The following is a 122,041-nucleotide window of genomic DNA, read 5'->3' on the forward strand; positions in this document are numbered from 1 at the left end:
CTCTTTTGTTTGTTTGTTGTTGAAATACAGTGGTGGGATTATAGGGAATTTACTTGAGTGCTGAACTTTTCTTGACAGTGAGCCAGCGTACACAATGGCAAATGCAGCCTCCTGGAACTGGCACACCTGAATGGATTATTATTGTTATTAATTACACCTGGGCTTGATGTGTCAGACTGTCCAATAATGTACTAAAAAAATTAAGCAAATTTGGTCTGCATGTTAGAACTTTAAAGTATAATTCACATGGCGTGAGACACATATTCAGGTAACTGGCACTGGTTCTGCAAACAAAGCAAAGACGTAAACACTCTGGAGTTAGAAAGAACCGCTTCAGCCATATTGGTTGTGTTAAAAAGGTTCCTGCTCTGTGCTTGAGATGGCATTAGGGGTCCTAAGCCCAAAACAGCATCCCACACAGGAAAAGAAATCAGTTCATTTTCCCAATTGTATCAATAGTTTATTACATACTATCTCATAAAAACATCTTCAATTTTTCCACATATAAACACCGCAAATTGGTACATTTACAAATCTTCAACCATCCAAATTCATACAAAAAAAGAACACTGTGATAGAGCAATACACAAGACGTTCTATTACTACAAGGACTGCATGTACTGTATGTACGCATGTATAAATGTGTGCATGTATGTAAGAATCTATACGCATCTGTCTATTCTCGTAAAGTCCAGATATTGTAGTCAAATTTTTGCTTTGCTCAAATAATTCAGTTGTGAACTAGAACCAGTGGAGACACATTTACAAGATATTAATCCGATTTAGGCACTGACTGGGTGATCATGATTTAAGCAACCTGACCAACCAATGGGAAATACTGAGAAACAACAGTAATTTACCAGTGTGCGTGACCTTTCAAACTAACATATTATCTACATTACGGACTGCTTTTCATAGCTGTGTTACAGTTAGAGATCAGTTTTAACCACAGAAACATGAAGTTGTACCACAAATTCATAGCTCACCCTAAAACAGTTCATTTTTACTGTATGGATCCTAACACCAATCACAAAGACACTCCTTATTATTTAATTTTTTTTTTTTTTTTTTTTTGCCTCGATGCCAATTCAAAAAAGTGAATCAAAAAAGGCTCGCGCACACACATGCAAATAAATTAACATGAAAAAGTAAACAATTTCAAGAAAAAAAAAAAGAATATTTTTGGTTTGGAGTTTTAAAATGTGTAAGTAAATGCAAAAATAAATTAGCAGCTTAAATCATGGTACATTCACATGAGTTGTTTACTACTAAATTTAGTGACATAAACAAGGTTGAGCAGTAGAAATACTAATGATACGCATGTTCCAGGCTGATCGTGCAGAGTGGAGACCAGTGTTAATCTAAACCAAATATTAATGTGCAATTTCAGAATTCACAATATGACTGAGAAATTGTGCAATCAAAGAAAACCAAAGAACATCCTGTGTCCTTTCAGTGGATTAACAGTTCATGAGCAGTTCAGACGTCGTGGAGCTTCTCTTTGTATTTTTGTCTCACCTCTGAAACTCATTAGTGCTGAATGTTGAATTCTCCCAAAATCACACATGGACGTTCTTCTCTTTGGATATTTTAGCTATATCCGGCTGTCTGTCTGTCTGTCCCCTGCGTGTTTACCCGTGCCTCTCTTGGCAGGGCTGACATTTTTCATGCAGCTGTAATTCACAGACAGGTTGAGATGCAAGAAGTTGTTATTTTGCTTCACTGCGGGCAGATCAGACTCTGCAGACTCATGTCTGGTGTGGCATTTCCGCCGTCACTTCACTTTGGGCTGGGAACATGCGGCGCAGTCCCAGACGCCGGGGACTGGGGGGAGCTCTGGTAGTTGCGCAGCAGCACTTTGTGCTTTGTGGCGTCCTCTGTGCGACGGCACTGTTGTTCCACCAGGAACTCTTTGAGACGGGTGGAGGTGAAGGTGAGAGTTTGTCTCCTTAGCTTCATCAGGTAGGAATCCTGCAGCCAGGCGTGCGTGAAGCAGTCTCGTGTAGTCGGACGGGCCCTGAAAATACACATACAAATACACAGAACTTAACATTTATATATATATTTTATATTTCCTGAAAGGAAATGTAAAATCAACTTCTGTTGGCACTCACCATGGGTAACTGCTCAACATCTTCTTCAGAAAGGCAGAGGCACTTTGGGACACATTTGGGTACAGTTTTCCTGGGTCAAACTTCGCCATCAGGATTTTGGATTCGACTTGTAGAGGGTCTTTATCCTCAAAGGGCAGTCGACCACTAAGCCTGGTTGTAAACAGAAAAAAACAAAATTATAAACCCACTTAATTTGCTAAATGTGTCACCTACTTTAATAAAACACTGGTATATAATAATTTATTTAACTGACTGAGCTTTTCTCTCAGAAAACATAAAACATTTCAGTAATTTCTCATGCTGATGACACTGTACACTGAGAACACTACACCACAAACAAATTTCTGGTCTTGTGGTCATTAAAGTGATGTGACATGAAGAGAAACAAAGTGATCTCCACTTACATGATGTAGGTGACAACTCCAACAGTCCAAATATCCGCAGGAGGACCAACCACTTCACCTTTTACCATCTCAGGAGCTTGGATCATATGAGTGTACAGTCAGGATAATGGAAGGTGAAGAGATAAGCACAAAATACCTAAACATTAAAAAGTAGAATGAGTCATTAAAGCTTCTCGTCCTCACCCATGTACTCCAGTGTTCCTGCTCCTGAGTCCCGGTTTTTGAGGTTGAGAGGGTTGAAGCTCTGAGCGCTCCCAAAGTCCACGATCTTGATGGCGTTGAGGCTGGTCACCATGATGTTGTCGGGCTTGAGGTCGAGGTGGAGGACGCGCCGATTGTGGAGGTACTCGACTCCCTGGAGGATCTGGACCAGGTAAGCCACCACGTCGTCCTCAGAGTAACGGAACCTTAGGTGGGCAGAAATATAGCTTTAACTGAGGCGTGCAACTTTTGAGTGGTGATTTTAGTCTGTTTAAACTCATTAAAAATGTAAAGAGTGAATTAAAACAACTGAATTAAGGTTTGATCTTGTTACTTTATCTGCAGATTTTATTCATTCTTGCTTTTTCCCCAGTAATGCTTGATGAAAACCCCCTGCTATGGAGGTCTGAGCTTGTGTTTCTCAGTATGAGGTGACATATCCACCATCCCACCTGTCTATGAGGCTGTACAGCAGCTCTTTGCCGGTGCAGTACTCTGCCACCAGCACCAGGTAGCGTGGCGTGACGTAGGCTTCGTGCAGAGCCATGACCTTTTCATTGTGAAGTGATTTCAGGATCTCGTACTCCTTCAGGACTTCCTGCTTGTTCTCCTGACTGTAAGGAATGATCTTTGCCATGTAGATTTTGCCCGTTGCGTTCTCTCGGCACTCCCGGATCACTCCAAACCGACCTCTGGTAAAAGTAAATAAAGTATGTATCATATGAACCAGAGCTTGATCACAAAAGGTTTCTGATGGCTGCTAGAAAGTAAATATTTTCACTCTGAAGCTCCTAAAAGTCACATTTTTGCACTGACATTTGGTTGAAGTTGAATTTAACCATTATAAGTCACAAATTTTTTTTTCAAGAACACATTTTTCCAACACCGCAGTATCTAGCTCACCTGGCTTTCTCATCCAGGAAAGTGTAGGGTTTTTGTGGAACCCCCTGTCGTAGAGAAGTGGAAGGGGTAGTGCGTCCTGATGGGGTCCCTCTGGTGGGGGTGCTGGCTCCTTCACCGATGGGGCTCAGGCTGGATGTCTGGAGCACTTGGGGGGTAAAGGAGACAGGTGTTGGGGCCACACGAGCAGTGACGGTGGTGGTGGGGACATACGTGGGCACGGACACCACAGCTGGCTTTGTGGGGGTCGAAGGCGGTGTTACAAGAGGAGGTGGGGGTGATATGGGTGGGGTCTGGGTCATAGGGGTCACCACGTTTACTGGACTCTGAGGTTTGGGGAGGACAAAGGGTGGTGGTGCTTTGACTGTGGGTGAGGAGGGAAGATTGGAGCTTATTTTTTTAGCGTCCTTGGTCATTGTGCCTGCAGATGGTGATGGAGGGTTTGCTGTTGAGCTGGAGGGCAGAGAGGATGGAGGCGTGGGCGCGACCACCACTTTGGATGGTGATGTAGCTGGAACAGGGACAGCAGCAGGGGAGGCTGAGTCTTTTGGAGAGGTGGAGGAGGAGGTGACAGTGGAGACAGTTATCCTGGGAGCGCTGTTCTGGACTGGTTTGAGTGGAGGCACAGTCACTGAGGAGAGGACTGCTGGTTCAGGTGGGGTGGGGACGGTCTTTACAACGGCAACAGTGGGTGACGCACCTTCAGCTGTGAAAACACACAGTGACAGATGAAACACAACCACACACAAAACAATTCCAGTATAAATCCAGTACTATTTTCCAGTAATGTTCATCCTCATCATGTCACTCAGCTACTTTGATCAGTGACATACCTGTTGAGTCCAGGCTGACTGGAGCAGAGTGGTTGCTGTAGGGTCCCTGTCCGGCCTTATTGACACAGGAGACACGGAACCTAAAGGCGCCACCTGGTGGCAGGTTTGTGACATTGTAGTAGCAGTCAACAATTCCAGTCGCCACAGTCTGCCAGTTTGAATCTCCTGCAGAACAGAGGGGAAAGAAATGAGTGTGATTTATAGATTACAGATATATTTATATATTTTGGTGCATATTGGATTTTTATTTATGTTAAGTGAGATTATGCAGAATAGAAAGATGATTCTTCAGGGAGAAACAGTAAATAACAGAGGCTTGGAAAATAAACCCTGCTCATGTGTTCTGCTGTCTTTGAACACTAGATGGTGGTGTTGTGTCAAACTAATAAGGGCTGATGATCATGCATAAGGAAAAAACAGAAGCTTGAAATGATATTGTGAAATGTTTTGTATATACAAACAAATTAATGCTCAGTTTGCCTGCTGAAAAATGATCTGTCAGAGAAGCTTATTTCTTATTCAGGCGTGGTGAAACAGGCCTGAATTAAAATGTAAATCAGGTAGTGACACACGACTCTCTGAGTACCCACATCAGTGTTGCCTGGCAAAAATTAAATTGGGAATGTTTCAACAAGGCGATTCGTGCCAGAACGAAATCTGTCAGACCAAAAAGTTCAATACACATTCACAAACTCTGAGTCTGCTTCTGCAAGTTTACGTGACTTTATTTTTCATCCACCACATTATGAGTTAATGATGATTCATCGTGCATAATGACAAAAAGCTTTGACAGCAGCACTGGTACAGTCACTATTCCCTTGTGGACTGACTCATTTTCTCTGGCTAAGTACTGTCTATGAATTTGGAAACTTATTTCCCTGAGCTTTCTCCGCACACAGCACAAAGCCAAACATTGTCTAAGCTTTTCAAACATCTCCTAGGAGCTTGAATCCTTTAGTTTAATTTCATTTTTACCCATGTGACCACTTCATATCACACTGACTAGTATGTACAGGGAATGTAGTTTTAAAACATTCAAAATGACCTACAGACCAGATAAAACTAAAGCATTTTACAACTTCTTTTTTTTTTTTTTTTGAAGGATATTTCTTTGGGTGAGCTGCTAAATGATAAATTTAAAAAGCAGTGAGGGGAACTTCCATTGTTTGCTAAATGTCGATGCTCACTCACCTTCTGTTTTTCTTTCTAATGTGTAGCTGCACGGGGACTTGGTGTCTGCTGGCTTCCACAGCACCAGGGCTGTGTTGTTATAAGTCTGGGGGACTTCAGGCGTCCCCGGCCGCTTTGGGACACCTTTAACGAGGTAAGAGAGAGAGAGAGGTGGAAACGGAGAGGAGAGAAAATGAACAAATTAGGTCAGTGAGACCTAACAGATCAACAGATCAGAGCAGCCTGTGGTGAAGCTTTTCAGTGGCCAACAGATAAGACTGTGGTCATACTGGGCAGATGTGCATCTGTGTTTGACTGCACGAGCTCTGATAAAGAGCATTTCACTTCTCTGTGTTCTCAGCAAGACTGAACTGAGGTGGGGTGTATCCTCAATCCTCTGATCTCTTTAGTGTTTGATATTATGTTGATAATGTTTGACTTTCAGCAGTTAGGGTTTGTCGGTTTAATCAGAGCAGCTCATGCTTATTTTTTCCTCCATTTCCCTAAACAAACCGAACTTCCTCTGCCAGATGTTCATGAGGAAGACTTATAAGATGCTCTCTAATAAGTCGGATGAACAACTGTTATAGAAATAAATGAGTATGATCAGTTATTCATATGAAATTCATTGTTGTTAAACCAAAGCAAACCTGACACAAATAGTGTCACGTTTTTTTTTTTTCCACAGTGTGTTTTCCAGTAAGTGTTTCTGGTGAGATAAGCTGTCTGAAGTATTTTTCCCACCGCAGAAAGATTATCAGGGGAAGTCAAATAACATCAGTGGTTGAGATAAGTAAAACTGCATGTCCAAAGCCATAGCAAATAAAGATCAAATGCAATCGACTGTACACGACATATAAGAAATGTATTTTCCACTGAGGCCTCAAAAGTCTCACTATTTGTGCTGCATTTGTGAGCAGGACTGGCAGCATTTAAACACTGTAGTTCTCATTACACACTATTTGTGCAAAGGCATGACTGAGTCGTGAATATGACCTGTCACAGCCAATTTGCAGGATGTGTCATTTGTTCCCATTACACAATGAATATGAGAAAAGTCAAAAATCCATTACGTTAATCTGCAGACATTAATATTCATTTCAATTGTATGAATATTCATAACATCCTCCCTGCAATTAAACTTCAATTATGTAAAATACATCACATTATGACGATAATTACTGTATGTCCATGAAAAGCAAAGGAGCAGTTGTACGTCTAGTAAGAAAAGAAAAATGTGCTCTGTGATCAGTGCTGTTAAATCAGCGCTGATGTTAATGAATAAGATTTCTCACTTTTTTCTCCCCATTTTTTATAATAACAACATTTTTTGAACAACTATGGGCTGAACAAGCTACTTACAAGCTATGGATAGTGTACAGGAGGTGGTGATGGTAGCTATGGGGTTGGTAGCTACACATTCGTAAATGCCAGCGTCTCTCCTGCTGGACTTCATAATCATGAGAAGCTGCCTGCCATCTGGGTGGGAGATCAGGTTGATTTTATCATCTTCCTCCAGCGGTTTCCGATCTGGAATACACACACACACAAAACAAAAAAAAAAAACCATTATGCAGCTGTGCAGCAGCTTCTGGATAAAACCACAGTAATATCAAATGATTTAAGCAGGATACCTTTCATCCATGAAATTTCTGGATGAGGACTTCCAGCTGGAAGGCAGCTGAGGGTGACAGGTTCCCCGTCCAGTAAGACGTGGTCTTTCAGTTTGATGTGGAACACAGGAGCAAAATCTGAAGCAGAGCGGATAAACTGCTGGCTTTTTGACAAACCCTCTTCTTTGGGGACAGATGAAGGCAGATCAGACTGGGAGGGAGTTTTGTCCTTCTTGCCCCGTGTCAGACCCCACCTGTCCCACCGTGACCGTCTGTCACTCTCTGAGGCTTTTTCAGAATGGATGCTTGATGTGGATTCGATTGATTCCTTGGATGCACCAGCACCGGTCTGCTTTGCTAGTTGATTCTCAGGGATGCCCATTCCTTTGAGTCCACGCCCCTCAGATTGGGAATGACGATGGCGAGTGAACAGGGGTGTCCTCTTCCCCTCTGTGTCTCCTTTTCTCTCCTCAGACTGACTACGGATTTTCGTGGATATTCCTGCCACTTTGTTTTCAAACTTCTGCCGCATTGCCAGAACAGGGGAGTCTGTGACTTTCTTTAAATCCTTTGGGACCAGCTCCTTCTGACTTCCCTCAGCATCTTTATCTTTTCTCTCCTCAGACTGGGTCCTTATTTTGGCAGAGATTCCTGCCACTTTGGACTCAAACTTGCGCCTCATAGCAGAAACCGATGACTCCTCAGCTTTTCTTTGCTCTCTCTCCTCCTGCTGCTGCCTCTGGGTTCCTGCACTGTTCACCTCTTTTGTATCCAGGGACTTACTGCGACCAATAGCCCATGAAACCCTCTTGCTTGCAGCAGATTCCTTCACATCCTGATGCTTTTCCTCCTTTTGTTTCTCACCCTTCTTATCAACGGATGTTGACCTCTTTGCCCGTAAGGACAACCTCCCAATTAGACCAAGACCTGTTTCCTTATCTTCTTCTCTTAAATCTTGAACAGATTTGGATTTCTCCTGTAGCCCCCTGGATACCATTTCAAGAGGTGCCCCCCTTGGTCCCGGCCTGTAAACCTCTTCACCCCCCTCGACCGCCCTCCGGCTTAGTACCGGGGATTTCTCCTCTGATTTGTTTCTGGTCAGTTTTCTGAGTCCACGGGTCAAAGATGACTCTCGTTTCTTAAACCTGGCTTCAAACACCTCTTCAGAGTCTATGTCTTTGATGTCTGTTCTGAGCACAGGCTGGCGGGGGGTGACAGGGTGATCAGGATTTGATGATGTGGAAACAGAACCAGGAGACAGGTCAGCAGCTGCCACTTTGGCAAATACTGCGGGATGCTCAGGTAATGTAGGGCTATCTGTGCACATCGTAACATTTGGCCTGGCTGTAGCTGAAGGATCTTTGGACTGGGTCTTGTCGGATGTTTGAAATGGCACATGGACAGATGACTCCTGATTTTCTTTCCTCTCTTCCTCTTCATCATCCTCCTCTGTCACAATTATAGTAGTAATTACAGAGGGTGATGTAGACTCAGACTCTACTTTCTCTGTCTCTTCTAAATGGGCTTTGGTCCTTTTCTCTGTTAACCCGTCTATGGTTTCAGGTTCTTTCACATTGTTCTGTTTTTGCTGTTGGTCCACTCCTGGTGTTGGGAGTACAAATAATTTCTTCTCTGTGGGGGAGGTAGATGTAGAGCCCAGTGTTGTTTGTTCTGTTAGAGCGGACATTGAGGTTGCCTCCTGGAGCTTTTTCCCTTCTATGCTACCGTTGCCCATAGATGGGATCTCCAGGGGCGCTCCAAACCTGCGGTGCAGTGGCATGGGTTCAGAATCCCCCTGACTAAAGGAGGCGCTTTTGCGAAAAACTTTGGTCTTTGGTGTGTCCTCTCCAGGACTCTCAGAAGACGCTGCTCTGGTGAATGCTGATGGTCCTGCTCTGGATCTCCTCAAATTTCGATCAAGAGACCCCGTTTGCCTCTCATCTTCCATGCCCAGTGTTTCAAACAAGGGCCCTCGCAGGCCGCTCATCTTTTTGTCCATGCTTCCTCCTCTGAGCAGCCTCTGTCTCATCAGTTCCAGTTTTAGAGCATAATCCTCCTGGCTTAATTTTGCCCCCCCGGGGCTTGAGCTGCGATTGGGTAGTTCCATAGAAACAGCCTTTTTCAGACTTTTGTTACTTGCCTCTGAGTCCTCATTGGCATTTTCCTCTTCTGGGTCAATGTGGAGAAGCAGAGCTGAATCAGCAGAGCTTCCTCTCCTCATTGTAGCCCTCCTCGCTTTTGTTTCTGATTCATCTGACTCCACACTTGATCCTTTTTTTAGAGGAACTCGTTTGGTCTTTTCCACTTTCTCCCCATTTGTATTTTCCTCTTCATCTTTCAACCTTTTACTAGCTTCTCCTCTTGTACTTGCTACTTCCATATTGTCCTTTTTCCTTGTCCCATCAGCAGCAATACTGGGCCATCCAGTGACATCTTCGTCCCCTGGGATCTCATTAAGTGAGACTCTGGAACCAGAAAAGACCATGGACAGTGGCATAGGAATGAAAGGAAGCTCATCCACATCTGCATCTGAGTCAGAGGAGGACGAAAGTGGCGGGGAGCCTTCTTTTAAATGCCGGGCCACAGCGATGGAGACGTGGCTGGATGAGTCATTCAGGAGCTCTGGGATGGACCGCATAATCATCTTAGCTTTGTAGCTGATAAGGGAACGCTGAAAAAAGGCAACAGAGGACAGCATGATGTGTTTTTTTTAATTTAATTTTCCTATATTCCTATTGCAAAACAGAAGATTTAGACATAATCACACTCTGGGAATTAGCTGTTTGAGTCTTTATGTGTCTCAGTCTTTCAAGTGTGTATCTATTAATCCTTCATCCACAATGCCTTACCTGCCATCGCCTTCTAGACAAAACTTGCTTCAGCATAGCTGTGCTGATGCTCTTGTTTGTTGGTGACTACGAGACAAAAAGATGGGAGTCACCATTAACCTTAGTGGAGCTAAATATAAATCCTATAACACATTAAAAAGTCTGGGTGATGTATTTTCTAAATGATAGCTCACCTTGAACCAAGGATGACGAAGGCACTCAACAGCACTGGGCCTCCTAGGAGAGAGAAAAATATGCACACAAAGAAGGAGCATAATCCAGTTTAGACCCTGTTTGATGGTTGGTCATATACATATAACCCAAATGTGAATTTGTCAGCAAGATACTTACAGTCTGTCCACCACCAAAAGTTTGATGACAAATCCCTTTGCCTCTTTGCAGAGGTCAGAAAACATGCTCTCCTCAAACGCCACATTGTAGTTACGGATGTTTAAGGCAGTGGCTCTGTCATTCTCACCAGCAAAAGGAGACACACCAGTCAGGCTGGAATAAACACACAAAAGAAAACATGTAATAAGATTTTGGTGCTTCGATGAGCTGAAAACTATTACGTGACAAAATACCCCAGTAGCAAATCTATAAAACATACCAGAGGTAAGTGATGACACCAACAGGCCTGTGGGAGAACAGGACAGATGAATGACAAGTGAATTTTCAGGAACAACATGAAAGCACAGAAAAGACATTTTATTTAGTTGCAGATAACAAGGTAGAGCCTGCAGTGTGCAGTCACTTCTCAACGCTAGAGAACAGGTGGCTCACCATATGTCTGTTGCCGTGGAGACGGGAGTTTGGTTAACAATCTCTGGTGCAACATATTCTGGCGTGCCGTATTTGCAGTAGTACTCCTCTGAAGTCTCCAATTTCATGGCATTTCCAAAGTCACAAAGCCGGATCTGGTCATTCCCGGGACTTGCCATTAAAATATTTTCTGGCTAGAGGGGGGTATACAGAAAAACCGCAATGTTAGTTCTTGAGCAAATAAGTTCTTGAGCAAATAAGTTTTACACAAGATGGACAGATACCTTTATATCAAGGTGGGCAATGTTTTTTTGGTGAAGATAACGAAGGCCCTCCAAAACCTGCTGAACACTACGGCGGATCTACGGAGAAAAACAAGGCAATGAAGTTGAAAGTCGTGTTACATAATGATGGCGCAGTGCAGTCAGCAGAAGCACACAAACCTCCAGCTCCATGACTGTTGTTTTTTTGGCCATTCTTTCCAGAAACTCCTCGTGACATCTTCACACAACAGTTGAGGAAAAAAAAAAAAAAAACAGAGCTGTGACTTGACTGCACCGTCCAAGTGGTAGGTGCATGAGAAATGAATTATAAATGAGCAAAACTCCCACACATCCTATCTCTTGCTAATTCCACTCATCGGTGTTGAGTCAGAGAGAAAAAGCTGTGCTGTGCTTCATTCATGCCTCCAGGGAACCGCAGAAGACATTAGGATTAATGCTTTGGATCATTAGTGTCCTTGAGATGCATTTAAGTGCACTTTTGGTCGACAATGAGGCAGATAACATTTAAAACAGTACTGCAGGAGTGCCTTTCTGTTGAGATACATGTCTGCCCTCACTGAAAATTTGTATTGTTTGTCTGTTGCTGCAGTTCTGGGTCAAAGCATAATACAGGTCACTAACAGCATACTAAGTAGAATATTTAACTACAACAACATCATCTCTTATCATTGAAAATAGAATTGCATTGAAGGGATACAGCTCTGTGATGAGCACCACCATGTCCTTCTTCTCAAAGGCATCATGGAAGTAGAGAATCCTCTCGTGGTCCAGCTCAGACAGCAGGTCCATCTCTCTGAGGGCCAAGGCTTTCCTCTTCCCCCGCGCAGAAATGAACTTGGCGGCAAACTCGGCCTTTCCCTTCTTCTCAGTCACTCTCTTCACATAAGAGAAGGCTCCCCTGCACAATCACACAGTAATGACATGAGGGGTTTAATATACACCAAACATATTGCTTCTTCTTTCAGGAATGTGATACAAGACGAGACAAAATATAACTATTGTCATACACATAGAAGTTCATAACACAGCATAAAATACAAAATAAGAGGTATTTGCTTGTTCCCTTGTTATATACAAGGTTTACAGAGGTTTATTTGAGTTTTTAGTAGGGCTGATGGGATATTTAAAAGGTGAAATAGATGCAATAAAAAGAGCTCAAGAATAGGGGCAGAGAAATCCTCAAATTTGCTCCAATCTAATAATAAATTCCTCTTTGCAAGGGGTAGCATGACTACAGGAGAATGGGGAGACAAAGGCAGGAGGCACTGCCATTGTATCATTAACTTTTAATTCTCCTTGGATGTTTCTCTGTGGTGAAGGAGAAAAAAAAAATCTGAATGTGTATTCCCTCTCTGAGTCTGCTGCTCTGTTTAATAACCAGCACACATTTGCTGTGTTGAAACGTTTTCCATTCTTCCTGTTTTGCTGCTCCGATTGCTCTACAGCTCACAGGGAATGTCTGTCTCCACCAAGTCAGACCAAAACAAATCATCTAATGTACTCACTCCACTCAGGCCGCCTGACTCATCTCTCGTTACTGTCTACTGCTGTTAAGCAGGTGCGACTCTCGGCCTCCCCCACCCTCCCACAGCCCAACCTTCAGCTCTCCAACAACCATTAATGCCAATGTCCTCGCTGTGTGAGAAAGGATGCAAGACAACAAGAGTGTGCGGTCACACATGCACACTCACCTCCCTATCTCTTTGTGGATATCATAGTAATCCGTCAAACGCCTCATCTTCCTCAGAATGGTTCCCTCGTCCTCCATTGGCTCTGCCTCTTCTTTTCGCTCTGCAGGGAACACCAGCATCGGTATTTTCATATGGGGGGTGGGGGGGTGTTTGGCTGTACATGTGCCAGCACAGTGACAGATGGTTTCATATTGTCGTCTCAAAACACCTTGCGGTCCCGCCCATATGGTGCAGAGTTAGAGATGCAATTTTCAACAACAGTGAGCTTATATTGGTGTGCACTGAATCAGCAAATCAGTATGGAGAAAAAAAAAACCTGTTGTTAAACCAGTTTTTAATCAGGTCTTCTTTTATTTCTCATTATCTTTTTCTCATTCTGGAGTTTTCCAGAATTATAATCCAATCCATAAGAAGGCCGATTGTGTCTCTATGCCAGGTATGTTTGTGCATGCAGCATTGTTGATGTTGTTGGACTGCAGACCTGTGTGAACTGTGAGCTCAGCCTTGCAGGAGTTGGAGCCGGCCAGGTTCTTCGCAGTGCAGGTGTACACACCGGAGTGTTCGGGGCGGGCATTGAGGACAACAAGGGAATATTCTGGGTCGTCGTACACAAATGTGAAGTGGCTGCTTTCAGAGAGAAGCACATCATCCTGCAACAGACCAAACAATTATGAAAATTTCAGATTACACTGATAACACTGCTAATGTCGCTGTTTTCTCTAGCAGCATTTGATATCAAATTTTCTTAAAAATATTTCACATTCTAGCATTAAAATGAGAGGTGCTAATTTTAAGCACTCCACTCTAAAACAACATACCTTAAACCACAGAATATCTGGGTCTGGTTTCCCTTCAACCACAACAGCCAGACGTGTCGTCTCCCCGACGTGCACATCCACGTCCTCCATGATGGTTTCAAACTTAGGAGGCACTATAGAGGAGCAACAGGTGAAAAAGAAAAAAAAAAGAATTCTGATTAGATTACTATACTCTGAATTTCACCCTCTTTTGGTCACTAAATTCATTTTTGGAGCTTTTTGAAGTTAATTAGTTATTAAGTTAATAAGGAGGCAGGAATCACAAGAACTGAGGTCCTTTTTAGAGATGTTATTTAAAATTCATGATGCTTTACTTCAGGAACAGCTAAAGCTCTGCTTAAATTACAAACAGCTTTCCCCTGTTGGCATTTACTGCTGCCAGGAATAAGTAGTAAGTTCTTTGGATTCTTAGTAAAATGCTAAATTTATCATGTGGTTCTCTGCCTGAACTGAGCCGACCTGCCATGGCCAGCTGAAGCGTGCAGAGGTCACTGCCAAACTGGTTGCTGGCCGTGACCACCAACTGGCCGATGTCTGTGCTCCTGACCCGCTGGAACTTCAGGGTGTGCTGATCGTCGTCTGGCATGCTCATCTCACACATCCCTGGTTTGTTGATCAGCACCACCCCCCTCCTGGAGGAAGACAGAGGCAATATACAGTTGAAGACTACAAATCAAGACCTCAACCTTTTTTTTTTTTTTTTTAACCTATTTTTGCCTGAAGAAGAACTAACCTTTTCCAGGTGATAACTGCGTGCACGTGGTTTAGTGTGATGGTGACGCGCGCAGGTTGGTTCTCAACTACATACACAATATCTGGTTTGTCCAAAATGACTGGTGCTTTCCTCAAATAGGGCCCTACAGGGGTCAAAGTTTAGAGGAGGACACTCAATAAATTTAAAAGTTTACCAAACCAATTTTTAAAAGTGACAGTGACTCAAAGCCTTTTGCAGTCTTGGTACCTCTGTCCAGCAGCTGGACCAGATCAGTGGACGGTGACGGTTTGCTCAGTGTCTTGCCGGTGGATGCCAGGACTCTGAAAGCGTAGCGCACTCCCTTGGACAGGGAGGTGACCGTGTAGTTGGTCTCCCTCAGGTTAGATGCCACCACAGACCACTGAATAGAGCCCAGGGGCTGCTGCTGGACCATATATAGCAAGGAGCTGGCATCTGCAGACACATGCTGTGTTTAGTTACTTAGTCTGAATAATGATAAACACAGTGGAGTGCTTCAGATGCAGGGAGAAGTGGGTTTTATTTTGTTTACAAATGTGTGTTGATGAGATTTTAAATTTCATGGGGATTAAAAACATGTCAGAATGAAAAGAAAGCAAACATCCAAGGCATATATGCTTTAAATAGTATTTCCCTGCAAGTGTTTTATGTAAATTACATTTTTGACAAAAACTTCCTCAGGATTGCGGAAAAATGTTTTTGTCACTAAAGAAATGTGTGATAAAATAAAGGTATCACAGAAGCTTAATAAACCAACCAAATGAAGGGTCAAGCCTCTTTGGTCTCTTCCAGCTGAGGCTTATAGTTTTCCCTGTGATGGTTTCAATCACTGGAGGACCATCAGGAGGATCAGGAACGATATCTGTATTCAAATACAGAAATATATATACATGTATATTTGTACATATAACGAGGCAATCCCTGTATTCAGTCAACCGTAGCATCAAACATTGAGTTTCCATTCCTACCTGTAATGTATAGATGTGCATAGCAAGCTGCTTTGCCCACTTTGTTGGAGATGACGGCCTTGTAGACGCCCCCATGAGCGTGACAAGCGCTCCGAACGACCAGACTGTGGACATCCCTGTCTGGAGAGCAGACACACAACTTTAGTATTTACTATCTCCAGCTCAAAAGTAGCTTAGCGTTGTTTGTTACTGGGTTCTTTGCTTACACTGGGTCATTTTGCGTTCTTCGCTGCTCTCGATGCGCTTGCTGTTGTGGTACCAGGCGATGGCTGGGTAGGGCATCCCTGCCACCTTGCACTTCAGCACCGCCTCTTTGCCTTCAATGACCTCCACATCAGCCAGAGGTTTGACAAAGTCCGGCATGGTCCGCTTCTCCACCTCACTCTCCAGCACCTCAGGCTCCTCGGGGATGGATGGCATCTTCTCTAACTTGGCCCTGGAGGGAGGAAGGAGAGGTGCATGATATAAATCAGAGAATGTACAATGAAAGATTGACAGGTTTGTCTAACTTTTGTCACAAGAGTTCACTCAAGCATTTTTCTTTGCCCTTGAAAACAAAAAATGGTTCCTCTGATTTTTATACTGACAGTGTGGTTGTATTTTTTTCAAAGCCTTTAAAATGACAGCGGCTCGCAGGGATGACTTCTCTTACATGTGAGAAGAGATGGCAGCTCGGGGCTCTTGCATGTAGAGCTCGGCGGTACATTCAGACTTTCCGTGAATATTTTGAGCGATTGCTGTGTAGAAGCCTTCTGTGCTGCTGCTAACGTGGCTGATGACAAGTGAGTGACGACCCCTCTCTTGAAGGATGCGAACATTATCACTCTCCTCCACTCGTGTCTCTGAAAGAACGTGAATGTGATAAAAAAAAAAAAAAAGAACAAACAGAACATTTTCTCTGAAGAGTTTGTCGCCGTTTGTTATCTGGAAAATCCCATGCACCAAATATCAGACACTAAGCTTCTTACCGAAGTGCATCCATGTGACTCGTGGAGCAGGTGATCCGCTCACCTTACAGTCAAAGCGGGCAGTGCGGCCTTCAATGACCTCCAGGATGTCCAGTTTGCGGGTGAACAGAGGCTCTTTGGATGGAGTGACCCTCAGGTTTGCGCTTGAGGTCAGCTCCTCTGTAAATGCAAAGACACACATTTTTTGAGCTTAACTCGTTTGGAATTTATTTATTCCTTTTTAAATGACTACATCAGGATCCTTGGCAGAGCTAAAAGACACTAGTGTTCGTGGTTCACCTTTGGCAGTGCTTAGCTTGCAAGTGTATGTCCCACTATCATCCTCATGCACTGAATTTAGCAGCAGACGGCACCTGAAAGACAAAACAAGGCAGGCTTTAAAAATATTCAACTAAATAGAATGAAGGTTTGATTTACAGCTGAACTGATCACAAACAGAAGAGAAGTCAATAGACATCACCATAAGATATTTTACAACGCAGTGAACCCACCTCTTTCCATCAAAGTGCATCTTACAGTTGAGCAGTGCTGGTTGGATCAGCTTCCCATTGGAGAGCCAGTCCACATCCACATCCAGAGGTCCTGTGATGTGACACTCGAACATGGCCGACTCTCCAGCCTTCACCGCCAGGTCTTTTACCTCCCTAGTGATTTTCAGCGCTGCCCGTGCTGCAGCCGCTGGTCAAAACATAAAGGGAAAAGAAACATTACAAGATATTTGTAACAGTATGATTAAACAACACAGATCCAGTTCTTCCTTACTCACCGATGACCTCCACTCTGCACTCCGCCTGCTTGGATCCATGCTCGTTGATGATCTTGCAGACGTAAAACCCTGCATCCGACCTGTGAGCTGAGCTGATTCTCATTTCACTGGTGCCATCGTCTGTCTCTCGCACAGCGAAGCGCCCCGCCGTCTTTATTGTGACTCTGTCCTTCAGCCTGGGTCAACACAATGTGGCTGTCACAGTTGTTTATACTCAGGTGTTTAATAGAGGGTAGAGGGTGTGTATGCGTATGTGTGTGAGACACGGAGTGACCTTGGTTGAGGTAATAGCTTAAGATATCTGTTTGAATTAAAGCCTTCAGAAAAGGAGTCTTACCAGTAAACCATGGGTTTGGGCTGACCTCTGACCTTTGCTGAGATGATGACATCTTGACCCTCAGTTATCCCCAGGTCACATGGTGCCACCTTAAAAAAAACACACACAACATAGTTACTCAGTGCATTTGATTTCACAAGCAGCTCAGATAATTTGAGCAAGAGCTGAAACTGAAGGAAAATATATCTGCAACTATTTTGGTGATTTATTTATCATTTGAGTCACTTTCCAAACTTCTTCTCAAACTGTCTGTCCTAAAGATCTAGATTTTACTTCTGAGATGTTCACACCTGAAACGAGGGAGGCTCTTTGAAGCGGACACTTTTACTCAGGGCAGGTGAGTCCCCGAGCTCCATCGCCTCCTCCTGAGGACTCAGGTACTCCTCATCCGACTGGACGGGACTACTGACTTCCAGGGACTCGGCTGGTTTTCCACACTGGGTGTGGGTCAGCTCTGGAAGGACAGGTGAGTAATAGTGGACATGAGTGTAATAGAATTTCAAGCACACTGCTGATACATCTAATTTACTTTTCCTTGGGTTCAGGAAAAGTCAACTCCGATTTGCACACTTCTTGATTTGAGTAATTAAGTGCTAATCTCTTTGAAATATGGTTAACACGGCACCAGGGCGGCTCGTTAAACATTTAGATGGGAACAATCTGTCAGATCTCTGATGTTTACAGTCTTTGCTTGCTTTTCTGGAGATGACTGTCCTCGCCAAGATGAGCAGTTGGCAAAGTGGAGCGGTGAGTTAAGGGATGAGTGGGCCACGTGCACCCACATGTACACACACATGCTCTCTCACACACACACACGGAGCATAGGGGACCTCTCTGAAGTGACCGTAACTGAACAGATAATGAATTAATCCCTTAATCCCTGACCCAATCATTCGCTTATTCCCATGATGTTCCAGAGCAGACACTGTGTCTAGACTCCTGGCAGTTTCTACCAGAGTCTGAATTAATTCACAGCTGGGTGGAGAAATATAAAACACTGCCACCCTGCTTCACTTTCAGACACACACATCTGGCATGAGCAGATAACACTGTGGAAAGTGACTGAAAATGAATAGAAATCCATCAGTGGAACAGAATTAAGACATGTCCCTCTTTGAGGAGACAACAATAGCAGAGTGAATAGATACAAGTGAATACAAACTGCTTATTAAACCAGCTCAACAGCCTGAGAAGAAGGGAAACAGGGTCGTCTGCTGTAAGCCACAGGTGAATAAAGTCAAAGGCAGGCTCGTCCACATGCACAGATCTTATAAAATACACACAGGCAAGGATATTTACAAGAACCGAGTTATGGGAATGAAATGTTAACTTTAGAGATTCGCTCTCCACAGAAAAAAACACAATTTACGTCGAGTTATCAAGCTGAAATAAGTAAGTGTTCTGTTGAATTGTCAGCTCGCTGATATTAAAAAGGAAAAAATAACAAAATAACCTACCTAGAGTCACATCTCTGAGCGGCGTCTGTGCACCAGGGGATAACTCCCGGGAGTATTTACGTAAACCTGCCAACTCTTACACAACTGCTGAACAGTCTGAGCCAGCTAACCTTCCCTTTCAGTCTCATCCTCTGTTCTCTCCTCTGCTTCCCATCACTGTCATGTCCTTATTCTCTGACATCCTGCAACTCGCACAATAGTTGCTGAAAAGTTGAATATTGCACAGCTACACGAAGCTACACGTTTTTTATACTCCACAGAGGACGGTGATACTTATTGCTTGTTTTCTTGCAAAGACTAACAATAACACAGTGTTAATCTCCTTCACCATATTGAGCTGACATACTTTGCAGTCTATAAATCATTCTCTCCCACTGTTTGGCTCAACCTGCCAAAAATCTACTCTGTTTCCAGCTAAACCAGCTAAAGTGACTCACATAATCTCCCACCACATTTTGACATCTCCAACTCCAAGCCCTGTAGCATGAAATCTAGAGAGATGAAAAACTCCATGATTGCAGCAGTAATCTCTCACAGGGACATAAAGCAGACTGCAATTACCCGAAAGAACAAGAGGGCGGCTAAAAATAATCCTTAGACTCCACAGGCCTAATATGGCAACGCAGGCCCCGTGCTGCTAGTGAGACACTTCTCAGTACCAGAGTGTACGCTCACATTTGTTGACAAAACTGGTGAAGAGCAGGTTGCATTTACATGAGCTGAATCAACACTCTGGGAGCGGTACAAGCTTTTCACACACACACACCGCACAATATAAACACACATCAACCTGCAGGCACATTAATAACAGAAACCTTCTCCAAGAGAAATGTTTATTTTGTTAACTCCTGATTCTGAATGCCATGGCTGCCTCTAAGACTCGGGAGATCTTTGTGTGACGGGGCAGGTCTGCGTTTTGAATCTGCACTGAGGGGAGCTGAGTGCCTTTAAGAATTAATGGGTTGCTATGGCAACTATCGCTGCGAGGAGCCCCGGTCGGGATGCTGAGCTCCAGCGGGCCTTTGTAGTCATTAAGACAGAATGTCAGGCGGAGGAGGGCTGGCAGTGGATTAAAGCGAGTTTGAGTGTGAGTCAACATGTTCGTGTGTTTCAATGAGAGCATCATGTGCCTCAGCGTCTCATTTGTCTTCATTTGAATCTGCTTTAAAATGTGTTGCTGTAACACTGAATCTAACAGCAGCTCCCTGTGCATGTTGGGATATCCTTTCATCCCTGGCCTGGTCTCACCTGACTGGATGTAGAGCATGGCGCTGCAGGACGCTCTGCCCGCTGCGTTGACAGCTGTGACGCAGTACGACCCGGCGTTGTTCGGCCTCATCTGCTTTATCACCAGACTGTGCTTCTCACCATCAGCCTTCACCACATGGAAGGCATCGCTCCGTATCTCCACATTATTCTTCCTCCATGTCACTGTGAAAGCAGAGACAATAAATACAGATAGAGCCAATAAAACCCTCCCACAGACAGGACAGATATAGCACAGTCCACCTTTCAAAGATGTGTAAGGAATCTTTGTTTTCGGTTTTTACATATTTCCAAAGAAAAATAACACATTAAAAAAAAAAAGATTAATTTTAAACAGATTAAAAAACTGAATTTTATCTCCCTACATAAAGACTGTTGTTTTTTCTACCATAAGGAGACACTATGAGTGAACATGGTTGTACCTGTAGGGAGTGGGCTCCCAGTGATGACACATTTCAGTGTGACCTCTGAGCCGCTGGGTGCCGTGGTGTCCTCAAGAGGCCTCTCAAACCCCGGGCCCTCAGCTGGATCCTCATCAGCAGACAGGTAAGAGTCATCGGACGAGCCCCCTGCAAACAACAGGTCCTGTTTATGTGGAACTACCTGTGCCTGAGTTACCTGGTTTTGTAAATGGGTCGGGTTACCAAAATGAGTCATGGGCTAGTTTCTTTTTTTGGGTCCTCACATAGAATGAGTTCTATCAGTGAGTCTGGACCCTGCAGCAAGACTGTGTACTTGATTAAATTTCCATGGTGGGCAACATAACAGATACATGCTCTACTTTTTTGTTCAGTTTTGCAACTGGTCCAGTTCTGTATCACCTGTTCCTCTTCAGTGCTTTATTTGGATCTTTATTTAGATAAGTTGGGTTAGCTTCCAACCTTTTTCACTGCCTAAAGAGTTAAAATGATCTAGTATTTCAGAAGAAGAAAAAAAGAAAGAACATATACTATGAGGAAGAAAGTATGTCCTACCTTCCTCTGGAGACCGGGGTTGAGCAGAGCGACTTCTCTTGCTCTTGTGAGCTCTCCCCTCTTTCCTCCTGGTCTTGTTTTCCTCGTTGCTCCTGTCCGCAACACATTCTGTCTCCATGGGTTCATCCTCCACCAGGATGGTGGGGATGCTCACTTTCAAGGCAGGAGACGTTCGTCCCACCTCTGCCTTCCTCCTTTTCAGGAGAGGGCTTGTGGAGGGAGTAGGTGATGGGGTGAGCCGAGGGGGCTTGGGTGGATATTGACACCCTGGTTCCCTCACAGTGACTGGAGATGCTCTCTTCCCATTCGGGCTGGGTGATGTGTGGTCTGCTTTGTTGTCCATCTTGGTGTCTCTCTTTGAATCCGTCTCCAGGTTTCTGGAGGAGGACGAAGATTTGTGGGACGAGGCAACAAGTGTGTCTTTGTCAGCTGCTGGAGAGCTTTGTAGTTTTTCCCTGTGTGCAAAGACAAGAAAACTGTTATGTAATATTGACAACAAGCGTGGAATCAGTAATATATTTGAAGTCGTGTTGAAAAACGTCCATTCTGTTGCCAGTTTTGTGAGAAAATTATTAATCTTACATAGAATAAAAATCAGGTACACATAATTTTTAAAAACAGAAATTCATGAGTAAATATCATCTTCAAACCTGGTGAGCTTTGTCCTTGTGGCTGTTGGCAATGGTTGCCCTGGTAACTGGTGAACTGGTGCGGTCTCCATGGTAACTGAGATTTTCCCTGTGCTTCCTCGTGATGAGCTGTCCGCTGGTTTCCCCTGTGGATCTGGCTGTGTCATCTTATCCTTTTCAGGGTTGTTACTTTGATTCTCCAGACCTTTGCCTTGGGCCTGGGGAGGAATCGGCACTCTGCTGCCTCCTTCCCTCTCTCCAGCTTCTCTTTCCTCCAGGACCCGCTCCCTTGCCTCCAACTTTTTAACCACTTGGGGAGGAATGGGCTCTAGTTTCCCCATAGTCAGCCTCTCTTTCTGCGACAGCTGCTCTGTAGAATATGCCTTCTTCAAGCTTGGTTTCCCCACAAGTTTCTTGATCCTCTGGAGCTCTTCTGCGAACTTGCTCTGGTAGCTCTGGACCCTCTGGGAGTAGCTTGTCTTGTCCTCTAAAGAAGAGGCCCGCTGCTTGAACACTGCTCGCTTCTGGGCTGCGCCCTGCAGGATTCGGCCATCCTCTTTGCTGGGGCCTCCTGTCTTCTTTCCGCCGTCGTCTGAGTCAAATGAAGCTGCCCGTCCAAATCCTGAAACTGATCCGACTCCTCCTGGCAGATCCACGCTCGCCCTTCGCTCCTCAAAAGCGCGGACCTTGTCAAAGATCTTGGGCCCTGCACGAGCCAGTTTGGGTGTCATAACAACACTGTTAACACCAGATGACTGGTCTGTTTTAGAAGACCAGGGATCTGAAGGTTGGGTTTTATCCAGGTCTTGGTTTGGGGCACTGAAGCTGTTTTTTTGTGTAGTGAGAGGTGGCTGGGGAGAAGGCAGGGGGACGTGGGAGGACAGCCCCTGTGATTCATCAGCAGTTTGAGTCCTAGAGGTGTGAGGATCAGGGGGAAATGGAGGTGTGAAGTTAGAGCTCTGGTACAGTAGCCATAAGTGTTGGAAGAGTAATAAAGAAGCAGATGAATGTCCATTTGTATCATTTTGTCTTATGTTTTCATGTTCACCAGTGAGTTCCTTGTGTATTGTCTGTGCTCTTTTGTGTCTCGTTTTCAGAGAGCAACACATCAGACAGTGTAAAATGAAATGGAAAAGAACTGAAAATAACAGAAATGATGTTTCCCACATATGAGATTTCTTAAGAACTTAATCCAGCTGTGGTGAAGTGGAACAAACTCTAATATACTAATAACTGGAAATTGTGGGCATGTTGCACTAACACAACTGCAGATTTACAACATGAACTGTTTCAAAATGCCAGAAAAAGGTGCCTCTGCTTTAACTGCATATACAAAAACCTCATGCCTAAAAAAAACAAAAACAAACTGTGTGAAGCACATGATCATTACTGAGAACATTCATGCTAATATTAGCTTGGATCAAAGCCAGCAACCCATGCATGCCACAGCAAACCTATAAAGATATGGTGTTAATCTAAAAGTGAGGGGCTGTGCTAGAAAACATGCAGTGGGTAAAAAGAGTAGTCACAGTTTTCAGAAGTGCTGAATAATACGTATCTGCAGACTGTACCATTGCATCCTCTCTAATGGCTATAAGACATATCAGCAATGGTATTTTGCAAGACTTGTAATCATCGTTAGGTTAAACTCAAACACACTCACTCCAGTTAAAACACTGAGTCAAAGGAAAGTGTCACATGAAGATAAAAATGGAAAGTAACACAACTGCATGAAAAAAGCTTGAATATATGAAATAAGAATAAAAAAATGAATAACTTTTGTAACTTAGAATTTTTGCGATTTGGGTCTATGGAGGATATAATGTCTCGTCTTATGTGTCAGTTTTCTTTGCAATTTGGGGTTTGTGGCCAGTCTTTTTTTGTTTTCTGGAATCAGAGAAGTACAAAGCTGTGTGCTATAATGGCATCGAAAATGTTCTCCCTCTGTAGAGGCTGAACATGCTCCCATAGTAGTCGCTGCCTACAGAAACACTTTCCTCTGACCCCTGAACAGGTCGGGCCAGGTTAGCGTGAGACGCCCGGATCAGTGGTTCCACACCCAGATGACGGACAGGAGGGGCCCCCTCAGCGGGACCCCCGCCGAGAGCTTGCCTGGCTGGGTTTGTGGGGTCCAAGTGGGGCCCCGGAGGGCGGGAGCCCAAAGTGCGGAGCTCTCGCTCGACTACAGGGTCGTAAGCGCCAGGGAGGGTGGCCCTGCGATCTGAAGCATCTGGGTTATAGTCCATCAGCCGTCCTCCCTCACCTGGACAGAGACAGAGGTGCTGATGAGACCTTTACATCAAAATAGACACATGGAACAGACAGAGATTAACCTTTTCAACTTGATTATCAGACAAAAAACTAAGAGAATGTTAATTAAAACATCACTGCCAGAAATGGATCATAAAACATGAAAGGTATTAAGCCTTTAAATCCTTTAGCATTTAGGAAAAGAGCAATTAAATAACTGATAGATGCAGCAATACACAGAGCAAGAATCCTGAGTTGGTAGAAAATGACTGATGCAAAAAGCAGTGCAGGAACATCATCAAGCATAAAAAGGGTAAGATAGATAAAGAGTCTATTGATTGCTTGAAAACAGGAAATGAAACTGAAAGGGCTACGTTGTGGGGCATGCTCCACTTAAAGAGATCCTCCATCGCAAATCAGGTAATGATTGACATTTTAGTGATGAGCCACGGAGACAGGAATGCTTTGGCAGCGAAAAGAAAGAGCAGTCAGCATCTTCCGTTAACGACGGAAGCCTTGAAACAGCGATGGAGTCGAGGATATAAAACAACAGACTCCTGCTGCAGTCACAAATACTGATACTGACTCAGCAACATCATCATAAACCAAACTGTATCAGTTTCTCATGAGGCCACAAAAAAAAAAAAAAAAAAAAAACAAGAATAAAATGAGAAATGTTCTCAGAGGAAAATATGACGCACTGCATCTTGACAAATTGAGCTTTAAAATTCTGTTCATTTCTTTGTGAGGCTGGGCAGCGTCGTTCATTTTATTTGACGGCTGATCAGGTTTTCAGTGCTGTGCTTTGAAATTAATGGAAACACACATACATGTCCTTGAGGTCTAAACAAAGCCGGTCTGGAGTGAAACCAAGCTGAATCTTCTGCATCTTCTGGGACGAAAATTGTGTTTCTACTTTTTGCATGCAGTGGAGGGAACTGGAGAGAACAAATGATATATTACCTCATCGCTTCCTCATTTGATATTCTCTTTCTGCTTTTTTTTTTTTTTGTACGTCTCCAGAGGGACGTGATGAGGGTGTAGTCAGCCCCGCCAACACGAAAGCTTAGAAAGTGCAAACACTATGTACGAGCGAGGGAAGAATATAAAATTTCTTTGTGCGAGAGGAGAAGGGTGTCAATATTTCTGATCTATATTCAGACATCCTGTTGCCTGGTGAGGAATGGGTGGTGAGGGCATGCAGGTTCTGTGACGCCAATGCACCAACACCACTTTAGCAAATTAGTAAATGTTCTTTTGGGAATTCTTTTCATCTGTGCAGTACAGACAGGAAAAGGCTCATTAGGTTGTAACTGGTTAATGCCTGCCGCTCATCAAATCCTTTTTACATTTGCATTTTAGACAATAAGAGAACAAGAGCAAGTGAATAAGAGATTTTCTTTGCCACCCTCCCTTCAGGGCTGCAACTAACAGTTATTCTCATCATCAAAAAATGTGCCGATCATTTTCTCTGATAATCGATTAGCTGGATCATCTATGAAATGTCAGAAAATGACAAAAAAAGTTTCCCAGGTTGTGTCTTTAAATGTCTTTTTGTGTCCAACCAAAATCAAAACCAAAAATTAACAGTTGTCCATTAAATTGTTGTTGATTAATCATTGAATCAGCTGATTTATATCACTGACTGACATTTATATCCTAATTAAAAATCAAAAGCATAGGTACACAATACTTTAAAATAATTGGTGTCATTAGCTTGAGCCTCATTTATCTTGCAGAAGAAGCCTCGGTTTTCTGGGCTGTACCTTCCCTGTGGAAACACACAGTGAGATCCAGACCTGAGACAATTTCCCTGCTGGAAACTAGGGCAGTGTGTCACACTGTTGCATCACACCGTGAGGGATTAATGCATTCTGCCATATCGGATTTCATCCAACGCACGTCTTGGGCCAAGCTGATAACAACCCTCCATTAAATCTATCAATCTGCATTGAATTATAATTTTGTAGAAGTGTGTTTTTGGCAGTGATGTTGGTGCTGCAGCAAATCGTATTGACTATCACCTCATAAATAAGGTTTCAGAGCTACTGAACATGTGCGTGCTGAACTCGCAGACTCCTCTTTTTTTTCCTGTATCATCTCCTGGAATGTTGGCCTGTTTGCAGCTATAAAAATATCTATAAATTTAGAAAGAAAAAATGCTAAAGTGTGCTGAACCTGTACATATAAATCAGCAAGAATCTAGATGAAATACCTGAAGGTCCTCTCCGTCCAGCCTTGTCTTGGTGCCTCCCGGGCCCTTCTTTGGTTTCCATCTGAGGTTCTGTGGTCTCATCCTCTGTGGTCTCAGAGTCTGAAATAAATACAAGCGAAAACACACAGGTGGGTTAAGATGGAAAGTGGAAACTCAGGAAAGAGAGGTCGAGGTGGAGGAGGAGAAGAGAAGGCTGAAAACAACAACAGAGTCCGGGTGAAAATGACACTTCACATTTGCTTAGCAGCACACAGTTTGATGGGTCCATGAAAAGAGCCGCTGAGAGCCCCCAGAGTGAAATAAATGGGTTGAAGCTTGAGCGTGACATGAAGCCAGCTGTGGCTTATAAAAATACATGGCAGATACATGGAGGGGAGGGGGGTGTATCAATGCTCTTCCCTCAGGTCTGGATCCATTTGACTTTGGTAACAAAACAGCAGGGTGAGTTAAATTTACTGAGCTTCAATCTTTTATTTAGACTGAACATTTAATTTCTTTTTTGTCTTGTTTTTAAAAAGGCTTTAAAATTGACCCGTTTCACCTAAAATCAGGAATTAAAAAGATTTATTTCTCCTTTTTAAAAAGATTTTAGCAAAAGAACCAAAACGAACTATGGCCAAAATTATGAGATGAATACTTGACCAGTGGCAGTGAAACAACGTGGACTGATTTCTTTGTGTAGCAGTCAAGGAAATAACATGATAGATGGGAGTTGTGATTCACAGAAAATGAAAAGAATCTGTGCCCACAAAAAAAGAGAGGGACAATATTCATCTGACAGTGGACTTGATTTTATATATAGGAACATTTAAAAACAGAAAGAGGGGAGCGGTGGCAGAGACAGACAAATAAAATATCACAGAGTTCAGATTTTTTTCTGACGAGGCAGATCTTAAATATTAAGAAAAAGAAAACACAATAAAAAGAAAACGACTGGGGGAAACAGAAACCACAGACGGGGTCATGACAAACTGCCTGAAACCACATCTCTGTGGCTGAGATCACATTACATCAGCAGGGGGAACAGATGAAGTCAGGCAGGGACGGATGGGAAGAGAAAAAAACAAACAAACAGGCAGAAGATGAATCAAGACGGGCAGGTTTACCATAGCTTTGCTTTCGGCAGGAGCGGAAAACTTCGCTTCCATAGTGGCAGCAAGAGAGGGCAGACGGGAGAGCACCGTTACTATGGAAACCACCATCTCTCTCACCCACACGACCAATCCTCTTCGTACCCATTAGAGTCTAAAATCACCAGCCACACTGCTGGGTGGCTGACAGATATGTTTACTGGTTAGAGAGCTTGTGAAGGAGGAGGACGACAACCACAAAATAGGTTGCACCTCATTGCTCTTCACATCAAGTCAGATCCTGATTAGATAATTCCAGAAGGTCTGCGTGATGATAAGAAAGCCAGCGTAACCGGAACAATCACCATTAACTCATTACATTGCTCACAGCATGTGTGTGTTTTCGTGGGTGTGGGTATGTGGATCCACCCATCTGTAACCAAGTTAAATAGCTCGCACACCAGGCGAGGGAAACTGACTCACTAATCTAATTATGAGGGACTATATTTCTCACTGTATAGCCTGAACTGTGATGTAAATATGATTTGCAGTCGAGCAGAGCGAGCCTCTGGTTCGGCTTAGATCACATATTGCTCAAATATTGATAAATATACCATAAACTATTGAGGCCAGACATTATTCAACCAAGGATTTTATGCAGAACAGCATGATTACTAAAATATTGCTTTGTGGGGGTGGATGTACAATAATAAAACCCACTCTCGTAAGCAGTCAAGCAGTAAAAACATAAATACACCAAAGCAATATAGATATTCCACAACAGCAACTTTCATATATAAAAGAGTTATTAGAGGAATAAATCAAAGTGAAGCATATGCTATCGAAGGCTAAAACACATACTGAAACAAAGGAAAAGGTCTGTGGAAAAAAAAAAAACAAAGCATAAAGCTACTTTGGATTTTCAACAGAAAAGAAAAGAACAGACGACAACAGTATACAACAGAAGCGGTGTAAAGCTCATACTGACAACACACCATGGGTAAATCTGCCAAATGTCCGTGTGGAATGCCCAGTTCTCTGAAACAAGATACAAAGCACAATGCATTATTCAACAACGAACTCAGCCAAAGATTCTGTTTTACACAAAAAAACACCAGAGTGCAAACTACAAAGGTCCCTTTTTACCCAGAAGTAGTGCTGCATACTTAACTTTAAGTAGTAAAAAGTGTAAACGGTAGCTCGACTTTTCACTTTCAATCTGCAGAAGTAATTATAATGATCGTTCAGTGTAAAAACCTATTGAGGAACTGCACAAGAAACACTAGTCATCATAATGACTAATGTAGTGCTACATTCAGTGAGCACAGGTGTTCATTCCTCCTCTGGTGAACAGTATGTGCAGCAAAATAATCTCAGCTCGGACAAGATTTTAAACTTCTAACCTGAGACCAGTTTCTTACTAAAGCCCTTTGCACCTCTTACACACAGATCGCAGCAGCTCAGCTTTGTTAGTTTTTAATTGAGTCCATTCATGATAATAATGAGTTATCTTCCAGTCGTATCTATGATAAAGAAGAGTGTCTAAAATATCTGACAAACTCTTCAGGCCATCTCTAAGAAAGGGTCCCTGCTGACAAAGCAGTTGGTGAAACTGCTTCTTGGACAGTCTGTCAGTCAGCACCGAGGAGAGCTCCTCAGAATGACTCACTGCTTTGCAGCGAACGGAAAGAAAAAGAAGGAAAAGTGCAAACTGAAATGACTCATTTCACACCCCCCCCAGCCCTCCCCACCATGTTAGCTGCACACTCCCCACTGCTTAATGTTTTTGTGTCAGGCAATTTGATTAACTGTTGTTTGACAGCCTCTACTAGAAGCTTCCATCGTTGTCGTGATCTCCATTGTTATGGCCTCAAGGCAATCATATCAGCAAAACGCAGCCACAAACAGCATCCTGTTGAAAAGGCTGAATTTGGCAAACACTTCAAAAAAAATCTTCCATGGGCATAATCCAAATCCTACCAGCGTGATTCTAACCGATCTGCTGCTGGAAGCGAGGGGAAACATCTCAGGGGTTTGGTGTGGATGCAGAATTCAGAGGAGGCAAAGCGACCATCGGTAATCAGCTTTATCCTGTGCTCTGCTCACTTCGTAGCCCTTGTGACTGGCTGCCCTGATTCTCCTGTCTCCACGGAGAGTAGCCTACTGACACACTTTTCATATGCTCCGAATTTGTGAAACCTGTTATGTGAATTACTTATTAAACAACAAAGCTGTCACGACTGCCGAGGCTAGATACATATTTCGGGACACAGAACGATAGAGACGGAGTGCAGCAGACATATGATTGCTGTTGCCTTTTCTGTGTTTCTATGTGATGGTCTTAAGAAGTGACTCCCATTCCTTACACTGTGCTAAAATACATTTTTCTGCCTGGCAACCAGAGTTTTCCCGGGCTGACTTTCTTTGTTAGGTTGTCCTGATTTGTCCTCAATTTGTCGACAGAAATTAGACAAGAAACACAGAAAACAGCAAGTGTCACATCCATCCATACTTTTGCCTCCTTTAGCATTTTCCCAACAGAATTGAACATTAGGTTGTTGTCAATATTTTCCCTAAAAATAATTCCAAACATGTTTATTTTAACACTGCTATCTGTCACAAATTAACACATCTGCAACTCCTTTTCAGGTAGAGGGTGTGGCATGATATCCCAATATGTAAAAACCTACTACTACTACACATGAAAAACAACAGACATACAAAAATAATAACATCATTAAATGCAGGTTTTTTTGTCCATAAAGGAGCAAACTCACCTGAAATCTCTTCTTGGACCAGATTTTCTTCATCTTCAAGAAGCACTTCCTGTCAAATGTGTGAGATTACCTGTGGCATGAGCTCACAAAAACATCCCTACAACCCGAGAAAAAGCCCAGGGTGTGGCATTAACCAAAAAAAAAAACCAAAAAAAAAAACAATCAAGTCAAATTCAGATTCAAAACAGGATTCGGCTGCCTTTTTGTGCGTGGGTGTGTTTATTCTCCAGTCTGGCAGCAGGACGGGGAGAAAGAGAGAGAGCGACAGAGAGAGGATGCAAATAAAGCAGAGCCAGGTGTCTTTGTGTCTGAGTGTGTATCCGCTGATGTGAACAGCGTCCCTCTCTGACGTAGACACTGCCTTTAGAGGGGCAATTCTCAGCTGGTTTGTCCAGCCCCCCCCCCCCACCTCTCCTTCTGCCCGTTCTGCCTCAATCGAGAGCGCACTCAGAACAAGAGGAGGTGGGGGTTGGAAGTCTGAGTAGAAGGGGTGTGCTGGTCTTGATTGCAGTGATGAGAGTGGAGAATAAGAGGAGGAGGAGGAGGAGGAGGAGGAGGTGGGAAAAAAGAAATGAGGAAGAAAACAACTGGCTTCAGCGCAGCGTGTTGACTTTACTTCCTGAGCAGCAGGAGTGAAAGATGAGAGTGACAAAGAGCGAGATTGAGGCAAGGAAGGAATCAGAGAGAGGGAAGCAGACAAAGAGAAGAGACAGAGAGAGCGGAGGCGAGAGCAAGGCACAAGGATGGAGGGGGAAAGATTCAGGGGGGAGGAGGCAAAGCAGGGGAGAAAGAGAAAGAGAAAGCCAGAGGAAGAGGCACAGATGATGGGATAGAAAGGATGAATATGAGGAGACATAAAACGGGGATGAAATATATCTGCTGTCTTTTCTTTGTTTTCCTCTCTGCAGAAGGTAGCAGCCCTCAGCAAAACCTGTAACCAATCAATTATTCATATGCACCCCATGTTAGCTTTAACCAGTGATAGGGTCAAGGTTACCACAGCCGCTCGAGGCTGTTTGGACTGGAAGAGCAAACATATTTCTCTGGATTACAGCACGATGCGTGAGGTACACAACAAGCAGCAGCCTTTGTTCAACCCAGCTATAATAATGGTTATGAGTAATGGTTATGAATTAATAGTTTTGTCTATTAAATGATGAAAGTATTGCAAAAGGATCACCTAAAGCAAACGTCTCTCTCTCACCAGTAATTCAAAGCCATTTGCCATTTACAATATCCGTGAATCCTCACATCACACGTGAAGCTGGAACAAGTGAATGTTAAATGACCAGTGACTAATCATTTCAGTTCTAACAATACCACGTCTATCAAGTCTTTAAAACGATTAGTTAAACTTGCGTTGATTATTCGGCAGTGGAATGTGCCAGTGTCAGCTAAGCAGAACATTCACTCCTTCGTCCACAGCTGTCTTATCTTCATCTCACTAATCCATTATCAATATAATACTGATATCTATTTCTATATAGATGCCAGTGTAAATCAGACAAAGGGATTATTATGAAACGCCGTCCTCCAGGATGTCTGATTTGTTGGCCAAACGTGACGAGAATATGTAACGGCTTCCCACCATCTACCTCCTCCTTCGAACCTCTCTCCCTGGCTCTCACACACACACACTCTGACACATGCTAATTGTTCTTTCAGACACATCTGCGCTCCCCACACCTCCTCCATCAGATGAATCTAAAAATAATTGCAGGCAGGCCCAGATCTCACTCTCCAACTAACAACCCAGAATCCTCATCCACATATCAGCACAGCTCTTCTGTGCTTGACTTGCTTCACTGAACAATGTGCTTTTTAGCGTTGTTAAGTGAGGCATGTTACTGTTTATGGCCTTGTAAACACAGAATCAATATGTGAGATTTACTCCTGCCATGAATCAGGCGTTGCTCAGCGAATGTGGATTTTGATTCTGGTCATTAGCTTTTTCCTCTTTTGCCATTTATCGGCAGATCATATATGCTGATATTCTTTTTCTTTAGACATCCCTGACTACATGTAAATTTAAAAAGGCATCCTTTTTCACTAAAGACAAACTGAGATGCAGTGGTTTGCAGTTTGCGATTGTTATTTTAACAAACCTCCCTCTTTTCACCCTCGCCCGCCTCGCACTCCTCCTCCATCCATCACCAGTGAGAGGCAGTCGGTCCAGCAGAAAGTGCAGCAATCAATACCAATGCTTTATGCGTGATATGGGATACACCCCCAAGTAACAGTTCAAACGCCCCCGGATCGATATGCCCATCATAACACAAGATTCCATGACCATCATCCACCGAGAGGCCAGATACGGTGGCAAAGCTTCCATTTCACGCTGCTTGGAAATATCTCTCATGAGGTTGTATTTTTATGCTCTCTAAAAGCCACAACGGCTCAGCTTCAACCAGTCTCTGGCTGGGTTATCAGAGAATATCGGCCATTAAGAAAAGATAATTAGATTCTACTGGTGCATGTCATTTATCTTCCTCTGGATCTGGTTTGTTTGATGGTTCAGGAGGCCACGCCGTCCTCTGCACGGCTCAAACCTGCATTATACACAGACCTGGATGTAAGCCAGTCCTCATTACTGACCCACAGTAGACCCTCAATCTGACCTATGGATACAAAGCATTGCGTCTTCAAATCCTAACACAGATGGAGAAGCCATACACTCTGAATGAACGGAAAAAAAAACTTTGGACAGGTGCAATTTGGACCATGCTATAGTTTAATTAGCTGAAAGCAACAAGAGAGTAAGCAGACTTCACGGAAACCCATTGATTTTGTGACAGAGGCTGCTTTCTGTGGAGCAGCCTTGATGGATGCCTTCCAGGCATACAGCTTTATCAGCAGCAAGTCTGGCATAATCTGTCCGCGAAGGAAAACAGATTCTGCTGCTGTTACATCACGCTGTGATCACACGGTCTCTGTTTTTCAGGCCGAGTCTTATCATACCTCACCGACGTATCGTTTAACCTTTTCTGTAGAAGCACTGTGTTTATTATTCACTGTGTCGCTGAACAAATTTAGGTCACTACCTCAGCTTAAATGTGACCTTCCTATGACATGTGGGAGCAACCTACATCCACCTGTGAGAATCTAAAGACAATACACCTCTTCATGTACAAAAGTCAGAATACAAACACTGGGTTCCAGTTTGCACGGCAGCAGATGCATGTTCAGACTGTTCTCACAACTGTTTACGCAGTCGACTGAATCCCATGGTGATAACTAAAAAGAAATTCTGCAACAAGAACCTCCACAACACAGACAGCAAAACAAAAAGCAACCTTCTCTTCAAAAATGGTCCGTGAAAGTATGAGTCCAAGTCATCAGAACTACTCTCAGATGGTGTCTGCACTCAGTTCCAGCATATCATGATTCATGATTCATGCAATGTTATGTGAATTTGAGGCTGAAGCATAGATCAAGTTCACAACCACAGTTGGCCCCTATTCATCTGCACGGAAAAAGAAGAATAAGGCTGACTCTTCTTTATATCCTGTCAAAAACCCCTCCGCAGCAGATGTGAGAGATGGCATGTTGATTCAGTTCACATGGTGAGGCGGTTTGGAAATCCCAAATGACAGTGGCCAGTGTTGACCGTCACACTGCAACCTGATCCTACCACCTAATCCTGACCAAATCCCTGCGGGTTCCTGTGAATGACTGTGTACCAGAGGGATGGAACACAAACACATCCTCTGCCAGACCAAACACCAGGGAAACAGCTCTGGCTTTACCCTCACATACTGCCACAGCTGCCCCGAGAGAATAGACAAGCTAATTAATTGTACTGTATCCTTAATCCACTTGAACGTAACATTTAGAGAATGTGAAATCATCAAGCAGTTATAGATTATCTCTGCTCCAGTATACCAGTGTAAGGCACAAACAGGCCTACGGCCTACAACTGCAGCAAACTCATCCCAGGAAAGAACAATAATTTATCAGCCCTTGGAATTTAAAGTCCAAATGAAAGTTATTTCATTTATGGTGTTTCCTTATTTTGTACCACATAGGTTTCGAATAGTTTGAGTATTGGTATTTATAATTGAAGGGTTTCACCTTGCTGTTAGCCTAGTGGTGTATTTAAACACCTGTCAGTCAGTTTGGCAGTCTGATTTGTGGTCTTGGAGGGTGAGATGACCCCTTTGCTTTCAATTTGGATAATGGATTGGGCCTTTAAGAGGATTCCTGTAAACAGTTTCATCCTTACATGAGGACTGGATGGACAAGATTTGCCACTTTCAAATGCGAGTTCCAGTCTAGCTCTTCAGTAAAAACATGGGGCCATTACATAATTACATTTACTCTTTTGTTGTAGTAGTTTAAAATGTAATCCATTTAAAATTCATAGAGAAACAGTTCGGGCATTTGTGTGCAATTATATCCATATTGGCACCACGACAAACAGGACTGTTGTACCTTCAAGTAAAGCCTGAAGTAAAAAGCATTATCTGCGAGCATACAAGAGAGAAACTAAATCCAATTAAGCAGCAACAAGAAAGGCCTCAAGTCTATTACCTTGTTTTCATTTCCTTTACAGTTGAACAGTACACAGGACGATGCTTCTCTTCTTTAAACCTGTTAAAAGGATCCCCAGCAAACCATGCTACCACTGTCCATATTCTGTATTGACGCCAGCTCCCACTCACCTCTCTGCTTCTTGCTTTTCGGCCCACTCACACCTTCCCTAACACTCCTCAAAGCTTTGCGTGCATCGAGCAGCTCTTTCCGCAACATGGCTCTTGTCTTTCCTTCGTACGTTTCTTTAAAAAAATAAAAAATAAACACGGCTAGATGGTTACTTCTGCCCAAAATAACTTCTCCAAGTACGAGTCCTCCTCAAGTCTTTTCCATCGAGACACACCACTAAAAACAAGGGAACCTCCTCAAAATGACTCCAACAGGCCTATTTCTCCTAGTTTCATCTTCTCTCATGCTGATGTCTTTAAAATGGCTTCTTCTGCTGCATGAAATGAGGAATCGGTCAAGCAGTCACTTGCTGTCTTAAGATGGCTGCTAGACCTTAAAACTTTATCTTCCTCAGCCCATGTCTCTCTTTCTTGCCCTCTCCCTGTCTTCCCCCAGTTCTTTGACTGCCAACTTCAGCAGTCTATTTCGAGTCCTGCATAGTACAACCCCTCCAGTTGTACTGTACTTTCCCATTGCACCCCCTTTTAGAGAGCCTGCCCCCCCCCAGTTATAGCAGGAGATTAAACACACTGCTACACAGAAACTGAACGACCTCTGCTGTCCTCTGTGGGCCACTCTGCTTGGACTAAAGGGAGTTTTGAAACTCGAGGCAGACATGTTGTACACCATTGATGATATGCTACAACTGCACACACATTATGGGACAATAACACAGCTACAGGGACACCAGATACAATGAGCTGGGTCTGTGTCAGCGTTTATAAACCTTGGGGCTGGAGGTGAAAATAACACCGCAGCCTCGCATGAGTTAAAAATAAAGTTCAGACTGTGACTGAACAAATACAAGTTTTCATATTGATGCTTTGCCTGTGTGGAACTGATTGTAATCTGAGTGTGATTACAGATCATCACTGGCATTTACGGACACCGTCTCATGAATACAAATGTCAAACGCTGACCACAGTCTGGTAGCAAGCTTTATTGGAGCTGCTTGTCACGTATGTATTGAATCTCTGTCAAATCTGTCACTCTACTTCATGGATCTCTCTCAGGTGATGTAACAGACCCTCTGGCGTTCATAGAGGGTTTCACGCTGCTGAAAACTACATCTCTAACAAATGATTGCATCTAAACTGCAGCATGATTTGCTTACCAGCTAACGTAAATGTAAAGTTTCATATTCAAATTCTAATTTTTACTGCATATTTGTCATAAAAGCGATTTATTTGTCAGTCTATTAGACTATTTATTAGTGTAGACTGTTTATAAGCCCAGTAGCGTATTAAAGAACAGTGTATTTAAAGGGCAACTTAATTGATTTTTCAAGTAAAGGTCAGTTCTCTGGAGGAGTCCCACTCAACCCGTGAAAACAGTTTTATAGTGTCTTCTGTGGCTCTGGGGTTGAGGGCGTTCTCCAGTGTCCAACACAACATTAGCAATGATGTTTTCAGGGTTATCTCAGCGAGAGCTACCTTACAATTTAGGGGTTTGGGTTTAAAGGTATGAAAATCTAAAGAAAGAGGTCTCTGATTGTTTTAAGAGTCCCTACTACTTTGCTTTTGACCACTCTGAGTCTGCCAGCTTTAAGGAAGTGCAGTACTGTCTGGAGCACCATTTTACCAAAGCTAAAAAGAACTCCTTGAAGTGTTTTGTCGAAAAGACTGGTGCAACAGAGAAGAAAGTTTCCTCTGACCCAGAAACCTAAATCCACCTCATCGCCTCACCGACTGTTCACACTGCTGAATAGATTTACAGTTAAATAACATCAATTGCTCCCAGAAATGTCTTTCACATGAACTTGTTACCTGCACAAAGTGAGTGTAAAAAGCATGAAAAACTGGTTCAAGGCTGAAGTTCAAGTGAGAACCGGAATAAAATATCAAATGCATGGAAGGATGTAAGACATGCAGTGTGCTACGGCGGCCTTTGGTGACACAAGGCCTAAGAAAGGTCCTTTAAAACAAATCTTCCATTACAAATGTGTGGGAGGTTCATGCTCCTGCGTCACAACACGACAATGATCTCCTTTTGTAAGCGTGGCTTAAAATACCACAGGTGCTGCTTCTCCAGAGCTTCCATCAAAGTGTTTATCCAGCCTCTACGTGTCTGACAGTATGTTAATCAAAAACCATACGCCAGAGGGTGATGTCAATGAAGTAGTCTAGACCTGTGACACAGCATGACTGTGGTTTCTGGTTGGTCTGATCTTTCAGGGTGATATCTTAAAGTGATAAACCTGACTGTCTGACTCACTGAGCGATGCTCAAAAGCAGCCAGAACGGCCATTAACAAACAGACACTAACACAAATACACATTCACAGCCTCCCCTTCCCCTACCGTCAGCTCCCCCCACATTAGTACACCCTCCTCGTCTCTCTTTCATCACACTGACCGTGATTGAGTGTGACAGCGCCGCGTCTTGACCGTGGTGATGCTATAATTATCTGTGATGTCTGCTGGTGCAATCGGAGAAGGGGGCCGGCGGCATCCACACATCACTAGAGCACGAGCCCTCTGGCAGGCACGGCACATACCAGGCCATAAATAACCACAAGGAGAGTGAGAGCAGGGGAGATGTGAGAGGGAGGAAGAGGTCAGAAAGACAGAGGGTAACCAAGACCCAGAAAATGGATAAAAACAAGGACATGCTGGTGTTATTTTGCTGCTATTCATACATATAGTAACATTAATCTAGAAAAAGTTAGTCAAAATACAAAGAGACAGAGCTGTTCTTAAATCTTCTGGTGAAGTCCAAGTCATTTCTGTTAAAGTAAGTCCAAGTCAAGCCACAAGTCTTTAAAATAAGTTATTTGCTGACAATTTGAAAGACACATAATCTCAATACTCTCCTTTCAAAGCTTTATTAATGTGTCTCTAAATATCTGAGACCAGGTTCTTCCAATGCATTGGCTTGACAGTTAAATATTTCAGGTTGGCAGCTATGCAAGGCCTGTCTGTTGCTGTCTAATTTATTTTTTATTGTTCAGGGGTTTTGCTGGTCAAAACTTGGGTCAACTGTTATGTTTACAGTACTGGTCACAGAGAAAAAGAACGTAATAAAAGAGATAGACAAGAACCAAAAAGGAACTGAAACACATTTAATTAGTGACAAGAACAAAATATAAAAATGGACCAAAATAATGCACGATATCTGTACTGCCTTGTAGTGTTGTTACATAAATCTAAAATCAAAACTTCAGTCGTGCTGAAATTAGCAGAGTGAGACAAAAGAAGAGACAGAGACAAAGAGCAGAAATAGGTAAGAGGAACAGAGGAATGGAACTGAAGCTGGATGGATGTGAGAAGACAGGGAGGTGCTGAGTGATATTACAGCCGGACCATACCTGCCAGCTGATAGTGTGAGAGCTGGTGACATGTAAGCTCAACCGTCAACTTTCTTCACAGGCCAAGGCAACGTGACCATGATCAAATACATGCGGCATTACAATGACCTCACTGCAAACCATACTCTGTGTTCCACGCATGACTCAAACGGATGATGCAAACTCGTCAGGGCTATTAATACCAACAATTGTGTTGCTAATATTGTTGTACAATCCACCGTTGTGTTCTTGTTTATTGGAGCCTTGACAAAGTAGGAAATCACAACTGAAACACTATATGTGACATACAGGACTTTGCTATATGCTAATCCTAGAGTTAGTTACTGAGGAAAACTGAGGTTTAAAAAAGCCACAGAGGCCACACTGACAAATGCTACTCTTATCTCTGCACAGCCGAGGTGACAAGATAAACTGGGAAATGATAGACAAGCCATTCAAATCCATCATGCTGAAGTGTCCTTGTGCAAGACACCGAAAGCATATTCATACTTTCACGCCGCTCTTCATCTATGGAGACAGTTGCATTGCCAACGAACAGGTTGCGCATAATCTACACTAAACACTGTAGAAACTTATTTGCATTACACTAAGAGGACAAATGATAAGCTTAGAGTATGAGAGTAGAAAGTGACATGATAAAGATGACGTGGACGATGGAAGAAGATTGGATTGCTCTTTCAAAAACATAAATTATGTCTTGCATGCTTTGCTGTGTGAATTTATGCCGACAGAACGACCACCCTGAGCGAAACTTTCCCACCGAAGCATTCTAATTTTGGAAATGTTACAGAGCCACACCAGCAGCAACAGACTGTTTTTCCTTCAACACAGAGCTAATCTTTACAGCTTAATCACGGCCTCAGTGTTCACATGTCACGATCCTGTTTAATCAGTTGGTACGTTTGAGATTACAAAAGTTTACTTCTGCAAAGTTTGAATCCTGGAAGAGAAACCTACGCAAACAGACTGCAAGTCCCACACATTGATTCAAATCAAAAACACACTATTCAGGAAAAAATAACTTGTACAAATGCCATGACCTCCTTATTGTCAGTCTGTTAGAGATCTCTCTCAATGTGCCCATTTTCAGTATGAGCTAACCATGTTCTGCACTCATGTGCCTGCAGAGCAATCAACATAGTGGTCACTTAAGACCATGATTGACAATACAGCGACTAGCAGTAGGAATTTCCCAGCATATCCTCAGAGTAAGAAGGTTCATGGCAGGTGCCCACATCCCAACTTCCTCAGCTCAGTACACACAACAAACAGCACCCAAACAGCTGAACTGCGCAGCTAATAGAAGGAAACAGCAGGTGACACTGCTCCCCTCCAACAAATCTGAGTCTCTATTTCGATCTGCACGCTAACTTTGCTGCTCTGCAGTCATGGAAAACAGGGTTACTGTCTGATGATTTAGTTGCTTGTGATTACCTTCACCGAGGTCCATAATGGCCAAGACAGCACTGCAGCTTTCCTCTCCCAGCTCATTGGTCGCCACACAGGTATACAAGCCAGCGTCGCTTGTGCGGCAGTCCCGTATCCATAGTCCCCCTGAGTCCTGGTCTTCTGATGCAGGTAGGAGCTCATCGTTGTGGTACCAGGTCAGCAAAGGTTTTGGAAATCCTGCCACAGACACCCTCAGTCGGATGTCACAGCCTGTTCCCACTGCTGCCTTGCGAAGTTTACGGATGAAAGCTGGCGGTGCAGGTTCTTGCGTTGCAGCCCCAGTGTCTGGAACAACTTGGTCCTTGGTGACTTTGGGCCTCTTGGAAGGGATTTCGAGACTGGGACTGGATCCAGGGCGTCCTGCCATCTTGATTCTTTTCACACTTCTTTACGGGCTGCACTTTTTATCTGGTAATTGACTGGCGTATCAAGATGAGCTGCAGTTATTAAAGGCCTCTTCTGAAAGACTCCATTGGTTCAGATATCTCTGGGCTCACAGGGAGTATTCAGTGGAGGCTGTCTGACCTGGGCTGGTGCACCGGGGACTGTAATGACCAGAGTACATCAATCAGAATGACATCAAAGTTATGTTTAGACGTTTTGAACGCTGACTACAGACGCTGGTTCTGGGTGAACGTGCTCATCAGGAAAAAATGACATTGATGCCTTCAGAAAACCCACATTTACATTTTCTTGCCATTAAATAAATGACTTCCAATCCACAAAAATAACAACAACGGTCGTTGTTATGTTACAAATCTTTTTTTTTTTTTTCCAAGTTCAAAACTCATGAAGGGTATTAAATAGCTGGAGTATGGAGTATGGCCTAACTATTCTATTACACACCAGCTGTGTCTGTCATCTTGATCCCAGTAGTGCACACTTAACATGCCACAGACACAGAAGTAGTAGTGAAGGTATGTAAAGCAGGACGCGGCAATCCAAGGAGCGACACCTCCACCCATTAAAACGCATATCAAGAAACTACTGGTATGTGGTTTACACTGAAAACAATATCCAGGGGTGTTTATAAGTATGTACTGTTATAACAGTCTTCAGAAGGAAGTTGGCAGGAAGGCCCTGCAGGAGGCTTTGACACTAAAGGCCAGTATCTGCTTCCTCTCTGCACCCCTATTTAACACTGGCAACCTTTCCCTAATAGTAACCAAATGCTTATTGCTGCCTGAACTTAAAGAGGGTCCTTCTATTGTGCTTTTGTTTACTGAGGGGGTTTCACATCAGCAAAAAGTTTGTGATGACAATTGGCCTATTTTGTTATTTAATTTTTCAGACTTTCTGCCATTTTATTTCTTTATTTCAGGTCATATTTGGAAAAGAAATTCAAAATGGCAATAAATGGAATGCTATAATTACTGATCAAAGACTTAGTCAGCACTTGGATTTGCTTCCTATCTTAATTAATTAGAATCATCTACTATGCTGATCCAGGGAGTGGCCTAAAATAGACTTCACCCGATAATCGAAAGAAGTGCACCTTACCTCACTTTTGCCATAAAAGCCGAAAGGAATCCCTTTGGACATCCCCGCAAAGTCCAAGTTAAGGTAACAAGATCCATGGAGCAAAATATTTCATCTCAAATCATTTGCTAAAGCCCGTCTCTCTGTGTGTCCTTTAGCGAGCATGGGCTGTAGGTGTAAGTCCACCCTAGATCATGTAGCATTAGCAGCCACTGCCATGGTCCCTTTCAACAGCTTTAACCCAGTGAAGAGTGTTGAGACACAGAGAGAGAGAGAGTGAGATCCTTTTTCCTAAATGTCAAACCACTCAGGCCTTCTGGTCCAGTGTGTTTTCAGTAACTATGACTTTTAAAAAAATACATTTCTAACCTTTTTAAGCTTCCATGTACTTCAATCAGCTCCTGTAATAGGTCTCCTCTCTCTCTCTCTCTCTCTCTCTCTCTCTCTCTCTCTCTCTCCAGCCTCTCTCCCCTCTCTCACTGCTTCACCCCCCCCAAGCTCCCTCAGGTTGGGAGCGACAGCTGCAGCACCACAGATAGGTCACATTTCTTGGGCTGTCATGTATGACCTATGCACACACACACACACACACACACACACACACACACACACACCAAAGCTCCCACACTCCAAGCTCTTTAGATAATGTTATCAACCAAAATGTGTGTGTGTGTGTCTGAGTGTGTGTGTGTGTGTCTGAGTGTGTGTGTGTGAGACAGGCAGAGACAGCATGCGTGTGACAGTTGGAGATGCTATAAAAAGAAAGTCTAAGAATAAAGACAGGACTTGGTGATTCATACAATTGTAGGGCAGTGATATAACAATAGAATATAACAGAGCAAGTTGGAACAATTGAAGTAGATACAGGAGAATTTCATGTTTAATACATTTGTTCAACTGACGCAGTCTGAGTTCATTTATAGTGTTCTTAGAAAAACTGACTTTCAGTTACATTAAATCTTTCCATGAAACGTGGCCTTCAAAAATAAAACATTTCTAGGCCTCGACCTGCAGGAGAACCTCAAGATGTTGCGTAACTCTTTAAAAAATTTTTCTCTTTGTGACTGAAGTTTCATCCACTTACAGGAAAAACCTTTCCTCCATTATGCTTGCAGCTGTGTAATGACTTGTTAAAGAAAAGGGATGCTGATCGTCTCAGATCAAGAGTTAAAATACTTTATCAGTTTTTGGTTTTGCATGTTCTCTCACAGTTTCCCCACAGGAATAACTTGTCTCTCTCTGTAATAAACTGTCAGACCCTGAGGTGTGTTAGCACTGAGCAAAGACAGGGATTATTTTCCCAAATACACTGCACTTGCAATGATAACTTCGACAGCTCCGCCAAACTGTTGTGCAAGGAACAGAGTGGAACTTGATGTGTCAGTCCATTAACACTTCTAAGAAGAGCTGTGCTGTACTCAAACGCAGCATTGTCCAAGTCTCAGGTATTCATTCGTTCACTAAATATCCTGAACCCTCATTTGTTCAGCAAAACTTTCCCCCTAATGCTCAGTCAGAGCTCCCTCACTGGCTTTTAGTGGACAAAATAATAGAAACAACCCAACAAAACCATAAAGTACTGAGTCAGAGTTTACTTACTGAAGAAGTAATGACTACCTGTGTTTCCCCTGCATCGATTGGGACAGGTTTGAATTGATGGATCGGCGACTGTGGCCCCTAAAAATATGAATTAATAACAGCCAGGATGGAGCAGCCTTTCCATCCAGTGCTGTTTGCCATTAGCCGTACCCTTAGGAGGCAGGCAGATGGAAGCAGAAGGGACAAATGTCTGGTAACTCTCTGAGGACCTCTGCTTCACCTTCACAGCATCAGACCACTTCACTATCACAACACAATCAAGGCCTTGACACTGTCTCAGCAGAAAGAAGAAAAACAAGGAGTAAATGTACATATAAATTATATTTTCACTGTGTTAAAAAAATATCAGCTCTTTGTCTCACACTGTGCAGCCACACAGCTGAGCTGGCTGTAATTCCTCCTTCTCACAAGTTCTTTTTCCACATCCACACTCCTTGCTTAAATTATACTGCTATTTAATGGCAACAATAGGACTTAACACAACACTTTACCCGTGATAGTAGTAGTAATGCTGTGCTACTAATAGCTGCAGTAGGAGTGCTAGTTTCTTTAATTGGACGTCCCAGCAATTCCATAATCTGTCAAGACCAAAACGGCAACAAAATGGTTGTTTACACGGTAGTGTTACCTGAGGATACCTGTCCCAGCAGCCAGGATATGCAGCATTTCACATGATGTAATATTTCTGTCATGAGTGGGAAACGTGTAGACCGCCCAAGGGCCAGCTCCGTGATACTCTCCGAACGTTTTCTCTTTTACTCTGTAAGCTGTAAGCTGTTTAATAAAGATGCTCACACACTCAGATACGCTGCATTTTGTTTTCCTGCAGGACACCTATGATGTGATATGTCCTGGTGTAAAAGGCGAGCTGAAATGCCGTATGTATACTATTGTTTCTTTTTCTGAACATCATAGAAACGTTTCCTCTTTACTGTCTAAGACTTCAGGTCCTTTACCTCTTCCCTCTCAGCAGTTGTGACTAATTTTCTTTATGATCCATTGTTTGTGAATGTTCAGCTGAAGGACAAGTGATTGAAGTGCATTCAGTAGACTATGGTGTGAAAAGCCCTGCTATCTGTGCTGCAAGAAACCAGCCTGCCAAGGTCTCAGACAAGGACTGCATGAATAAGGCCATGTTACACTGGATCAAGCTTGTGTAAGTTAGTTTTTCCATTATTTTGGTGGTTGTTCAGTTTGTAGACTGAGTAAAAACATCTCATTTCTGTGTTATGTTTTGGCCAGAAACCATCATGAAACTGATCAAAGTGACACACTTGGTGATTAATGGTATTATTTTAGTGCCCCCTACTGGTAAAAGCAGTTTGGTACTTTTAGATTACAAGAATGGCAAGCCACAGCGTCTCAGCTCTACTACAGGTCTGCACTGTGTCAAGCTTTAATGCTCCCGGAAGTTTGACATCAATGTGACTGATCAACTGCATTGCAAGGGATAGACAAGTCGTTAAGTGTCCAGCATGTAACAAGAAGAACTGCCACATTTACCTCAAAAACAATAAATGTATTAAACACAGTGTGGAGCTGTGGCCATGAGAGGATTTACTTACCTTTGCATGAAGACTGAGAGCAGGAGGCAAAAGTCAGCCAGGCTTTGTCCAAAGTTCAGAAATCTGGCAACTCCTGCAAAACAAAAAATTGCAATTCTGACATTTCTATTTGTAATGATCAAGCAAGTGAACATAAAGTGTTAATTAATAAGCTTCAGAGGTGCTGAGCTAAGCAAACTGCTTTCTGGCTCCAGCTACAGGAAACACAGTCTCATCCGACTGTCAACAAAAGGAAAATAAGTGTAAAATCACATCACAAGTGTTCAAACAAGACACAAGTATATTTGTAAGTAGTTTTGCTGCCACAGCTTCACAGCTAGATAAAGATTTCACAGTAAAATCAATGCAAAATAAGAAGCAAACAAATTGTCTTACCATGATTCCTGCTTCCTGTTTCCTGGAGGAAGGTCACCTGGTTAAAGACTATTGGCGTCTTTGGAGCATGCACAGGTGTGTTAATCACATTAATGAAACAGTGTTGAAATCATTTTGATAGATGTAAATAAATAAATAAATAATAGCTAAGTCAACGTACATACATCAGTCATTTGTTAATCATCACCAGCTGCAGTTTTACCAACTATTTTGTCGTAGTTGGATTTTTTATTTTCAACACTTCCCGACCTGACGTGAAACACACAGGAGACAGGAACAAAGTGATTACAATGGACAACAGTGAGGTCAAAGACAGAAAAGCAAGATAGCATCATCTAATATGAGATTTCAAACTCTGGAAACACAAAGTAAGACAACCCCCAAATAGAACTGGCTGTTTCAAAGTAAAGTCTGTGAACATCTGCTCCTTGGCCTCTTAAACTGCTGATAAAATGTCCTTGTCCAGAAACACACATTATGAAAAAATATTTTTGAGACGGATTTCAAGGATTCAAGGCCGCTCAGATAAAGAAGGCACACACACACACACACACGTATCCCTTACAGTAGACAAAGACTTTTTGTTCAGTGGGAAAACAGGTGTGTGTTCGTGTGAGATATGGTTGTTGGCTACAAATGATTTTTTTTCAGCAACAGATAATAAAAACACAAAGAGATGCTATATTTCATGGTGTGAAACTTGCTGTATATTTGCTGTAGCCACTTATTATCCACATACTGCAGATAATAATAACAATAATAATAATTTGATGTATAATAATAATTTGAATTTGCTGCAAAATAGCTCAGAAGACGTGACACTATCTACACAGTAGAGTTTAAAAAACTTTTGCAACAGAATCTAAGACTAAACAAAACTTTTCCATCTTCGGTGCTTTGCATTAATAATGCACATGTACTGCATGTGGCAGAGACTGATGTCTTGGTGCTCGCTCAAGCTCTAAATCAACCAAACCACTCAAAAGCAACTCTGCAGAACATAAAAGAAGGAAATAAAACATGCAGACACATTCCTTCCATACTGTGTGAAACAGCTACAAAAACAAGATATTTTGAGAATGCAATATCTCAACCCTCAAGGCCATTCTTTGCTATCTTCCATTTGTGTGTGGGCAACAAAATGCTTTTGCTTGCAGACTTCACTCAGACACAGACAGCAGCAGAACCAAACAAATATATGTGAGAATAAGGAAAGTCACAGAAGAGAAACGGTTTTCCTGAGCTGATTGGAACTCACATCAGAAGTCATCCTTTTTGGCCTTTTTTTTTTTATTTGTAATTACACCTTGAAGATATTTTGTGTCAAGTGGTTGTCATACACTGCAGCCATGGTGTCCTGCGCTCTTCTCATCCTGGGTCCTTTGTGGATCCACAGTCTGATTCAAGCCTGCAGGGGAGAGGAGCTGTCCAGGGAGACAGTGTTGTCCTGGTTCAGAGAGCGGGTTCTCGAGGGCCTCAGGCTGGAAGAACCTCCTGTGGCCACAATGCTGGGTCCGGATGGACAGCCGCAAGCAAGGCACATGCATTGGAGGGCCCCCAGGACAAGCAGGACAGAGTGGGTCAACCATCAAACCAGTCCAAACCAGGACACATCTCAAGTTATTCTCTTCCCCAGTTCAGGTGAGGTTTTTTTTCTTTTTCTTTCTATTTGCTAAATGAAGAGTGACTCAACCTATGAGTGCCATGAAGCGAGGTGCTCTGAAGAATCAAAATCAGAAATATTTCATCCTAGTGTGTCTTATATGTGGTGCTTCAGCACAAAATTACATTAAAAGTGCATAAAGATTTTGCAGCACTTAGCTTATTTAACTTCTGCTAATAAATATGTGTAAACAGTGCATGCAACTAATGTAAAAGGCCTTTATTTAAATCCCCTGCGTATAGATTTTTAATGTGATTATAGCAGCTTTAAAGAGTCTCTGAACACCAGACTGAAAAGCAGTGTTTCACTGTTCTGTACACCTGCACACCACCGAGCGTTTTAGAGGCATGTTGCATTAACTCTTTATAATTATTCTGATGGTAAACCTCAGTAAAATGAAGTGTAGTGTGTTTGTTAATCTGAAAGAGTCTGCACACACTGAGACCTCCTCTAGATAAGAGCAGGTGCAATAAAAAAGCAATAAACTTCACTGACTCGTCTCTAATCATTCTCTGGCAGACTCATCTTGTGACATGTCTGACTCAGCTCCTGGAGAAACCACAGAAAGCTACTTCACGTATTATTTCCAGCCCTCCATGAACAGCCAGGAGACCCTGGTTACATCTGCCCACTTCTGGTTCTATGCGGGCGAAGGAGCCACAGCCAACACTTCTGCCCCTCTGTTCATTCTTACGTCAGCGCAGCAGCTTCTTCAGGCGGCAGAGGCTCCATCAAAGATGAGCTCAGATGGATGGACCACATACCACCTGGATCAGAGTCTGCTGGTCTCTGTGGCTGAAGGCCCTTTTCTACTCCAGGTCCGCTGCCCGACCTGTCAATGCCACGCTGATGAGCCAGATAAGATGTCTTTTCTTAACCTCCATGTTCAGCCTCGTGGGCCAGTCCGTTCCTCCCGTCAGGCACCAGTCACCATTCCCTGGTCTCCCTCTGCTATCGACCTGCTGCAGCGGCCCTCTCAGGAGAGACCCCAGTACAGCGACTGCCACCGAGCAGAGATCAAAATCAGCTTTGAGGAGCTGGGCTGGGACAACTGGATTGTCCATCCGACAGTACTGACTTTCTACTACTGCCATGGAAACTGCTCGGCCTGGGATCGAACCACCACAATGCTGGGGATCACTCAGTGCTGCGCTCCGGTCCCGGGGACCATGAAGTCCCTGAGGATCACCACGACATCCGATGGTGGATACTCGTTCAAGTATGAGACCTTGCCCAACATCATACCTGAAGAGTGTACTTGTATCTGAATGTGAAAGTTTAAGGGGCTAGTTCACCCAAATTACCAAAGGACACTTCTTTTTAGTTAAAAGTATGTATTTTTGTAATTTCCCCTTTGCTTTAAAATTAGCCATTTCTTTGTAAGTATTTAATTAGCTCTTAACAAAGTTTATTGCTCTTGTCATGTTTATTTAGCTACAACATGTAAGTGAAAAACTAAAGCCAGCATTGGATTGTTCTTCCTGTGTGCTTCTCACCTTTAGGGGGCAGTATAGGCCTACTTTTAAACTGCATGATTTCACATCAGTGCCTTCACACAGCCTTCCTTCTGTTAACTGATAATGCAGTGATGTATATTAAACCACTGATGAAAAACTAAAACACAGACCTCAGTTGTGTTGTGTGTATTTCTGACTTTCATCTAATGCCACAGGTTTGTTTTCACTGTATTCATTCTAGTATTTAAATTCAGTTTAATTTCAGAAAACAATAAGTTAATTTTGTTAATATATCCAGTGAATAACAAACAGGTTTTGACAGACAAATTTGTGGGGAAAATTTCATATATATCATCTGTGCAGCAACTTTAGCACCAAACAGAGTCAAGTCCAAAGACGAAATCTTGTTCAAATATATTTATTTACTCTGAAGACAAAATAATATCTCTACAGTTACAAAAACTACAAAACTTGCAATAGAAAAAAAAAACAACAACCCAAGAATAAAACGTTGAAGTACCATATTCAAAATGGAATGTCGTACCTTGCGATAAGTAGCAAAACTGGAAGTGAGATGATTACAAGAATACAGCATCAAACAGCTTCTTTGGCAATCTATGGTTTTATTTTTCCAGCCACAGATCATAAAACCAACTGACAGGCTAGAAAAAGTATGAACTGTGCATGAAGATCGAAAGCCACTGATCAAAAGTCTAAGACTGATTTAAAGATTATGTGTTTACATGGCACCAGGCTGTGTCTCAGCAGCCAACAGTCATCCTTTCTTCAGCTGGGCTGTTTTTTTTTTCCAGGATGCACGAAAGCATCCGTGTTTCAGCACAAAGGAGGAGTAGTGGTGCATGTCAAGGATGGAAAATGTGTCTCACCAAAGAAGAATGTAAATTTCAAAAGACATGGATGAAGTTTCATTGTTGACAGTAGCCTAGAAGACAGATGTTTCCAGCTGGTTAGCAAAAAAAAAAAAAAAAAAAAGTGAAATCCATTTTTAACTTTATACAATGACGAACATTGTGAATCGTTTTTATAGTACATAATTTAGGGAAGAAAAGAATTACCAACATCCAAGTGCCTACTCCTCAGCAGTCACGTGAAGCAGGTGGCATTCATGATGCCAACACTTCCTTCTAGACAAAGGTAACTAATCTAGAGCTTTGGTCAAGTTATAGTAAAAAGGTACGGATTTAAAAAAAAAATGTGAGTATTTTAAATGAATTGATTGTACAAAAAATGATTCTTGGAAATTCCTCGGAACATTTGTCGATAAAGAATTCAAGCATTTCCCAGGTAAACATTTTGGCCGATTGGAGTAAATATACAGGCTTCAAATATCTGTCAAACATTTCTGAAATGGTGTGGCATCTGGCTAATAAAGAATAATCCCTAACATCAAATCTGTTTAAATTAAACATGACTAATCTAGCACAGGTTAAGTCTGCTGCACACGGTCCAGAAGTGACATAACCCAAGGCTGCGTTGTTTGAGATTCTCTCTGAGGCCAACAAGCCTCAACAAAGTGAGACATTAACATGTGGCGACGTTTCATAAAAAGAGAACCTCTCTTTTCCAAGGAAGAGAAAAAACACTGCACTCAGCCAGAGGAGTTTAAAGCTTACAACAATCCTTACAAGGTCTGAAACGGACACGGATTATTGCATGGCATCCAAAAAAAAGAGAGTGGGTGAAAGAACAGGGTGTAGACGAGGTTTTAGCCGAAAGGCACAGTCAAGGGTTGGACATAGGTCGGCAAGCAGAAACTCGAGATGTGGCAGGCTTTCAAGTTTAGAGTCGTGGAGATGAACCATTTGTCACAACACAGCTTGGTCAGCATTTTTCTTTCTTTCTGACTGACCCCTAATACTGAAAGGCTCATTTCTCTCATCCACACATGCACACTAACACGCACACGCATGCACACACACACGCACACACACACACACACACACACACACGCATACACAAGCACGCACGCACACACACACGCTGTGGTCTCCCTCAGTGGTCTGACTGCATTCCCATATGTGCTTCCCTCATGTGTTTAAGGCCAGTAGGAATGGAGGACAGACGTTTGAGGAAGGAAGCACGCTCAGGCATGTATTCCTAAGAGAGGAGACAAAACAGAGGACTATTCAGCCTGTAGGTTCACTTAAACCTGGATTTTTAAATGTTCTTCCATTGTGCTGACTTGATAAACATTCACAACAAAGCTGAACAACTGACAGAAAATGAACCGACTTCATTTTAAGACTTAAGCTCTGAAACTGTACTGGACAAATCTGCACTTAAAGTACTTATTAACTTTATTCCAGACATTTTGCCAAGAAATTTAGCACAAAGTTCAGGGCTGCAACTCACGGTTGTTTTATTTCTTCAAACTGCTTGTTTTGTCCAATCAACAGTCCAACTCCAAAATGATTTTTCAGTTATATAAAGCAGAGGAAAGAAGCAAGTCCTCAGTGATAGTGATGAATTGTTTGAGAGTTTCAAAACACTGCAAGAACAGAGCAAATGAAGTCCTGTTGTGATTTCTTTAATAGAGCTGGTATAAATAAGCCTGTAAAGAGCATTTACAAGCAGGAACTAAAATGTTAACCAGTCATGTTCTGAACTCTCTCTTACCTTTCTCGCTTGCCTCTCCTTGCTTTTCTTGGGCAAAATTTAGGCGGTTCTGCTCAGCAGCAGTCTGTGCGGTCGTGTTGACCTCCGGGCTGCTGCTTCGTGAAGGGCTTCCTTCGTCTGCCTGGTAGGCCAGGTCCAGGTGCTGCTGGGCCAGCTTCAGGTGCCTCCTCAACCGCTCCAGCTCCCTGGACGAGGGCCCCTCGTCCCCAAAACTCTCCCTCCCGGAGTCAGCCACTGGCGAATCCCTCAGGTCTCCTTTTAGTTTCTCCTTCTTCATGGTGGCGTGGTATCCCGGCGGGGCTGTAGGCATGGCACGTGAGGAGGGAGGCGGTGCGGCTCGTGAATTGAGAGTAGCTCGCCTGCGGAAGGTGTCACGGATTCCGCCGATCCCCAAATGGAGGATTTCCAGGACAGTGAGGAGCAGGCAGAGGAAAGACACCACGTACATCACCAGCAGAAAGATGGTCTTCTCCGTGGGGCGGGACACAAAGCAGTCCACTGTGTGCGGGCATGGTGAGCGGGTGCAGATGTATGAGGGTATCACCTCGAAACCGTACAGAACGTACTGCCCGAAAAGGAAGGCGACCTCGAAGGCAGAACGCCACAGCAGCTGGCACACATAGACTTTCATCAGACCGTCACGCAGAATCCGCCGGCGTCCATCGTGCTTTTTTTCTGAGCCTTAAAAACAGAGAAACACTGGTTAGAATCTGATTTGGGTTCATATCAAAAGGGAGCAGGAATCTCCCTGACAACATTAAAATGTTTTTTGACTGACATGCTGCTGCTCTACCTTTTTCTGCTTTGTCAGGCTTGTCTGGTTCAATCTCTTCAGCGATCATCGGGTCTTCCTCTCCGTTGTCCTCTGCCTCCTCATAGTCCCGAACTGCCCCACGGTTGACGATGGGCATCCTCTTCTTCCGGTTCCGGTTGAGCCGGTACTCATTGTCCTCCATGCGTGCTATCTTGTGCATGGCAAAGCCCAGGTACATAATAGTTGGGGTAGTGATCATGATAACCTGGATAGAACATATGCATGTTACTCAGATTTAGTTTTTAAATCATTCAGAGAAACATAATCGTGGTAAATACACACAGCAGAGGCTATTTTCAAGCTTTTTATGTTCAACATTTAAAAAAATTCAACAAAGCTCACCTGAAAGATCCAGAATCGGACGTGTGAGAGCGGCGCAAACGCATCGTAGCACACGTTCTCACACCCAGGCTGCTGCGTGTTGCAGACAAATTTACTCTGCTCATCGTAGTAGATGGTTTCACCTCCGACGGCTGTCAGCACGATGCGGAAGATGATAAGCACCGTCAGCCAGATCTTTCCCACAAAGGTAGAGTGGTTGGAGATCTCATCCAGCAGACGAGTTAGGAAGCTCCAACTCATTGTGCCAAGGAGACTGCGGAGCTAAATCAGCTCTGGATGGGAAAAAAAAGAGAATGATTTTGTTGTTTGGATATTTTGCCTGCTTTTTTTTTTTTATTCATTCACAGTAACTTATGATGCACAGTGACCATTTCAGGGTCTTCTGTGGTGATTTTCAGTTTTTTTCTTCTTTTATTCTTCTAAGGGTCACAGCACACTATGCAAATTAAACTCACAACAACTTTGGCTGGTTTTCTTAACTTTTGATGATAGCATGATTTAGATGATAGTACATGCAAATCTCCTGGGTAAACCCAAGCTGCAGGGCTAAACAATAAACACAGCCACATGCTTTGTTTTAATCAGACACAGATCTGTCAGACATGCAGGTATCTGCGTGACAACTACGCAACACCGTGAATCAGTCCTGTTAGGCAGAGTGCACTAGTCCTGGTAGCAGTTTGGTAAACCCACATTCTTCTCGCCCCCCGCCATGCCAAGATTGAGCTGCTTAATCACACATGAAAGTGTTGGCTGGCAAGTCGCTGCTAGCTGTGAGGAGACCTGCTGTGGCTTTGGACTCCAGGTCTTATGATACAAAAGCAGTGAATGGGGATAGGAATTTATTCCCTGTCACACTGCCAGAAATGATTCATTTAAATTCTTTAAAAACCACAGCCTCGCACCTGAACATGGAGACGCGAAGAACAGAACCAAGTGATTGCTTCTTTAAAGTGGATTGCACAGAAATGATTTAAACAAAATTCAGATTTCAGACAGAGGCAGTGAAGCTAGTTTCCTAACTTTTCATGATACGATTATAAGGTTTCTTTCTATGAAGTAGCTAAAAATAGCCTTGAAGTCTTTTTTGAGCACTGCAATTGAATGGCCACATCAAAAGCAACACAATTAAAAAAAATAACAATAAATAAATTGTCAAACACCAGTTTGGTTTAATATCTGGATGAATATATTCCATGGCAAAAGGAGTCTTAGGCAATTACCAGCCTCTGTAAGCATGTCTGCTCAGATTAGTGCACTTTACTCAGGCCCTCACTTGCCAGGTTACTCATCAATTCCTTTGTAAAATCCTTCCTGCAAAGTGGGACCTTCAGATTCTGGAAAACTGTGAGTCTGACTTGCCAGAGCCTGACCAGAAAAATATTTTTGAAAAATAATGAAGAAGGTCCTTGTTGTAGTCGCTCAGGGGCTAATCAGCCACACCAAAGCTGTAAACATGTTGGAAGTTGGCCTGTCTTGGTTACATCCAGACTCCTCTCCTTCAGAGACACTGTACGGTTATCTTTGTAAAACCACGCCGTGTCAGCTAAATGAAGATTTTCGGTCGTGGGAATGGAGATGGTGTTTGACAAAATAGACAACTTTTTGACCCTGAAAGGAAAGTTAGACAGGAACAAGCACAGCTGCAAGGTGACATCTGTTTTACTGCTACCATGCAATTACAGTTATCTGTAAGTGGTGTTTCAGGAGAATTATACAGCACTTTGAGCAACAAATTAAAAATAAGATGTGCTTTCATGATTTAGTATCTTAAAGTTTTTTTCTCTCGTGTGTTGGTTTCAGAGAGACATTCTGAGAGGTGGATTGTCCCTTTAAACATCATCTGGCCCAGTTGCCACCGTGTTTGGTTTCCTCCACCGAAACTCCCCCTGTGATATGATATTCATCCCTCTCCAGCTCAAACTGTGCTTTGAAGACGCAAACCGCTGTGCAAAAACAGTGACCAAAAGCATCCTCTGAGAAATGAGAGGCATGATCGTCACGGATCCACAGTCTAACCACTAATGGTTATCTAATATCAGTAAAATCAAAAAACACACTGAGCTGCCAATTCAAGGAGCTGGAAGCTGACATTTGAATTTGACCTCCAAGGGGTTCTGAGCCTGCCTGCGCCACTTTATCAAACTTCAAACAAACTTGTCCCTACGCTGCACTCACCTGAGCGACAAGCACAACTGGAAAATGTAGATTTACTGAGTATTTTTTGACTTTGCCAACACTGAGGTTAGAAATGCAGCGTTTGACCTGAACAAATGAGTAACAGCTTGGTTCATGGAGCCACTGCAGTCAAAGAAGTGCCAAATAAGTCAGTCAAATGTCCACACTGTCAGTGCATTTTCATACTTCAAACATCTTTTTTGATGCTTCAGGTGCTCTCATGATGTGTTCTTGCTGCCTGAATTCCACCGTACTTGCAGCTAGAACAAAATTAAAACACTACAAAAGCAAACTTGCAAGTTTCTCTTGCTACACGATGCCTGACACATAAAAATCTTACAGAAACGTCACAGCCAGGGTGGTATATTTCTTCGTAGACGGTGAACTATTCCTGGCTGGTAAATTATTTCAGTCTATTGACTCTTGGCAGGAGAGCCAAGAAGTCGCTGTAATTTTAGACACAGGCTGCACGCCTCAAGTGGGTAAAACTGCAGTTTTGATTTTTAGCTGTTGTTCACTGTGATATAAACTTTGTGGAGCAGGTGTTACTGCTCCAAAGAGGAGTTTTGCTCCTGTTGGGGGTTCATGAAAGGCTTCCAAGGGTGCAGGGCAAAAGGGAATAATTAAAGACTCCTCTTAGAAGTTTCCTCTCTCCACCCACAGCAGCAGCAGCAGCAGACAGACAAAATTTACTCAGACGAAAACTTTTACAGCACCCCTTGTTAACACACTGTTAAATGCCCTCACTGCCTTCTGCTGCTCTGTAGATGAAGACACAAAGGTAAAACAAAAAAAGTAGCTCATTGTATTTGCCTTCAGCAAACTGGTTTCCTGTCTCAGGTAAATGCAAACATTTTTTAGCAATGCAACCCTCCCAACAGCTGACCAAAGACAGCTTTTAAACAGTAGCTTATTTGCTCATGCAGGCAAAAGTCAGCTCAACTGATTTAATGGCTTTTCTGCTTCAGGAGTCACTCGGCTCCAGGAAGAGATGGAGGGGGTTGGAGAGGTTTGGGCAAAGGATCTGGACAAAGCGAAGGCGAGTTCACATTCCTGCCTAACCAAAAGCAGAAAGCTGAATTTTAGGGTTCAGGGAGCAGACAGAGGGCACATGAAATCCCCATGCAGTCTGAGCAGCAAAAGAGGAATACAGCATCTACAAATGTCAATCACTCCTCATCTGCACCGTCACCATGACAAAAAAATACTTCTGTATTTGCAAAAGATACCCAAAGGGGAAAAACACTTCATCTACAAGACATATTCCTTTTTGTGTTTCAAACAAAAAGTAAAAAGAAGTTGAAAGGAGGCTTCAGAGATCCTCAGCAGAGCTCTGAACACGCTCTGCTGAGTCAGACTGAATTGTTTTGGAAATTGTGGCATTCCTGGAGGAAAACAATGTGCTGCCAAGCTTTAGTGGGGAAACAAAAATCCGGTGAATTAGAAGATGAAGCCATCATTTCAAAGAGTCAGAGACACGATTAGTTAGGAAAGTTAAAACCACTATTAGTAGGAGAACTACTCATTAAACAAACAAAGGAAAATCAGGGTAATGCTTATAGTCTGGTGTGAGTTTATTTAGCCATTCCGATGTGGAACTTTTTAACTGCGGTAATAAAAACAGCCTTTTCTGGCACTTTCATCAGACCATATGAACTTCTAACATTTTGAGTCTCACTAACAATGACTTTTACAAAGTCTTAATGGATTAAATTTCCCCCTTTGGACTCGAAACTGACGAAAATAGGACAACTCACCGCTTTCCGGCAAGCGGCACGATCCAAAACTCGTCACGCGGAGTCCACTTGGTAAATTTAGACTAAACGCTTCTCGTAAAATAAACTTTCTGGTTGTCAAACAAACTCAAATGAGGGCTAATTAAGTTGTAAAAAGAAATTAAACAGTCTTAACAAACTTTTCTTGGTGCCAAACACCCACCTTCTGCGCTCCAACCCGCGCGTCTTCTCTCCTTGCGCTTAATTGCTCGACCAGGTTTTCCTAATTAGTGCGCGCTCTCATCGGCGTCTGCGTGCGTCCGCGTCCGAGGCAGCCGTCAGTATGAACCCATTCAGCCCGTGTTGACCCCATGAAAGATCTCTGATTCTGCAGGCTCCTGCTCCCCTCCTTCTCCTTCTCCTCCTCCCGCACCTCCTCCGCGTAACTCGGCCCCATTCAGAGGAGGCCCCTCGCCTGAAACCTGAGATCCGCGACGCTGACTACCGTTCGGCCCACACGACAAAGGACTATGGGGATCCTATTATACGTTTTATAATATGATGATGCTATACAAGTGTCACAGTTAAACCTCTGGGACTTTATAGGAATTTCACAGCAGATAAAAATACCATGAGGCACAATAAAGCCACTGTGACCTTTCTACTTATTGTTCTTCTCACTGATTCTGGCAGGGAACTAAAGGACAGCCATCACTGATTATGTATGTATTTTATTTTGTATTATGGACATATTTACAAGTTGATAGAGTTCATTAAAATAGTTAATTGTACACAAGATATGTATTTGTCCCGTATCTTATGGGCCCATCTGTGCAGTGAAACCACTGGAACAACAGACTAAAGCAGCCATTTTTGGTTTATTAAAGGTGCTGATTCAGTGTTATGGTCATTCTGGAGGCTGTAGTTTGTGTTGCTGTTGAACTCTATTGCATGATACTGAGATGTGTTTCTAACATGTGTCCTACATGTCCTACCCCAGTTTGTAAAGCAGGATTACAGATAAAGTTCTTAAAAACAAGTGGAGATAAGTGATAATATTGCTATAGCATCACCAGGGTTCATTTCTCAGACTTTACAAAGCTTCTGCAGAGCCTCATATGACTTTATACAAAACTACTTAAACTGATCTGAATGTGTAAAATTGGTGGAATGTCCTTTTAACCACTTTCATGTCCAGAGGAAGTCCACTTGGGAGAATTTGTGTTGTTAGAATCTGTTTACATTTTTTTTTCTCTGCTAAATCGTACGAGTACAGCAACACTCTAATCTAATAATTCCTCTTTCTTCTGAGGACCCCGTGTTATCCCCTGGACCACGGTTTGGCAGCCCACCGGTCTGACGGAGCACTGCGTGACTGCAGCTTTTAGAAGAGGAGGCCCACCATCCAAGAATTTAGTTGACTCGAGCGTTCAGCAAAACAACAGATTTCTTGCTGTCATGCACAGTGCAGCTGTAGTGCTCCTGATTTACCAGAGGACCTGAAATGTTTGGAGGAGGCTGTGGGAAGCCGAATCAGGCCAGATGTCTGCGCCCGGCCAAATCGTTGTGGCTGCATCCCAGCTTCCTCTCATACTAACTATCCACCCTGCTTTCCTCTGGTTCTCAAAAACGGTCCAGGTGAGGCATGAACTCATTCACCTCCACCTCTTTACCCTCACTTATGCACAGACAAAAATAATTAATCTCTTGGTATCTTGCAGAAGTCTTAAATTTTTCATTTTCAATTGTATTGATATTTTTAAAATAACATTTTGGCCTTTGGAAAACATTTTAAATATCACTGAATTTGTGCTGTTGAGGGGTGAAAGGTGTGACACTAAGGGCCCATAGCTGGGCCTCAAAATGGCATTGGATTATGCAATTTAAGCCAAAATTGAATGGGGGTGGGGTGAGGGCCTCTTGAGGCTCAAAATTCCTTCCTAACCCCCCTCTGATTTTCACCCACCTGCATGCCTTACCGCCCCTTCCCACTGAATGTGCACATGTTGTGGTCATGTTTTAGTTTCAGGCTTGATTGCTTATTTCCTCCCAAAACATAAAACTACATCATTAAAGAGGAAAAACAAGAGGATTCAGTGTAGCATAACTATTCCTGGAGCCCTGTTGATTCCAGTCCAAACACTTCATAGATTTACTGTTGACATGTGATATGGAATCCTAAAATCCAACCAGGAGACCTGCAGCTGTAACGGATGAGTTCTGTGAAAGCTACATATCCTTTAATTCGCTTGGATTTGTGCACTGTTAAGGAGCTGCACAATTACACACACACACACACACACACACACACACACACACACACACACACACACACACAACCTGTCCCTGATGTTCAGCACCTGCACCTGACCTTTAACCTTATTCTGCAGCCACAAGAAATGGAAAACAAAAATGTGTTGTTTACTGTGTGAATCTGATTCATGTGAAGAACATTAAATCCAGGATGCTTGAAGACGCGGGTGAGTAGTCGCCAGTCATTTGTGTGTAAACACACTTCTGCTCACTGGTTCAGGGATCAGGGCTTTGTCAGCCATGTGGGCGCAACTGAAGGTGATCCTCGTCTCCAACAAGCATGTGCACAGCACATGTACGGCACCGGTGGCTGAAGAAATATTTACACTGTGAAATTGGTTAACATACCTTTCACACAGCTGAGCTTGGACTCAAACCGAGCTTCGCTTCGAGGGGTGGGGTCGGCGGTTTGGTGATGAGTGGCCAGAGAGAACGATGTGTGAAAAGGCCACAAGTTTGAGCCAATAAACAAACAACAGTAAACTGTGGGAGCAGGTGAGATAACAGAATTTAAATCTCATTTCCTGTACAGTTTAGCCATTTTCTTGAACACTTAGTCATCTTTTTGTGAATATCCCTGACCAGAAACCACCCTTCTATACTGGAGCAGTTACTCCACTAGCCTCAAGCATGACTGCCAGAGAACCAAGAAACAGCACTAATCACCTGTCACTGAACTCAGACATGAACAAATCTTTACAGCGATGATGAACAGAGCTGGCAAGTTTGTTCAGGTCAGACTTTTATCTTCTATCACAAACTATGACTAAAACATTATCAGACACACACATCAGGTGGGTGACATAGAGAGTAAAGGGCCCAACAAACTGTAGCTCTGGAATAAATTAGAGTCAGAGATCAGGGAAAGATTCATCGTGGTTCTAAAGGTTTTTGTGCTTTTGTTATGGTTACGCTTCGTCCGGTACGACTCTTTAACAAAAACCCCACAAAACACCAGTGAACACACACATTCCTTTTATTCTGAATTAAACACATCGTACATCATTTCTCCTTCATACTGATACAAAAATAAAAGACACTTTTCTGACTGAACCCATGAAGAAAAAATGATCACAAAGAAATAAATTAAGTTATACTGGTTAATCTAAATTAACAGTACTGAATTACTGATCTCTACTGCATCTGTACAGTGTCACATCACAGTGGCTCACAGGTGCAGCACATTTTAAACTGATATATAAACTAAACAGACGTAAGGATGTACTGCCGGTTACTGGTACGTAACATATTTTCTCCAGCTGATCTGAAATTAAACAAAAACACTACCAAGTTTAACAAAATGAACCTCTGTTCCCAAGTTTTAAAGAAAAGAGCTGCTACCGTTCATCTTTTCACGTAACACAGTGCCGAGACACATCATGAGACCCTAATTGGGTGGAAAGGGTGTGAAGTGACCCTCGATGACAGGCTGGAGCCGGGGCCTTTCAGAAGCACCCCCAGCCTCGTGCTGAGCGCGTGATATCACAACTCGCTGCACCCTAAGATGGCGAGGAAATTCAGCTTAAAGGCGGGGGGGTGGGGGGGTTAGATTTAAGTCTCAGCTCCTTGTATTACTCCCCTAAAAATCCTTTGACACAACATTTCTTCACAACTTAATGCTCTCTCAGTTCCAAACCTCCCGAAACCTGCTCCATAACAGCCTGATGCTACAATGAAGGAAGAACAACACAAGATGCATTAAGGTGCATTTCAATAAAAAAACATGGCAGCTGCAGAGGAAACAAGGCACACTCCATTTCAGCTGTAGGAAAGTTCAGTGGGATGGTATCTGGAGGAAAAATTATGCAACCAGTGCTTTTACAGACTTGTGTACCACATGAATGAGTGCAATCATTTCCAAGTTCTTGGCTTAAAAGGCGATGAAAGCAGCGAGAGTAATGGGACCAGACTGAGTGCAGATTGTGTAGAGAGCAAATAAAGACACACTTGCTCACGCTCACTTAACATCTCCCAGAACCAACAAGCAGATTCATGCTCACAAAACACACAGGGGCAGACACACACACTTTTTTTCCATGCCCTCCCCCATTATGCTGCTTTGTCTTGCAGGCTTGTGTGTAGTTTTACTCCGAACATGGCCTCCCACTGTGTTCTGACCCAGGCCAGCAGACCCTGGAGGAGCTCAGTGCTCTCCGAGCGCACACACCACATCTTCTCCTGTTTCACAATCTGCGAGCGAGAACACAACATGAGAAACTATTAAAATTAAAGCAGTTAATCACAAGTAAATTCTGCTTGACAATACTGGAAACTGCAACAGGCTGCTTCCTGAACGTAAGTAAGAAAGAATCTAAACCAACAATCATCAACACAATGCGCATGTTGGTCAACACTGTGCAGCCTAATTTCCCAGCACACATGCTTAACAATTATTGATCCCACCCTGCATTATGTTCTAACATCAAACAGAACTTGATTGTGTTTGATTTCAGTGAAATTCTTCTTTCTAGTGATAAGCAAACAAATTAAGTGCAGAAGATGATCATTGCATTAGATGCTCTAATGCAATGACTGTATGCACATGTGGGACAAATCAGCACAGAACTTGGCTTGTTTTTACCTGTTTCTACAGTTTTGGTTTGATTCAGGAGATCACAGCTGAGACAAAGGCGTGACGGAATAGCAATGATGGGATGATACAAACATCCACGGCTGTATTTAAATGAAAACAGCACGGCCAACTGAGGCAGCACATGTTTGATTCAGGTGAAAAATCTTTCCTGTGATATTACAGCTCTGTGTTTCAGATTTCTGAGGAAATGATACAAACCTCATCGTAAAGCTTGATGTCTATTCTGCACTGATCTGAAGGCCACAGGTGGACCGAGCTCACGCAGCTGATTGGCAGTGTTTCTAAAACAGCAACGCTTCCGCTGCGTGGTTCTTTGTTTTCATTCCCCGTCGGGCTGTTGGAGCTTTTCGTCCACTGGTGATCTTCTTTGAGCAGGTAGAGCGTTTCCCGGGTTGCCAGGACCGTCAGCGGCGTCCAAATGTCCTCTGAGAGAAAAAATACAATTGAAATGGTCAAAGGTGCTGTCAGTTCCTGATGCCTGTCTATCCTGTTTACTTATTAAATGTTTTTTAGCTTTCTGCTACAATCAAAGATGAGTTGTAGGATTATATTTCATGTCAAAAGACTCCAGCTTCAGAGGAGCAGGGAGATGGAAAAGTCAGGTCTAGGCACGCTAAATTTATGGCACTTGAAATTCCACGGTCGTGCACAGCTGTGTGTAGCCTGCAGCTACCTTGGCTTTAAATGTGACAGGGAGGCATCCTGCAGCACCGGTACACATGTACAGACCACATGCAAGCCAATACAGTCAGACACACAAGATTTCTGCTTCATTTTATGGCAAAGGTTGTTAAAACAGATCGTCGGCAGGCGCCTCACCTAAGCTGCTCCCCACAAATCACATCGCCTCGTCGATGTTTTCCTGCCACTATCTGCTTTTATCTTGAAGGAAATATAATCTTTAATATTTTCCTTGTATATCATCTCAGCTTCCTTGCTGTGGGTTAATGTTATTGTTTATGATCTAGCATATTCCACTTTATCTCCACACTGTAAGCTAAATTAACTACATCCACACAAACCACACATAAATCCAGGAAGGAAGAAGGTAGAGACAGTGTCATAAGTAATTAGCGCTAACATCTCTAGCTTTACATCTTCATCCATACATGACACGACCTTATACAGCACATGTTAAGTCTTGAAATCTCTCTTGAAAAAAGTAAATATGTTGAAAAGGAGACTCAGAACGATGGAGGAATGCAGGTGAGAGCAGATCTCTCTGCTGATACCAGACACATATTTGGCACAGAATCAAACTTTCTTTGAAGAACAAAAGGATCCTAAAACCTAAAATGAGGCCGGGAGATAAAGTTCACGGAGGAGAGGACATGTCACCTTGCAGGACAAAGGCCAGAATGTAGAAAAACTGCAGCTGGCCGTCCTCCACATCTGCCTGGATGTCTTCACACACCAGAGACCTAACATATCAAAAGACATGAAGTGTTGACACAATACTGCATTAATGTTTATGAACACAGAAATCTCCCATCATTTCTAAACTGGCTGCTGTTTAGTTAAAAGCAGAGACGCTGTTGCGGCTGGCAGGTGCTGCCACGCTGTCTCACATGGAATCACTTCGGCATCGTGGGGTGAATTTCACAGCAACTGTGAAGCAAAGGGGATAATTGACATAATAATAGCTGACAGGACTTGGGTTGCGCAAACACTGGAAGTGTGCTCTGAGACTGTGGTTAGCTGCCACACAACACATGAAAGGGGGCTTTGATTGTTTTTTTACTTTCGGATTGTTGAGCCGTGGAGTCTGTTGCCTGAGGACAAATCACAAATGGGGAGATTTGAGGCATCAGTGAGAGCTGGTCCCCGGGATGAATTAATCTGTTCTTCTTGATAAAGGCTGGTCTTGGGATGTGTCAGTGTAAAAACCATCTTTTTTTTTCTCTAAGCTAAAGGGAAGTTGGTATTTATCTGACTTAGTGGATAGCTGGACAACATGTTTGCCAGGTTGTCCAGACTGCTGTCTGAAGTCTGTTTGTTTAACTGAAATCTTTGATTATTCACAACATGTTTTTTGCACATTTTACACCTGTTTCTGAGAAGTGCCCTTTTTTTTTTCTTCTCTGAAATTTGATTAAGATAACCACATTCTTTTTCGGTGAGAACCTAGAGAAAGCTACTGTCTTCTGTTTAGGAAAGAAAAACATACAAATAAAGGTGTAAAAAAAAAAAAACACAAGGTGATAACAAAATACACCACATGACATGCATGTTTCAGGATTTGTAGCACAACACATGTTACAAATTAAGCTGTGGTTTACCAGCTAATTTAGTGGGGCCGTTTTACAAAATGAAGTCTAAAAAAAGCGGCTTGTAATCAACTAAAGATGTGTCAGCAATGTGCAGTGTTCAGCAGCCATAGCTCATTTAACTTGCACCTCCCAACCACCCAACAACGCTGTTCAGACCACATCTTTCAGCATCTACACATTCCATTTTCTCGCTGCCTCCAGTGGCGACTACCCTCGACAAAGTAAGCGTGCAGAAGCTGAGTGTGGCATACCAGAGATGGTGCTGGGGGTTGAGTCTTGTCGTAGAGATGGACTTCAGCTTGCTGTCTGATTTATGAGCCATCTCACGCACAATTCCTAAAGAAAAAAAAACAGAAAAACACAAGCAATCAGGTGAGTTTTGTAATCACCAACATCATGCTGATTTTACCCCCAGGAATGAATATAAATCTCCAAGACTGATTGGTGCATCATGTCTGAGCAGCACTTAAGTTCACAGCTCGGAGCCTGTTGGTGAACAGCTGTGAAGGTGAACAGCAGAGCATCTCTCTGCTCATTTTCATGACACATTCTGGGATGAGACACTGATGGAACAAGTATCAACACTGTCAGAGTTAAAGACTTTGGCACTGTAAACAATTACCAGGGAAGCAAATGAGAGCAGCGATGGAGAAAATCAAGTGAAACACGTGACTGCCCCGGTCTGAAAACCAAAACCCACCTCTAACTTGTAAAGGACACAGAGAAGGCACAGTAGCCCAAGAGTGTCACACCCATATATTCATGGAAAGAGGTCTGCACACAAAAGCCAAAGTCAGTCTGAAACTTCTTCTTCTTCTTCTAACTGTAATAAAAAGCCAAAGGATCTCTGGTTGCAAGTGTAAAGTTTCAGCTCCTTAGAATCAGTGGGTGAGAAAATGTTGGGAACACAATGCGCTGGGTCACGCTCACATTCACGAATTGCAGCGTGGCATTGAATTCGACAACAATACAGGGCAGAGAGGATATCTGCAGTGTGGCTTCACGGTCAAGAGTGAATAGACAGAACTTCAAAAGGATTTAAAGGGACAGTGGGGGGGAGTGGGGAGGAAAGGGGACAATCCTGGGTTAACAGTGGAGGAAAATAAGATTCTGACAAAACAAACCCTGCGTTATCAATACACTCCTGTATTAACAGAGGGTTTTCTACAGTTATGAGTTCATAGTTAAATTCAGCTCCATCCTTTCAGTTTGTTGTATTTTACAAAGATGCCCATGTGTGTTTCTGCTATGTTTGTCCTGCTGGAGACTGAACCAAACTAACAAATCCTGCTTTCATGTCTCGACAGACAGACAAAAGTTTCAGCAAAAAATGGTTTGCTAAACTTCTAACTGTTGAATTGTTAAAATGTTGTGGATTCTGGGATTCATCAGAAAGTGTTGCTGTTGGATAAAACAGCAAACATTCTTTCCCTGTTCTGTGTCATGTCTCTGATATTCTTATTCTGCACAACAGAAAAATAAAATGTCAGTTTTGATCACTCATTTACGTCAAAAGAAAAGAAAGCCAATGACGAGTTTAACTCAAAATATTTTGGACAAATTTGGTTGATGGTTCATTCACTTTCACGACAATTTGCTTTGGGCTCGAGTCAAAGTCTCCCACACTGCTGGCAGAACATTTTCACATGTGTGAGGAGAAACAGCGAGTGTCAGACTAACTACAAGATTAAATGACCTGTTAACATGGACAGTTTTCGCGAGGTGCCATCCAAGATTGCAATCACGAGTAAGCAAAGGCGACAGGCCGAGCGTGTTAAGAACCAAGTTTGCAACAGACGAACTCAGGCTGGTGCTCTGGTCTGTGTCAATACTCCTGCTTGCTCTTGTTTCCGTCCCAGACTCTTTGGCTGCCTCGTCCACCGACACCAATGCTCCTGATGCTTTTCACATGAAATCAAATACTGCACCACTGTTTGATATGGTGGACAGCTGAGACAGGAAATAGGTTCAAATGAACATGCATTTCACTCTAAACCGTGTTCTGTCTCGCTAATACTGAAAACTATAACCATGTTGGTGAAATGCATCCATCACTATAACCACTGTAACAAAGTTTGAGTACAACAGTAAAAAGCAACAGATTCCTCCAACTGAGAGAAAATGACTGGACAGAAGCGTCTCGTGTTATCTCTCACGTTTCAATAAAGCTGTGTCAGACTCGGTTAGAGTAAGGAGCATCCAGCTCCAGAAAGCTCTCCCAGTTATAACCACATCCTCCCTCTTTCTTCCAGCCAGCGAGGCCTTCGTCATTCCAGTTGCGGTTCGTCCACATAAACGGGAGCCAACTTGGACGATGGAAGGGGTTTGTTATGGTTAAGCTTTTCCGTAATTCTCCTGACAAAATATTACAACAGCTGTTTTGGGGTTAATTTGGTATTAGGAAAAGAGAGCTTGGCATTACAGCAGCTTAGTTATCTTTATAATCAAGGATCAAAAGCAAAACAAGCATCATGTACTTTATGTATACGTAGTTGGCACTTAAACACTTATCTACAATAAACATCAGATTTTCATGCATTTTCTTTGGATGCACCTGGAAGGTTACAACAAACTATTAAACAAACTATTATTCATGTTTTTCACTCTGTTCTGTTTTTGACAAACTCTGTGGTCTTGCTGGGAGAAATCCGGAATCATTTCCAGACCCAGTAAATGAGCTGTTTATGAATTTGGACAAAAAAAAAAAAAAAAAAAAAGCTCTCAGAGGACGCAGGGAAACTAGAGATAGAGGGAGAGAGATGAAAAGAACGAGGAGCGACGTGTGTTGGAAAAAGTGAGAAATTAATCTAAAAACAAGGTTTGATGGGAGAGGATGGGTTCATGAGTGATGCTGCTGACATTGCACAGAAAAGGACGGGGAAGCATTGTCAAAAAACCTTTTACATACATTTCCACATCCTCCTCAAACAATGCAGAGAAGCCTTGAAACTGACAGATGCGATTACTGATCGTAAACTTTTTAAAAACTTTTTAGTAAAAGTTTGAAAGGATGCTGCCCTCTTAAACAAATGAAAGATCATTTTAAAATGTGCACTGCCTGAGATACTACATTCATATTTGCAACACCGCAAATGTTGAATTGTTCCACACGCATCCATAAATAATCTCAGAAACGCCATCAGACAGCAGCTGAAGGCAGAGAGTGGTGGAAAAATGTGGACTTCTCTTCTTGTCTCTTGATTGAATCTGAAGTTCTTGCCTGTGCTCAGTATCTTGTACTGTGAAATTGGTAATATGAAGCAGTAATTACGGGAAGATACTTTCATACATCACATTCTCTATCACAAATTTCCCTAAAGGGTAGAATTATGTGGACTTAGAACTGAGCATCAATACTTTTCCATGCGTGCCAAGTTCCTGTTTTCTCCCAACGGTAAGAGGCTGGAAATTGGCAAATTAATTTTCCATATTTTTCCAGACATTCCAAACCCGAGCAGGAGCCCCCGTCTAATAAAAGGTTTTCCTCTCAGCCTCTGGTCCTCCCTTGCAGACAAGTAGGTCTGGGCAGGATGTACTTAGTCTGTGTGAACCCAATACTGAGGGGGACGGGGCAGAAATCTGCGTCACATAGCCCACATGTGGTATAGTATTAGTTTGTGAGGGGAGTAGGTTGGGTTTCTCAGTCTGTGGCATAATGCCTCTGAGTGGAACATGCTGTTCCAATACCTGCCTCAGGGACTCAACTGTACTCTACAAGTTTTTTAAAATCTAAATTAGTCCGTGGTTTATTTTGTGGCATCGTCCCTCAAAGTGCCTTGAGGAAATTGAAGAAACCAGTGAAACCAGTAAGTGCTGAGAGAACAGGGAGAGTGAGTTTCTCTCCCTGACTATAGTTACAAAATAAAACTTCCTTTTATGTGTTTTTCCATACATTAAACAAACCATTTTCCACTTTGCTTGTGTTTGGCAGTGTTTTTTCTTTTCTTTCTTTTTTTTTTTTTTTTACCTGTCAACAGGCCAAAGAAGCGTTTGCAACGTAAACTGTCCCTCACAAGGAGGGTGTAGGCCACGCCCCTGTCTCCAAACTCCATGTGGATGCTCTGAGAGCCCAGCCCCACCTCCAGGTAGCTGAGCTCCATGATTGGGTGGCTGTCCCTCTTCTGCAGCCAATCAGACAGCTGGCCTCTGCTGGGAGGAAAAGACGTGAGGCATTAGCGAGCGCAGAAAATGTACTGTCACAGTGAGGATGGATTAAATGGTTTACTTGATCTCTGACACTTGGAGATGTTCTGCCAGAACAACACTTCAGAATGTGTTTGTAAAAGCCAAAGTTTATTCAGTACAACCACGGTAATAACTTATGTAATACCTTTTTTTTTTTTTTCTTTTTTTTTTTTAGGGATTAAGATGAAAGGTCAAATCCAAAGTTTCTTGCACAGTGCCAAGAACAAGAGAAGTCAGATTTCTAAAAGTAAAGTAACCCTGTAGTGACACGACATTAACTTGTATCTGTAGTAATTTTGTAAGAGCCACCACAGCATGGGCTCCAGGCCAGGGGGGGAGAGAGAGTTTGTTTTGATGAGAGATGAATATCCTCTCATTTATGTGACCGAGGACATGAAAAAAAAATAAGAAAGGGGCTTAAAGTAGTCGGAGGAGAAAAGACTCCACAGTCAACAGACACTTTGAGGTCAATGTGTTCTCAAGATGTGACCTAGAAACCTGGACAGGTTATGCAATATTATCCACATCTTAAATGGAGGGTGTGGAGCTGCACACCAACATGAAAAAAGTCATAATTGTTAACTGCAGTGTGGCGCCCTCTTTTGAATCATTGTCCACACCAGCAGGATTTGATTAAACCTTTGATAAAATGGAATGTGTTTCGTCAGTATCTCACTGACATAAGCTCTACACCATGTGCAACTTACTTTTATGAATCCTGCTTAAACTTAACCATTCCTTTATTTGACTTTCTTTCCGTTTCCGTTTTGGTTGAGGGCTACCTGCACTTGGTGAAACCTTAAAGTTGTAGCATACCTTAATTAAAATAATCTTATTTTATTTAAAATTTACAAAGCACCAAGTAAAAAATTAATTTATGCTTTCTTGCAAATAAGTAGTTAGAAAAAAGGGAGATAATCAGACTCAGGAAGGATTTCTCTGACCTGTAAAGTTCTTCTACTTACTGCATCTCCGAAGTCATTTCCAGGAAATAGATTCGCTGGTTTGACACCACGAGCAGAGAGGGAACCTCCCCTGGCTCCCCAAATTTTACAGCTGACATCTAAGAGCGCACAGAGAAAGGCCAACATGATGCACAGCAGCAAAAGTCTCATTTCCTATATCATAATGGACATGATAATCATTACAACATGAACACAACCTCTCAATGCTGCGTATTACAGCAGGATCACGTGCATCATAAATCCATAAAATCAAAACCTTTGACTAATAAACTATTAACAACCATATTCTCAGCTGACACTGGTTCATCTGATCTTCACAAGCTCTGTGGAGGGTTAGAATTAGACCTGCAGAACAAGATCTTGCTTCATTTCCTCCTAAACAACACAAAAAGTAAAAGCACATGTGAAACAGCGAGCAGCCTCTGTCTCTGGGTAAATAAACATAACTACAGTGAATGGAGCGGGACCTCCTGTTTCCAGCTGTGGTTTGCTCGGTCCTGTTCCGCTCTTTGCTCTTTGTCCAGGTGTCTGACACAGAAAAGCAACAGCCCGCTGACTTGAAGAGCTCCCAGGATGCACTGCATATTAAAGAGGTCTCCGGGAATGCTGAGTGACAGCAGGGGGGGGCGCAAAACTAGTCAAGGAAGCTACAGAGGAAGAAGGAGATGAGTGGGGTTGAATGGGCTCCCGGGAGATTTACTGACTGCGTTCATCTTGGCTCACTGAGATGAAACCACAGCTGAAGTGTTGTAGGTCTTAAAGTTGTCACCACCCATTAAGCTGGAATCTTTTGGCCATCAGGGAGATATGTTAGAGGACTTTTAAAAACCACAATCACAAAAGAAACAATAACAGCAACATAAAAACTCTGTGCTGCTAAATCTGAGTGATCAGTCACAGGCTGCCATGACTGGCTAAATTCTGTTTAAACAGCAGAGTCTGGCATTAATACTGTTCCCTCTCTTAATATTAGCTCCAGTAAAAATTGCAAAACCATGAAAATCTATTTTCTAAATCAAAGTGAGAACAGTTGTGGTTATTTCATATGAGAGATTTCTCCATTTCTGCTTTTGTCCTTTCTTTTCTTGCTGGTTTAAAGTGGCAGGACTCAACTGGCAAGAGCTAATGTCCCATATGTCCATGCATCAACCAGAGTTTAGCAACATTTAACACAAAATGTGACGGATGCACTGTCAGTCGAAACTGATGCAACCACAAACAACAGTCCAGAGTTTTCAGTGTTAACCTCTTAAAAAAACAATAACAAAGGATTTTTTCCCCCCCTAAACTTTAAAGGAAGAGTTTGACTTTTCGGAAAATACACTTGAGATTAGACAAAAACAACTTTTAATCTGTGTGTGCCTCACTCATACAGACCTTGAGGAAAGAGTGAAGCTCATCCTCCTCCTCAAAAACCTCCATATCCAGGAAAAGCTTCAGCCGATGGTCCACGGCTTCATAGTCCTCAGACAGCAGGTCCACATCATCTAAAAACACGTCAACAGTTGGTCAGTGTTAAAACTGTTGGTCGGACACAATAACCAAACAGGGCCAGTATTGCTTGTGTTTTTCAGTACTTCATAAAAAAACAAATCTTCATGAATTAGGGCTGAAATACCAAAACTGAATAAATCTTTTCCGGCTACTTTTATTTATTCTCTAAAATGATATCTTGCATTCATACTTAAGCCATAGTTTCCTGGCACCAGTGTGAAGACTTACATATTTCTTGGCTTTTATGAAACTTTAGCCAGATTTTACTGCAGCATTAGCCAACAGCCCTCGAGCAGAACGGCATTTAAGAGCAATAAATTCACCAGTGAACAGCAACGGAGGTCATCTGAACACTGATGAATGGCTACAGCTAATCAAAAATGACAAGGCGTGGACCTGCAGAGGCCAAAGCAAACCCACCGTCTGTCATTTGAGGAGAGTACAAACAGATCAGATTAAAAAGGCCTTTGAACCTTCAGACAACGTTCTTTATAAAGGTGAAAGGTGTATGTACACACACACACACACACACACAGGCTGACTTGTCCTTTGAGACAAAGCACGTCTTCAGAAAGAAGAAAATCAGGGCTCTGCACCACAACAATAGCTGCACTGTCACTAAGAAAAGATACTATATTCAGTGTCAGTCAGTGTTTTAGGATGAGTACGAGTTGTCTCCAGTGTGAGACTGTGGTTTCAGGACAGATTATGTGGTATTGGCACAACAACTACAGCATTACACACACACACAAAAAAAAAAAAAGACACAGAAAGCTATTATTACGGCCCAGCCCTCCCTCTCTCAGGCTTTCATTCCTCTCCCATCACTTCCAGTAATGACTCCAATCTGTCTTGTTGCACTGTTACCAAGCGGTTCATCTAAAAATGGCAGACAGATGTGGTGGAAATCGGATGCTGTTACAGAGATACAGAGCTCCGCGAAGGATTTCTGTGCCACACAGTTTCCACAAGATCGAAAAACTTCCCATCGCTGTTCACTTTCAATTAGGTCTTAAACACATCTTTAGGAAAAGGCACTGAAGCTGACGTGAACAGTTTATGCCACAGTTGATGTGTTTTACAATGACAGTACGAACTGTAGAATCTGAATCAAGTAATAAAATACCATTTATATTTTACTGCTGTTTGGGCTTTCCTCCAATAAACAGTCCTGCCAACATCACAACGTCACTTTAACTGTTTCAGTTCCAGCTTCTAAAATGTGAAAAGTTTTTCCTTTTTTTTTTTTTTAATATCACTATAAATTAAAAAGCTGCAGCTGTTGTATTGCCCTGGTCCTGACAGTCAGAATATACAGATGGAAATAAACTCCATAGGTATGCACTAAATGTTTAGATATAAAATATTAATCGTTAGTCGGAGCCTTAAAAAGGGGCTGACTGAGGGAAAACCCACCGTTTGGAGCGGATCTTCCTGCAGGATGGGCTTGGACTTCGGGTGGTGTTGCACCAGTGGCGGTGTAGTGGTAGCTCCCGGCCAGGTCCTCTTTACTTTGGCACTCTGTGTTGTAGGAGAGGCTGTAGGTGTCACCAGCATCGTCCCTGGTGATGAAGGAGCTTCCCTGGGCAGTGACAAAGGTAGGATCTTCTACAGTGGTGACAGACTCCAGGATGGGACTACTGCTAATACTGGCATCTGTGTAGTCGTCCTGTAGCGATACAGAGAAATGAAAATAAATTACAGCACAAGGGAAAACAAAGAGAAAAGTGTGTTTCTAACTGATCACACAGACCTTATTGACACTACGAGTGCTCTGGGTTATGTCCAGATGATCGTCCTCACTGTCGGGCCTTGACGGATGACGGATGGGCGTGCTGCTGTAGGGAGTGGATTGGCCAGCCAGCTGGACCACATGATCGCTACCACATTCTGGACAAACAGTACTGTTTCCTGAAACACACACAACAGATACAAATACAGGAAGTGATTTCCAAAAAGCTTCGTATTGGTGGTGAAAACATCAGAATCACTGACAAAGAACAGCAGGTGCTTCTCTTTGTGGCCTCAGTTATTATAATACAAATGTTTGGTGCAATAATTAGCAAACCTGACACTAACAGTGTGTTAGTGTCATCTACTGAATCTATTCAAGAACCTGAGGACAGCCGACTGACCTATAATACACGAAAACTGACAGAAAACATGCCTCCTTTCATTCCAAGTTTCACATGAGGAAGACACTTTTTTCTTCCTGCAGGGCATGTATTTCTGTAACCCACAGGCAAACGTCTAAGTTCGGACACGTGCGAATGAAAAAAGGTATTTGATGCCTGAAATTTCAGCAGAACACCAGAGTAAGCACACAAACAAAGGAGCACCGTTCCAAGAAATCCCCAAAACATGTGTCGAACAAAGACTGCACACTGTCTGTGCGTGCCGGAGCAGGTCTTAATGTCAGGTTTGGCTGAGTTGCTGGGAGGTGTCTGCTGGAGCGAAGGGTATTATCTGTCTCCTGCTGATTACAGGATGGTGGGAAATCAGTGGAATGGGCCACTTGGCAATAAAAGAGCAGAGACAGCTCCTGGGCTGCTTCGCTCGGGTCCATCTGAAACAAATATTTTGTTTTGGGAAAATCCGCAGCCCTGTGCAGACTACCAGTGGGAGCCTGATAGTGGACAAGAAGTGCTCTGACGTCAAACGATAAACATCTTTAGCATGAACTCTTTTGCATTCGTGACCTCGCCTTGTGTCTTCTTCTGTTTTATCTTCAGCTTTCAACAGCAAAGCCAGCTGACACTGACACAGGAAAGAATGAAAAGTTAAAACTCTTAAGGATGGTCTGAAGTATGTAAAGCTGAGCATGACTCATCTGAGACTGTGCGTGACTCTGAGTCTGAGGGATGAATCAGAAAAAGGCTTGTCAGAGTCAAGGCTATTGTGTGTGTGTGTGGGATTCTCTGACATCGAATGATGACAGATTCAGATATAAACATCACATTGCTTGGACAAGTTTTTTCACTCATCAGCTGTGGTGCTAAGGACGCATTTTTTTAAATCATCAAATGATATGTTTAACAGATTTTAATCCATTTCAAAGACGCCCCTTAACATCTGGCCAGTGAAAATACATCATAAGTTGATCGATGACTGTTTTAACCCCTTTTCTGCATCACCTGCTTCACTCTAAACTACAATAACAGAGTCCGTGTGTGTTTTATTGTGAATGTGTTTTGTCTCATATTTGTTATTTGTTGCTTTCTTCCTGTAAACATTTCAACTTTATAAATTGTGGGGACGCCTTTAACATCTGGTCAGGGTCTACGGACGTAGATCAGCTGAATATTTACAGTTTTTTTCTGCTGATCAACAGGAATTTACTGAATTGCAGGCAACTTTCATAAATTTGAAATGAACTCAACAACACGAGTATTTAAAGAGGGAACATCGAGCAATATTAAAAAAAAAAAGAAGATACATTCAACACATGCAAGATTCTTCAGGTGTCTTTCTGTCCAGGCCATTTCTCACCTTTGCGGTCACCATCACATTCTGCCCTTGTCTGCTCCTCCCTGTCCTGTTCTTCCACACCCTCCGGCAGCATCGCAGCCCCTCTCCGCCTCGATCTCCCTCCGGCCTCCTCCTCACTGCCCTCTCCCTGGGGCACAAACTCTGACCTGCAGCGAAGGCACTGCAGGCGAACGTGGCTGGGGCGCAGCTCGGAGTCACGCCGCTGGTTTTCCTCCACCACATCAGACAGCACGTCGGTCAGAGCCTTGTCAGAAAACAGTTAACATATTTTAACATTTAATCAATGTGTTCACACTGTGAGCAAAACCAAAAAAAGGTTCATTTATTTCCCCACAAAATCAAGCAACAATCAGTCTTGTTCTATGAGCAGCTAGAGTAGAGTTCAATGTGTTTGGTGGACTTCAGCTATGTGTGTGTTTATAAAGCATAATTCATAACTGCCTGACTGCTCACCACAAATCTGAAGAAAATATTCACATGCTGGAATTGGTATAGGCTTTCTGTCAAATCTGGCACAGAGTGTACGTTACATAACACGAGAAGATCAAAATCATTCCAAAAAAAAAAAAAAAGGCACAGTAGTAAACATGGTACAGCGTGTACTGCTGGATGTTGATGTCATATCTGAAAACAAAGGTACCAGGGGTTGGCAAGAGGGCAGCCTGTGAGCTTGACCAGACTTGTACAAGTCTCTCTTCTGCAAGCGAGTGAACTTTGTGATCTTGTGTCATCTTACAGAGCAGAAGGAAAGTTACCTAATATAAAAACAGGACTCAGAGTGTGTGTGTTATCGACCTGTAGTGCCTGTTGTGGGTCATCATCCAGCAGGACGTAGCGTCTCCTCCTCTTCTCCCTGCTGATGTAGTCAAACTGAAGTTCCACAGCTGGAAGCATCTCTTCTGTATCCTGAGACAAAGAGAGAGAGAAGAGAGAAAACTAATTTCTGAACTTCTTAATACTGTATTTTCTTGATATATTGAGGTGGAAACTCATCTTTAATGTCCCATCTTTCCATTTCTTTCCTCCTCTTACCACACGGGTCCATGCGGCCTCTGTGGTCTCCACCCCAGCCAGGCTGTCCAGCTCCAGACGGCATCTCTCCTGGCCTCGCTGCATGTCCACCTCCAGCACCAGGCCCTGTTTTATGCACAGAAACACCTCCCTCCTCCTCCCCTTACCCCCCTGGCCAGTGGCATCTCCTTCCTCTTTGTCAGATAAGACACCCACAAGTAAGGGGTGACACAGGTCCACTAACAAAAAAAAAGAAAAGACAGAAGGAGGGAGATCAGAGGAGGAGAAAAGATTTAAAAAGCTTTTAGTGATAAATTTCTCAGAAGAGTTGCAAGGTCCATTTTATTGATAAATACTGTATGAGTAATTTCCTGCTTTGTACCTTGTTTATGTTCAAGACACAATTGTTATTGTCCAATTTTAATGACTTCAGTAGTAATGTAAACCTTTATTAGAAGTGTCCAAACAGTCCTTAAATTCTGGTTCTTGTGACAAATTATAAATATCCTACCTCCTAAGTCCTCCTCTTCTTCATCCTCCTTAATGTTTCCACTTCCTGCTCTAGCCGACCTTTGGGACTCTGGACTTGGCCCCGGTGAGCTTATAACTCCCTGGCTCACCACCTGACCACACACCATGCTGTCCTCCAACGTGGACTCTGTGTGTCGAGTGCTCTGACTGGGCCACTGCAGGGTGGATTCTGTTTCCTGGTCTCCATCCACGTCCAAAGTTTCCACCCTTGGTTCAGATGAGAGAGGCGGAGTGGGGAGGACCTTTGGGAATTCCAGGTATGGTGGAGACGGCTGCTTCCCGGGGCTGGTGGATGGACACTGGGTGGTGGTGCTGAAGCCATTGGGAAGAGTTTGATGGTGAGTGGTTGGCTGACTGGTGTTCGCAGTGGTGGTGATGGCAGAGGATCCATCGAGATGGTGCTGATACCTCAGCCAATCCTCCCCCAGCTGCTCTCTGAAGCTGGACATGCGCTCGATCTCCTGCTGGTGGGGAAGGTGAATACCTACTGGACACATGACATATAAACATTTAAGTTTTAGATATTTATTCAACAGCTGAAAAAACTGGAGGAAAGCAGTCAGGGGGAAAAGGGGGTGAATCTATATATTTGGCATGATAAACCCACTCTGTGAGGAGGACAGCTGTCTGGGCTTATAATCTGTATCACTGGGCTCGGATATGCTGGCCCTCCGCACTTTGACTTTAGTCTGAAAGACAAAATGGTTTGGAAGATGAAAATCATGTCAGAGCATTGAGACTGTCAGTATCCATCAGTCCAGACAGATCAGTAAAGAAAGGATTTGTTTTAGGATTTGATTTAAACTCTCTACGTGACTTCAGTCACATAACTTAACACCACAAAGAACAATTAATGACCACACACGGAGGAGAAGCTCTCTTACTCTGCATTTCTTCTTGCGAATGTGTGAGACTCCCACTTCTCCAACTGACAGGCTGTCACTGAGCTCCCCAGGACCACTGGACACTTCTGGGTTACTCCGCTCCGGTGGCATCACAACTGGAGCCGAAGTCTGGACCTGGAAGATCAGTTGGCCTGGTTTAGGCAGAACCTGCAAAAGAAAGGTGTAACTCTGAGAGTGGTGCAACTCAGAAACAACAACAGGTCGATCACATACTGACTGAGAAACTTACTGATAACTCGTACGAGGAAAGCGGGACACCATCAAGTTTGAGCTGGAAAGAAACACATAAAGAAACGCTGGTTATGCAACAAAAAACATAACAAAGCAAAAAACCATGACATGTCCTATTTCTCAGTCAATTGTTATCACTAGGTGATATTTTCAATCCAATATGACGGCAGACCACCAGACAGTGGAAGTCTGCATCACAGCCAGTAACGCAAAGAAAACTCTGGAGTCCACATATGGTAGCCAGGAAGCAGTTTAAGAGCTATTTCAAATGTGTGGAGCAGCTGAGCTTTCAAATAAATCAAGACATAATACCTGTATATACCTACTATAACTGTAATAGTATATTTAAAGAGCACAGCTTACTTTGGAAATATAACATATCCACGTTACGTGTTTTACAGCAGGACATTACGTGATCTGCTTCGGTCTTCAGCTGCTATGAGTTGTTTTGCACAGTCGCTGTTAATGCGCCACTGCCCTGACGTCCAAGACAAATGTCCATGCTGATGGGATACCTGATATGAAGCTATAATTATGACTCACCCTAAGATTAGCAGCCTTTGGAGACAGATGTCGGACGGTGCAGGTGCGGTGGGTCTTCTGGAAGTACAGCGGGTTGCCCTCCAGATTGAGCTAAAACAAGATGTTACATTTTACAGTGGTCTGGTGTCACACAGGATGTGTGAAGCAAACACTTACAGGAAAGACAATGAATGAATCCCATACAAGAGCCTTAGAGAATAAAACTGAGTGCATGTGTGTCCTTACTGTGTTGAGGCAGTGCAGCAAGGAGAGAGGAGCCAGCTGTGAATGCTCCAACAGAAGATTGTAGGCCAGGTCTAAGTGCCGGAGTGAAGACAACTGCTCCACACCTGTTTTTATCAGAGAGTGACATGATGCAGGAGAAGAGACGTGGTATCAGTATCTGCATAAACAACATGTGGAATTAAAAAAATCGGAACTCAAATATCTGGTTTGATTCTAATGCTTTTCTCTCCTCAGACATAATAAACACGCAGGTGTGAGATTATTTAATGCTCCACTGTGTGATGATAAACAATTTCCAAGACAAACAGGGAGACTTTCAAAACACTGGGAGGTGGGGGGTCAGTGTCAGAGAACGTCTGCTATCTAATAACAGATAAAGTTGTAAGTTTGTGTATCTGCACAGTGAGCAACTTCCTGTTTTTCCAGGGTTTTTTGTAACTCTCTGAGGTGTGTGAATGGACTGGCTGACTGTCAAATCTGGCTAGGGACTGTTTGTCTGTGACTAAAGAAAAAGACTGACTGTTTACATCGGCCTAGCGTACCGTTTATAGTCTCCAGTTCATTGTTCCTGAGGATGAGTGTCATGAGTTTGGCCCTGGCACTCAGGCCCAGCGTTGGCGCCCTCTGCAGGCAGTTGTAGCCCAGATTCAAGTGTTCCAGTTCACTCAAGGGCTGAGAGAAAGAAACGGGGGAAATAACAGAAACACAGAAAGGCAGAACAAGGGATTGTCACAAGTATATTTTGCAAGTGAGTTTATGTTATGTAATTTACATGTTAATAATATATTCACACAAACTGTGGTACCTATCCTACCTTTAGAAATTCAGCACACTCCTGAATCTTGTTATGGCTTAGATCCAGAGTTTTCAGGACGTTCAGTAAACTCTGTGAAAGAGAAGGTGCAGAGGGCTGAGGTCAGATAAAGATAACATCAGCTAGTTAGTCAATAATGATAAATCTCTGTGTGTGTTTGTCTTACTAGTGACTGGTCAAGGCAGATAATGGAATTGTAGCTGAAGTTAAGGGTGTGCAGTTCCAGCCAAGGCAGTGCAGAGCTCAGGTCGCCTCCACACAGAGAAAGCAGCTCCTAGAAAACAAACCAGCCACACACATATTGCTTAGCCTTTGACTTTTGTTGCCAGACATTCCACACATAAACTCAATGACACTTGTTGACAAGTGTATTGCAGCGAGCAGTACACTACAGTACCTCCAGAGAGCTGAGGCTCTTTGAGCAGATGAAGACCTCCAACTGGGAGTAAATTCCTCTGAGTCCCTCTAGACAGTGTGGGGGGATTCGCTTTAGCTGTTAAGGAAGAGAGACAAAAACAAACATGATGTGGGCTGAAATGAGAATGATTACATGTTGTCAGGACTGACAGGACAGGGGACAAGTTTAGTGATGGAAAAAAAGAAGGAATGAATGTCGTCAGAGTTCACACCTCCAAATACTTCAGTGACTTGAACGGGAAGATTTTCACCACAGACTGAAGTATCATCTCCGGCGGGTTGATGAGCTGCATTTAAAAATTAAACACACAACATGTCATTATTCTGAACCCCAGCAGGGGTTAACAGTATTCACATCTGCAAAACAAACATTCTTCCATGCTAAGGCAGACTTTGTAAAGTCAGAACATGAGACCCACTCTGGGGGTTCCAAAGCCCACCTTGAGGGAGATGGTCTTTTGCAGGACGTCGAACAGGAACTGCAACTGCAGCAGAGAAGCGGTGTCAGCAGGGTGAGAGGGCAGCGCCAGGAAGCCATGCTGCTGGCTCCTGGACAGCAAGTGCTGTTCAAACAGCCTGGTGAGGTGCTGCAAGCTGGCTGCTGGCAAGGTCAGTGTGCTGCTGCCGTCCAGCACCAAGTCACCTGGAGCGTAGAAAAAAACAACTCAGTTAGGAATCTAGCAGCCAATGTTGATTGTCCTTTATTGATGGAGCTGACAAATTCCTTAGTGTTTACAATGTTGCAAAACAACTGAGCTCAGGCTGGTAACCTACTAACACACTCTGAATTTGTGTTATTCAGCAACTGATTTAACATATGACATTAGTCCATGTTTGATCAGCAGGACCAAAGCACAGAAACAGAAACAGTAGATTTTCATCATTACAAAGAAAGACGTGTACCAGTGTCAGGTTTTTCTGAACAGCCTGTTCTTCCCACTCTTTCAGTAAAAGTCTGAGTGAATACAGTCCCTGACATACAGCACACTGACATTGTTTGTGGTTGACCTTAACATCCAAAGGATATGTCATTTAAATACATATAGTAAGTGTCACATTACCATCATTTCGCAGGAGAGTGGCCAAGCTGTGTACAAGGGAGGACTGGCCAGCTTGAGATACAGCCATCCTGTAACATTTCAAACAATGCACAATGTTAGCACGACTGCATATCAACAGAAATACAGTAAATTTCCTCCTTTAAGCAGCTGTTGTAGAACCGTTTCCTTAAAAAAGGTCGCTTGCCTTAAGTGTCAGTTAGTGTTATTTAAGCTTATCGTAACTCAGGAATTACAACTCTATCCTAGAAACATTTTTGACGTGTTATTGTAACTGCTGTCCACGCATTTACTATCTAACATTAACATTCAAAACTCTGCACTTAACCTGCTGCAGCTAACGTTGCCTCAGCTAACGTGGCGTTGAACTAGCAAACCTATTTCCTGGTAGCCAAGTTAAAACGACATACCTCTGCATTGACAGCCAGAAAATGGACGGCTAACATCAAGTTCTTGCTTCCACACGTAGCTACTAAAGCATGTTACCTTTTGTACATGAAGAAAAACTACGTTTTAGCCTGTGATTGCTGGTCTTACAGTGCACTGCACAGCGATGTTGACATTTTTTGCATCACATGACCAAGTGCCTAAAGTCTCTACGGTGGCCCTGACAAACCAAAAAGGACATCCTCTCAAAAGGCGCACAATCTCCTCTCCCCAAGCTGATAACTGTCCAATAAACAGAACAAATTAGTAGTTCCACGATTTCCTATCACTATATCTTCATTATCCTACAGCTTGTAAGGCAGAAGAGGAGAAACTATCTTACGCAAACACAGGAAAAGTCCATTTTTCAAGTTAACAGATTCTGTGCCATGTTAGAAAATTAATTCATGCAAAATTCCCATGAAATTTCGGCCTTTAGAATTAGCGTCACCTCAAAATCACACCAAATGAGTATATTTCTGTGCCGCTTTGTCATTGTAGGGTGATGATCCTGCGGGTGGCCACAGGGTGGCGCACTTTAGCAAGGAGACCAGCATTCACAACACACGTCAGTGATATGTGAGTGCAAATGAAAATGTCAAATTAACTTCTCACTTCAGCCAGCAAAGACACTTAATCCATCCAGCTATTCTTTTCTCAGAATTGCAAGCAGCTGCACCATGCATTTGTAGTTTACATATGATTTCCAGCCAAAAGCAAAGATAAGGTCCAAGTTTCATCCAGAAAACCAGCACAGTATTTTTAATCTTTCATGTATAGACCCTTTAAAGGTCAATACTAGACCTTTTGTGCTTCAGAGTTTTAAGACCCAAGCAGTAAGGCACAGATTTCGTGGTGGCTGAGGTTTTAATAAATGCCAGCTGTCAAATATACCAGCCTGAGACTCGCACCACATCTGCCTGTTGGCAGATGTTGGTCAAACCATATCCGAGTCATGGCACCAATAAAAAACAGAGCTCAGGAGCTGGATGGCCAAGGAGTGTGAGTGTTATTTATGCTTGCTTTGCATGGCTGCAGAATGTGTACTGATTTCTGAGTGAAACAAAACAAGTCTGATTTTGATTTGTGCTGCTCTTGCAAAAACTCAACCATCATGCAAAACAGCCAACCAGCCAGCTTGAAGCAAAACTTTGTGTGAACTTGATATTGTGACAAACTGGTTAGTTACAGTAAAAAGAGGCTTTTATGGGACATGTCTATTAAATGTAATGACATAGACAGTGATGATCTCAACATGGTTGCAGGACAAACAGTGGGTCTAAAGTTTCGGTGTACAGTGTAATGCTGAGATCAGCGTATACCCATGTTGAGAGCTTCAGCTTCTGGATTCTAAAACTGTAAACCCACGCATTTATTTGACACATTAGGAGAGCGGCTTTCAGTTGGTCTTTATTTTGTTTCATTGGGGAATACATAACACACTGTGGCTCCATAACAGATACTTCACAAAGATTTGCATGAGCAAATAAAGCAAGAACTTTCCTAATTTGCACATGCATCACTGGTTGCTAGGCAGCGGACAAACACACTCACACTTGGACACACACACATATAAAAAAAAAAAAAAAAAAACAAGCACACACATAAGCATTTTTCCATTTGGGACTTCTGATGTGAACATTTCCATGTAAGGATTTATGTACTGTAATTTGGTAAACATTTCCATTCAGAGACATGTTGCACATTGCACCAGCTAAAGGGAGTCTCATGCACAGCTGGTTAACTGTGCATTCATGAAAACTAGTTTTGACAGTTTTCTTATTCTTACGACCTCCTTCTATAGCAGTATTACATTCAAATAAAATTACATTTGTTGAAATTGTTTGTGTCTGACACTGCAAGACAATTAAATACTCATATTCCTTAAAAATGTGTTATGCTCTGAACAAGTAGCCATTGTTTTGTACTTATGGAATGAACATACAACCCAGCTGTTTAGCTGCAGTAAGCGTGACCTGCATAACTTCATTTTATACAGGCCCAGCAATCAGATGATAAATTACTTTTCCAACCCTCCTACTCATTGCCTCTACTTATCCAATCAGTAGTCCAAGCAGAGGGAGTCTTAATTAAGTATAATCAAAACCAAACACTAAAAAGTGCACACATTCATTATCAAAGTCTGAAAAATGAACACGAGGATGTCTTCAGGGACCCGTTTCAGTTGATAAGAACAGTATAGAGCCAAAAGTACAGTAATGTTGAACTTTGTCTGCTTTGGGAAAATACTTTTTGAGCTTAAAAATAGTTTGCTAAGTCATTATGACTTAAGTCTTAGAACATAAGGTAAAATGGGGTTTAAGCACAGTCTTTCTAACTTTCTGCATTTTAAAAAGGCTTCTGTCATTGTTGCAGCAGTCTTTCAGCAGGCCTGCTGTGAGGCTTAGCAGCTCTAAATTAGCTGGATGAAGCGTAGCGTTACAAACATTAATTGGCTAGTTAGTGGTTTATATCACCACTGCATCGATTAAGACGAAAATATTTGGCTCACTCTGAGAGGTTATTTTGGACTGAGCCTTTCACGGAAAGTGAAATCTAGTAAAGTGTTTCCATTTAGGTTTTTAGGTGTTTGTCGTTTATAGTCATTCACTTATTGTTGGCAGTTGTTTTCCTCTCAGTCAAGAGTGGCACTGCCAAAAAATGTATTAGCAGTTTTTATGAATTACATATATATATATACACAAAAAACTGTTAAATACTTTATAAAGGCTTTTTTATGTGTGTAATCTAATCTCATATGATTACATACAATTACAGCTGTATTATACTATGTTATTAATTATTCATTAGATCCTTATACAGTTAGGGGTGCTTCATAAGAGGAATTATAATTAAAACTCTTTATCTCCTTCTATGAGCTTACTAATTCCTTTCAGTGTTATTAAGTATTGATTAAGTGTTCATATACTGCATATAAATGCTTAAATAGAGGATAAAATTAGGTGTTATTATATGGTTAAAAGGACGTACAGAGTTTTGGGGACGTACTGTGCTGTAATTAAGGAGATGACCTCTCGCATACAATACTCTCTCTGTAAACTCACTGAGGCACATGTACTGTATGTGTCCTGAGCCCATCAGTGATTCCATACCTTCCTCTATCAATGTGGAGTTTATCCAGAGTTTGTGTTTGCTTAACAATTCCATGGGGAGGAATTTAAGTAACTGACCTTGGTGGGGATTACTTTGCACACATGGGCAGATACTGCGGCCTGTTAGGCCTATTAGCTAGTGGCCATCCCAGACACAAATCCTCGCCCCGAGGCTCATATTTATAAAATGCCAGGCCTTCTCTCCTGCTGCTTTTCCATCCATGGTTTCAAAAAATGACATATGAGGTTCTATGTGCAAACAGCCCTCTGGGCATCCTCCTGACTCACACCTCTGAGATACAAGACAGCTTCAAATGTGCCCTTTCTCCCTCACTCCACCCCTAAGGTGAGCTAGGATGCCGATCGTGAATAGGGCCAAATAGTATTAAATCAGGGGGCACCCACAAAACAAAATAATCTGCATTTATATCTGCGGAGTAAGGTTACACATGCCACTTCTATTTCTGGGACCTTGGATAAACACCGATTAGTCTACCGCACTGGACGGGGTTAATAGGAGCTTGTTCGGTGGGCAAGCACGACACCTCAAGGCTTGGCCTCACCGATCGATAGGAAACATTGCTGTATACGTGCACAGTAGCATTACTGTACACAGGCATATAAGTTGGTAGCAGCTACTGACTTTTAATTGAGTGTCAATGGACATGTGAGCCACAGCGGGGAGGTCTTTCCATGCAAGGAATGCTGTGCACATAGTCCTTTTGTTTGTTTGTTTGTTTATTTATGCATTCTGGGAGCTGGGTCAGGCTGTGCTGATTGAAACAAACAGGCCACAGTATGTATAGTAATACAGAGTCTTCCAACCATGGAGCTATAATTCACTAGGCTGTTTTTAAAGCACAAGTTCAAGTTTCACATCTTCTTCTTTTTTTTTTTTTTTAATGAATGCTGTTTTATATTTGAGAAAGCAGTTTTATTTACAATCACCTCTTGGATGCTCTATTTCCCTTGATGTTGCCATGAAGAGTTCAGGGGTCAGCTGGGGAGTAGCTGCACAGTTTGCTTAGAGGGAAATTAAAACATAGTTTTTATGATAATTCAGAATGTTTTCTTATCTTATGACGATGATGTTATTGTTGATGGGACAAGCAAAGGACTTTCAAAGGACAAGCAAGAGAAGTCTGTTCAGGTAAATATATACTGTGATTTTCCATAAATACAACTCGTTAACAGTGGGTTAACAGTGACATAGACCTATTACACAACCATAAGTTCTGCCCTTATTATATGTGATGAAGAGTGAGTTCTTTTGTTAAAATGTGGTGAAATCTAGAAACCTATTCTCATGAAGGTCAGAAAGTGGAAAGCTATTAACACTGCAGTAAGCAGGGGGTCTGGTACTGCCTGTCAAATCAGCATTCTCAGAACTTCAGATGCATTCAGTCAAACTTTTAAAACCTTTATCCTCATTCTGGGTCATACAGCCCCCCTGAAGCAGAACATAAAGAGATGGGAACAGTTTTATCTTTACTCACGTATTCTGTGAAATTTCCTGCCAATATTTTTAGAAAGCTAAAAGATGACATTTGAACTAAATCCTTTGTCCTCCTATTTCCCCAAATTAACACCCATACATGGCCCCGAGAGCAAATCTGGGAATTTGTAGGACCCAGCAGACCTCCCAGCCCCCCGGCTTCACCTGTTCGCATACACATTTCTTCCCCTTTTTTCACTTGGGATTGCCTTCCATCGCCCCATGATAGTGCCCAAAAACCTCATGCCTATAACAATGCTGTCGTACGTAGGCTGCAGCTTGCTGATCCTCTCCGCGTCTCTCGCCGGTGCCTCCCTGGCCGAGATCGTGTTCCGCTGCCCGGGCTGCACCGCGGAGCGCCAGGCGCTGTGCCCAAAGCTCACCGAGGCTTGCGCGGAGATAGTGCGCGAACCGGGCTGCGGGTGCTGCCCCGTGTGCGCCCGGCAAGAGGGCGAGATGTGCGGCGTGTACACCCCGAGGTGTTCCACCGGTCTGCGATGCTACCCGACGCCCGACTCGGAGCTTCCCTTGGAGCAACTGGTGCAGGGCCAGGGGCAGTGCCGGCGCAAAGTGGACACCGAGACGACCACTTACGTCCAGGAGCACCGGGAGCAAACAAGCGGTCAGTCGGTTTACTGGAAACCTGATTTTCTTCTATCAATTTTTAATGACACTGTCTAGACTGCAGCCTGAGGAATAGTGTAGAAATATTGCATTGTCATGAAGGCTGAGCCCAAATCTGTGGAAAGTAGGGACTGTTACTCAATAGTGAAGTTCTAGTGACCATTTTGCACTTTAGTGGATGATGTTCCTAAAATATTTTCATGATGTTACATATAGTTTCGCTTTAATGTCTGCAGACCATCCTTTGGCCGTTCATTGGAGAATTATAAGCCCTTTGCTATCAGGATTTACTTACATACTTGAAATAATCTAGAAGTTTGAAATGCAAGCAGTCACTGAGGTGTGCAATTTCTCAGCTTCAAGTACAGATATGACCTATTTTAAGTTTGTTGCATGAGATATTCTTGCGCTCCCGTTAAACTCTGTGCTGCATAGACCTGTTTAAAGTGTTGTGAATCATCCTGGTGTGCATGGGGTGAGAGAAACAAAAGGAACAAATTAACCTCAGCTATGCTCCAAACAGCTGGCCCTCCAGTCTTTCCCAATATCCCCCCAAAAATCTGCCTTTAAAACACTGTTACAGAGAAGAGAGGTAGTGGCCTGCAAAAATTCCCAGAAGTTGTACTCGGTGGGATGGACACAGAAAACATCATAGTATTGATGTTGACATTTCCACAGGGGAGTGGAGAGAAAGAAACGGAGAGAGACAGCAGGAGGAATGCTGCATTGATTGGAAACATGGACTTTAGGCTTTGACCAGAAGTAACTATAAACTGCTGTTGACAGTGACTACATTAACTGGGCTGTCTACCTGGAAAATGAGTAGGATGTATGTGCGGGAGGATCACAATGAAGCTTCGTGCGGCCTGGAGCCAGCAAGGCTCATGTGGTTTGTGTTTAAACGAAGACAGGTCACAGTGAAGAAGAAAAGTAAACAGCCTCATTAATTGGCTGATTTTGAGGCTGCAAACGCACACAGTCAATGAGTGTCCAGTGGAGCCAGCCGGGGTGTGATTTCTACTCATTTCCAAATCCATGCTTTGTCAGAGTTTACCTCCAGACTGACACGTGTTTATTTTGGCACTGAACTCCTGGCACGTAGAGAAACTACCGGAGACGGCATTCAGAGTAACCCTGTTCTCTGTGAGGACTCTCTAGCATACTGACAAAAGGTCAGAAATGCTTCATGACACATTTAAGATTTAATAATAAGCCACGATAATGACTTAATTCCACATTTATGTAACCTTATGCAGCAAGGTTCATTTCTGTAGCCCTTCTCAAATAATAAGAGACAAGGAATAAAACAGGCATGAACTGCTGAGTTATATAAGAGCAAAACAAGAGAAGAAAACACATGAACGCATCATGTAAAGGCTTGTTTGCAAGTAGGCAATTTGTTAGATGTCACTGATTTTTTTTTTCCTCGGGTTTGGGTCAGGCTGTGCTGCAGCTTGCAAGTTGAAAGGTCTGAGACGTAGTTAGATGTGTCCAAAAACAGTAAAAGCTTTGAAATTGGCTCTAAAAGCTGAATGCGGAGTTGTTTTGGATAAAAGCCTCGCTGCTGCAGATGGAAGAGTGATTTCTGACAAAGACAGAGGTAAAGAGTGTTACAGTGAGTGGTCTAAGAGAAGTGCACAGCTTTCTCCAAGTCAAAAGAAATGAAAAAAAATATATATTTTTCATCAAAAAGAGAAGGAATAGGCCTCAGACCTTTCTTCTTCTATGATCAAAACTGAGATTACTTTCAAAATTCGCTCTTAGATTACTACTGTCAGCCTCAAAATACGTTGATAGGCTGCCAGTTAACTTCGGCTCTCTTCAAGCCCTTTGGTCTTTGTTACAAGACATGATAAAGTTACTTTTGGTGTTATAGATGGTTACTGTCAGTCTCCTGTTTTCATTTGGCCCAGTTCGAGACTCCACAGACTTGATTTCCTGTAATAAATTCTTCTCAGATACACAGCAAAAAAGAGGAAGTAATGAAATCCCTGATAGAAATCAGCTCACAAGCTCTTTTGAAAGATTGAGAGCAAATTTTAACGTTCTGGCTACTATCACTGCATCTCCTTTGGTCCAGGAATTAATCTGTAAATTAGAGAAAAAGGCTGATTACAATACAATAATAAAGTGGCTGCATTTAGTTAATCAGGGGGAGCAGTGTCTCTTAAGCTGATTTGACACCCTGGGCAAAGAATCGTGTTTTTCAGATATTTTAAAACCAATCCCTTATCAGTTTAACATGTGAACCTCTAACAAGGATCACAGAGGAAATGGCACCACGTCTTGTCAGAGATTTACAGAGCAAGAATTGATCTGATCGGGATTATGCCGAGTTGCACTGACAGCAGCAGTTGAGTCTCAGGTCTGATCTCCTGGATCGGCACAACAGCTAACAGCAAAGGGGTCAAAGGTCAGAGCCAGTATTCCTTTGACCCTAGAATGATCATGCAAGAGACCTAGAAGAAGTAAGTGAATTTAAAGAGAGGAGCCTTTTGAAGGAAACAGATTAGTCAGAGGAGCGAAACGCAGGAGAGTGAAGGGGGGACTACAAACGTGAGAAGGAGGCAAACTCTTTTGAATTTCTGATATTTGGATTCAGCCCATAACTTCTGATTAGACTCAAGAGAGAAATGGTACATATGAAAATAATATAGCAACTTTTTTTTTTGTTTGAATACAGTGAATCAGTGCTTATAAAACATAAAACCAAAAATGAAGAAAATCTCTAAATTACTGTTAAAAATACAGTGATGCTGTAATAAAGTGGAGCAATGAACTAATTTAGTCTTTTGTCTATTTTTAATGAAAATGTGATTGGATGAAATCCACTGGCAACATCGTGGCTCATTTTCTTCTCTGGTTGAGACCACAGGGAGTTTTTGTTCACTGTTTTAAATTCTCGAAACACCTAATTACAACATATTAGTAATTCAGTAATTAAGTGACAGATATTGCTTCATAAATCTCTTGGAAATGGCCTCCCCGGAGTTTATAGAACTATTTCGAAATGTCTTAGCTCAGCAGGAGGTATATGAGGCTGGGGCCACAGTGAAAATTCACTCATGATAGACTCGCATCCAAATTTGTTGTATCATTATTAAGTTCTTTGACAGAAAGTTTAAGGACATTAACTTTTATAAGATTGGTTTCAGTGAATTGTGTGTTAAAAGAAGGGCTGCAACGAACAGATATTTTCTTTTATTAATTGTTTTTTCTATAAAATGTTAAAACTGCCTGCTATAATTTCCCACAGTCCAAGCCGATGTCTCCAGATACATTATTTTGTCCAACCTACAGTCTTAAACTGAAAGATACTCAGTTCACAATCATACGTGACAAAGAAAAGCATGAAATCCTCACATTTGTGGAGCTCGGACCAACAAATCATTTGGCATTTTAAAAGATGACTAAAAGGAATATTAAATTTTCAAAATATTGAAGATTAACTTTATATCAACCGACTAATTGCTGCAGTTCTAACTTTTAGTTTATTGTGTTCCGAAATAGCTCTGATTGCACCTTGAATGTTATGTTTCAGGAGATGTTACTGTGACTCTAATTCATCCTGTGTTTCTTTGGTGCCCAGATGCAGCTTAAAATTACGCATGGGACCACGCAGACATGTGGATCCACTGATTTCAGCTGATTATCTGAATTGAAAACATGGAAATATGAAATTGCACTTGGTTAGGCTGAAGAGAAAAACCAATACCAAATCCTGTGTGCTCTCACCCCCCACCACCCTCCTTCCTTGTGCCTTAAGCATCTCTGGTCTGTTAGTTTGTGTGTGCTGCATGAGTGATTGTCTGCAGGCAAGCACACGGAGAATTTGAGAACATACACATGCTTTCATTAATATAACCTGAAAAAACTATATTTGCATTTACAGCCCTACCACACAGAGAGGAGAATTATCTTAATTCTGTGCCAGAAGTTTCTCAAATTCATTTCATATATCAAAAAATAAATGAGTACAGACAGCATTTAATGTTTATACCAAAGCCACTGAGACATGTTGAAACAACAGACTAACTGAAGGGCAACATGTTGGTACATCTTTCCCACTCTCTGGTCCTGGTTTCAATATTTCTGTCAGGTGTTTGCATGCTGTAATCCCATTTGTTTTCACAAGTGTTTTCATAAACAAGCAACTTAATATCTACAAGTTTTCACAGAGAGTGTAGAGTATCCTGGCATGGATTCAGCCAGATGGAAATTTGATGGGGAAAAGCCAGGAATGATTGTTGGGAAATTGAGGCCATGAGGATTAATAAAAGATCTTACATTTCAAATAGAAATCACTGGGACTTCTCTGTGATGTGGTGAAAATAGGAGGATGAAATGAGGTATACCCTCTCAGAGTAATTGTAGTGTTCAGTAAATAAGAGCCAGATATAAACCCCACTGATTAAAATGAGTAATTCCAAGATTTTAACGATATAATAAAGATAAAATCTCAAAAAGTATATTTTTATTTCAATTTCAGACTTTTTCTAATAACAGAAAGATTTCATGTTTCATTTTTTTGAGCTGAAATGCCCATATTTGAAACGTCTCCCTCTTCAAAACTAACACACACACACAAGTTTCCCACTACCCTCTCTGTTTATGCACAGTATCACTTGATATTCTGTTCCCACAGAAACCTGGACCCAAATAAAGGTTCCTTTAATCAGATTGGATGGGCGTTTAGTTGTTTTGACTGGGATCATACCATGTATGACCTCAAAAGGGAGCAAGTTGATTGTCGACGCCCAAACAGAGCCCATATTTGGTCGCTTCAATGTCACCTGAATGAGAAAAAGCGAGACGAATGCAATAGTGCCAATTCTTCATTATGAGTTCCTGTTAATTGGTTCCTGTTAGTGTTTATTTTACCCAGCTGTATCCAGAGTGATGGTTTTACATGTTGACAACGAGAAGGAAAAACCTGAAGAAGTTTTGTTGCATTCATGTTGTAAAAGTTATGGAGAGGAAAACTGAGCTGGAGGGGGAAAGGGGGAAAAAACCTCCCGTGCTATCTGGTCGCTGATATAACATTGTTAGCTAACAAGGGGCATTCCTATGTACCTGCGGGGGTGTCCAGACGGAGCCCGGAGGACTGAAATAGCTCCGAGATAATCCCCCTTCCCACCCCACCAGGCTTCTCCAAAAACAGGGGCATTTGTGCCATCTCCCCCCCCTCCAGGCGTCAACTTCACATGTACCCGTGCCAAGAATCTCCTCGTGCCTATTGAGATCCAGAATAACTTCCCACCCTCCTTTTTGTTCAAGGGTGATTTAAGACAATACAAACACTGTCTGAAATGCTACTGACATTGGAGGGGAGTGGGACATAGGGCGATGCAGGGGACAGTTTAATAGTTTCACATGGTGAGGTAAAAAATATCAAATAAAAGAAAATAAATAAAAGGCATATTTGAATGTACATGTTCATATATGTGCATTTATCCAAACAAATAAGGTAATGAGCAAATCACACTCTACTCTTTCCTGTGTTCTCCCCCTAACGACAGAGGGAGGTGTGGGTGGAGGCAAACAATCCCGAGGCTTCTTGAGACTCCGTTCTTGCTCTCACACCCACTTTTTTGGGCATAATGGCACGAGAGGAAGTCATTAGGATTCATCCCATGCGAATGATGAATGTCTGTACAACATTCTGTGATATTTCACAGCAAAAATTTAAACTGTAACTTGCTGGTGACGCTACAGGACAACCGAGGACCCCACGAATGGCTAGTTTAGGACCCCTGCAATTGCCCCAGAGTTCACCCAGCGGTGCTGGTAGTGAGCGAGTTGCCTGGTCTTGGATGCCGCAGTGTGTACGTACGTGCTAGAGCCTGTCCAAAGCCTGCTTGTAGATGACTGTTGCGGGCCAGAAAGCCTGGAAGGTAAACACATCTGCACTCTGCTGAGTTTGTGTGTCGTCGAAAACAGTCCCACTAGGCCTTGTAATGGATGATGGACTGCAGCTACTCTACGCAGTGCCTTTCATAAACGTCTTAAGTGACTCATGACCTATTTCACACTTCAGAGGTGTGTCAACAAGCATATTGAGAAGATAGACGTGTTTCTTTTCATTTTTACTGATTTCTACATTCCTGCATTTAAAGGGATAGTTCACTAGTTACTGGATGTCAAAATGAGCATATAAACAGTAGAACTTCTATAGATAGAAAAAAAGGCATTAAAAATGTTGATTTTACATTTATAAAATTGCTATTTCCATTTTCAACAAAGAAACAAAATGGTATTGATTTTCAACTCCACCTAATGTTTACATGCATATTTGTTAAAAGTTGTTCAAGGCTAACCAGATTGAATATATCCATACTGCACATGCATAATTTATAGCTGAAACACACGAGCTTAGAGGAGCTGCTCCATTTATACCCAAGTAAATATTCATACAGTTTTCATTTTATTATATTAAATTTTATATGTTGAAGGAAGGAAAGGCAAGACCTGAGTCTTAGCGTTTGAAGTTGACTTTCCTACTTTGGAGAGAAGCCGCCTCTTGAAGCCATCGGCATCCACTAACTTTTGAAAGCTAAGCTAATGAGCCAGCAGCCCCTCACGCTGGTGCAACATAACGAAGACATCACACTCATACGTTTGTCTGACAACGAAACAGGGGTCTATTTGTATCCATGGAAACACGACGGAGCGAGAATGCTGGTGTGCTTGGATCTTTCCTTTTCCAGCCTTTCCAATCCCCACGACCCGGCCAAGTCTGCCATTTGCTCAGTTGACCAGAATCTGGACAATCAGACATGACCCTTCTGGCCTACGTGCCATCTGGGAATTCGACATGGATCAGATATAGAAAGGCAGCCTCTCAGGCCATTGTGTGAGGATTAATTCAAGCAGTAGACTGGACAGTAGGCCTACTGCTCTGTTGATACTGCTGATCCCCAGCCCACCGCTGTGGAACGGCTTGTACTGCAGAGGCCTAGTGCCCCCTAAAAGTGGGGTCCTGACCCTCTGTGTTTGTGTGTGTGCGTGTACATTCAAGTGGGAGATCGCTGTTTTCTTGCTTTAGGAATTGTCCGTTTGTGTCTATGTGTGCGCTCAGGCTGTGTCTTTGAGCGAACATCTCAGGTTTCCTCAGAAGAGAGGGAGTGATGGTTTTGCGCTTGGATACTGTGGGGATTATGTAAGACAGCAAAACAAAAGTCACCCCAGCTGCCAATATTCCTGAGTGTGTTGTGTGTTTATCTGCGCAACTTGCGCACACACATGCTCACACACACCTGATTTCAGTTGACTTTTGCCCCTTTTAGCGAGAAGAAACTCAGCCTTCAAAGACAAGCCAGAGAGAACACGGTGGAGCGTCATAGGGGGAACTGAAGTCCAACAACACCAGATCTATCTGATGGCAAAAGGCGCCAGCACCTTGTTATTGCTTCGTTTGGAATTTCCTTTCTCCCGTTCTCTCTTAGGCCTTTTGTAATCATATTCTACAACCGGATGTCAAATTTACCTCTTGCAGAGCGCAGAGAATACCTCTCCAGTCCACCACCACCACCAGTAACACACACTCGCTTTCATTCTCTGTCCTACAAATACCTTTCCACAAGTCTGCACGTTACAGCTTGGCCCTTGCATAACTGTGAACTATCCACTTACTGGCCGATTATTTGACCTTCTCTACTGTCTGAGCTTATTTCCCTTCTTTCCCTCAGGTGTCAAGTGAAGTCTTGCATAGGTGAAATAATGCTCCCCTGCAAAAACTGTGGAAATAATAAGTCTCTTAGCACTTATATTCACTATTTGAAACATTATTGTCAGTAGTTTATTGGATCGTGTTGCTTTCTGAGGAATTTTCTTCATTTATCATTTTTTCATGTGAAGTCAGCCGGTGTGGAGTGACACTCCTCTTCCACTCCCTCCCCATCAACCCTAAACCCCAAAGTATTCTCTGTTGTCAGAAACAACATGTTGGGTTGGACCTGATGGCCTCTCACATTGCTTGCTCCATCTGTTTGAAGAGAGGGTTTTTTTTTTGTTTTTTTTTTAGGTTGATGTTTAACAAGACTCCAAGGAGAGAGGAGTCAGTCAAAGTCAGTGAAAACTGCCTGGAGGAAACACTGGATGGCCGCAGGGACTCAGCTATTTTGACACGATGATTTTAATGATAGAAACATGACATGCAATTTATTTATTGCTGGTGAAAAGCGGTGTAAAGTTTACTGGATGACTTTATCTGAATTCTTTGTTGTTTAAGTTTTATTCCCAAAGATTTAAATCGGTGGACAGCTTTGGGTCTGTGTGTTGGCCACTTTGTTCACAACTTTGGTCCAGACTGCAATCTAACTGTTAGTTGGATTGCATGAAATTTTGCACAGACACTCATGATCTTAAGTCTTGTTAACTGATGAACTGTGTATTTGGCAGCCTACGCGCAGAATTCCACATCATAACATCCGATCGAAGAGTTCATAGCCTGCTAGTAAATGTCATTTAGATTAGAGGTCTTCAGAGGACCAAATAATTTCTGGCCTGTTTAAGTCATTGCCACCTGCACTTCACAGTTCACATTCATTGTTTTGGATCAAAAAACACATTTTTCAGCTTTGGACATGATGCACCACACGAGTTGACAGGCTGAGTTGGCTTGAATTCACTCAGGTATTAGATATAATGATACACAGATGCTACCTGGACCCTGTTAAACTGAATAAAAATTGGACCCATGAATTCATCATGTAGTTTTCCAAATACACGCGTAAAACTTTAAATATCTGATGATATCAACTGTTCATTTATCGCCACTTTTAAGATCTGCTCATGAAACTGAATCACATAACTAGGGAAAAAAGCAACCATGGAAACCTGACTGTGACTAAAGTTTAGCGGTGGCCAACATTTCTCAGCCCACAAGCTTGTTAACGGAGCTGCATGTGGTTCCTTTGCTCTATGAGAAAGGAAAGGATTCTAGTGACTCATTGATTCACTAGAAATTGTGCTGATGCATTTCAGAGCACTTTAACAGAGGTTTGGAAGCATCGCGGCTTATCAGTGAAAATGTCAGTCGTGACAATGTGGAAAATTGTCTCAAACTCAAGAAATATACTTGCACAAAACTTGAGCCTAAATCAGATAAACAATAGGGGGTGTAAATGCTGGCAACAAAAGCAACGCATGGTTGAGAGATTTGTGCAGTGGAGGTCTTAAATTGTGCCAAAACGAACAGAAAAAGACACAGAGTGAACACCAGCAGAGAAAGAACTGAGCTGAGCTCATGGACCAGCTTTTATCTCCTCCAGGGCCCAGGTGAACGTGATTCAGCTGACGACCTTCCTCATTTTAATTAGGACCTATCAGCAGACACAGTGGGAGTTTTGTTGTCTGTCTCCCTCCTTTCCAAACCCTCTCATGTTTACCTCTCCTCCCTCCCAAGTCTCCTTTTCCCCAGCAAAAAAAAAAACAAAAAACGAATAAGCAAATAAACAAAATGGAGAAAGTTGATTGAATTGCATGAAAACATACACAAAGATCCAACTTACATTAAATAAAACTGTAAATATTCATCAGAGCAAGGTAATTTTTTCTCTGTAGTAATCAAAAAGATGCAGAAGTTGTCATTTTATTCTCCTGGAGGAGCTCAGACTGCAGGGTCAGCGTCACCTCTGCGGCTGGTCGAAGTCCATCTATCCATTTCCACAGACCTTTTTAGCAGAGCAGCCCACACTCTTTGTCACGCTGAAAAATGATCTGTGCAATTCAGAGATTATCTCACCCCACTTCCAGCCTCTAAAAAGCCCAATCCATTACCAAAATGGAATGGCAGGAGGGCAGCGGAGTGGCTTAGTGCACAGAGAGGCGTCCTAAAGAGTCACAGGTTAAGAGCTTTCAGTAGCCAACGTGTCCATCAAAGTGTCCTTGAACAAGAACTGAAGTCCTTTCCTGCCAAATTTCATTTCTACTCTGCAATGTAATCTTGTTGGCAGCACTTTTTTGACTTTATTTATCACAGTGTGATCTGTGCCACTTTTTTTTGACAATTCAGTTTATTGATATAGTTGAAATTTTGGGATCCTTATATTTGGTCTTAATGGATTTCATGTGGTCTCTCCACAACTGCAGGTGAGGCTGTGGAGCCGCTGCCTGAGCAGGGTGTGAGTGAGGTCCCAGCCATCCGGAAGCCAAGTAAAGACACCTCCTGGATGGGACCCAAGGAGAGCGCCGTACGCCAGCACAGGCAGGAGATGAAGACCAAGATGAAGACCAACAAGGTGGAAGAGGTGAAACCTACTCGGCCCAAGCAGGTGAAGAATAGCAGAGCTTCTGTTTTAAAGGAAAACACTAGGGAGTACGAGGCCCAGGAGCCCTAAGAGGGAGACATCTGTCTGATTATTTGCCAGCTTTGTCCACATTTCTAAGAAAGTCATTTATCAGTGATGATTTTTAGTTGAATTTAACTTGAACCAACCTGAAGTACTCAAATACTCAAACAACTGCAGTTACTGTATATGAGATTCCTAAAAGACTGATCACTTTTCATCACACATCATGATGGCAGTCAGCTGAAGTAGACTAATAAATTACTATATTATTGAAGAAAACAATATATAATTCGGCCAGCCTGGAGGATCAGCTCCTCAGATTTCCTAAAAGGAAAAAAAGAGTGCAGTACCGCCTCCCTCTGGTGCAGCAGCTGTTCATGTTTGGATGTGTCCTTGAAAAGTGTTTTATTGCCATATCTGAAGATAGTTTGAAGTGAAGTTAAGTGCATGAAACTGGCAGTGAATAACAGTCGTGCACTTCGAATTCATTTTAAGGCTGAGAAGGAAATACAGTAAAGACCAAATAATAATTTTAAGGGGATTAAAACTGTCATGGCACAAAGAAAAGGTTCCTTTTCCACAGTTGTCTTTCTTTCCATTTAACTCTCACACCAACAGCTGCCCTTTAATCAAAAGGCAGATGTTTACTGACCTTAAACAGGCCTACACCTGCTCTGCTCTGCATCCTGGAGCTGGAACTCAGGGGTGAACCCCGGGCATTTCTCAACCAGCATCATGGTATTTTCCATCTGCCATAAAAATCATTTAAAGGTTATTGCTCTACCAGAAACTTTTTTTTTTTTCTTTTGTGTCCCAACAAGACATTTGGCTTCACTGAATTGTGAGTTGAACCCCAGGTCACTGGCAAGAGTTATTATTTATTACTGGCAAGAATATTGATTCATATGCTCATTACAGAAAGCCCTTTAGCTTTCTAGGTTCACTGTGTGTGTGTGTATGTGTGTGTTTATGTGCGTTTTGTGAGATTTTATGTGCTGTGTCAAAAATGTGCCTGTTGCCTTGCAAACACATCATAGTGTTGATGTATCTTGGAATAGTTTTCTGTTGTGTGAACTTTTGAACATGTTTTTATATTATAAAAAGTTATATAAAAGATCAGCTCTTTTTTTTTTTTTTTAAATCATATCCACATAGGCCAGCCACATTTTACCCATGTGTCTCTGACACTCCCAGATGTCGCTATACGGGCCTGTAAACATGACTATTGTTGTTGTTTTTGTGTGTTTTCAAGACTCAGTGTCAGCAGGAGCTCGACCAGGTCCTGGAGCGGATATCCAAGATGCCCTTCAGAGATAACCGAGGTCCCCTGGAAGACCTGTATGCCCTGCACATCCCCAACTGTGACAAGAGGGGGCAGTATAACCTCAAACAGGTGACTCCAGGCATTTTGGGAAAGAGGGTGGTAAGCGGAGAGGGTGTATCCACCTGATAATATGCAAGGGTTTAGAGGATAAAAGGTGGGTAAAGCGTCGCAGTTTTCTCAGCTAAAAACAACGATTCATATGTTTTTTTCCCTTTCAGAGACATTTCACATTTTAAAGTGAATTTATATCATTTTGTTTTCAACTGCATCCTTGATGATGATGAATAATCATTAGTGCAGCATTTGATCTTGTTAAAATGCTTAATAAAGCAACTTATTTAACCTATTGAAATGCTGGTGCTTATAGAAAATTTTCCTGTATATTTTTGCACAAACAACAGCTAACGCCAATCACGAAGACCTAAATGGACAATAAACATGCAGAAATAAACTAAAACACATTAACTTATGTTTCAGTGCAAGATGTCTCTCCACGGTCAGAGGGGCGAATGCTGGTGCGTCAGCCCTCACACCGGACGACCTATCCCATCAGCCCCCACTGTGAGGGGCGACCCCAACTGCAGCCAGTACCTCACAGAGCAGGAGCTGGAGCTCCCTGACATGGCCCAGATGTAGCCTAGTGTGGCATGAAACATGAAAAAAAAATTGTAAAGTACTTGGGAACAAAGAACATCTGAGTAAGCTATATATTACCTTTCTGTGTTTGTGTCTGTAGTTCATTTGACGACAGTGATATTTGAAAACTTAACCACCAAAAAGGATTAAATGATAGATTCCATCTTGCTGAGTAGGATGTAACTGCAGATTACTTTTAGGGGGAGCAGTAAACATAAGACTCCTTCTCGTCATAGATATTCAGTAGACGTCAGCTGGAGTGTCAGTGTCTTCGCTTTACTAATTGTGACTTTGCTCAGATTTGCCTCCATTATCAGTGTTTTGTACTGTACGTGTTGAAAAAAAGAAAAAAACCTTCAACATATTTGGTGTTTTTCGGTGTGTTTTCGTGTCCTAGCTTGCAGACTACTGTTACGCCTCATGCTATACTGTAGGCTTTGAGTACACCTGGCTTTTAATACACAGCATCAAAGATGAAATGTAGTACATGTTGGCAGTAGCGTGCATTAAATGTTCGGCTCTGGGAAGGACATGACTTTAGACTGCCTAGTGATTAACAGATAACGCTATTAAAATGATAATAAATTCAGTCTGTGTCTGTGTCTTTATTTGGAATTTAGAATTAGAAAAAACTAACAATTCTGTGGACTTGGACTTTTTTTCCTGCCCTACAACAAAAGGCAGACAGACAAAGTTAAATCCTGAAAGTGAATAAGCCTGAACAAAGCTGAAAAGAGAGTGAATGTTGGATGTATGTTCATGGGTCTACACAAACAAGACTCTAAATTAATGCTAATGTTACTCTGCATCTGCTGGATGTATAAACTGTCAGTAGCCAAAAAAATCAAATGCACAAACAACTGCAGCTTCAGTATGGGTGGAAACACCTCAGTCAGTGGCATCGCATTAGGTGTTTTGACAGCAGAAACCAGCTGCATCGAATTTCACATGAGTGTCTTTAACACCATCAAGGTCACAGAGATAACTCTCACAAAAAGCACAAGTACTGACTCATCAGTTTATCATGTCGGCAGAGCTTTCACATTTAAGACAAAAGTTTAGAAATGCATTTTTCAGAGTACAGGAACTTTATTTAAATAGTGATTTGTCATTACAAAAAAAAAAGAGTACATCAATTACACGCCTGATAAATATTCCACCATAATGTTCACATTAATCTTTTTTAAAATTGAGATTCTGAAATGTTCAAAGTGTCACTGTGTTGTGTTTACATGTGCTCTAGAATCAACAGCATGAGAGAGGTGTTTTATCAGGAAGAATAGGCTAAGGAGCCCCTGTCAAAGCTCTCCTAATATCACAATATAGTGATTAGACATTATGAATGTCTGAGATTATAAGCGTCATTAACTGAGCATGAAGATTAAAACAACAACAGCAACAACAACAAAAGGATCCTAAGCAAATTTTGAAATATAGAACAAAGATATTTGTCCTCTGTCATCGAACGTTCAGCTGTGCTTGATCCTGATAATCTTTGTGAGCAACCAACTGAAAACCATGAAAACAAAAAAAAATCTTTCAGACCACATCCACACCTGAAACTGCTTTTCTCTTTTGTGCTGGAGCACCCCGCATTCAACAATCCAAAGGATCCACATGCAAATCAAAATTCAAAGTGGCGTGGGACAGAAGGCACTTGAATTTACATACAAGCTTAGCGACCTTGCTCTTTATGGGATAAAGGACCCGATGAACCCTGAGAGCAAGGCACCATCAGCCAACACATTTGCCTGTGTGGTGGAAGTGAAGACCCTACACATGGAAAATAAACAATGAGGGGCCTTTGCATATGATTTGTGTGCGAGCTGTGAAGGGAAAATGCACGACACCACGTCTGTTGGCCAGGAGCTCGGGTAGGCTGGGCTTGTGAGAATTTAAACCGGAGGTTTTTGAAGTGGAGAACTATAAGGGCATGGCACATATAGTACGCACATACACACACACACACTGTAATTACATTTACAAACAGTGGATGCAGCTGTTAGGACTTGAAAAAGGCCTTTCAAAAGGAGTGAAATATCAAACCTGTTACAGTACAGTATATTTGTTTATGAATGAGGTTTTATCCTAATCACTTGCTCGTGGATGTACTGTAGGCCTTTCTGAGCTTAGAGCAAGAAAGTTAGTGAGCACCAACACTGAGCACAGAAAATGAATGAATCCAACAATGAGACAAGTTTGATTTCCCAGAATACAACCTGCTTTAACAGTGAGCATCAAGTTTGACAAGCAGAAGCGAGACTCGCGTGCACTGTGAGGACAAAGTTTTAGACCAGAACTGACTGAGATGAACAAAATAAGAATCTCCAACTGGCAAAAATATTTCCATCAAACATGAGCATCCTGCTGTTCATTTCTCATTTGATCTACCCCAAATTTAAAAGTGAAATTCTATGGATTTTCTTGAGTTTTGAGCCAACATTTCTATTTCTTGGCTCCAGACAACCTGCAGAGACTCTGGGGAGTTAATGGTCCCAGCCAAGAAACAGTCCAGTACATAACCCTAAGGGGGTTTATAAAATGGCAGACTTTCAATATCATTTGTCCAGTCTCCTGCAGGAATTCTGCAGAACCCTTCACCCATTTTCCTGCTTGGGAAAGTAGCCTACAAGTGGGACAGTGCTCAGTGACAGAGGGCTGAGGCAGGATTAAATGGCAGATGTCATTATTTGAAATATGAAAAAAAAACAAAAAACAAAAAAACCTCTTACATCAGGATGTCATTCACATGATTAACAATTAGTAAAACATTGCTAATTTAGATGAGAACCCGATTCGTCTCCAATGTCTCCTAATGTGCTGATCACCAAAACAAAAATATAGATTTTTAGCCACATTTAAAATATGTCTTGTCACATAATTTTCTTGGAGTAAATTTAGCAATATATAACTTGCCACTCGGACTCAGTACACAACATGTTATCAGTATCATACAAATATATATAATTCTCTATTATCTATGGATATAAAGAGAGGAGGTGTTAGCTGACCTCAGACATAGGACACAGTCGCTGGGGAGCCAGAGTTAAGACCTACATGTGAAGATTTTCATCTAAGCAAGCTTTTCAGTTTGGCTCCCCCTTTGAGAAAAAGAGAAAAACAATAACGCAGTCCATCACACCTGACCACATGTAAGCATCTGTGCCATATTTTCCTGATTGGCAGTCATTAAGTGTGCTAGCTTGATTGGCAGGTTCTTTTTTTTTTTTTAGGAGAACAGGGCTCAGCGGGTATGACCGGTTCAACTCTCATTCGTTGCTGTTGCTGCTGCTGTCGAGATCTTTGCACTGCAGGTCTCCTCCAGCATAGTTGATGCTGGGGATTTTCACGCCAAACCGGTCGACGCACCAGCAGATCCCCCTTTTTCGACCACGAGAAGGCTTACACTGCAAGTGAGAAGTGGTTAGACAGGGATGAGAAACTTGTTCTGTCATATTGCTGTTAATTACAGAGTTAAACGGTTTTGTGTTTGTCGTAAAATCCCAATGTTGTTGTTAAAAAACAGATGGGATGCAACCCTTTTCTGATTAAATGACATGACATGAAAAGATGTATGCATACCTGTTTGCGCTTGAAGAAGCCCTTCTTGTCACAGTTGGGGAGGTACAGAGAGAGAGCCAAGACCCGAGAAGTGTCCCTCATGCTCTGAATGAGATTATCCAATCTTCTCCTGCAGGGCCCCTACACACACAGACACAGGCGTGAGTGTTTGTGCGATCACGGTGTGTATTTGTGCACCAGAGTTAAAAAATTAGAACTCAAAATGTCCTTGAAAGTTTGTAAAAAGCCCCAGAAATCAAGAATAAGGAGGCGGGAAATACCTCCACTAATGAGAACTTTAGTAATTTGGCATTTCACTCAGTTCACACCATGCTGTCACGTGTGAAAGTGGCCCCGTGGGGCATCTTGGCTGATTTGTCAGAACTGGTTTCTCGCCAGCGTGCAAGACAAATAAAGCCTGAAGCAGTAGGATGCAGTATCTGAGATTTTTCTGATTTACAGTAAAAGAAATGTCTGTTCATTTGCCAACATCCAGACCAAACATGGTTCAGAAAATTGCTCTAAATCTTGATAAGTGAAGCAAAAAACTTCCCTCTGAGTGAGCTGAGTCAGTTTTTCGCTCTGGTATGCATCTTTGTAAATCTCTGCTTCACTTACGAACTCAGGGTCCAGTTTATCCAGGCTTAGCGGTGAGAAGTCCAGGTTGCCTGCAGGTCCCAGCCTGGCCAGCTGCTTCTTGCGGTCCTTGGCCTGCTTCATGGCCTGGGCCTTCTGACTGCTGATGTGGCCTCTTCCATATAAGGGCACCTTGGTTTGGGGCAGCATTGACTCGGGGACGGGTAACAGGGTATCACCGTGAGATTCGTCTGATAGAGAGGACAGAGAGAGAAGGCGACGTGTCTGAGGCTGTCTAAGTACCTTGTGGGGTTTTCTTTTATATTTACCTTCAGTGCTTCTCAATAAAATTCATGGTGTTTATCCTTGAGGCCTAATGAAAGGGATGAGTGCATGTCCTTCCTCATGAAACATTTGCAGAGCTGGTTGCTTGAATATTTTGAAAACTGCATTGTTTACATTCATGAGCAGTTTTCTCACATGCGTGCTTGTGCATGCACATTATACAATCTTCTGCATGTGCTAGTGGAGCATGAGATACAAACAAAGCGGAGACTTGCTCATCAAAACATTTCCCCATAGTGCTACAAGCGGTCAAAAACTCCACTGTCTGCCAAATATCTGCTTTCAAAAATCCCTTTAGTTTTTATTATTGCATAATGTAATTAAAATTGTAAACTTATTATAAGTGTGGGGATTACAGAATGAAAAAAAAAACAAGCGAGAACAAGAGTGTGTACCAAAAACCTGCAGCTGTAGTTAGCTGAAGGTGATCCACGTAGGGTTACTATTATCAGAGGAGAACTGTCTTCACTGAAGTATGGTCCGTAATCTACACCGGAACTTTACAAATTACAGACATAGCAGGATTAAAATAACCAATGATACCAATTATTACAAACAACTTAATGTCCACAGGTGTAATATTAGTCCTGTGCGAACACGGCTTCAAAGCATTTTTCTGCTGCTTTCAAGAGACTGTTTGAAGAGGGGTCAAAATCAAACGCACTGTGATGGCTTCCACCTGGAAATCTGAGTGGCTAAAATTAAAAAGTAAAGCTAAACTCACGAGGGCACAGGACAGGAGTGTCGAATTTGGAAACGTCACAACACAAAGTGATGATTTCACTGCACCAGCTAAATGCTTATTTAGCACAGTTAGTGGCTACTGGCCAGCTTCAGATGGGATGTGTTGACATACTGGACAACATAGCCTACATTTATGGCAAGTTGGTTTGCCAGTTTGGGGTATATGTAGACCAGGGGTTTTAAAACTTTTATAGCCAGTGACCTAAATGAGATATTTAGTCTCACCCTGGCACCCAGGCCCATGAAAACATGCTATTACACTTGTCATGTGGCAAGCCACCAGAAACAGCCGCAGCCCATTTTGGGTCCTAACCCCCACAGAAGCCCTCATGTACATGCACCTTTCATCTATACAAAAATACAGTTCTTTGCTACATTTTGGGGAGTCGCACACAGTTGCACAAACCTCAGCCCTCGCCCCTCTCCCTCGTCCCACCCTCTATTCATAAGACCACAACGACTGTGCCGAGGCCAGAATGAGTGGCTGCGGCTTTCTTTCCCAAAAGCACTTTAAAAACTGATATTTCACTTCATTTATAGCTTTAAACATGCATTAGCCTCGTATGTGTCCTAAGCCACAGTTGGCCCATTTCCACTGCTATGTCACGCACTTGTTTCTGTTTCATTTTGGCAGATTGCAAACTCCGCACATAAACCCCTCCATTTCTGCACTGACGTGATCGCTAAGCTACTAAGCTAACCGGGCGGTGAAACAAGGTCACTGCCTTGTTGCAAATGATGCTTAAAACCTCCCAAGCTGCCCCCCCACCTCCCACCCCCCCCAGTGATGATAATGAAGTTCACGATGATGTCATCGGTCCCCCGTAATGACAGGTTCTTGGAAAAACCAAGAGAGATTCCCTCCAGTTTCCTGCTGACACAGTTTATTTTTTTCCTCCAGAGAAAGCTGAGGCAGATCAGCAGCCAGTATAAGTCCAATCAAGTCTTCACTTGCTAATCCTCAAGCTTGTCTAATCTGACCTGTGCTGACTGATCACGTCTTTCATTTTTCTCCTTTCTTCGTCTCTCTTTCCTCCACATGTTTGCACTAAGAGACACTGAGATCCTGGACAGCCAGATCCGTGCAGGAATTAGACAAAAAACCTCTTCCTTCCTTCCTTCCTTCCTTCTTTCCTTCCTTCCTTCTTTTCTTTGCTCACAGCTATAATTTAAAGCTTCATAGTGCCACATGCACTTGCAAGTGTGACAAAAAGGCAGCATGACAAATGTGCAAAATGCTCAAAATGCACTCCTCCATACTGGTGCATTAGACAGTACTTTTTATAGGAGATGTGTGCTTATCAGTTTGCATATGGGGCTTGTTTAATTTATGTGCGGCGCGAGCGCCCAGCAGGAGATGCAGAGTTAATGGAGAAGCTAGCTGACGGGCAGACAGACGGGGGATCAGTAACCCACGCTCAGCCTGTATTCTGCTGAATCACTGCACAGCCTGGGCCTGCCTGCAGCGCTGAGATGGAGAGAGGGAGGGAGGGAGGGGAGAGGAAGGAGGAGGGAGGGTAGAGGGGAGGCTGATGAAGAGACCAGGGTGGGGACTAACAAAGAGAGGTGGGAGGGAGCAGAGGATAGTGTGGGAAAGGGAGGAAAAAGGGAGATGAATAGAAGATTGGAGATTTTTTTTTTTTGTTATACAATAATTTTTCACATGCAGAGCTGATCTCAGGGTTGAAATGATCTTACTCGGGTTGAATGAGTGCAGCCAAAGACATTTTTTGAGTGCAAACTGAAAAATCTAATGGCAAAAAGAAAAAAAAAAGGACTGATAGGTGGGAAACAAGGTCATCTTTGATTGAGCTAATTTGACTGTGACATTGATACATTTTTATGGGAATATTTCCACGCTTCCTTCTTTCTTATCTTCTGCCGTTTGTTAAAGAACTTCATGCTAATGTTACTTAGCCAGAAAAACTGTGGTTCTTTAGCTCAGCCCACAGGGGTTTAACACAGCCAGCAAGATTATTTATGTTTCCAGAGTAGCTTTGCTTCAACTCTAAAACTCCAATCTGCAGGAAAATACAGCACAAGACAGAATGGAAAGGGTGAAACTAGGGATGGGGGAGTAGAAGAATAGGGTGGAAAAGATGAGGAGGGACAGAAGCCAGGCAAGGAAAGAGGAGAAGAAGCAGTGTGGTGGGAGAGAATAGACAGACGGAGACAAAAAGGTGGGTTAGGTGTGGGAAAAGGTACAGGTGGTAGATGAAGAAAAGTAGAGGTGTGCAGTGAGACTGACAAAAGAGACACTGAAAGACAAAAAAAGGAAAAAGAAAAGACAAGAAACTGTAGATGAAGGGAAGATGGTAAAATATGATTTCACACCTTGAAGAGAGGGAGTGCAAGGGCCACAAGCCAAGATTTCCCACAAAGCTCTCCTCAGTGCTCCCTAGCAGACACAGGGACTGTCCCTGAACTGCCATTCAAAGGAGCCAACAAGGAGCCTCACAGTGCACCACCTGTAATCTTCTCCCTTGTTTTATGTTAGCTGGGGGGCCCCGAGGCGATGGGCCACTGACACGAAACCTACTGATTAACGGCTCGCAGCTCCACAAGGGCCTTTCAAACCGAGATGACAGGCTGACCGGCACTCGGCACCAATTTTGACAGAGTTCACAGGGTCAAGGCGCACCGGGGCTTTTGAGTCGTGTGCCTCGGTAATGACAGGTGTCAGCCCGTCTTAAAGAGGGCTGTGAGCTGACCCATATCAGCCTGGCTGGCTCCCACAGAGGGAGACAGAAGAGGGCATCAAAACCCACTCCGCCCTCTTTGTTTTTCTATCCCCCCAGCTGTAGGAAAATAAAATAAACTCACAGCATACCTGATGGAGTAAAGTTTTATGACTGGGTGTGAAATACTAAGTGATTTTTGGACTAGTGATTCCAGTCAAGAGGTGATTTTTTTTTCATTTGCATCACTGGCTGACTCTCTGTGTGTGTGTCACTTGTGGGCTTCATTAAAATTCCTGCATTGACAAGGGAGGAGTAACATCTCTGTCCAGCTCTTTGCTATTTCTTTGCACCAGAGCCCTTTAGATCTTCAGTGGAAACATGATTTCTGCAATGCAAATGCAATAGAAATACCATCAGAGCTGAGATAGATATCAGAGAAGTATTTAAATGACTATGCACTACAAATCTGGTTTACTTTAAAGCCCTGTTAAAGGGTTATAATGCGTAAAAAGGAGATTTAAAAAAGGTTTCCTGCAATAAAAGAATAACTAATGATTAAAAACGACGCTGCCATCAATTAAAGACTCAATGAATTCAGTTAATTAATGCTCCCATTAAAGCCAGTGACCTGTTTAATGACAGTCACTGTGATCTGAATCAGTCATCTCTCCACAGGCCTACCTTTTGACGGATGCAGCAGTTTATACAACTTCTCGTTCCTGCACACCCCCCGGCCGTGCAGGAGCGCGTGCAGCGGCTTCTCCTCGCCGTTCTTGGGCAGGCAGCGGAGCCCGCGCGTGCACGGACCGGTGTACACGCCGCACGGCTGGCCCTCTTCGAGCGCGCACGTCAGGCAGCAGCCGCAGCCGGGCTCCTTCACCAGCTGACAGCCCACCGGCACCGGCGGACACATGGACAGGGCCTTCTGATCGCACGGCTCGCACGGCACGTACGAAGAGCCGCAGCCGGGTATGCTCAGGAGGGGAAGCACCAGGAAGGAAACACTCAGCAGCATGGTGCGCTTCTCGTCTAAACTGCAGGGTGTTTGACCGAAACCGCAACGATTATCAACTAAATCTCGTGGTGAATCCTTTCTTTGCAAAAGGTTTGAGTCCAACCATCGGGGGGTGTTTGTTGCATCCACAGGTGCCTTGCGCACTCAAGTCCCCAAATGTCACCGCATCCGACGATCGCAATCCACAAAGACAGTCACACTGCTCCCCCCTGCGCTGTCCTTCAACCTTGCAGTCACCAATATATTAAAAAAAAAGACAATAAAATATCCGCACCACGTATCTCTCCCTTCAGTGATGCCCGGTGCCGTTTACGCGCAAGCTGTACGTCTCCAAACGAGAAAGAAAGAGATTCCCACTGTCGCTCGCTCTCTCTGGTTATTTTACCCGCACGGTTTGTGAGCAGAATGTATAATCTGTGGCTTTGAGCTTGCCTTTTAAAAAAGAAACTGCCAGAGGCGAAGCCTATAACGATGGGTATGTCAAACAAGGTTTGGAGGGGGAGGCGCACTTGTCAACTCCGTGCGCTGAGATGCTGATTTCACAGGGCGGGTGCTGGCATGTCTCCAGATCTGCCAGATACGAGACGATGCTTCTGAATGCGACTGAATAAGACCTTTTCTCTCTCGCTGCAGAGTGGCTGTTTAGTACTCCCAGCCTGATAAAGAAAAAATATTATTATCTTGTGGTAGTTTGTGCTACAGAACGAGGCAGATCACTTCTTACAGGAGCACCCTTCAAGCTAGAAGATTCTGGAGGCTGTTCGAGCTTTCAGACCATGCTGCTGGATTCAGAAGTTATTTTTCAAGAAAAAAGAAAGAGAGAATAGATCTTTTAGGGAAGAGTCACATATATAAATGGCTCCATTACTACAAGAAAGACAGGAACAATTTGGCAGAAAATAAGAAAAATAAGAAAATGTGACCCAGTTCAATAAAATCCATGCCACATGCTGATTAAAGAAAAAAAAAATAATGACTTGTTAAGATAGAGATTGCTTGCTTTTATGGACCAAAGTTCAGTGCAGAGATTGTGACCAGTTTCTCACTGGTCCCTTAGTGGGATTTTATTTTCTTTCAAAATAACTTCTAAATAAATATGCAGTGATTTTATTTTTTTATTTTTTATTTTTTGCCTGTTCCCCTGGTCACAGAAACCATAAATACAAATACACTCTCACTTAACTCCCTGCTCTTTCTCAGATTGACATTTTTACAATGTTGATCTACTTACTGGTGATGGTTTTGTGGTTAAACTCGACATTAATGATCTCCTAAAATCGTATCTGTCAAAAGTCATTAGCAGACTTGTTGATTCTCCTCTTTCCTGTACACTTGCATGCAACACATACATTTCTAGTTTGATCTCTTGACTCCAGAAATATGTGTGCTCAGGGTTGGATTGGTATTGATCTCTGGAGAAAGAAAAATCCCAGATCTTTATCTCCACTAAAATCTGAATACTTGTTCAGACGCAGCTAGAGTATTCAAATATTGTTGACCACAAACATGGTTTTCATTGTTCCCCCGTGGAGCTGCCAGATGGATACAGTAGATAGACCCCGCTGTACCCAGAACCCTAATGTGTGTTATCTGTTCTTTGTCAGACACCACTCTGTGAAATTTGACTGTATAATGGCACCAGCTATGCTTATTGTAGAAGGAAACTTAAGACTGGTCCAAAGTTAAGGGTGGGTTCGTGTGAAACAAGAAAGCTTTATAATTCCCCTCAGATATCTTTGGATTTCTCGTGTTTGCCAAAGTACTGTAGCTTTAAATATTTGTGCGATGCTGTCTTGACCATAACAAATGTATTCTCCGAAGACACAGTGACTTGCTGTAAAAAAAGAAAAAACAAAAACAAAAAAAAAAGAAGTCCAGATCAGGGCAAACTGCACTCAGAGTGACCTTAGTTTATCACTCAGTGAGGTCAGTGTCCAGTGAGATAAATGGTCAACTCTCATGAGTACAAAACGCTCATAATTCACTTGCTGTTTTGGCAGATAGCAATATATGTCTGAGGACTGTAGATGATCAGCATGTTTTTGTTTTTAGTAAACAGAGTCCCAGCCGAGTCCAAGATAAGCTAATTTAATGCTTTTGACACTGGACATGTTCACTCTCTTGGAGCAGGATGTTACTGTTGTGTGTAATTTCTAGAATATTTAGTTTTGTTTGATTCTTTGTTTATATTCTGTTCTTCTTCATCTTGATTTTGCAGTTTAAATGGAGTTTAAGCGTCCTAAAAGCACAAACATTCAAGTTCAGATGTTTGGAACTTCAGTCCGTACTGAGACTGACCTTTTAAAACCCACACTGATCGAAGCTTTTATTCCTTTGCTTTATCAAGTTTCACTTCCTTTTTCTTTCTTCAGCACTTTGTGAAATCTTGTCGGCATGCTCTATTCAGATCATCCGACCCCTGTTTGCCTTTGCCCTTGACCTTTGCGCCGTATCAGGTGTCATACGACGTCACTCGTGGCGGAAAGGTCAGCTCAGTGTCGCCCACTCACCCCCTTTCATTTCCCTCGCCTACCTGTCTGGAGTGGAAGAAAGAGCACCATTCAGATGGAAACCTGTGCCACACATCTGTCTTTCCCAGGTTCCAACAAAAAAGCTCCATCTGAAAGATCGTCCTGAGACTGTCCTACACGTTTATGATTCATAAATTGATGATTTATGACCCAGAGGCATATTTGCAGTGCTAATATGTCTACAAGTGTTTTGTTTTCTCCAGATGTGAAACACAGAGGAACTGTGCTCCAAGACCTGCTAGGGTTCGTAAACCCCGCCGTTAGGTCTGTTAAGACTGGGCTTCCTGTATGGTTTGGGTCCGAGTCAGTCAGTGTATATGGGCCATATGATGCACAGATGGTGGATGAGGCTGATCTGGATAGAGATGCAAGATTTGGGATTTCCTTGGCTATCAAGCCAGGGACGAAATATGTGCTGAGGTTTCCATGTCAGTTCTGTGGGAAGGTTTCATGCTTTGGGTGAGTGTAGTGAGTGTAATGTGTAATAATGTACTGAATACACAATTCAGCTCATACTACTAACACTCGCTATATGAGTAATATAACCAGGGGCTAAACTGTCTAGCATTGTTTAGCTAACAGACAAGTTTTCTAGGTGGAACTTGGACTTCACCGTTCAAAGGCCCTGCACACCGGGTGCACCCTCACAGGTGTTTTCACTTATTTTTGCTGATTGGAGCTGGTACTGGCTGTGCTTTCCTGACTTCTCCCTCACTCTCCTGTTAGGTTTGGTGTTCTTCTTGGCACACTGTGTCCAGGTCCTCTCGTAATTCTCAGTGTAGTTGCATCTCCCTTAAACCTGGGGGCAAGGTCTAATTAGCCAAGTTAACTGGAAACACCTGTGTGGCTGAGCGGGCTACACACGCCAAAATGTAGACCTGATTAGAATCTATTAGGCTAATCTGATTGGGTTCACATGACACACTTAACCCAAGAAAGTCTCATACTGAACGGAACGTTCTGTACTGACAGTTCCTCAATGTTAAGAAGACCTTATCTTCACAAAAAACAAGTGAAGAGAGAAATGCAATTAACCACATACAAGTAACCACGGCAAATTTTAGGTATGTAAGAAACTGCCCGGCGACCTCAGCAGCAAATGATCATCCCTCACTTATCGAGCTGGCTTCAAATAAAAGGCACAAAACCAAATTCTCTCTTAAGAGTGAAATTCTCTCTCTTTTTTACTGTAAATGGTTTGTAAATTTAGGACAAGTGTTAGACTTAAGGATCTGTTGAGAAGCAGCTGAATGCAGCATTGGTTTTGCTCTCAGTGAGGCCAGGTTGTGTCATTGATGAGCTCCAGCAACACTGACCTTAAATCTCTTCTTATAATTTGTTTGATTTTGATGTTTGGCCCTGATGCCCATTGCTGTGCAACTGAGGGAAAGCGTCACGGACGGAGGAGACGGTTGCTTGAATCACAGCCAGGAACAGAAAGGTAGTGTGAATTAAAACACACATCCACCAGCCAAATGATGTCATGCTGCTCATGCTTGGACACTCCCCACCCTGCAGTGTTGGTTTGCCTCCAACTCCTATATAGCAGCAGTATAAGAAAGGGTATGTGTGTGGTAGAAAAAGAGATGTATGCATTTCACAGCCAACCTGTTTGTGTCAAGAGGCTCGTGACAGAATACCACCCACTAAAACGTGGGTCTCAGGGGCCTCAGCAGGTCCCTGGGGCTAAAGATGAACTGCAGAGAGAGAGAGACAGATACACAAATCAACACCTACCTCCCCCAGCAACAGCCCTTTTCTCTGTCTGTTTCCCTGATTCTTTGCCTGTCTTTTCTTTGTGTAACTGAAGCTGCAGTCCAAAGACAGTGCAGCTAAAAAAACAACGCTTTTCTTTTGGTAACAATCTTCAGGCACCTGTGCCATTTCATCTCCTGTCTGCACATTATTTAAAAAAGATGACACATGTAAGTAAGAAGTAAGAACAGTATCTGTAAAAAGAGCTTTTGCCTGTGGATTCTTAAGAGGTTTAAGATGTATTTTCCTTCTAAACTTAACATACAGTAGCGTTAAAGTCATCTTTTGCCCTCGTCTGTGATTCCCTCTTTTTTCTCTCCCATTGTTCCTCTGCTTCTGTCTGCAGCTTGGCTTTCATATCCTGACCTACTTTGTTATCTATCGAAAGACACTGAAGCTGGTGCGGCACTTGTTCTGGAAAAGATAATGGAGCCAAAATGAGCGACGTCTGAACGGAGAAAATGATCAAAAGCCGAGAGAAGCAGCAACCTCAGCACAAAATGGTTTTCGGAGCCCTTGATACAATCTACGGGTAAGAGCGCTCCAGTGTCGTGTTTCTCTCCAGCGCCGGGACCTCGGGCTAATGTGTTGTGTTACAGGAGAGAGTCAGGGGAGAAAACGTACGCCAGACAATGAAGTAATCCTTGTGACAGCGATACCTTGAAAGCTGCTGCCTCTACAACTAAAAGTCTGCATTTGCACGGTATCAGGCCTCATGGTGGCTCTATATCAAGCACGTCTTAAGAATGTGCTGAATGTAATGAGATCTATAATTGTGATCAAGAAATATGACCTTATTTAACCATTAAATCATGAAAGGTTGCAGCGTCTGTAGTAATGTGAATGTTATGTGAATTCTCCAGATAATTTATGTACTGAGAGTAATGGCTTTTTGATAGCCACTGAAAGAATGAGGCTGCGGCTACAATCAGCGACAAAAAAATACGTTTCGGAGCTTGAGTACAATCCTGTGTGTCCAAATGAGCCATTTGAGGTGGTTCAAGATTGGATCAGGACGCCTTCTGGATGCTGAGATTTCCTGGACATGTTGAGCTCAGATGAAGCCCAGAGGAGGACCCACAATACACGAGAGACTAGAGATCCCATCTGGTCTGTTAAAAGCTGGACCACGTCCACGGCCAGAAAGAAAAACGTGCCAGAATATGGATATTAAACTGATTGGAGTTCAGTCTGTGTGAAGTCCAATCTAATAAGTCTAAATGCAACATACTCACATTATACTCACACACACATTTCTACCGTGGGTCGGTTTGTTGCTGCGAGTTATGACTCCAGCTGTACTCAGCCCACTGTAGATCAGCAGATGACTCGTTTGTGTGACTGATGTGTGCCATATGACACAGTCAGAGCTCGCCTTACTGTAAGCGACAAAGCCGAGCAAACCGCTGGAAATGTGCTGAGGCAGCATGCGTGGCCCTCCCCCCCACGCACACTCTCACACAGAGATAGAGTCAATTCCCAGAATACAGTAAGCACTTGATTTTCTGACAGAGTTAGACAGAGGAGTGCATGTGGGATAAACCGGGTCTGAATTTCCGAGCAATGCAAAGGTGTGTGTGTGACTGAGAAACAGGTGGAGCTCATGGACGGTGACGTCTGTTTATTTCCCACAATGCATGTTGGAGAGAAAGTTGCTGAGAAAAACTTAATGAATAAAATATACTGTGTTTTTGTTGTATTATTTGTAAGTCTAATGGTTGTTTAAATATAACAATGCGACATTTTCACATGAATAATTTTTTAATTCTTGGCAACTCTCAATGGAGAATTATCCACAGCTGCACAGGAAGTGGTGTATTTCATTCAGTGTAAATAGATGGAGAAATGGGTAAATAGCATGAGCGGTGATCAAGCAGAGCCCCGCCGACAGAAACTCGAGTGTCATCAAGGGAAAGTCCCAGGAAAAAAACAGACATCTGGGTCACGGCCACACCGTCGGATTTCTGTTTCATGTGTGGGACGGGAAGTGCAACAACACCACATCAGTGACGGTATCTGAATAAAAAAAAAACTGAAAAGAAACAACAACGTAATGTGTTGTTTACAGGCTGAAGTAAAGTTGGAAAACAAATGTTGTGCCAATCAATAACTTTTCAGCCAAAAACGGCCTTTTACTGTAAACTGTCTGTCTGCGGTTGCTCTGATTCACAAACTTGTTAAGATGACAGTGCACTTTTATTTCCATGACACAGCAACTGCAGTCACCAGCACCAAATTACACATCGGGCAGCGCACGTTTGGGAAATGTGAACCGCAAATCAGCGGGGTGCTGTGATCTGCATACTAAACTACAGCGCAAGGTAAGAGGAGGAAAAACAAGCAGAGGCGAGGGGTTTGAAGAGCTCTGCAGGCTGCAGGGCTCGGTGATGGGAAGGATTATAGGAAGCAGTACGTGAGATGGCAGATTGGCTAAAACCCTGTCAGCACATCTGTGTGGCCCTGGCAACTGTGGATTGGACAAAGGCAGCTCATTGGATCCAGATGTTGGAAAAGCTTTGGTGCGCCTGTGCCTTGCCGATTCTATTCACAGAACAAGTGCTTTTTCTGTACGAATTCGTGGAACCTGAATATTAAAATCTGTTGGCAAATCGTTTGTCTTTTGTAAAGTGAGCTGTATGTAAACGGCTTGCAGTGAAGACAAATTGTGTCAGGTGGTCTTTCTCTCAGAGGGAGGCTGCAACAATTTGATCCATGACAAGTAAGTCGACACGTGGCAAGGAGATTTGCACCGATCTATAACTCTCTCTGGGAATTCCCGTATTTCCAATATCCCACATACAAAAACATACTCTTAAATCTAATGTGTTTTTACCAGAAGTATACACTGGCTCTCTTGTAACCAAATGAAGGGTTAGGCGATGATGCACTGTGACCCCGCTGTAGCACCTGCAAAGCCCAAAGTCGGAAACTAGCAAAACATTTCTTGGAAAACAGGAATTTGGCATCCTCGTTGCTGCTATCACTCACATGAAAATGCTTTCTCAGAATTTGCGGTTTCTGCTCGTCTGCAATCTGTTATGCAGAAGATCTCCCAAGAAAATATGGATGAAGTTGGCAAGAGGAGGCTCTCCGAGGAATCGTTTTGATTTACTGCTCAGAGGCTTCAGCCCTTGTTGTGGGGCTGAAAAGTCTGAAGCTGTGGTCACGCTGTCCTCTGCTTTGTTGCTTTCCCACTGGCGTCGGTGCACAACGCAGTGAGTGATGGTTAGGTTTTTGTAAAAGGGTCTTTCCCAGAATAAGTCCTGCTGAGGTTTTCGGGGTCGATGTGACTTGGAGAGGCTACACTAACTTCATCTGGCCTCTCTGGCCTTTCTCGTACATCATTTGTGTCAGCGTGTGCACACATAAAGCGCCAGAGAAGTGTTTCCTCCAGTTAACATCTTCATTGTAAAATGGTTTGCTCACAGACGCAAACACATGAAAAATAGGCTGCACGAGTCGTCGTAAATGCACAGACACACACACACACACACACACAACCAGTGACACAGAATATGGGTGATTGGGTTTCAAAAGGCATGACAAAAGGCACAGACATGACCTGGCTGACATTTAATCTGTGCTCTCCTGTTCAGCTTTTGTATGTGTGTGTGTCTTTGTGTGTGTGTGTTTGTGTGTGTGCTGGGCTCCATTTCTGATCAGATATTTGCTTGACTTCATGTGGACTCATAATAAATGGATGAAAGCGGAGCACAAACACTAAAAACACCTCTTCATCCTGTGAGCTCACTTCACCACTTCATGTGTTGTCTGTTGCTTCAGCAAACAAACCTTCGTTTGAGCACAAGTGTCTTCTGTTGTAGTGATTAGGCAATCATCCCCAGGTGTGCAGGAGAGGTGCTGACTTGCACTGAAGAACAAACAATTAACACTTTTAAAGAAGTAAAAACAATGTTCCACTATGGCGCTGAAATCCCACTCGATTAATTGATTGAATCAATTAATCATTTATTAAAATTCATTCTTGTTTTTGAAGAAGGCAGCATGTCAAACCTCAGAGCATGAAACAAGGAGTTGTCCTCCTCCCCCGTGCGCTTCATATCATGATCTCTACGTCCTTCCAACCATGATCGCTGCACCGATCCCTACCACAAATAACCAGAGGCTGTGCCTTCACAATGTAGGACTTTGTGTCCTCTCTCCAGCGCAGTAAAGCAGGTGTGTAATCAGGTTAATCAGGTTGGTTCCTGCCTCGATTAGGCCCAGGTAATTTGGTTCGAAATAGCTGATTCAGTCATTGAAATCTGCTGATGAGGGAATGCTCGTACACCTCACTGCAACCTTCAATCAAGTAGTAAATATGTCAGGTCTGAATGCTCATAAAGCAACACCCCTAATTTAATCTAGTTTGACTATAGTATGATATTATATAGGGGGCATATCCTTAAGCTTGATTCAAAGACAAGAATGTTCCTCAAACTGAAAAGGACGCTTTGGGGCAGATGCAAAACGCAGTTCTTTGCCCTGACATACCCTTGTGCACACTCACCCTACATAAACCTTTTTATTTCACACACGTGTGCATACACAGAAAATCCAACATCTCCAGCTTTAATAGGTCAAAATAAGTCCTAAAAGATGTATTTCCTAAAGAGAAGTGAAAAAAAAGTTTAATTTTTCATGATTTCTTTCCAGATGTAGTCCGACACACATTCCTGAAACAAGAACATTTAGGCAATAATGACTTGATAAGGTGTTTTTTTCTTTTCACTTTTCCATACTCAGAAATGTTAAACCAGCTCCCTTGTGAGTGTGGGCTTGTATAAACACTGGTACACTGTGGTTTTTCACCCTCACAGGAAAATTATCCTCAACGATTATGCTCTCTGTATAATAATGTGTCGATATGTGTGGCAGCACAATCCAGTGGTTTGTTTTATGATGCTGGCACAGCTTGCGTCAGGTAAGTCATCTCAATAATTCAAGAAATCCTGCTCTCGTCAGTGTCCTTGGGGATCATGCATATCATGGCAATGTGAGCGGCCAAGGAGACCAGCATGATAAGCGGACGGGAGGAAAAAAAAAAAAGGTTTTCCATGAGCGTTGCAGATTCCTATCAGAAGTGCTGAGCTTGTCAGTTCCGCATTCCGAGATTGTACATTGATGACAATCATGGAAGTGTGCATATTGAACACTGTCTCTTGCAAGTAAAAACAACAACAAAAAAAAAAAAAACTACCTGTCTCCTCTCTCTCTGGCTTTGAGCACACTCTTCCTCCCCCCTGAAATCTGTCAGGTATCAGATACGTGCAGCGCAGCAGCTTCCAAAAATCAGCCCGACTGAAGCCCTTGTTCTCGTGTTTGGTGATCTGCGAGCCGCTGCCAGAGCCGTGTCTCTTTGCAGGACATGCGATACCGTAACATGAGGGTATTGTCAGGCTGGAATGAGTCAGAGGGTGTTGTGTTATGCAGACAGAAACTCAGAAACGGTGAGGGAGCGCACATATTCGCCGGTGACTGAGAGACACGCTGTCGTCTTGTGTTTTTAGAGATTAGCTGCTGAGATTTGAAGAGATAGAGACACGTCCAGATGGCAACGTGTTTTAAAAAGAAGAGGGGAGAAAGGTTCTGCAGATGAAAACTGAGACACCTTGATTTTAAACACAAAACTTTTTTCGTTTTTTTTTTTTTTTTTGGTGGACTTGTGTTTAAAATAATCCACCTCCACGCTCTAAATCTTCCACACCTGCAACTTTTCAGGCCTAATTTCTCAACTCGCCTCTTTCTCTTCCTCAATCCGTCCAGAGCTGAGCTACAGCAGTCTGCACTCATCTGAAAAGAAAAACAACACAAAACAAACCTTTCACTAAGCTGTCACTGACACGTCTTAATACCCACTACAGTCTTGATTTAATGACATGTCATAAGTGCGGCCTGAGTCACTCTTTTTGGCAGAGGCCAGGCTCTTACAATCACACTTAGGAGTTGATGGAAATCTGTCAGAGGGATGCACCTCTTTCCTCACAACACATACAGAGCCGCTCTTGTTTTTGGCCGGAGCCGGATGTCTGCCGGGCGCATATGGATGTTTTCGCTATTGTATAAAGGGCATATTCTTTCTATATGGTTTGCCCAGGTTACAGTTTGTTTCTTCCACTTAACAGTGGTTACACTGAGAATTTGTCCACGTTGCACTCGTGCAGAGATAAATTCGTACGCCACATCTCGCACCCAAATCTGCGTGAGATGTCTGCATTTAGAGCCAAATTAATATCTTACGAAAGCTTTTTGTTGCAGCGTATTCGCAAAGCGAGAGTCTTAAAGCCTTCCAGGATTATGGCTTTAGACAGTGGCATTTCTTGGGGATTATGCTGCATGTACTGCTTGTACTCTTCTTGCCAATTCATGTAGGGCTCAAGCCAAGTTAATGAACCCGCTGACATTAGATAAGACTGCAGACATGAATACAAGAGGCAATTTCACCTCACACCTTTTACGCTTTGTTAAATCAAGAATATCTTTTTGCAGAGGCCTTTTTCGATGTGTCACATGCAGTGATGCTCGATTTGTCAAACTCATCTTTATAGATTTTCAGGTTTAAATTGGGTCTTTTTGGAATCAGTTTCTTTCTTTTTTTTACTTTTTCCCTTTCCACAGGTAAGTGAGATGGCAGAGGTTCAGTCCTTTGCACAAGGGTACATCAGCAGGGCAAACCCTCGCCACCACAGGGAGCTGAGAGTTTTTCACGGTCAAGGGGCGCTCTCCCCGCCACTTCCATCCAGCTGATCCAACTCAACCACGGCGGGCGAGGAAGCAAAGTTTCCGTCTCTCCGTGTTCGCAAACCAGCTTCCTTCCCCGGCCAAAAGACAGACCAGGCTGCTATTAATTACAAAGAAATATTATCCTCTTGCAGGAGGTTCGCAACAACACCAGTATCCAAAGCAAACAGATACGGTGTGCTTGGAAGCTTGGTGCCTTGTACAGCTGCCATGCCAAATCCAGGCCCACAGATCCTCTTACAGCAGATCAGAGACAGGGAGGAGGGGAGGCTTGTTATCATGCATGCTGCAGCATCGTAATTCCCATTTCATCCTCACTTCTTGACTTCAAAACCGATAGGAAAGCAGCGTGCAAATGTGAATCCATTGTATTCCCTAATTGTAATTTTCACAATCTGCTGCAAGACAAGTTATCTGACGAGCAGACTTCTACAGGATCAAGAGGGATCTGATTGCATGATAAATACTTTCCGACATGCAGCGTGATAGCAGATGGTTGTGTGGGAGGATTGTGAGTTTTTAAACATGCATAACACCGTATCAGCCCTGCAAAACAGCGCGGGCGGAAGAGGGAAAATCGCACTCATTACACTCAAGATGTTACATTTTGTTGTGGAAAGCCTCTCCAAGGTCAAGAACCACTGAGATGTGACGATTAAACTTATCAGGTGGTCCCCTGACGATACCGTGTGACTAAAGCCGTGATGCATTTGTGGTGCTTGAAATATATTTTTGCACCTCACAAAGCTTTCAGTCAAGCAAGTCACCCTCATTTAGCTAGGAAGGGATTTAGTGAAGCTCTTCAAAACTGTCACTTTACAGTTTGAACCTCTAAAGCTGGGGGCCCCTCGACAACATGCCGCAGTACTGTACATGAACACACAGTAAATAGCCATTATTCCTTTGACATTACCTGTAACCTGTGAGGAGAGGACATCCTGTGCAGGCTAAGAGAGAACACTCAGTGTCAGGATGATGGATGAGTCTAGACGCCGTTGTTTTGATGGAAAGATGTGGAGGCAGATCTGCCTGTGGAGGTGTGTGAGAGGGAGACGATGCCCAGTGGGCCGTTTGACTGACAGCAGAGGTTCGACACGCTGCTGCTGTTTTTGTGTGAATAGTGAATTTGTGCGTCACAGGAGGGTTTCAGGATTGTCCCCACGTGGAGGAACTCACACGGCCTGCTGCTTTGCTAAACAGCACTGCTGAACTTGGTGGATATGATGACAGTTCCAGCTCAGAGACTTCATGGGTGGATGTTTAACTTTTAGACATTAAGTTTGAGCTAATTTACCTCGTTTCCTACAGTCAAAACTGCATGTAACGTGTTTGGTAACACTAGGATTTTTCCTGGGAAGGACCATGTAATCTGGTATTAAATAAAGTTGAGACACAGTTCAATTGGTGCATGTCCATTTCATAAATTCCAGTTAATGTCTATAAAGTCTTTCACTCAAGGTACAACAAGTAAAACAAACAGGCATAAATCTGAGCACACGAGTCCCGAAATGCTGAGAATAAACTCGAAGAAAATAAAGGAACATTTTCTTCGTGTCAGCTTTTTCAAGGTATTCAGATTCCAGCGTCTCTGTCAAGGAGTTTTTCTCTGGAAATAACAACTGCTTCAAAAAAAAAAAAAAAAAAAAAAAACTTCACCCAGATCTCAGCAAGCTGAAAGGTCAGCAGGTTCAGCCTCTTCCTGCTACAGCCTGAGCAAACACCGTGTTTGTCGACGAGTCCGCCGGCCCCACCAGAAATAATTTGCGTATTGAGATCTGATCACAGAATGAACATAGTGTGAACAGTTACTAACACCAGGAGCAAATCCAGAGGTCTGTGATTGGATGTCATTATCTAGATTATGTATCCAGATACAGATCACATGGTCATGCTAGGTATAAATGGGACCATAGTGTGCAACTGACTGAGAACACCATATCCATTTGCCTATAATTAGCACCTATTCCATATTTCTTTCCTAGAAACACACCAGGAAAGTGCTAAAAAATCATTGGAGCTCCACTTCAGCTTCGGGGTAACTGAGCTTCCCTCAGCTTTTAGGTTAATGTGAGGCAGTGGTAGGCAGTGCACTGCCCAGCCTCCTTTTCATGCCTTAAAGCCAGTGTGTCAAAGCCAGGATGCACAGGAAATAAACAGCAAACAACACATCAGCAAAATATCATCAAGTTTATCAATAATAGTTGGGTCAGGCCGTGTAAACAAAGCCGCCATATTTAAGCCAATAAAATGTTGACATACATTTACTTTATTTAATATTTACTTTTCCATTCTGTTGATAAAATCCAACACGACCTAAACGACTTTGTTACCAGCCGCACTAAAAGAAGGGGCCTCACAGCGTGTGTGTGTGTGTGTGTGTGTGTGTGTGTGTGTGCACGTGTGGACCGCAGCACTGTCATCAAAGGCTCCATCATCAGCTTCTTTCTGCAGGAGGCTCAGGGGAAGACAAAGCAGCCACAGCCTGCTCATATCATCAGGGAGCTGCTGTGTCGAGGCCTGTGATTTTCTGCCTCCCTTCACCTCACACAGCGCTGGTTGGACATTAAGGGACTTAAAGACATTCCTCTGCAACTTTTTAAAACACTTTTCATTCGTTGATAATAACAGCACTGCTAAAAATAGCTCATGCTACAGTAACTGGATTGGAAACCTGTTCAACTCTGAATGTTTTCACCTATGTCTGACTTTTTTTTTTTTTTTCATGTGACCATCTATCTGATTCTTGTATTTATGCCGGAACTCTTTTGTTTACATCTCAAACAACCTGCATGCGTTAGCAATGTCGCAGATGTGGCTGTAAACAACTACATAACCGTGCAGGGAGCACTGCTGGTCTGCGCGGCCTTCACAGCTAAACTAACATTTGAAATGGACAAAAACAAGCGAGAAATAACGATTGAAGCTCGTGTTTTTCAGGCGTCTGTAAGATTTCAGGGCGAAGGGGGAGGAAGACCGAACTGATTGCAGCTTGTGCGTGGATTCTGGCGACGAGCTTGAGAATCAGTGATCAAAAAAGTAGCAATAATTGCCTTGGATTTATCAGTTTAGGGATCGGGTTGATTGATTTATTCATTTTATTTGATGTGTTAAAAAAACACGCTAACTCTGCGGTGCAGCTTACATATTCCAAGATTTGTTCATAATGTAAAACAGGCTTCAGATCCCTGAGAAAGCATCTTTTTATGGCCACTTTGAAAATACTCTGTCATGTGATCAAGTATAGACTTGCAGAGGATTATTCCACTGTACCGCAGCAGAGGCCACATCAGTGGTTTTTACAGTTCCCTATAGTTAGAGCAACTTCTACAGGACAGAAGCATTTTAAAGCTGCACTAATCAATATTTCTATAACAATGGATCAGATGACTCCCTGTACTGCCCCCATACAGAGCATTTTAACATGTTTCAGCTGATTGTTTTGGATTTGTGGCCCTCAACGCTCTCACCTTTCCTTTTTCTTATAAATTACTGGAACAACCTCAACAACCTCAAGCCTTTAAAAATCATGCAAATAAGTCAGTCGAAGAGGGAAAAATTACTTTTGAGCCAAACAAATTGTAGAGGAAACCTGTGAGGAGGCGATGATGAAGCCAAAAGGATGGGGAACCACTGACTTAAATCACACATCTTCCACTGTAAAGTCAAAGTCAGCGCTGAACCTCCTGACCCTGTCTCAGAAAGATGACACTCTGTTTTAGGCATCATGTTGTCTCCTTCATCCAAAGTCAATTCACACCAGAACTTTGCCTCGGGCTAAAATATGGAGTTCAAACGGCAGCTGATGGACACGTTGGCTGTTGTCAGGGTTGAACCGGTGACCTCCCGGTTCACGGACAGAACCCCGATCTCCAGACACCTCACTCTGTCAGGTAAGGTGAGAAAAAGGATTCTGCCAGCAACACACTGTGAGCCCCCTCCAGGCAACCACGTTCAGATCATCGAGTTCAGCTCAGGTCCAGCGGCGTGTTGAACTAAAGAAGCGAGACGGCCTCTAAGTTCTGGGATCTTCTTGCTGCGCCTGAAGAGATATTCCCCGATGTGTTTCTATTTCTCACCTTTATTTATCCAGCAAAGTTCTGCTGAGCAGGCGCGCTCCCCTCACTGCATTACCCTGCTCATAAAGTTTCACAGCATCACACCTGGGAGCTGCTCAGTAAAACCACATTCTTCTACTGCTGACCGCTGAACAGCTCCACCGGTGCAGTCGTGGGTTGACTATTTTGCTCAAGGGTACCACTGACAGTCAGTGCTGAGAGAAGGGTGAATTATGCTTTCTGAACTTCCTTTTCCAGGCAGACTTGGGATTTGAAGCGGTTGAACTTAGCAGACACAAGCCTGTGTGTGTGTTTCCAGGCTACAGTGGGAGTTTGTATCATGTATCTTTGGGGGATTGACAGAGTTGACGATCAGTGCCAGTTGTTCATCGATCACTTTGCCAGGTGCTGAGATTGCTGGCTCGCAAAACCCGCGCTCTTTGCTTTTGGAAGAGATGCGACTGATTTCCTCCTTTGATGAGATTCATTGAAATTCATTTAAGTTGGCGGACAGCAAGTCGGAGCAGGTCACGATGTCAAGACAGCAACCTAATATTGTGCTGCGTTCTACTCGTACTGCAGCCTGTCTTTCAGGCCACGGCAGGAATCAAATGCAGCTAAGTTCACCTAATTTGACATCTCAAAACAACTGTCTCAAGAGACCAGTGTTGTGTATTCTGATCCCGGTGCACGGCTATGAATCTTTGATCGTGAGTCAAAACAGCAAGTGATAAAGCAGTAACACGATCGCAGTGTTATGCACAGGGGTATATTGATACCTCTGTTTCTCTGTTGTAAAAATCTAATGTTATTAGTATCAGTTACAGGTTTCTGTAGCTCAGGTGAGACGAGGGTGCAAGGGGTAACTGTATATGTGCCAGAAAGCACAAACAGCTTTAGTGCACAGGAAACTGATCACTGCTATAATCAATATCCATCACTGTTGTCAGCATGTTGACATTGTGCCTTAGATCAGTGTTTCACTTGGAAAACAACCAACCATGAAGAATATTCCTCTATTAAAAAAAAAAAACTTTAATAGGCTTCACAGTCCACAGCAGTGGAGGCTCCACCTTTCCCATATGCAGAGACGTAATAATGACTCAGTACACTGCAGAAAGTGTCCCTCCTTAACAATATACTAATCCCGTGCAGCTGGTGCTGTGTCCCGAAAGATGACAGAATCCATCCTGGTGTCGTCCAGACAAGTTTAAAGTCACATGATCCAAGAAAATCTTAAATTTTAAAGTGTGAACTGGGAAATTCTCTCACGCCAGAGGGAAAGGGGAAAAAACAGCAAAGAGTTACCAGAACATAGTGCAGAAGAGATGACAGGAGACAGACGATATTATGAATTAAAAAAAAAGAGCCCATACGATACTGAAGATATACAGTATCATATGTTGAGATATCCTGTTAATGCAGAACTCCTTCTGCCCTGAAAGAATTCTTGCTATGTTGGACTCTGGCAGATTTACAAGGTGCTGGACGTCTTCAGTTTACAGATCAGGGAATTTACAGCATATACAGTAGGCAGGGTGTGTGAATGTGCATACTTGTCTCTGACTCCTCAAACAAACTGATTTGAAACGGGGGGGGGGGGGGGGGGGGGGCGAACGGTCATCCAAGTTTAAGAAAAATGTGCTGTTTCAAGACTGCAGCGCAGATAAAAAGCCGCGTTAAGAGAGACACTTTTTGCAGTTCTCTGGCAACTTCTTCTCTGAATGAATGTGTCGAGGGGTGTAAGTTCCACCATGGAGGAGATCGTCTCGATT

The 122,041-nt window shown here is 42.8% G+C and overlaps 6 protein-coding genes across 11 annotated transcripts; 2 read left to right on the top strand and 4 right to left on the bottom strand.

Annotated features, from left to right (window-relative positions):
- Positions 1-443: 443 nt before the first annotated feature.
- On the bottom strand, positions 444-41,375 carry LOC121178046 (striated muscle preferentially expressed protein kinase-like). Of its 2 annotated transcripts, XM_041032540.1 has the most exons (42): positions 40,985-41,375; positions 39,470-40,029; positions 26,182-26,280; positions 23,829-23,979; positions 21,738-22,628; positions 21,088-21,542; positions 20,536-20,682; positions 20,096-20,278; positions 17,681-17,844; positions 17,391-17,479; positions 17,054-17,229; positions 16,779-16,965; positions 16,567-16,640; positions 16,288-16,446; positions 15,972-16,161; positions 15,526-15,755; positions 15,320-15,439; positions 15,109-15,213; positions 14,580-14,786; positions 14,352-14,475; positions 14,078-14,250; positions 13,619-13,731; positions 13,282-13,450; positions 12,801-12,900; positions 11,807-12,007; positions 11,269-11,326; positions 11,110-11,187; positions 10,847-11,019; positions 10,674-10,700; positions 10,415-10,567; positions 10,258-10,300; positions 10,085-10,150; positions 7,257-9,906; positions 6,985-7,152; positions 5,644-5,766; positions 4,453-4,617; positions 3,623-4,325; positions 3,172-3,411; positions 2,702-2,925; positions 2,519-2,594; positions 2,115-2,264; positions 444-2,017 (listed from the first exon to the last, which is right to left on the bottom strand). In XM_041032540.1, the coding sequence occupies exons 2-42, from the start codon at positions 39,849-39,851 to the stop codon at positions 1,780-1,782; spliced, it is 10,224 nt and encodes a 3,407-aa protein (XP_040888474.1). In that variant the 5' UTR covers positions 39,852-40,029; positions 40,985-41,375; the 3' UTR covers positions 444-1,779. The 2 variants fall into 2 exon arrangements, with proteins under 2 accessions (XP_040888474.1, XP_040888475.1); XM_041032541.1 differs by lacking the exons at positions 39,470-40,029; positions 40,985-41,375 and adding an exon at positions 34,690-34,971.
- Positions 41,376-45,839: 4,464 nt separating this feature from the next.
- inha (inhibin subunit alpha) lies at positions 45,840-47,433 on the top strand. The gene is made up of 2 exons (XM_041032665.1): positions 45,840-46,143; positions 46,685-47,433. Exons 1-2 carry the CDS (start codon positions 45,852-45,854, stop codon positions 47,431-47,433), a joined length of 1,041 nt encoding a protein of 346 aa, XP_040888599.1. The 5' UTR covers positions 45,840-45,851.
- A 591-nt stretch (positions 47,434-48,024) lies between these two features.
- Positions 48,025-55,703, bottom strand: LOC121178133 (gap junction gamma-1 protein-like). Of its 2 annotated transcripts, none has more exons than XM_041032659.1 (5): positions 55,532-55,702; positions 51,416-51,687; positions 51,053-51,278; positions 50,260-50,940; positions 48,025-49,740 (listed from the first exon to the last, which is right to left on the bottom strand). In XM_041032659.1, the coding sequence occupies exons 2-5, from the start codon at positions 51,653-51,655 to the stop codon at positions 49,727-49,729; spliced, it is 1,161 nt and encodes a 386-aa protein (XP_040888593.1). In that variant the 5' UTR covers positions 51,656-51,687; positions 55,532-55,702; the 3' UTR covers positions 48,025-49,726. The 2 variants fall into 2 exon arrangements, with proteins under 2 accessions (XP_040888593.1, XP_040888594.1); XM_041032660.1 differs by lacking the exon at positions 48,025-49,740 and adding an exon at positions 49,813-50,131 and having other exon boundaries at positions 55,532-55,703.
- A 2,876-nt stretch (positions 55,704-58,579) lies between these two features.
- On the bottom strand, positions 58,580-78,914 carry LOC121178150 (serine/threonine kinase 11 interacting protein). 4 transcript variants are annotated; one of them, XM_041032677.1, is made up of 26 exons: positions 78,763-78,914; positions 78,356-78,423; positions 77,735-77,937; positions 77,507-77,581; positions 77,275-77,370; positions 77,044-77,151; positions 76,878-76,949; positions 76,606-76,735; positions 76,064-76,167; positions 75,839-75,928; positions 75,294-75,335; positions 75,044-75,211; positions 74,767-74,848; positions 74,140-74,643; positions 73,650-73,867; positions 73,413-73,523; positions 72,618-72,861; positions 70,882-71,039; positions 70,545-70,797; positions 69,012-69,121; positions 67,635-67,732; positions 66,452-66,630; positions 62,736-62,820; positions 61,553-61,635; positions 60,413-60,639; positions 58,580-59,811 (listed from the first exon to the last, which is right to left on the bottom strand). In XM_041032677.1, the coding sequence occupies exons 1-26, from the start codon at positions 78,768-78,770 to the stop codon at positions 59,671-59,673; spliced, it is 3,657 nt and encodes a 1,218-aa protein (XP_040888611.1). In that variant the 5' UTR covers positions 78,771-78,914; the 3' UTR covers positions 58,580-59,670. The 4 variants fall into 4 exon arrangements, with proteins under 4 accessions (XP_040888611.1, XP_040888609.1, XP_040888610.1 ...); XM_041032675.1 differs by having other exon boundaries at positions 66,452-66,633; XM_041032676.1 differs by having other exon boundaries at positions 74,140-74,646.
- A 4,654-nt stretch (positions 78,915-83,568) lies between these two features.
- Positions 83,569-96,851, top strand: igfbp2a (insulin-like growth factor binding protein 2a). Its single transcript, XM_041031900.1, has 4 exons — positions 83,569-84,008; positions 94,103-94,284; positions 95,555-95,695; positions 96,104-96,851. Exons 1-4 carry the CDS (start codon positions 83,609-83,611, stop codon positions 96,260-96,262), a joined length of 882 nt encoding a protein of 293 aa, XP_040887834.1. The 5' UTR covers positions 83,569-83,608; the 3' UTR covers positions 96,263-96,851.
- Positions 96,852-99,432: 2,581 nt separating this feature from the next.
- igfbp5a (insulin-like growth factor binding protein 5a) lies at positions 99,433-105,634 on the bottom strand. Its single transcript, XM_041032534.1, has 4 exons — positions 104,851-105,634; positions 100,442-100,650; positions 99,845-99,964; positions 99,433-99,669 (listed from the first exon to the last, which is right to left on the bottom strand). The coding sequence occupies exons 1-4, from the start codon at positions 105,182-105,184 to the stop codon at positions 99,532-99,534; spliced, it is 801 nt and encodes a 266-aa protein (XP_040888468.1). The 5' UTR covers positions 105,185-105,634; the 3' UTR covers positions 99,433-99,531.
- Positions 105,635-122,041: the final 16,407 nt, after the last annotated feature.

This window comes from Toxotes jaculatrix, chromosome 24 (genome assembly GCF_017976425.1).
Source record: "Toxotes jaculatrix isolate fToxJac2 chromosome 24, fToxJac2.pri, whole genome shotgun sequence".
NCBI lineage: Eukaryota > Metazoa > Chordata > Actinopteri > Toxotidae > Toxotes > Toxotes jaculatrix.

Bases quoted from the DNA above. Each gene is read 5' to 3' on its own strand.
- inha (XM_041032665.1), top strand. From the start codon at position 45,852: ATGGTGTCCTGCGCTCTTCTCATCCTGGGTCCTTTGTGGATCCACAGT. The intron at 46,144-46,684 runs GTGAGGTTTTTT...ATTCTCTGGCAG, and splicing joins TATTCTCTTCCCCAGTTCAG to ACTCATCTTGTGACATGTCT.
- igfbp5a (XM_041032534.1), bottom strand. From the start codon at position 105,184: ATGCTGCTGAGTGTTTCCTTCCTGGTGCTTCCCCTCCTGAGCATACCC. The intron at 99,965-100,441 runs GTAAGTGAAGCA...CTGTGTGTGTAG, and splicing joins ATAAACTGGACCCTGAGTTC to GGGCCCTGCAGGAGAAGATT. The intron at 99,670-99,844 runs GTATGCATACAT...TCTCACTTGCAG, and splicing joins GCTTCTTCAAGCGCAAACAG to TGTAAGCCTTCTCGTGGTCG.
- LOC121178133 (XM_041032659.1), bottom strand. From the start codon at position 51,655: ATGAGTTGGAGCTTCCTAACTCGTCTGCTGGATGAGATCTCCAACCAC. The intron at 51,279-51,415 runs GTGAGCTTTGTT...TGTTCTATCCAG, and splicing joins TCCGATTCTGGATCTTTCAG to GTTATCATGATCACTACCCC. The intron at 50,941-51,052 runs GTAGAGCAGCAG...TCTGTTTTTAAG, and splicing joins GCCTGACAAAGCAGAAAAAG to GCTCAGAAAAAAAGCACGAT.
- LOC121178150 (XM_041032674.1), bottom strand. The intron at 77,152-77,274 runs GTACTGTAGTGT...TTTGTTTTCTAG, and splicing joins AGAGCCTCAGCTCTCTGGAG to GAGCTGCTTTCTCTGTGTGG. The intron at 73,524-73,649 runs GTAAGAGGAGGA...TCTTTGTCTCAG, and splicing joins AGGCCGCATGGACCCGTGTG to GATACAGAAGAGATGCTTCC.
- igfbp2a (XM_041031900.1), top strand. From the start codon at position 83,609: ATGATAGTGCCCAAAAACCTCATGCCTATAACAATGCTGTCGTACGTA. The intron at 84,009-94,102 runs GTCAGTCGGTTT...CCACAACTGCAG, and splicing joins GCACCGGGAGCAAACAAGCG to GTGAGGCTGTGGAGCCGCTG. The intron at 94,285-95,554 runs GTGAAGAATAGC...TGTGTTTTCAAG, and splicing joins AACCTACTCGGCCCAAGCAG to ACTCAGTGTCAGCAGGAGCT.
- LOC121178046 (XM_041032540.1), bottom strand. From the start codon at position 39,851: ATGGCAGGACGCCCTGGATCCAGTCCCAGTCTCGAAATCCCTTCCAAG. The intron at 17,230-17,390 runs GTAAGACTCCTT...GTGTTGACCCAG, and splicing joins CCCAAACCCATGGTTTACTG to GCTGAAGGACAGAGTCACAA. The intron at 10,151-10,257 runs GTGAGCTATCAT...TTTGTCTCGTAG, and splicing joins TTCGTCATCCTTGGTTCAAG to TCACCAACAAACAAGAGCAT.